The 144179-nt window shown below is 37.1% G+C and overlaps 1 pseudogene; it reads right to left on the reverse strand.

Annotated features, from left to right (window-relative positions):
* Positions 1-25922: 25922 nt before the first annotated feature.
* On the reverse strand, positions 25923-97032 carry LOC124962877 (elongation factor 1-alpha 1-like; annotated as a pseudogene).
* Between the last annotated feature and the right edge of the window lie 47147 nt (positions 97033-144179).

The following is a 144179-nucleotide window of genomic DNA, read 5'->3' on the forward strand; positions in this document are numbered from 1 at the left end:
GATAGATAATTTCCCTGACTAACATATCCAAGGCTAGGTTGTAACAGACAATGTTCTGGAAGGGTTTGGTGCATTCCTTGGATTTGTTGGAGACCCATCACTTTCTAGGCTGGGTGTACTTATTCTTGCACCGGAGGCAGATGTGATCCATCAAATGACTTTATATAGCACCATTCCAACAATGCCCTGAATTCCAAGCTTGCTACATTTCAGGTATAAAGAAACATGTTTCCAGGGATGGAAATTGTTATGGTTTAGATATTAGGTGACCTCCAAAAGCTCATGCGTGAGACAATGTAAGAAAGGTCAGAGGTGAAATGATTGGATTAGGAGAGCCTTAACCTAATCAGTGGACGTACCATTGATGGATTAACAGGATGGTAATGATAGGTAGGTAAAATATGACTGGAGAAAGTAGGTTAGGTCATTGGGAGTTTGCCTTTGGGGTTTATATTTTGTTTCTGGTTAGCAGAATGCTCTCTCTCTCTCTCTCTCTCTCTTTCTCTCTTTCTTTGCTTCCTGGAGCCATGTCCTGAACAGCTTTTCTCTACCAGACCCTTCTACCATGATGTTCTGCTTTACCTTAGACCCCGAGCAATGGAATTGGCCATCTATGGAATGAGACTTCTGAAACTGTGGAGCCCCAAATAAACTTTTCCTCCTGTAATTGTTCTTGTCATGTCTTTTGGTCACAGTGATGAAAAATCTAATTAAAACAGAAATTTTGTTCACATAGTCCCTAATAATTGCTAGAGAGAACAATAACTAGATGTAACAACTTGCTCTGGGACCAAGATGAAGAGAATTTAGGGACTGAGACCCACCTCTGAACTAACCAATGGGAAAGAAATCAGAATATTTGAACTTGGGAGAGAAAATAGAGCTGGTTAAAAGACAGAATTTATTTAATTTTCTTATTGTTCCAAATCATCCCAATTTTTTGTCTTTGGACCCAAATCTTAGGAACATTTTTGCAACTGCATGTGGCGGTAGCCACCAATAGGCAGTCAAAGAAGAGTTATCTCTTTGAGAATCTGAGGGCTCAGGCACCTCTGTTAGTAAGGTGCTGACAGAATATGTTTAGAGAGAGTGCACTTTTCCTCACTTCGATGTGATGTTTATTTAAGCAGTAGAGATGAGTGCCTCCAAATCATAGAGCTGTTAGGTCCAAATTAAATACCTGTGTTCCAGGACCTCTGTGTATAGCCTTGAAGAACGATGTCAGTGGAGATCTGAACAACTTTTGGGGAAGACTTGGAGGTAACACAGGACAAAGAATCTAAGACATAAACATGAAAGTGATCCTCAGAAAGGCCACTCAAGAGAAACTTCAGGTGCTCCTTGGTTCAAAGGTGTGGCTTTGGATTCCAAAATGTCACTGGTTCTGTTGTGACAGACTGGTGTAGTCTGAGAAATAAGAACTGTACTTCCAGTCAGGAGTTTACAAAGCTAGCATGTGCCCTCTGGTGCGCTTGCTGCTTCTCCTAGATCCCCTGCCCTTAAACAACAGCCCAATCCACTATAGGGGCCTCCTGCCAGCTCAAACAAGGCACTTAGAAATCACTTCTCTGCCTGCTTGGATGAGGCACTTAGAAAACTGTGGGTGTCTGTTTTTTCACATCTGTAAAAGGGGACATGTCATTCACATACTTCCTATTGCTGTCATTGGTTTAGATTCTATAGAATGAGAAAGAGGGAAAGGGAGAAGAAGGAATGAAGGAAAGGAGGGAGGAGAGATGGAAAAGAGATGGAGGGAGCCAATAATAAGAAGAAGTTTCTCTTAGGCAGTTATTAGGATTAAAGAGACAAATAATGTTATTTGTCTAGATGCAGTATGATAAAATATTTTCATTATTCAGTTCCTTGCAGGAGAAGATTTGTGTTGGTGAACTTTATGGACTAACTTGACTTCTTCCCAAATTCAGCCCCAGCACCACAGAATGTAAACAAAGTTGCAGATAGGACCTTTAAAGTGGTAATTAATTAAATGAAGTCACGGGTGGACCCTAATCCATATGAATATTTGTGGAGACAAGGTCTTCAAAGAAGTAATAAATTAAAAATTAGGTTACTAGGGTGGGGGCCCTCACCAGTAAGACTGGTGTCCCTAGAAGAAGAGAAGGGGATATCAGGAGATAGAGAAAAGGTCATATGAAGACATAGAGACTATCACTCCATGGTAAGACTTTTTTAGGACTAATTTCCTTTTTTATGAATTTCTGGATTTTTGCATAATAATATTGAATGATCAAATGTGATGCTGGTAATTATGTTTTTAAACATCACTGAAAGGTAAGTAAAAACTGAACCAAAACAAACACATGACCCCCAAAAAATTCACTTGTGACTTTTTTAATTCACCAAGGGAGAGAGTTTTATGTGTACTTCTTCAGGTGTATCTCTAAATATAAATTTTTAATGACATAAAATAATTTCACATGAAACTTTCAGGGATTAGAATTACATGATTTTGTAGTAGTTGGAGCAATGCTTACCTTTTGTATTTTCATGTAAAAGGAAAACTGTGTCACCATCTTTAGTCACCATCATTAAATAGAAAACAAAATAAATGGGAAGAAAGGAGAGAGAAAAGAGGAAAATCTTTAAGGAGAAAGGAAGAACTTGTCAGTTCTGAGCTCAGAGAAAATTTAATTTGTAGAATCTGTATTTTAGTTACATTTTTCATACTTGGTCAATATAGAATATTCTCCAAAGTACAAATACTACTCAGAGCAAGCTTCGCCTCAAAGGCATATTGGTTCTACTTTGGGCAGATTGCTTTGTCTTCCTCACTAGCCTTGAATAGGCAAAAAATAAATATTTAAAGTCACAAAGATCTCAAATCACTTCAGCGTAACCCTGGCCATCTTGCCTGATAGACTCTATTCTTATGAAAGGCATGAATGTTGAGAAACTGAAAAATTCCACTTTGAGGTTGGGGGCTGTTTCATAGAAGGGCGATGTTGATGAGTGGACAGAACTTGGATAAGGGAAATGGGATGTGGTCATTCCTGATGCAAGAGAAAACAGAACAAAGGCATGCAGGTAAGAAATGTGGGGCATTGTATGAAAAAAAATGAGCAGTTTTGTTTTGCAGGAGCACAAATATAATGAGATTAGTTAGTTATTAATTTGAAATGATTCATGTACTACTTTTGCCTTTATTTCATAGGGACTTGAGTATGACTGTGAGTTTGCTTCCCTCTGGGCATCATAGAATGCCCCCAGCTTCCTCGCCACTCCACAGTTACAGTGTTCTGCAGAGTGTAAGTAGATATGTAGGAATTTATAAAAGATCCTAGCATGTGTGAGATTCTTTTATTGAAATTAGTTACTATTATTTGCATTAATAATATTACTATGTAGCACCTGAACTCAAAATGCCACAATGACACCATAAAACAATACCCAAATGCGTTTATGCCATCTTTCATCGGAGAATCTCAAAGTGCTTTACAAACATTAATTAATTAAGGTTCAAAATTAATTAGCATGCATTAATTTTTCATTGTATAGAATAGACTTGCAGCTTCATTGATTTTACGTGCTAATAAGCTTTGCTTGAGTCTCTTTTTTTTTTTTTTTTTTCACCCTCTGTGTCTAAGAAGGTAAAAAGAGGAGAAGGAAAAGACTTGTGGCATTTGGGAGAATGGAATTTGATTTGAATTTGGACTTTTCAGCTGTCTGTGTGATTTTTAAATGCCGGCCCTATCATGGAGAGGGCGGGCTTTGTGGGGTCAGTTCTAACTTCTCTACGTGACACAGGAGAACTGTACAGGGAGCTGCATCTGCGCTCTCCTCTGGCTGTTTTTCCTTTCTGCCTGGCATGCCAGGTTTTTAACATTTTGCTATTGCCCTGACCTAGATTCATATGGAAATAGTGATGCTGATGTCTGGACAGGACATGGACCACTTGTGATTGTGTGGCTTAAGTGCCTGTAAAATATGACCCGAGTGTCTGAAAGGGGAAAACACTGACAAATCAGATCTATTCACACTAGAGGTTGGTTTGAAGAAATGCACCTAAGGATTGGGAACTTTCTTCAGAGATTAAATGGAAAAAACTAAAAATACATAAATAAAAGGCAAAGGAGTGTTATACAAGGGAAGTAGCAATTGGAGAATCTATCTGAAGGATTGGGTTTCTTCATTTGTTTTAATCATACCAGCTTTAGTAGCAGATCAGGATTTGAAGATTGTTTGTATTTACAAATGATGTTTTAAAAGTTTCATTATGAAATGCGTTGCTTTTTTTAAAAGAGGAAGCTGAGGCCCAGCTGGTGCATCCTGACTGAGCTAATGGAGATTCTCCCATCTGCCTCCCGTTAGGGAAAGAGCTGACCTTGCGTGTCTAGGAGCAGGTTGGGGGTGGTATTGCTTACATGTGTGTCTGGGAGCTGAGCTGGGCCTTGGCTTATGAAGGCTTCCTTTTTGAGGGTCAGACTCAGGCCAGGGAAGATTTAGCCTCCTGGCCCTGATGTACTCCACGTGGCTCCATTCTCCATCTATTCACCCTCCCTGTGACGTGACTGAGCTGCCAACTCTCGCTCATTCCTTCCTGTTCTCCAAGCTGCTCAGTCCTGCCACAGGGAAGGCAGCACATTTCCCAAAGTTCACACTCCTCTGTAAGAGGGTCTTCTAAGACTGGTCATTCCATGGAATATAACAGAACCAAAGTTTTGGGGATCAGCTTGTTTTCTTGTGAGTTGCCACCAGTCAGTGGCATTGGAACTACGCCTTTGACGAAAGGAAGAAAGGAAGAAAAGAGATTGGTGTGAAGCTGGTCTTTTCTTAGGGGAGCCAAAGTCTTTTCCCTTTGAGAGAAAATGTTAAATTATCTTCTGAGACTAGAGCATTCTTTGTTGTCATTTCTATCCATCAAGCATCCTTCATAGACCAAGATTCTTGGGGCACGTGGGCTCTAATCGTCCCCCTGCCTAACTGCTTTTTGTTCATGGTACTTGTCACAGGGGGAACTTCTCACTCCTGTCCAGTTGTGCAAATCCTAACCATTCTTCAAGTTCCAACCTCTGTCCTCAGTTCTTATTGCAGTTTACCTGTCCACCCCGCCATCGGCTCTCTTCCGCCTCTGAACTAAGGCAGCATTATTGTCTGAACTATTTGGCAATTAATCACAGACAGCCCTGCCTTGTGACATCTCCCATATTATATCATTGTTAAATTCAAACAATTTAACTTTTCAGGTGCCAAAACACCTTCTTATACTTTCTACAGCAGAAACCAAAAGTTGTGCTCTTTGTGTTTTCCTCTGTGCATGTCAGGGTGTGGGTCACATGGTCACGGTGATTACTTTTTGATTGATTCAAAATACTAGGACAAGGAGCATCAATTATTTCAATCACTTATTTATGAAAAAATGCATGCCATTCTCCAAGGAGTTACATTTGTATAACATATGTATACATAAATCCATATATGTCATTTTATTGAATGCAGGTTTTAAAAAACAATTAATTAATCAGAGAGAAGAGAAAATGGTTGAAGCATACTGGCTATCTCTTGGAAACCAAAGGCAGTTGGGCTTCATGTATTTTGGGTAGAAACAGAACAGTTCTCAGAGGTGCAGGCAGGGCTCTCCCTGTTCCCTGCCCAGGATATCATTTTTATTTTACTCTGCCTATTTGGTTTTCAGTCTCTTCGTATATAAACTGACATCCTGTGTGGCTTAGGCTGGGGGACAGCCCCACAGTTTGAGAATTTATGTTACCTCAATTCTAGCCACACCCAGAGACTGACCAGCTATTAATCAATTCCAATTCTAAATTCCAGGGAAAGAGAGTCTGTTTGGCTTAAATTGAATTAGAAGACCATTCCAGGCCCAAATGGCAATCACTGAAGGACCAGGTTATATAAAATATAGTCACTGGGGGCCGATCTTTGTGAGAGGGAGTCAACTCAGAGTGAGGGGACATTATCATCCTCTAGTCAGACTCTACCAAATTTTACCAACTGCAAATCTTAAATTGGACCCTTCCTTGATTTTAAAATTGAGTCATTCATTCAAATGGATACTGAGATTTTGACACTCTTCTCTTTTCCTTGTCCTTAAATTCTTTGGATTCTACCTCCTAGCTGCTTCTCCCTCCTCCTCTGTGCCTCTTAATGTTGCCCTCACCCGAGTCCACTACACTCGCTACTGGGATTATTACAAAAGTCTTCAAATTGTTCTCCTGGTTTCTAATCCCACCTGCACTTCCCAGTTATACTCCACATATAGATGATTTTAGAGCACAGCAGAATGAGCTTAATCTCCTGTATAGAAAACAGAGGTTATTCCCCATCACCTACATTAATTAATTCATTCATTCAATATGAGTTAATATTTGTTGACCACCTATTATGAGTCAGACACTGCTTTAGAAAATGAAAATAGAAAGAAAATTGAGATACAAAAGGTCCCAGGGCATATGGGACCTTGATGGAAGGCAGACATAATACAATAAACTATTTTAGATGGGAATAATTAAAAAAAGGAAATAAACAGGTTTATAAGAGCAAGTGTGGAGAAATGAGGCCAATTTAGGTGAAATCGTCAAGAAAATCTTTATGAAATGATCCGTGGAAAGAAACCATAGCTATGAAGATGTGTAGGAAGAATATTCCAAACAGAAGGAAGAGACATGAGTCAGGTTGATTTGTTCCAGAAACAGAAAGGTGGCCACAATGAGCCAGGGTGAGGGTGGCATGGCACAAGGTAAGGTTGGAGAGGCACCAAGGACTTGGCTGTCATTCAAGCCACTGTTCTTCCATGTTTAGTAGAAATCAAGTACACGGGGAGGAGTGTCTTAAGAGAAGACTTTGAAAAGTTTCTAACTTTAAATATTTACTGTAGCTGCTGTGGAAATGAGTTGTTGGATATCAAGAATCCAGCTGAGAGATGACTAATGTAGTCTAGGAAGAAGAGGATGGGTCTAAATCATGCTGGAAGTAGAGCCTATAGCACTCTATGCAAAACATGTCAAGAAGGTGAGGTAAAAGGAGGAGCTAAGGAGACTCTTAAATTCTACAGACATTGGTACCTGTCCTAGTCAGATAACAATAAATATTATAAGCTCAGTAGTGTATAAACAACAGAAATTTGTTCCCACAATTTTGGAGACCAGGAGTCCACTGTTAAGGTTCCAGGGCAGTCAGTGTCTAATGTGGGCCTGGTTTATAGATGGTACCTTCTTGCTGTGTCTTCACATGGTGGAAGGGGCACATCAGATCCTATGACACATGAGGGCACTGCTCTCATGAACTTGTCACCTCCTGAAGTCCTCTTCTCCTAAAACCATGGGGATTTAATATGAATTCTGGGAGGACATGAACACTCAAATCAGAACAGTACTTTTTCCTAACGTCAGGATGATTCGGGGAGGAATGGATTAGATGTGGAAGTTAGGGCAGGGAGTGAGAAAAAAATCAAACATAAAAACTCAGAGATGCCTGATGTATTTCCAGGAAAAGATGTCAATCAGTAAGCTAAATGTATGAGTCAGAGGAAAAATGAGAACTCAAGAACATTAACTTGAGAATAATCAACAAATATATGACATTTATAACTTTAGTACCCAGTGATGTCATGAATTATTAAAAGAGAGTGTAGAGAGAGAAGAGAGAGGACCCTGAATTGAAGTGCAAGGCACTCTAAAATTTACTTGTTAGGTAGAGGACCAAGCAGCAGTAGGATCTGAATGGATCTTCCCAAGTTGTTTGTCGACCTAAAAATTCAGTGAGCTCATGGTCTTGAACAACATATATTGCCACAGCTCTTTGTATCTTGCAATGAGGAATCACTTTAGCTTCCTTCTCCTAAAGAATGCAGAAAATTGGCATTTGCACAAAAATGTATGTTTGCAGAACAAGGATAATATAAAGCTGATATCCCCAGCAGTCAGCCTTCCAACCACCCCCCAGGACAGTCTGAATGAAAAAATGATTATGTACTTAATGTCCACTGAGTACCCTGGAGAGAAAAAGAGCATACTATAATTGCAAAGTATTATTTTTACCATTATTAATACATGAATCATTCATTAGAATAAAAGAACTAGGAATCGGAAAGTCAGGAGATAATAGGCTGTGTTTATAATGTTGCAGAGAAGGAATTGCCCACATAAATCCCCTCCCACTAGGATGTGAAGCTGATTCCCACACACTGAGTGTGTTCTTATCTTAAACACAAACCCTTAGCACTAGCCCTAGAGAACTACATATTTGTAGTCAAGTGAGCATCTATCTTGTGCATCTTATTTCTTCCTGATGACCTTGCCTGCCCGACAGGGCTTCTTGATCAAATGTCCTGGGAGGGAGTTAACTTCTTTTGTAGGATTGCTTAGAAAGATACCATCCTTTCAAATGGTGTGACTTCATTTTAAAAGAATGAAGGAATTCACAGTACTCTGGAAGGACTTTAAGAATACCAAGTCTAAGCATCAAATCTTGGATTATTCATCAAAATTGCCCATTGCTTGGAGACTAAAGGTTTTATTGTGGAGCAAAACAAAGAAACCCTGCAACAAAAGCAATTATTAAGATGTGCATCTGAATAAATTTTTAGAAATGCAAAATAACAGAAGACCCCAAACTTGATATCCAGGTCCTTATTGACTAAAATATTTAGAGTAAATATGACCAAATCTAACTATGCTATTTCTATCCTTGTATTTTGTAAAGTGGCATAATATATTTTCCTGGGCAGACCTTCTGGGCAATAATGAGCAAACGCATCCAGGGCTGCTTGAAAGTTCACATTAAATTTCTCAAATGGAACATTAAATTTGAAGGGGGTAAATTAATACTGAAACAGGCAATGAGGAATTAAAAAGAAACAAGTTTTCTTTTATTTTTTTCTTCATGGGTAAGGAAAAAAAAAACAAAAAAGGCAATTGGAAAGACAGATTCCTCCTTGCCAACAGTACTGGGGGTGTTGGAAGTGGAGGGTTTGGTTGGCGGAAGTTCCATGATTTTATTCAAATATCACACAGCTTTAAAACTAGATTGGCAAAACTCCTGAATACATGTAATTCTGTCCTTGAGTAGTAATGCTAGACGGTCCTTCTAGCCCCCGATTATGAAGATGATTTCATTACAGTGTCCTCATTCATCGTATTGTTTTTCCTCTCTCCATGTGAACCATGAGTGGCAATTGGAAGGTCCACAATATTGGTAATCACTCGTGAGAGGGGCTATTAAGCAATAATCCTTTCCTTTTTAATTGACTTACAAGCCACACATGAAATCAGTCTCATTTTTGACCAAAAATATTATTCCCAGCTTAACCAACCATCTTATTCACCAGACTTTTTGCCAAAATGATTTTTGACTGCATCAAGGAATCACATTCACTCTAAAAAAAGAAATGTGTCATAGTTGAATGTGTTTAAATAGATGTGCCCTGGGCTTCAAAGGAAAAACTAAAGACAGATACTAGAAATTTGGAAGAGAAAGGGACTATTGTTACTGGAATAAGAGTAAATCCTCCCCAGATAATAATTTTTGATAGGAATGGCTTTATTGTTGTTAATAAATTCAGTCCCATTATTTTGATGACATTTAAACAGAAAGTCCCATGTTGGGTGTAAAGAGAAAACACATTTGAGACACCTGTTTGTTTTCTAGTGTATCTACAATTTTTCTGCTAAATTTATTCTCAACTTACATATTGACTAACGAGACAGCAGCTTCTTTAGTCCTACCCTATCCCACTATTCCCTTCGTCATTAAGATTGCTTCTAAAATCTTAAGCTGGTCAAAATTTGTTTCTGAAATTGATTTCTTAACTCTTTGAACACAGATTTTTAAGCATCTGAGCCTGCATTTCTGCTTGTACCCACTGGTGTGCCCTCAGAAGTACTGTGCAAATGACACTGTATTATTTCAAGAAGAGGTAGGCACCCCTATTCCACTCTGAACCATACCACTCTCACTCACAGGATGAAAGTCACACAGGAAAAGTGGCAGATGGAATTTGAAACAAAATTTGGGTCAATTCTTACAGACTAAAAAATATTTGGGTTCCTAAAGTTTATGCCAAATTGTTTAATGAATGATGAATAAATTAAATAATACATAAATAAATAATTGCAAGTTGACTGGGTCTAGAACTCAAAGTCTTAATCTCATTAATATCAGTGCCCATTAATTCAGAGCTGAGGCCCCTGCAGAAAATCCTTTTCCTATGTAGGAAATCTAGCCACAAAAGATGATACTCAAGGTATTAGCTGAGGAAAAATGCTGGGGTCAGATGCTCTAAGAGTAGTTGTTTGCCCTATAATAAAGCCTGTTCCTTCTTCTAGACTCAACTATCTCTAATCCCAAAGTTCATTGAAAATAAAACCAGGAAAAAAAATTCCTTCTAAGAGGTCCTTTCTTTTGTCTGTGGGGGCCGTTTCCTGTATTTAGGGGTCTTCTGTGGTCTATCAGTTTCCATCTGTAAATATCTTCCAGATTTCCTAAATGATCACTCGTCTAGGACTCTGGCTGGTTTCCTACAACAGATATGGATTTAGTCTTGTATTTCTTGTGTCATTTCAATGGGATTTGAGGAGGGAGGAGAAGAAAGTCATTTGTTCAGTCAGCCATTTTGATTCAGAGTTGATAACCTTTTATCAGGGCAGGCACAGAGGGACAGAACTCCTGCCCCAGATCCTTTAAAAAGCAATTGTGAGAGACGTTTAGCACGTTCAGAACACTAGCAACCTGACCTACATTCTTTCAGTATATTGATTTGCAAAATCTGTCTTTCTTTACTTTCATATTTTCTGTGCTTCAACTCTTTAAGGAAAAAAAAAAAAAACAGCAATAGCGAAAAGAAGTTATTCATTGCTTCAACTTTTAACTCTCCAAGCATGATAAACAGAGAGGGTATGCCATTTTTACTTATGAGAGGATGTATTTTTACTTATTAGTTCTACAGTACAGAGAAGAACTTATGCTTTCCTCTCATGAAGGATTTTTATGAATTGTTATTAAAATGAGATGTAGCATGTCTTATATCATAGAAAAGGTTGTTAAATAAGAAAACTAATCAACAAAAGGGACACAGTACTTACTTTGAAAGATGAAAAGGCAAGACAAAGATGTCATTCATTTTAGTCTGGGTATTGGTAGTGGGGTGGTAGTGTGTGTGTTTGCATGTGTGCATACTCATGCCTGTGTATAAGCTCCCATACAAGACTTCAACTTAAGTCATGTTTTGATCATGTGTTTTCTCATTGAAACCCAATGTGAAGACTCATAAGTGGAGGGATGGGATTTTGTAGAAAAGAGTAAGGGCTACTGGAGCTGGAAGAGAACAGGACAGAAGGATGGGAGAAATAAAGGAGGATCCATGCTCGTGGACTCTGGTTCTTCAGGGCTTAGTATCACGATCTATGTGCTGTGTGCCTTTCTTTTGAAGCAGTCTTCCTTGACACCCTTTCTCAGTGCCCAGTGGCCTTTTGTTACTAAGCATGTGTTCAGAAATCCTACAGTAATGTTTCCTCTAAGACATCCCTCCCAGCAACTGCTCCCACTTGAATAATTTATGTTCTCTCCAAAAACTAGTTCTAGCCAAGCACAGTGAGCCATGCCTGTAATCCCAGCAGCATGGGAGGCTCATGAAGGAGGATCACAAGTTTAGGGCCAGTCTCAGTAATTTAGTGAGGGCCTCAAAATAAATAAATAAATAAATATATATATATATTTAAAAACATAGAAAAGGTTGGTGATATGGTTCAGTGGTTAAGCACCCCTGAGTTCAATCCCTGGAGAGGAGGAGACCTCTAATTTCTTCCCCTCCCATAGAGAATTTTCCCTGCTTATTCCTTGTGCTAATCTCTCTTTTATTTATGCATCACTTAGACTCTACTTTTTATAATAAAATAAATATTTTTCTGGCAAAACTATAGCAACCAGAAGGAATAGTGTGACCATCCAATATTTGTAGAAGGCTTGGAAGTTTACATTGTGCTTTGACATTATTAATCTCACTGAATTTAAGGAAGTCATTACATGCTATGTAAATGATAAGGAATTAGAAAGCAAAAAGGAGTCAATGACCATCCTAGTTGCTCAGCTCTTTTTTGAGTAGTGGAGGTGGGAGAGGAAGGCTCACATGAAACTCTAAGTTTCCTTCCATGCAGGCATTCAGGACCCAAGAGCAAGAAGTGCTTTCACCTCAGTCCATGTCTGGGCTTGAGACTCACCAGCTGTGTGATTTGAGCAAATCCCTGGTCCACTTTGACCTTCTGTTGTCCTTCCCAGGTTCTACCAGTGCCTGTCATGAAAGGACACATGAGCTGTAAGGACAACACAGTTCTGTAAAAATATCAGGCACCATAGGACTGTCCTGTTCACAACCCTAGAAGGCACCCTTCTCGTAGAATGAGAAGCTCTTGGGTGTGAGCACATGGTGTTATATTTCGATGGTATTCCACTGGAGTTCTGTGATTCCTGTGGCTCTGCAAATTGCTGTTGTTTGAATTTACAAAATGAGAAAATGAAGATTTATATATGTGCAAGAATAAGTTGTCCGAAATCCAGATCTTCACAATGGGCAAGGTCTTAACAATCGCTATGTTATCTATTGTTTTGCAACTTAAAACAACGATATATTGTTATCTAACGGATGTGGGGACTGACAGACTACCTCGGGTTGACACATGGGGCCCCTCCTGTGGTTTCAGTGGTACAGCAATTGCAGCCATAGTTATCTGAAGGCTTTTTCCTCACCACCAGTGGTAAGGTGACTGGAACAGGATTCGGTCAATTTGTCATTGTTCTTCCCACATAGACTTTCCAAATGGAAAAGCTGGACTTTCTTACAGATTAAAGTCTTAGTGTTGTTAGATTTCTTGCGTAGAGGCTGGCTTCTCATAGAACAGGAGTTACAAGAAGGCTGTGGAAAACCATGTAGTTTCCTAGGACCTAGACTTGGAATCCTGGAATATCATTTCACTGTGTTCAGTTAGGTAAGCAAGTGATAAATCCCCCACCATTCAAGAGGAGGGGAGAAGTAGATTCCACTTTTCAATGGAAGCATGGTGTGTAGTATAGGGAGGCAGGGAGTTGAGGGAGGTCATCTTAGAGACTAGCTACCACAATGAGCTCTCTCCCATCCTCTATCCATTGGCTGATCAATGTCTCAATGTCAATCAATGTCTCACAGTGACAATGTTCTATCTGTCACTCACTCTAACACCAAGCTCATAACTATCCCATGCTCATCTGAGTTGTGAGTATGCATGCATATGCACACACACACGCACAGTCTTCTAAGGAACATCATTTTTTCCATCTGAACTTTTGTTTCAGATGGAATTAAGTGCTACAGAAGACACTGCTTTAGATTGTATCATCAAAGACCCATATAGACAAAAATTTGGCTTCTTATTCATACTTGCCTTCCTAATGCTAGAAGCCATGATAAAATATACATGTGTGTTCACCTAGAAAAAGAACAGCTAGGTCAATATGACTACATCTAAGAAAGTAGCATGTCAGTGTGTGCAAGTGTGTGTGGGTTTGTGCATGTGTGTGTGTGCCAATGCATGTGGAATATATATGTATATGTATATGTTTATGTACATTTATCTTATCTATATGTAAATACACACACCAAGGATCATGGTCTGGACAACATAGCAGCATTATCATCTTCATGTAGAAATATAAATCTTCAAATTCTGAAGCTCCAATTCTCCATAGATCTATTAATTTTCACTTGACTTTGGAATGGTAGATAATTCCTTATGGTTGTACTAAAACTACTTTAAATTATTGCCTAGTTGCTATAGTGTATTTTTGTACATGTCTAATTTTTATAATGAAACAAAAGGGATGCACTTTTATTCTAAACACTGATGGTAATAACACTAATAAATTCAGGCTGTTTCTGTATTATGTGTTGGAGAAAATGCAGTGACAGCCATGGAGCTGCCAGGCATATCCTGCCAAGGAAATGTACATAAGGAAGGTATATGGAACCACCATTAGAAAAGCCATAAGAACGCCCCATATCTCCTTAATATGGTATTAAAATGATTTTAATTGTGTGCATACACCCACAGACCTCCAAGGGTTAACTGCACACAATGTAATGAATTCAATAATGATGAGTTAAAAAAGGTCTAATTAGCAAGTAACCACTTTATTATGAAAGAAAATGGTAATGAATTTAATAGCTCAAAATCATTAACAATATTTAGTTTGCTGGTACTTGTTCTCTATTATCCTCATTAATATGAACATTTAATATGTTTTAAAATGGATTTGTAATACTTTCTGTGCCATGAGGTTACACTGACAGAAAGAGTGTAATTATTCTGCTAATTGTTATCACTGTATGTTTGTGCTCCGAATAGAAGTATATTTAGGTGTTAATACCAAAAAAAAGTAATTAAGAAAGGAAAGATTTAAAACCTAATTAAACAAAAACTAAAAAAATAAAATAAAATAAAATCTTAGGCCACCATAAGAAAAGAATTTCTGAAGTAATTGCATTGGAAAGTTTTTTTCTTCTTTCCTTATTAATATATTTTTTCTATTGTTGTGGGTTTTTTGAAGGAGAACATAAAGTTATCTAAATGAAAACTTGGATAAAAAGAAAGAATCAGAAGAATTTCAAGACTTACACTCTTAGAGTGAGGTTAGTTCTTCACAATATGCCTGACCATTAACAGTCTCTGTCAGGTGGACCCTCTGATGGTTGGGAGCCAGCCCCTCACACATGGGGCAGCACAGCGACCTTGCTCTCTCACCTGAACCTCCTTAGAACCCGATGCCTCTTTATCTCTGTGGTCCCCTAGGATACAGGCACATACCCTGGTGCCTTCCATCCTGAGTGTCATTTCTTCTGAAATCCAGTGTAGTTTTCCTTTTTAGACCAGAGCTGCTAAAGGTTAAAAAAGATTTCAACCACAAATTCCCACAGACCGAAATATCACAGGGTAAAGAAGACTCATGTTGTCTGAACAACATTCAACATTGTCAGAGACTAAAAAGAGGCCCGGGTACAAGCAAAAGCATCCAGAAGCTTCTTCCCAACCAGGTCTCTGAATCTGCTCAACAAGCAGCCCAGCATGCCACTGAGAGTTGTTGTTGGATTGCTTTTCTTATTCTGGGCTGCTTGACAATAGTTTGATAGACTCTTGTAATCAGGTTAACTTAATTTGACATCTGACTATAGTTGGTTCAATCTTGTAACTTTTAAAATCAGACTACACTTAAGGCTTCATTTTTCCTTCTGTAAATGCCCAATCTTGATTTTTTTTTTTTTTCTTTACCTCTACTCTTTGGGCCAATATTCCTTGAACAGGTACTCTTCTGGTCCTCTGCCAACAGCCTTCTTGTTTCAGAGGTCTTCTTTTTGAATCAATTGTTGTATGGAGATCCAGACCTTGTGACTCTGAGGAAGTTTTAGAGGTCTGGTTAACACCTGGATATTCTGGCTTCCACTGCAGTGTTTGGACAGCCTGCTTCTCCACCCAGCTTGATGTTGCTTTATCGTCAGCCATTGCCCTCCACAGAGGCATCTCCAGCAACAGGATGCCCCCACCTGGTTATTATTTCACTGGGTATAAGTTTTAAAACCTTAAAAGCTATAGTAGGCAGACATTCTGTGTACTTGGGTCTATAAAGATAAGCCATAGCAGGAATAACCCCTCATAAGTCACTTTATTCCAGGTGCAGGAGACAGCTAACTGAGAGAAGAACTCTTAATAAAATGGTGACTTCCCTGACCTCAAACGAAGAGAGTATTAATATTCCTGGGCTGCCTCAAGTCGTGTCTCTTCATCTCAATAGCTTTACTCACCTTTTCTCTTTGTTTGGAGAAAATTTTCATGGCGTTTCCTGCTTTTAACTACATTTGGATGACTAATAATCAATTTGGGGACTTAACTACCAGTCAAAAGAGACACAAAGGAAAATCTTACTAATTTTGGAAAGATATGATTGAAATTACCTGGGAATTCATAACAACTTTCTAAACCAGTAGCATATTTCAATTACTTCTCAATTTATTAGCAGCGATGTCAGGAATGAGGCTACGCATGAATTACAACACAGTTTCTATTGTTTGAAAAATTTTTTTAGTACTATAGTAAAGGTTCAAATATCATGAGAGAAAACAGTAAAGACAAACAAAGAAGAAATCCATTAAAAATGTTGAAAACTTCCAATATCCTTTCTCCTACCCCCCCATGTCCTCCTATTTTGCCTTTCTTGACCAAAAGGCACCGACTGCCTTCACTGCCCATCCCTCCTCCATCATCCTCTGGTTTTGCTGTCACACTGATATTCCTCAACCAAATTCCACATGAAACAGATGAAATTTGAGATTTAGTTCTCTGGGTTCTACTTGCAAAGTACATAGAGAGAATTTAGATTCCCAGAATCAATCAGTTAACATATATCTATATTTTGAAAGCATTCTCTTGGATGTGTTGGATATAATACCAGAAGCATGTGGGCTTCAATGAAAGTTGGTTCATTCACTCTTCCTCTCAGTTGCCCTATGAACACCATAATGCATTTTCTACAGAACCCAACAAAGTATGAGCTCTCATTTCTGCTTTTGAGGAACAAATTTGTTCAATATGGAATATTTAGCCAAAGAACAAAGTAAATGGTTATCTCTACTTAGAGTCATTGATTACCCTACTGCCAAACTCTGCTCTGCAATGCAGTCATGTAAGTACCTATACAGAAACATAAAAGAGCAAACATCCCAAAGAGTTTGGGAGTAGATCTTGAAAAGGCTACTCTCTATTCCCTGAGACAAAAAATATACCCAGATTTTCTAATGGTCTCAAGGAATGGATCTCTGAAAACAGTTATTAACTCTCCAGACCAAGAAACAATGAAAGTTCTAGTCTGCTTGCATTCCTATAGGTAAACCTAATTGTGTATAACTAAAGTGACAAAAAAAAAAAAAAAAAAAAAAAACCCTTGCAAATACTAACATTCTAGTCAGTCTGTGGTGTTTGCTTTTCTAAAATGACAGGACTGATAGAGTCTCTGGATAGTATGCTCTTCTACTTTCCTTTAATTCTTATGCAACAACTGTTTATATTGGCTATTGCGTATTTTAGTAATAGTTTTGATTCTTAATAAAATGGAACTGTGAATATAACCCATTCTATAATCTTATTTGTTTTACATTCCAGTAGGTCTTGAACATAGTCCTATGCCAATAAATGAAGCTACGTGTCAACATTTTAAATGACTGGATAATATTATTAAAACTTGTTGCAGTCACTGTGATCAATTAAAACCTGAGTTCTATTATAATCCTCAACTTGTGGGTAGATGAATTTTTCCTGTGTTTTATATATATATATATATATATATATATATATATATATATATATATATAAATATGAGAGAGAGAAAGAAAATATTTTGGTATGCACAGGTTATGATTATTATTTAGTTTGGCTTAATTGTTTCTTTTGTCATTGCATAGCATCCCTTCTTATTCTAATTAATGTGGGGTTTTGCCATTGTTTATTTTTATTTTTCAATATTTATTTTTTCTGAAATTGTCTGAATTTCTACATAAGCTTTTTTTATAGGTGATATACCTAATTTTTCTTTTAATTAGTCATACTGAGTATATTTTCTTGCACAACTTTTTTTTTTACCTTTTGTACTGTATTGACTTAAGAGTAACACTAAGGACTGTCTTCAGCTAGACAGTTTTTTAAAATCAATTTGCTGGATTATTTCTTTCAGATTAAATAATTATGAATATGGATATATTTAGGCTTATTTTTTAAATCTTATTTTGTCTCTCTCTTCATCATATTTTTTTTCTCTTTTCCTTTTTCATTTTTAGTTTTCCATTGGGTCAAATAATGTTCTCTTATTTCTGCTATCTACTATTTGAAATATATGTATTCTATTACTACTTTTTAATAGTTATTCTTAAATTTTAATCTCAACCCTTTATCTGAAAAAGGTGAAAACTAATTTGTATGACTATAAACTGTCTAAATAATGAAGAGGCTTAGAATATTTTCACTTGAGGCTTCTTTCTCTAATCTTCCTTATTATGTTTATCTTGTATTTTGATTCCCCACTTTCTTTAGTTGTCCCAAATTAGTGCAATCTTTAGTATGTTTAAAATCAATGCTATATACCTATTAGGTTGAACCATATGAAATTCATTCTTATAGATCAAATAAAGCCCCAAAGATATACTTTTATACAAGTCAAAGTAAGAATACATCTACTAATTTCCCTCCTCACTATTGTTTTACACTTATTTATGTTATCTCTGTGATATGTGTGTGTAGTATAAATATTAAGTAGTCTTACATGGATTTTAGCAACAACTGAAAAGAAAATAGGCTTTTACCTCATTTTTCCAACTCCTGGCTCCCTAACCTATTCTATAGTATATGACAAACTCAAAGTTCTTTGTGCTTTTTATCCTCATTTTTCTGAGTAACATCCTTGTTTACTTATTTTCTCTTAATTTTAAAGAAAATCTATTGAAGTCCCAACATGCAAAGTGAGAATTTAATGCTTTTGCAATACTAACTCCACCCCACCCATTCCAATGATCTCAATATTCAGTGTTGATGTAATGGCGTTAAATAACATTGTTCACAGTCATGGCATCTGGTATACAATTACATGTGACTTTCCTTCCTATATTAGTCCCTCAATTGATAATTGAGTCTTATTTTTATGTGTTTAGTTTCCTATGTTTTTCTATCCTCCACTTCCCCCTTTGGTCCATCTCCATTCCTTTTCACCCTCCCTTTTGCTCTTGGAAGCTGATCAGTGTGGGACATTAAAGGCTCTCTTGTCTGTGTTTCTAGTTGGATTCATAACATTGTAAGCACTATTGAGAGATTGGAGGGAGAAAGGAGACAGTGACACCTGATCCTGTTGGAATGAAGGTACACCCCTATAGCTAAGTGTTGAACCTACTACTGTGATGTCAGGAAATAAATCAGATTAACTTCGGTAGAGGAGTTTATCATTTTTGGTTGAAGAATGAAATTTCTCATCAGTTTTGTAAAATTTTAGAGCTGTTTCCTCTGTAGATATTTCTTTTGACCTATTCTCCTATTTGTGGAGCTCCAATAACATGTATATTTTGCCATTTGCTATTGTCCCACAGATCTTAGAGGCTCTTTTACATCAGTTTCATCCTTTTGTATAATTTCTAGTAGTCTGTTTTCCAGTTTGCTGACGTTTCATTTTACTTGTTCTCTTATGTGCCCTCTAATCTGAACTGAAATGAATTCAAGATATCACATGTGGATTTTAATTTCTAGAATATTCATTTGGTTAGTTTTGTAGTTTCTAATTTTATGCTAAAGATTCCTCATCTATTTACATAGTTATTCACCTTTTACACTGAATCCTTTCACTTTTTTAACATAATTATTACTAAGTTTCTCCTAGGGGTCCCTTCCTTCCTTCCTTCCTTCCTTCCTTCCTTCCTTCCTTCCTTCCTTCCTTCCTTCTCCTGGGATTGAACCAAGGGGTACTTAAACACTGAGCCACATCCTCAGCCCTTTTAAATGTTTTAATTTTATTTTGAGATAGGGCCTCACTAAGTTGCTTAGGACCTCGATAAGTTGTTGAGGTGGACTTCGAACTTGGGATCTGCCTGTCTCAGCCTCCTGCCCTTCTGGGATTATAGGAGTATGCCACTGCTCCCAGCTTCCTCATGAGTTTCTTATGTACTGATTATACTATAAACATTTTGTGTAACAGAAAAATGGAAACTGAAATAAATAGTATTTAACCTCAGAGAAGGACACTCCTCTCTCTCCGAAGCCACTTAGTGCAGGATGTTACAACCACTTTCGTTAATCTGGATCTGATTTTCTTACACTCTTAGTTAAATGCAGCTCACTATTGATTTCCCATGATTTGAGGGAAGAAAAAGGATATTTCCCCTCACAGGGCTTGAGATCTAGGCACTGGTAAAATTGTGGAGATCTATTTATGCTTTACAACTGAGCTCCCAGCTTTTCATTTCATGGGAGTTTTCCGTTTTATTTTTGGATGACATCATTTCAGATTTTGGAGTTTTCTCTGCTTTCCGTTCCCTCTACTCTCTTTTTCTGATCTTCAGGCCATCAGTTTTTGCCTTTCTGTCTACACTCATTGTTCAGAAAACCAACACAGTGCAATCTGTGAAAGCCTCCTGTGCCTTCTGTGATTTCTCACTGCTCCCCTGCCTCATCTTGAGCTTTTGAGAGCCTCTGCAGGCTACTCGCTGAGGGTGTGCAGGCCACTGGGCAGGTCTCTCCCAGTTATCAGTCTTCCACAGGAGGATGCTTTGCATTAGGACAATGGCCCATGCACCTCAGTGGGGATTTACCTCATTGATCTTACAGTGGATGTACAATCCCCTTTCCTTTTGGGAAGGTCTGTGGGGAAAGAACTTGTATTGGTTAATTTTATGTGTCAACTTGACTGGAACACAGAGTACCCAAGTATGGGGTTAAACATTATTCTGGGTGTATCTGTGAGGGTGTTCCCGGATAAGATTAAAATTTGAATCAGTGAACTGATTAAAGCAGATGGTCCATCCAATCCATTGGAGGGCTGAATACAACAAAAGCCCAAATAAGGGAGAATTCAATCTTACTGCCAGTGACAGCTAGGACACTGGTCCTCTCATGCCATCAAGACAGGACTTGATTATCAGCACTCCTGGTTTTCAGACCTTCGGACCCAGACAGGAAGTGTAACATAGGCATTCCCTGTGTCTCCAGCTCACCTAGGGCACAGTGTAGGATCTACTAGGCTCCTTGATCACATGAGCAAATTTCTGCAACAAATCTCCTCATATACATATTTCTGTTTCTCTAGAGAACCTGGACGGGCACAGAATTTATAGATGGAGGCAGACACTCTCTAGCCTGGCTCCTCAGTATCTAAATACGATTTTTGTCTCACCATAACAGAGTAACTACCGAAATCTCCATTCTGCCTTTAAACTATTTTCTATTTGGCTTGTTAGTCTACTGACTTCAGCAATTTATGAATAGCCAAGTACCTTAAAAGGGAATCTGGGATCAAGCTGGACTGTCTTCTCCAAGCCTGCTTATATTTATGGGATCTTACCGCTGAAGTCCTGACTACCTTGACAGCCTTGACTTCCAACTTTTGTCTTCACATCCCTGTAAAACTGCCAAAGTCTACGCTGGTCTCTGGCATCTAGCAGTCCTCTAAGCAGACTGCACAGGTAGTATCGACTACCTGTGTATGTGCAGAACATCTCGTTTTCTCTTGGGAATCTTGGTTTCCTAAGACCTGGTCTCTGCATTAGTGGTTCTCTGATGTATTTAAATCAGTTTTTCCTTCATAAACTCCAGTTATTCTGAGCTGGAACCGTCTCATGCTGACATATTCCTTCATGTTCGGCAGAAGATAGGCTCCCCAGTTTCAGCCTTGACCTTTGCTTTCTGGATGAGCTGCACCATTTCAAGGTCACTGTCATTTTATGTTTCCTTTGGGTTTTCCTCTCGCTATGAATCCCTTTTATCCTGTATCCCATATGCTCCTTTTGTTTTGGTTTAGTTCTTTGATTTGATGAAATATATTCCATAACGACTTCCTGGGAAGGATGTGATGAAGTGTGTGTTTGTGTGTGTGTGCATGCTGTATTTGGGGGAAGGGTGGCCTTCTGGGTGTCTGGAAATGCCTTTATTTTACCATCATAGTTCTTTTGGAATATAGAATTATAGGCATGGAAGCTGTATTTCTTTTAATTTAAATAGTATTTTTGTCAAGATTTTCTAGCTTCCAGATTTCCTTTTAAGAGGACTGTGTTATTTTAATTTCTGATCTTATTATGCCACCCATTATTCTTTCTGGAAACAATAACCTTTATAGATCAATAACATCACTAAAGATGGATCCTGTGTGATGATGTTCCTATTACTAAAATGTTGCATGCTCTGTGGTGCCTCCCTGTCTTCAGTCTGGAAAGATTTTCTCTTCAACATTTCTCTTTTCTCTTTAAAAGCACTATCATGTGGGTATTGAACTTCTGGATTTTTCTACCTATTTTTTTCATGTCCTAACCTTCTTCCTGCATTTGATTTCTTCCAAGAAGTTTTTTTTTTTTTCCTTTTACCAATTTTTAATAAATTTTAGCTAACATGCTTTTGTTTCCAACAATGCTCTCCTCTTCTTAGGATGTTTGTTCTTCTAGCAGTTTATTGTTATTTCATAGATTCAGTATCTTCTCCTATGTCTCAGAGATGTTAATTACAGCTATTTTAATATTTTCCTCTAATAGATATGTCTTCTTTGTTTTCCTCAAGTTTCTCTATTTTTTGTTTATTCCCTTGAGTCTCTTTCATGCTTAAGCTTTTCTGTGAACTCCTGATTGATCCTAAAGTATCCATACGTTTTAAAAGAAAAGTTCCATAAAGTTGATAGGAAACCTTGTTTTCTTTCTCTTTTCATAGTCCATTAACACAGTGTTTTCATTATTATAGTTTTACAATACCTTTTAATGTTCTTCCTTTAATTTTTTAATCAGTGCACTATAATTTACATGATAGTGGAGTATGTTGTTACATATTTGCACAGGCATAAAAGATAACAATATAATTTGATCATTTTCATTCCCCAGTATTTTTATTCTTTCTTAACATAGTTCTACCTCTTATCTGTACTTAGTATAGAACTTTTTAAAAATTTGACAATTTAAGTTTGATTGAAACATATATTTGTATATATATATATGTATATATATATATATATACACACATACATACATAAATACATAAAGACAAACTAGAGAACTGAATTGATGATATAACATAGTGTATTTATGTATTTTATGTTCCCATGTTCTTAATACTAGCTTTTTTTGGTGTATTAAATAATTTATTGAAAACAGAGAACTGTTTGGTTTATTGAATGCTTGATTTATTAACCTCATAAAACAAATTGGCATCATGGGGTGTGGGGAAGAGGCCAAATATCAAGCTTAGCTGGAAGGACTGATTTTTCACAAATATTAGATACAATCCCTGGATCAAACTGAGAGACTCACCTTATGGCTTCACTCCTCTTCGGATGGCTATGTCATTCCCGACCTCTAATGGCACATCCCTCTTCTTATCATCATAACAACCAACTACTCATGATAAGCCGCACATGGGCCCTCTTGGTGCAGGTGCTATTCCTCAGGAGAGTAATCTTTTAATTTGGCTTACCTGTAAGGGAACTTGGTGTATTCCAATAGGCAGCAGATTCATCTGGTCAGAGGTTGAGGTTCCATTTGGATTATGGGCTAATTTGAAGAAGTCCATCAAGTGTGTTGCTCAGACTTTTAGGTGACTTATCATCAATAAATGGATAAGGAAACAGCTTTTTCTTTCTTTTTTAAAAAATAGGCTTTATTTGTAAAGCAGTCTTAGGTTCACAAAAAAATCAAGTAGAAGGTACAGCTATTTCCTATACATCCTCTGTCCTTACACAGCCTCTCCCAGGTCAGCCTTCCCAAAAAGAAGGGTACATTTGTTACACTCAATGAACCTACATCCACGCATGTTTATCACTCAGAGTCCACAGTTTAGTTGGGCTGGATGTTGCCTATTCTATGGATTTGTTGAAATTTAGAATGACATGTATCCTTCATTACAGTATTTTACAGAATAGTTTCACTTCCTCAAAAATCCTCTGTTCTTTGCAATGACAATTTTCTGATAAATATTGGGTAGATTTTAAGTCAGAATTCTGACAGTCTCTAATCACATAGCAAGAAAATCAAATACTTTCAGAGGTACTATAAGTTGTCAATCAGGAGAATTTTTACTATAACAAATGGGGCAATATCCACACAGCAAAATATACTGCCCAAGGAGCAAAGGGAGGGGGAAATAAAAGCAATCATAAGCACACAGGAGGCATGTACGGTAAGGGTGGGCCTCGGAGTTGCTATGGGTGGCACTCACCTCAGTTCCTTCTGGGAAACCTCTAGACAACACTGTCCCAACTATATACCTCCATCGAGTGCCACTCAAGAATCCTCAGAATGAACGTGAACCTTCTGAGTACTTAAGTGTGTCTCCAGCTCTGTATCCATAGCTCAGAATTCTGGTGTGCAAAGGTCATTTTATTTCTGAACTTTAAATTCCCTTTTCACAAAATTCTTTTAAAAGAAAGTATTTAGAGTTGCTGTTGTTGTTTTGGCTTTATTTTTCAGCAGAGCTGTTGCCTAACACAATTGGTTTTGCATGCTTCATGGGAAAGCAGGCCACCTTCCCTCATAAAGGGTGAGGGCACTGACGTGCCTCCCAATCACTCGGTTCTATTGTTCTAAGCAGTCCTTTCAGTGTTTTTGGCAGGCTAAGGCTTCTGTGCTCCATGGCCTTATTTTATTATTGTGTAGAGGGGAGTGCAGTGTGATTATCCATTCTTCCTTCAGGCAGAGCAAGCCATCTGGAATGTTTATGAAACCCACCGGCTGATCAAGAGGCTAGAACTCTGGCGATATACATGGACGTGGGTTGTTCTACATCATCACGGCTTTGTTCCTCTGATGATGTAGCATGCAGAGAGGGCCCCGCTAATGGATTTAGAGCACTTCGCAGTGGAGGTGCCATAAGCTGAATGGAGGAAGAGATATTTTTGGCCTCTGGGTAATTGACTGAAGGATGGTAGGAAAATGTTTCATGTAAAGCAAGAAGGCTTCAAAACTTTTAACTGTTTAATTTGGGGTGGTAGAAGGGCAGGTGATCAGCAAGAGGTTTGAGGAACGGCCTTTGAAGCCCAAATCTTTGGGATGAGGTCATGCCCCCTAAGCCTGTCTGACGCTCTGTGTAAAAAGATCAGTCGAGCTTGTCCAGAAATAAAATGCTACTATTCTAATTTTAAAATTTAGGCATTTCCCAGCCTACACTAAGCAGTACTTATATTTCTTTCCTTTTATTAGTGTCACTGCAAAGAAAGAGGAACATTCTTCCTTTGCTATAAATTTTGGTCTGTAATTGTCGAACATATTTTTTTGCAGGAAGGCAAACTTTGTCTCTTCATGCTTTCGATGTTTGTAAAATGAGTGTTTGTAGAGCTGGGAAGAATAATTTATAATGAGGGTTTGGGCTTCTTTTCAATTTAATTTGGATTTTACACTGAGTCAACTTTTCAGTCAATTATAGAACTATGATTAGTTACCAGTCACTTAAATAAGCACCTTTTAAAAATAGACCTATAAAAATGATACAGGGACTAATCACTGATGCGAGCAAATCTTGTGCAGGGCCACCCGCACCATAATAAGAGGAAAGGAAAGATGGGGGAGCAAATAAAACCTGTGTCTGGCTAAATTGCAAGATATGTTAGTTACCCAGCCTACTGAATAAATCTGCCCTGGCCCAGGCTACATCAGTGTACAGGATCTGCCATCAAGAGCACCATGAATAAATCCCAGATGACAGAAATGAGTAACTTACCTTAATATGAAGATGAATATCTCAGGTGGAGGAGCTCTGTATAAAGCATCTTGTCTGAGTTTACAATTTGTGCTCATTGATCTAGAGACAGGTAAATATATATGTTTAAATGTGGTCATATCTACAGATGTGGTTATACATACGTACACATATATATAATTATATGTACATTATATAGATGAACATGTATGTGTGTGTGTGTATTTGTATTCATCTTCACATATTCACATTTTTATCCATAGTCAAATTACGGACATCTCATCCATTCCACCGGAACTCAGAGCCACAGTAATATTACAGAGGGAGACAATCCCATCAGACACAAATGTCTCCGGATCAGTTGTATATTGTTGCAATAAGATGCAATAATAACCACCACTCTGAAATGATGTGGCTTAATACCATAACCATGTCTTTCTCATGAGGCGATGGGTCTGTTAGGCAGTTCTGATCTATGTTGGGCTCACTCATGCCTCCGATGTCAGCTACAGGTCAGCTGGGTGGCTTCATATTCTTAGCTGGTTCTGTCACATGCCTGGGGTCTTGGGTGGGAAAACGTAGCTGACTAGCTTTGCTCCTCATGGTATCTCTTCTTGAAGCCCACTAGAATAGAAAGAGACAGAGAGCAGGGTTCCTGAGGTTCAACCTCCGAAGTTGCATGTTGTCATTGCTGCCATATTCCACTGGGCAAATCCCCAGACTAGTCCAGATTGAGGAGGTGGGGAAGTAGATACCATTTGTGATGGAAGAGCTGTAAAATGAGGCAGGAAGGTTATGAAGATAAGAGCTCAGAGATGGTCACCCCTCTCTGCAGCTTGGACAGAATGGAGATGAGAATGAGCGTTCTTGCCTTCCTGCTGTTACTCTAACACCCTTGGCTCTGCCCCTTCTAAATTAAATAACCATGTGCAAATGTTTGTCCCTGAGTCTCTATAAACCATCTACAAATGCAAATACTAACGTTCTCAAGACAAGATCCAACCTATATCATGAGTCCTCACCAGAATTTTGTCCCTTCCCCTGCTAAAAAGAAACCAAGGATTCCCAGTAGCATTGTATGCTAGACTCAGAAAATCTAGCAAATGCCATAAGTTCAATTTTCTCAATACCTTCTTAAACTAAATAAGCTTCTACTTCATCCTCAGAGGAATAGTATTTTGGTTTCACCTATAACCTTTATAACCTGTCTCTGTTCCCTTGACCTCATCTCTAAACATAAGTGCATCTGATGGTGTGATTTCAGCCTTCTTACACTAAGATTCCATTATTTTCCTGTCAAAATTGAGACACTTCTCGGTTAGCAGTCCTCTTCTGATTTTTTTCCAGGCCTTTCTAACCATGCCCACCATTGTTCCTCCTCCATGGAATATATGGAATGGCACTGATTAGGAATATTGTGTGTGTGTGAAAATAAACAACCAACCTAAAAGTGAGTTGTCAACTATTGAAATTTGGCTTACTTTGTAACTATATGGTTGAACTGACACAGCGTATCAATTGTCTAATTAACATGTAAGCCCATATATCTGTTTCATACTTAGAGGTGAAGTTCAGTCAACATTCAGTTTGACTCAAACTCTTTAATTTCAGCTTAATTTTTCTGGAGAGGTACTCATATTGCTTCCCTTCTCAGTTCCACCTAAACTGTTGCTTTTGACTTTTTTTTTCTTGTGTGTAGTAAATGTCAAATATTTATTGAGTGCTTTGACATCCATGTACAAGACCAGGTGGATAAGACTTCTATAGTTCATGAGTAGAATAAGGGTTGGGTGTGGTGCAGCAACTCAGGAAGCTGAGACAGAAGGAGTGCAAGTTCAAGACCAGCCTCGGCAAGTTAGCAAGGCCCTAAGCAACTTAGGGAGACCCTATCTCAAAATGAAAAAAAAAAAAAAAGGGCTGGCGATATGGTTCAGTGGTTAAGCACCTCTGGGTTCATCTCCAGTACCAAAAAGAAAAAAGTAGAATTAGGAAGAATTCATACAACTTGTGTCCACTGACTTCATAGAAGTAGAAAAGACCTCCTCCAGGAGTTAGGGGACTTTAAATAGAGAGACAGAGACAGGGAAGGAGGGAGGGAGAGAAAGAGGGAGAAAGACACACACACACACACACACACACACACACACACACACACACCCCACACACACACACGGGAAAAGGTCTATATGGCCAGGTCTACATGGAGATCAGATCACTATAATAGTGTGGCTCATGAGACCCTATATGGTAAGTGAAGGTGAAGTCTAGCCCTAAACAGGCCCAATAATAGAGTGGCCAGAAATTACGGTTCTTGATACAACATAGTGGTGGTTGCTAGAATTACTTTGCTGCAGCTTCTCTGGTGACCTAAGATTCTAAAAGTAAAAAAAAAAATCATATCTGAGACTTCAATCAACTTTGTCATGGCAACCCACCCTTTCTCCTCCAACTCAGGCACCCCAGAGGGACCAGATTGATCCTGACTCTGAATAAGAGGATACAGTTCACAGACCCCTTGAGTTCCAATGACTTTAGAGGCAACAACATCCAGTGATGGAGACACTGGCCCCATGCATTGGTCCTGGCTCTTATTCTATTGGTGAGACAGTGGGGTGAGTTGTGCCTCAGTCAATACCTCCCTGTAATGTGAGTAAAGAGAGAACAGTTTCCACTTGTCACATGACCTCTTGGGGCACCTTCTGAGTTGAAGTCTATGGCATCTCAGTTGAGCTAATTGTGGCAGAGATGGAAAATAAGGACAGATCAGCAGAAAGAAGAAAACCACCCAGACTTGGAAAGATTTGAGGAGAAAGAACTATGTCAGTGTAATATGTCTAAATAAATCAGGTTGCTATTGGGGAACAAGATTTGAGTATTTTTGTTAATGAGACTGCATTTGTTTCAATAGTTCTTCAGCCTTGAGCGTCTTGTTTCACCCAGTTTCAGCATCATCCAACAGATTCCATCACTACCTTCACGTCTCAGGTGAAGAAACAGAGGCTCAGAGAGGTGAAGCAACTTGCCCAAGCTACATGGTAGACATGTGAGACCATTTCTCTGTCACTCTTAAGACTGAACACTCTTTTCCAGTGGAGTCAAGTCCTCCTCCTTCTACGTTGGATCATTTTTGTAGAATTCTGTGTCACTTGTCTCACATCTCTGATATTCTCTTCACCAATGTGCATGTGTGTGGCATGAATTTACAAGCATTTGTTAAACTTGACAAAATATGTGACCAGCTGAATTTGGAACTATGTCACACCTTTGTTTCCTACTTTGCAATACATGAATATTGGTCCCTACCATCTGTAGGCCATTTTTCACATTGTGAACTTCCCTTGATTTTCTTTTGTTAATGAAACCAGTCACTTACCAATACAACTGTAATTATTAATTTTCACTTCCATGAAGTCTAAAGAATCCATCCAGAACCATTTCTGGAGGAATTTGTCTATGATTGTCAGCCTGGCTAATGTGTCTCTCCTCTGCCTATCTTAACTAAGAACCTACTATTGGTCAAGCATAGTCCTAAATACATGAAGCAGTTTCCTACCCTCAGAGAGATTATGGATCTCACTAGATGCACAGCAATGCAAGCAGGACTGAATTTGACTGAATATTCAAATGACCTGCCAACAAACTAAATGCTATTACTCTTCTGAGATGGAAAGTGATTTGAATCTAGAATAGTAATCAAAGGCTTCAGAGCTGCCTTGCCACAGACCCAAACAATGGGGCTAACTGATGGTGGACTGAAACCTTCAAAATCATAAACCAGAATAAACCTTCCTTCTTTATGAGTTGATTATCTCAGGCATTTTGTTACAATAGTGGAAAGTTGACTAATACAGTCATTAAACATTAAATCAAGAAGAAAAACTTTTCAGCTTAAGTAACTAAAAGCGATTGTTTGTTATCATCAAGCCAGAAGGGTTTGTTTGAAACCCAACAATGAGTAGTCCAACATCTACATAGTGAGCAAACAAGGATAAGATTAGAGAATTTGTGGCAGAAGAGAAGCCTTAAGAGCTGAGCACTTTATGTAAGTTATAACACATTACACTAATGTTTTTGCTTCTAAGAAACCAGAATTTCATAATGAAATGCTATTGACTACCTGTTCAATTAATGTTGCAAATCTCTGTTAAATAGCAAGCAGTATTCTACTTTGGAAAAGGTGAATCTACAGAAAAGAAGTTGAAAGACAGTTGAAACTCCAGGGGTTTGCATTCTAATTAAGCATTTACTTCTCAAACATCTCCCTTTTTCTCTACCCTCTTCCGTTTGTACCCTGCTCTGCAATACTCTCTAAGCATCAATGTTTTATGTAAAGGCACTGAAAAATTAAGAGAGACTGACTTCTTTTTCAGGAGCAGTTAGTTATTACAGAACTTTAGGTTTCCCTGCTGATCACTATAGGTAGGAAAGATTTAGAGGAGGAGCTCATGTTCTATATCAAAGACAGCCAGATAAATACTATTGATCTGAACTTGTTTGTGGCAATGGGGCATCCACTTGCTGGTTAGATTAACCCCAGGTGTGTATTCCTTCTGTCTGTAGGATTTACCCCAACTCATTTTTTCTATGTAAGGGTGGTAATTAAGCCAAGAATTAGTGACATCTAATGACTCATAACTTCTTCCCTAGAAATTATGAAAAGTTTCCTCTGGCTTGAGAGTGTTTTTGTCAAGATTGGAAAAATCAGTGTTGAAGGGTTTCTAAACAGTTGTATTGGAAATTTCCCTTGGAATAGATAAAGTCATCTCTTTTAAGCTACATTAATCAGCCAAAAGCACGGAAGTTGAGTAGAAGGAATTTTTCACCCAGGGAGGAAGTTTGGAAGTATGGCACATTGATTAGTTGGACATTATAGTAATTGCTTGCTTACTTTCCCATGGTAAACAACTATGTTTCTTTTAAAAAGAGACAAAGAAATAAAAATCAGCAAAGGACAGAGTGTATACTGAACTTTACCTACTGGAGGTATAAAAGAGTCATGCAGTGGCAATTTTACGGTGGCAGATCTAGACAAACAATCTTGCTGCATACCTGTCTAAATCCATCTCGTGTATTCAAATACATGAGGCTGGTGCTTTATTAGGGAAAGAGGTTTACTTAGTTCACAGTTCTAGAGGTTCCAGAGCATGGCACCAGCACCCACTTGGCTCCAGTGAGGATGGCATCACTAAGGTGGCACCATGCATGACAGCAGTGAGCAGCACCTGTGGAAGAGTGACATAGGGAGGCTCCAGGCTCAATGCTAACAATCCATTCTCACAAGAAAGAATCCAGCCCGGTGAGACATGACCCACTAATCCATTCACAAGGCTGGAGCCCTTAAGACCTAATTACCTCCCACTAGGCTCCACCTCTTAAAGGTCCCACCACCATCACCCCACCACACTGGGGACCAAGCTTCAGTACATGATACTTTGGTCAACAGATATATATATCCAAACCAAGCATGCCAGTATAGATATTTTCAAAGTGTCCCTACATCATCTGTCCAAAACAAGAATGAGAATGTATCTCTAGTTTTGGAATATTCAAGCTTCTCAAAAAGCAAACCCAAAGTGCTGAGGAAACCAGAAAAGCAATTTCTGTTAAGCAGTGGAACTGTGGTCAAGATGGAGATCTTGAGGCTGGATGTGGCTCCCCTTAGCCTGGGTGCCTATAGGATTGGCAGTTTTGCTCCTTTTCAGACGAACCATGAAGCTGCAGAGATTAAAAAGAAAAACAAAAACATTCATATTATCTTTACAGGCAAATAAAATTCAAAAGATATGGATCTTTGAATGGATTCAGGGTGATCTGCCTATATTTCCTCTCACCACAGAATCCAATCTGCTGTGAAAAATTTTCACTGTCTCCAAGTCATCATGAAAACATCCTCAGCTAATTGAGACATTCCCAAACAATTAAGATAACCAGATGCGTCTGTTATTTGTAATTACCTGAACATGCATTCTTTTCTTTGAGAAGAGTTCCATTTTTTGAGCTTTTTGAACTACTCCAGATAATGAAAATGAAGATTACTGTGTGTGCATTTTTCACTCGGCCTAATTTTGACATGGAATTACCTCTTTCCAAAATTAAGCAGCAAAACTGGAAACATGTGTGCAAGAAAGCTTTTTTTTTTTCATTTTGCCTTGTCCTGAAATAATAATTTCTCTTCTTATACCAATCACATCTCAGACAGTTTCTGAGATTTAAGTTAACACAGACTCAAACGTAAAGATGGAAACCAATAGTTATGGAAAAAAATAAAGTATATAATTGCTGTTCATGACCTGCCACATTTAATCTCTTATATTCATTCTGAGTCTGGATACTCTATGAAGTTTTTGGCATATAAATATAATAGGCTTTCTGTAAGTGGTAACTACCACCATAACTATTCCTCTATTACTAGTCTTCCCTATTTTTCCTACTATTCTTCATAATGATATCCAATTTCTTCAAATGAAAATCTTCATTAGTGTTTTGGGGTTTTGATAGGACATTTTGTTATTGACTTGTGTAACATGTAATTGATCAGAATGGTTCAACATTTTAACCCAACAACAATTCTGCATTTTCAGTTCTCCAACTATGAAATTCCTTATAAATTGTTCAGAATACAATTCCAATTCCTTCCTTGTCTTCTTACAACTTTGTCCTTGTTTTCATCATATTTACAAATTGGTCTTTTATTACCTTTTAACTTTTGTTATAATCATCTCAAGCAATTATTTAGCTTGCATTATGAAGTTTTGTATGTCCAGTCCAAAGACAAGGCCTGCCCTATCCTCGTTTTCATTCTCTACCTATAACTCTAGCCCTTGCACATGACAGGTGCTCAGTAAATATTTTATTTGCTTTCGTTTGAAAAGGTCTCATCTCCTTCCAGAAAATACTGTAATTCAGTGTTAAACAACTTTGAATTCTCAGGTGTTGGAGTGTTATAATCCACCTCTGAGATGAGTGGAATATTTTCTCTTACCCAAGGTGATGGAACTGTTATCACTCTTTGTCATACTATGAAGACAAAACTTTCTGCTTAGAAGATCAAAACAGAAAAAACTATCTCTGGAGATCAAGACATGTTTCTGGACATCAGGAGACCTGTGACATGGGAGAAAGGGGTAGAACCTAAAAATGAAGAAAGTGGAAGAAGCAGAGAAGATGAAGGAGGAGGAGGAAGAAGTAGGAAGAGGAATAACAGGCAGAAGAAAAACAATCATTTTCCTATAAATTACGTTTCTTAATAATGAACATTAATATTTCATTAAAAGCGAAGGATGAGTTATATTTATGCATCAATTGCTAAAACATTTTCCATTTTGATGAGTCCTTCTGAGTTCGTATAGAATGCTTTCTATTCTTATGCAAGCGACCTTTTATCATTATGATTAGCTGTAACTTCATTAAATTCCTGGTTCTATTGTACAATTACTGTCAAAGAACAGGGACTATAGGTCAACTTTTCCACAACCAAAACTCATTATTTTTATTAACTGCCCTCTGTTTTCTTTTGTTTCGGAAAAAAAAAAAACAAAAAACAAAAAACTAGAAACTGAAGACATGTATATTCTACTTCCCATAGTTATTCTGTTATTTTGTAATTATGACTTTGGACAAGTCATTTATTCTGTCAGAAGTAATACATTTATTTATTTAGGTATCAGGAATTGAATATGGGGGCACCTAACCACTGAGCCACATTCCCATCCATTTTACTTTTTAGTTTGACACAGGGTCTCACTAAGTTGCTTAGGCTCTCACCAAATTGCTGAGGCGGCTTTGACTTTGCAATCCTCCTGACTCAGCCTCCTGAACTGCTAGGATTACAGGCATAAAGCACCATGCCCCACAAGAAGATGTACTTTTGTTTTTAAAGTGAGAATAATAGTACCTAATGATGTATGTGCAAGTATTCTATGTTAAATTTCACTTCTAAAATTTTTATCCATGTAAAAGAAAATCTTTTATAGTATTGGAGCAAAATGAAGGAAATATGTTGGAAAATAAACATTGCCATAAGCTCTCATTGTTGTCTGAAGAATTTTTGTATTACATTTTACCTAAGTATGTGCGAATGTGATTATAATTCTTATATTGTAAAATTTCTAAACAAAGCTTCACTTTATATACAAATAAAAATATGTAGCCAAAACTCTTCAAAATAATTTAATGTGACAGATGATGTTTTGTTATATTGGTGAAACTAAATGATCTATGTGAATTTAATTGTATAAAAAAGTACATATAGGCATTTATTTCATTTTCTGTCAACTTGTGTATTTGTAATGTTGAGCCCGATGGATCATTCCTTGAACCATGGCCATCACTGTAATCATTTTTCTTTTTTAAAAATAATTAAGCCACAACTCATGGTTTTCAAAGAACCATTTGTGTGACAGTCCATCCCCCAAAAGTAAACTACAAGAAATTTTGAAGCATAATTTAATGAAAAATCTTTCATTGTCTATTTTTGTGTAATCCTCACAAATGGCTGTACGTTGTGGTATACAAAGATAGATTTGCACAGATACCCATGAGCAACATGGAGGGATTTTCAGCTTTGCTTGGATTTCCTGGAGTTTGGTATGATTATACCACTATGTGATGTGCCCTGTGATCATTTAATTATTCAATCATAATTCTTTACTTGAACTATAAAACCTGGGTAATTTTTTTACCATGATCTGTGATGTCACTTACTGTTCATTTGATACAAAACCCCCATTTATATATTAAGTCTGCTCTGTTCTTTTCTCATTAGCCTGTGACAATTAATGTGGAACATTATTCCACCACACTGTCATTTTCATGATGTCAAAACATTCTGGATTTATTAAATAAATTATGAAGCTAAAATTCTAGTCTGTGAAAATATCTTTCAATTATAGCTGATCACTGTAAAAGAGAAGTTTTGTCTTCATAATTAGCAAAAGAATCCAACAAGAGTACAATAGCAGACACATGATGATCGCTGTCTCATTAATGATAGGACATGATCACCTAACGCATTTCTGACTGAATGTGATCATTTGGTACCAACGTGGAAACTCACATATAACCCTGAGCAGTGAAATCATGTGGCCGGTCCTGGCCATAATATGACTTTCTAGATGGTTCAGAATGTGTTCTCTCCTTTTGTGTTTTAAACATTGCAATCGATCTGAAAATTGTCAATGAAAATATAAAATGTTCAGTCCAAAAACCTGAATTTATGGATCTCACTCATTCTTCACAGACTCCCATGGGTGAACAGACACAGCAAATGAATACATCCAACACCAATAATCATTGGATATTCATCAGAGAGTACACAATATGTTTGTAATGTTGTATTCTATGGGTGCTTTCCTTTATGTGATCTTTAATTTATAGTATTAGGACTGAGGTGGGCATTTGATTATACCTGCTTCAACAATGTTCTAGACTAATATTATTTTAGCCATGCCCAACATCTAGGACACCAGGGTCTTGATGGGTCTTTTATTCTGTGAGTTAGAAGCGATGCCAAACTACTCCAAGAGAAGTTTGTCCTTGTTTGGTGACTCCCAAGACTTTCTTCGAAGGGAAGGGAAGATGGTCTTCAATTCAGTCAAGTGTCTTTGCCAGGTTCTTTGATTGCTGATGAGAAAATGTGTCAGCTTCAGAAGCTGCTGGGTTTTGTGCTTCTTCATGAACATGAAGCAAGGAGGAATGGTGTACTGCACACTGTTGGGGAGTTCAAAAGTGAGTTCTTCACCTCTCTAGTCATATCAGAAGTAAAACATAAATGGACAAATTCCTGAAGGGCTAGGATTCATCCATTCCTTAATATCAAGAGCTCTGAACCATTTCTGTTTTGCCACATATGAAAGGTGTCATTCATGCACTCAACATACAGATATGAATAAATGCAGGTTTTGATGAAACCAAGAAAGAAAAATAAAACTAAGATGTTGAAATGAAACACTTAGTAATAATTCATGATCTCTCTAACTCTGGACAAAATGGTAGATGGTATTATGTCCATTTCCAGGGGAGGAAATTGAAGCTCAAAGAGGCCAAGTAACAATGACTGAGGGGTAAATGCCTCAGTAATTGTTATCCCCACATGCTATTTTTCTCTGTTCACTGTCTCTCATCATTTTAGCCTATTTTAAGGAGGAGTAACATAGCCTTACAAGGAGATTGATCAAAGAAGAGTGCAGCATTACTTGAGAGCAGGAATTGTACAGGTGAGAATGGGTCAGGCCTCAGCTATGGATTTGATTCCTTCTCACTTGTCAACCTAGACCTAAAGAGGGAATCTCTGGATATAGTCCAGATTCATGAAAGGGAGGGTTGAAAGTCGTTCATTTGGTTTTGCCTCTGTAAAGTTGATAAAAGCATTAAGTTGATATTGAGAAACCATGGTAGGAAAAAAAATGCAAACACATGCAAATAAAAAATGACAAGTCATATTGTCACTTTAGAAAAAAGCTCTGATAATACACATCTTGGGTACAAACAGATTCAAGTAAAACCACTGGAAGTGTTGCTTGTTATTTAACTATATCTGAAATATCCTCACTTTCAATCCCTTCTAAAGTACTTGTGACATGTCAGGTACTCCTCTACATCATTTATATGCATTTTCTCATTTAATCTTCAATACAATCCTATAAGCAGACAGTGTCATTGTCTTCCTTTTACACATAGGTGGACTTGGACCTTGAGAGTCTAGGTAAATGACCCCAGATCGTACATGTACTAAGGGTACCTATGGGGCTCAAACCCAGATGGTTGGCCCCCAGAGTACATCTTGTCACCAGCACAATCTGCTGTCTCCTTCCTGCCCACTTCTCATGGCCATCTCCCTTGGTCTTCATTCTGAAGTTGGTCATGGGCTAACCAACCACTGGGTGTTAAGAGGAAAGAAGGACCCCTCCTTCCCACTCTACGATCTTCCACTGGGAAATGTTATATAGTCTCACTTGTTACAGATCCACACTTGTTATAGATCCACACATGCCAGACCATCTCCTCACACTGTCCAATTTCCGGGAAGCCTCTCCAATGCCTTTGATAAAATTCCATAGGAAAGCCATTATGTAGCTCTGAAATATAACAAGAGGGAGGCAGCAATGGCGGCACAAGGAGACACACAATGCGTACTCCGAGGTCATCACTTAGGATAAGTCCATTACCAGGACCGATCCATTCATCCCCTCAACAATGCTTTAAGATGAGTATTATTTTTGCCGTCATTGTATAAATAATCAAAGACAGACCATAGAACTTTCAAAACAGACTCTTATGCTAGGATCTATTATTGCTGCAATTATATAGGGAAAATCTTGATGATATGCACTAGAAATATCTCCAGGATATATAAAGAACCCAAAAAACTTAACATCAAAAAAACAAATAACCCAATCAATAAATGGTCTAAGGAACTAAACAGACACTTTAGAGAAGAAGAAATATGATCAGTCAACAAATCTATGGAAAAACAAACTACACTGAGATTTCATCTCACTCCACTTAGAATGTCAATGGTCAAGAATATAAGCAATAATAAATGTTGACAAGGATGTGGGGAAAAAGGTACACTCATACATTGCTGGTGGGATTGCAAATTGGTGCAACCACTATGGAAAGCAGTGTGGAGATTCCTCAGAAAACTTGGATGGGAACCACCATTTGACCCAGTAATCCTACTCCTATGTTTATACCCAAAGGACTTAAAATCAGCAAACCACAGTGATGCAGTCAAATCAATGTTTATAGCAGTTCAATTTGCAATAGCTATACTATGGAACCGACCTAGGTGCCCTTCAACAGATGATTGGATAAAGAAACTGTGGTATATATACACAATGGAATATTACTCAGCCTTAAAGAAGAATGAAATTATGGAATTTGCCTGTAAATGATAACTGGAGAATATTATGCTAACTGAAATAAACCAATCCCAATGAACCAAAGACTGAATGTTTTCTCTGATATATGACTGATAATTCACAATAAGGGGTTGGAGGAAGAATAGAGTTAATTTGGAGTAGACAGAGGGGAGTGAAGAGAGGGGAGTGGAAATGGGAATAAGAAAGATAGTAGAATGATCAGGCATTACTATCCTATATGCATATATGATTACACAACCAATGTAATTCTACAGCCTGTACAACAGGATGAGAAGTTATACTCCATATGTGTTTAATATGCCATAATACAATTCTTCTATCAGGTATACCTAATTAGAACAAATAAAAAAATGAAAGTAGATAAATTTTAAGAATAAGGATATTAGCAGCTATAGTAGTGTGTGCCAGCTACTTGGGAGGCTGAGGCAGGAGGATCACAAGCTGGATGCCAGTCTCAGAAACTTAGCAAGACCCTGTCTCAAAGAAAACAATAAATAAATGAGGGCTGAGGATGTACCTTAGTGGTGAAAAGCTTCTGAGTTCAATCCCCAGTACATAAATAATAATGTGTAGGTGCATTAAACTCTTAACCTCTTTTACGAGGTTTTCTTCCCCCCATGAGAACATGGATTCATTATTCTGAACAACTTCTTTCTAGAGAACATTTGTAAGACAACTGGGTTCATAATGTGGTGATTCTTAGCCCAGTAAATCATCATTGAACTCTATTTTATGATCCCCAGAGCAGAGCGATGTTTGGTCTCTCTCATTGTAACAGGGAAACCTTCAAGCTGTGGGCTTGTCCTTGGCTTCTGACACCCATCTTTAGCGGGGGTCTCTGCAAAGAGAAACATGTGCTGCACTCCACAGTCCCGGATTCTTTTTTTCTTTTTTTTTTTTCTTCCTTTTTCTTTTTTGTCCATTTGACAGTTGCAAAACAATAAGATAAAACAAAGTATTCAATAAGTGTTTGAGGCTGGGGATAAATTTTACCATAATGTTTTACTATAGATGCAGTATCTGAAACTTAATTTGGCTTCTCTCAACAACAGCTGTGATGGAAGAGGCAGCTGTTTTGAAGCAAAAATGGCTTTGGACTGGGAATCAGGGGATCCAAGACGGAAACCCAGATATGTCCTAGCTTTATGATGCAGCTATTACACTCTTTTGGTGGTCAGTTGTATCTTCTGCAAAATGGGAATAATTCTGTCCCACAGGATTAGATACTACATATAAAGGAATACTTCATAAACTACTGAATGGATAAGCATTCTTAAAATTAAGTAAAGTTGTAAGAGTTGCAAACTCTAATGGGTTGGGTCAGAGGAAACTATTTCTCTTGATGAAAGATTTAAATGCATTTGGTGCCTCCTCAGCCTCTTCCTCTTCTTCTTCTTCAAAAATTCGAATAAAAATGAAGATTGGTAAGTACATGTAAAACTTTGCAAAGCTTTAGGCACAGGTTGGGAGAAAATACAAATTGTTGGTAATGCCGTAAAAAGCTACATAGCAATAAAAATGCATCATGACGATACCAGGAAAACATCTGTTTCTTAAAAATGCTCACCAGCACCAGGGCTCAGTTTAAGGCCTCTCCTTTCAAAACAAAAGAACAGAACAGTACTGAGATCTTGCTGCAAGAGCAATCCAGTTATCTGGGTGGATTAAAGAAAATGGATAATTCATTAAAACTATTGCAGTGGTGGGGAATAATTATAATCCTCAAAAATTTCAAAGGCAGAAAAGCAAAGGAAGAGAAGAGCTATTTAACTTGATCCAGAAGATGATGCAGAAATGAGAGAAAACAAAATCTGGGGAAATGATTTTTGGTAATTAGACAATTAGCACGAAGAGTTCCTAAAGGACCCCAAAGATTTAGATAGGGGCAGAGCACTGACATAAGATCCATTAAAAATATCTTCAACTACAGATCCCCATCCCTATTGTAAGGGAGAACCCTCTTGTCTTTGAAACTTGACTGGATATAAATATCAATGGGGTTGACCTTCCTTCCTTCCTTTTGCAGTGCCAGAGATCAACCCCTATTATACTAGGTAATTGCTCTACCACTGAGCTACATCCCCAGCCTTGAACTTGATTATTCTTATAAGCATTTGTAAACCTACACATAAAATAATAAGTTAATTTTCCAGGAAGAAAAACCATTGAGAATCTTGAAGCTTCATACTCATGAATGGAGATTCAAATGTATGATAGCTGAGATCCATCATCTTCCAGGCTATAGAAAATATTTAGTCAGTAATTTAACCAATGTTTGCTGAGCACCTACCCACTAGTATCCAGGCAGAATGCTAAGAACTTCATTTATATCGTGAAATACAGCAACTCTAATTTCTCTGATATTTCCTATGTTTCCTCTAATTAAATATTGTGTCATATTTATCTACTGTCTAAAAGTAATAGCAAGCTCCATGAAGGTAATGATAAAAGACAGACAGGGTTTTTACAGCATAGCAGTCAGGCCTCTGCATGGACTTCCTGTATGAATAGTAAGTGTATATCCAACATAATGTCAAGAAGAGGGACAGGTGGCAAGATGTATGGGTTCTAGAGCAAATTTATTGTAACTGCTCCAAAACATCACCAACTCCCAAATTTCTCTTAGATTCACAAACATGCCATGTCATAATATTCATTTAAAAATGTAAATGCATTTTTTTTCTTGGATAAATAGTCATTAAATCCTTAAGGAGCAAACAGCGTCAAAGTCAAATATGTACAATGGAGACAATCCCAGGGCTATTCAGGTACAGACATATCTAAATAATGAAAGACAGAGTCATTAGCCAAGCTGACTTCAGGTATGTTAGTTAAATCTTCATGACATCTAAGTAAGGACAGAAAATTTTGATGGATTTCTCTAGTCTTCTTTCCTTATTTTATGTGCATAAGACTTCTTTATTTCTAACAGTAGATCAACCGTAAGCATCTATAATATGGTAAATATCAGAAAAGAGACATCATTAATTCTGTCTTTTAGTCTAGAAAAGACCAGCTAAAGAGAAGTTATTTCATTAGTACTTTCCGCTCTATGCCAAATACCTACACATGTTCTCGTCAGTGTGTGCGTTAAATTACTTACTGAAATGGATATTTGTCTTTACAAAGAAATAATGGTTTCCTCCTGTCTCTCAGTAACAGGAAAAATTTCCATCTTTACTGGGGTAAGATTAAAAAGCTAATCAGCATTGCGGTCTCTCTGAGTCTGCAGATGTGCGCTCCTGAAATCCACAGTGGATTTGGATTACCTGGTGATATTTGAACTGCCCCTTCAGCTCTGCTTGTTCGTTTGTTTAACACTTTGTTCAGCTTTATTTTTAAGTGACTCTGACAGTCCTAACTAAGGAACAACATGCTCCAGATAGCTGTTTGGGCCCAGGGTTTTAATGATTTAAAAATTATCTCATTCACTTTGGTTTAAATGTAGAAATGCCTGCAGATGGGAGGAGGGCCAAATTAAGAGCAAAGGGTGTCTATTCTGGAAGCTGGGCCAATGTTTGCAGAGAGCTGTGGGCTTCCCTGAGAAGAGTTTAGCACAGTCAGCTACCTACCCCCCAATTAAAGAGAGGGGATGTTTGGATTAGAGTTATCCATTTATGTATATTTGAAAAGCTAACTTTTCAAGGGAAGCATAACTCACATCAAATTCTTCATTTCAATCCTTAGGTACTCACTGCAATGCTTGGCACACAGTAGGCATGCAAAGAAAAAGAATATGGAAGGATGAAATCATTTTTTTTCTCTGCATTGCTAATTGGCTGAGGTCAAATCTCTGACAGGACCTGGTGTCTTGAGCATCGCTGTAGGTCCTCAACCAAGACTTGCTGAGTGATTGAAAGACCAACCTGTTTCTCATTCTACTGAATGCCAAGCCATGGAGCAGGAGTAAACAGAGTTAAGAGGAGATGAAAGAAGGATTGCTGAGCCACAGTGAGAGGTTAGAGAACACGCATTTGTGGCAGAGCCAATCAGCATGTTTTTAGAAATATCTCTAACAAAACTTGGCAGCCTGGGAGACAGAGAGAAAGTGAGAGAGAGCAAAGGGGAAAAAACAAAAAAAGATAAAGAGAAAAAGAAAAACTCAAAACATAACAAAAAAGCAGATGGCAGTGGTGAGTGATTCCTGGGTGGGGCTTTGTGCAGTAGATGGAGTCACAAGTTCCCTGTCCTTTCTGTCATTTATTCTCCTGGTGTCTTGGCTGGTATGCTGGTTTCTCTTACAATAATTCTAAGAATGCAAGGGAAGTTCTAGAGTTGGACAAACTCAGTATCCAAAAGTGCCCCTGCATTTTACGTGGCTACTTGTCTGAAACAGGCCTTCATCTTTAGTTTACTTTAGGGTTGGCTTTTCTGTCTCTCCCCATCTCCTCACTTCTATTTTCTTTCTCATATTCAGGATTACCATACCATTTCATAATTAAAACCAAAATGTTTATGAGAAGTGAGGGAAAAAGAGCTACTAATGGTTACAGCCAGGGCTGCCGTTTCACTGTTGTAGGGGCCCTTCCTGCAGAAAACACATCAAAAATCATATCTTATGACTTGTGCTAATATAATACAATCCAGGCTCTTGTATAGTCCAGGCCAGATTCAGTATAGCATAGCACACACATTTTTTTCTTCTGATTTTAAAATAAGTTGAAACAGCTTTGTGGGTCCCTAATAAGACACACCCTGAACCCACTGCCTTCTGTGCTTGGGGGAGAAGACAGCTCCATTGCCCCAGGACTAAGGTGCAACTGGTCTGCTCTGGGTAGGGTCACTCTATAGGACTTAGAGTTCTGTTAATGAAGGCTACACTCCCTTGGACTCCCCGTTCCCTGAAATGGAGCTTCTGGCCCATTCAAAAGGTAATGAATTATTTGAGCTATTACAATCATCCACTTCGAGTACAAAAGAAAAAAATGACATGATAACCTGTGAGGCAGGTCTGGTTGCCTTAGACAGAGGCTGGGTGTGCGGTAGGCTGGGTGGAAGGCAGAAGCAGTTTCCATAAGGCTTTGCTGAGAATTCCTTCAGTGAGAGAGAGTAGGGGAGGGAGTTTTGCTGATGACCAGGGCTGTGCTTCTCTGAGTCTCCCTAAGAGTAAGGCAAAGGTTCTGGCCTGCTGTGTTCCTGGGGAAGACATCTAGCTAAATAGCAAGCTGGTTAGGGAGCCAGCTTTGTGGTAGTGACATTAGGAGATCTGGATTTTTGTCAAAAATCCATGAGCAGGGGGCTTCTTCGTTTCCCTATCATGAAAGATGATGAACTTAGCATGAGTTTAGTGTGGAGTTCCTGTCCTGAGACACTTCTGTAATAAGATCTGCCTTGCCATTCACACCCGAACAGTCTGTGACTTCTACTGTAGACACCTTTTGTATGGAACATTAGCTTACCTCGCCAACATAGATGTCAGCTTCTGTGGAACTCTATGTTAGAGCTAAGCCTATGTCATCACAGACTCCAAATCCCTGATTTCTTTTTTCTTTTTAAAAATCAATCAATAATAATGTATACTTTATGAAATACAAAGTAGTTTCCTTATATGTACATCTTATTAAATGATCAAATCAAGCTAATAAGCACACTCTGCCTCACATACTTATTTTTTATGATTCAAAATATTAAAATATTCTCTTTCTTAATTATGAAATACATGACACATTCTGATCAACTCAAGTCACCATGGAGTACGACAGAGCTCAAAAGTCATTCATCTTAGGTAACTGAAACTTTGACCCTCTGACAGCTCCCTGGTTACACTGCACCACTCCACTCTCTAGAGGGTAACCACTGTTCTGCTCTCTACTTCTAAGACTGATTTTTCAAGAATCCAGGTCAAGGTGAGATCCTGTCTTATCAGTGGAACTTCACAGCCAGTTTGTGGCAGAGCCATTAGGCTTTAGACTTACATCCTTTGGGTCCCAGTTTCCTTATTCTGAAATTTTATGTTATGTCTTTGCCTGAAATTTCACATTCTTCATCTTTGAAGGCCTCTTCACAGCTTTGGAACTGTTACTTAACCATTATCTTCCTCTTTCTTCCATGAAGTTCTACTGCAATTATTGTATTACATTTTTCTTCCTCACTTCTTCTATCAGCCCAATAAGTCAAGACTTTTCCAGGGTGTCCAAAACCATACCCATCTCAAAATTCCCATAATCCCTTCAATTCTCATGGCCTTGATATTAATGCACTTCTGGCAACTTTTACTTCTACCACTTTGGGCTCATCTTTTCTTAAGACTGACCTAAGTTCAATAACCCATATTAGAAGAGTTTCTGTGTCCTGTTACAACCACTGTGTCTTCTCCCTGTTCTTTCTCCTGCCTCTGACTTTCCCCTTTATCAGGGTTGCTGTGGCCTCAACTTCACATCGGTTGTCCCTGTTCTTCACCTACCTTCCCTGGGTCCCAAGACTCTACAGCAGGCACTGCCAAGGAGTTCTTTCTCAAAACACTAGACTCACTCTTTAGCGACCCTGAAATCATGCCAAACCTCCACTATTAGTTGCTCACCATTTGTAAGTTGGTCATTCACTCCTAAACTGCCAAGCTTTACTGGATAAATTCATGAGAAAGTTTCCATTGAATCTGCCTTGCTCTTGTTCCCTAACCTCACTTTTAGACATCTTATTGCTCAGGATCTCAGGATCTTACGCCTCTTTGAACTTTATATCCATTTCCTCTCAAGGAAAAAAAAAAGATGTTCTAACATTTTTTCCTACGTTTTTGATGCCTCATCTCAGGCGTACCGTCCTCACTCTGAGCAGATGACCTTCCTTCCTACTTCACTGAAAAAGCCGAGGCCATCTGGTACAACCTCCCTAATCTTTCCTCTTCTCCATCTGTCACCATGCTTCACTTCTGAAACTTTCTCTGGTATCTTCATCTTTCCTTCTCTTCACTCCTGTTTCTATCTCCTTTCCATAAAAAAAAAAAAAAAAAAAAAAAAAAAAAAAAAAAAAAAAAAAAAAAAAAAAAATCTGGGCTTTAAAAAAATAATAGAATTAAGATAGACTCGACATCTTGACATGCTTTGTATGTCTAGCTCTGGGGTGACATTTAGAAGTAGATAACTCATGTATCAGGAAACCAAGAACTGCTGAGTTGGCAAAGCTTCCTCCCACACCTGACATCACCAGCACCACTGGACTCTTGGTCCCCTAACTGCTTGGTTTCTGCTGAAGCTACAGAAGGTACCTCTTCCTTCTTCAGTCATGCCAAGTTTTTCTCTAAAAGTTTTTGCTCGCATAAACATGCAAGAGAGCTGCCAATTTTCCAAACAAAATTATTTTGTCTTTTATAATCAAGAGGAGATCTTACTATTTTTTCCTTTGCCACCATATGCATTAAAAAAATAAAATAAAATAAAATAAAAAAGCTATGTACACCCTGTTTCTATTAACTGATGTTTGTAATTCACAGAAAATTATCTCTGGGCTCCAAATCCTAATGAAGAATTGAAATGGAATTTTCTGATTCTTCCCTAACTTTGCCCTCTTTGTAGTATTTTAAACTATCTTTAATGACCTCTACCTCCTTTTGTATTCTCTTTTTTCCTTGGTCCTATAGACTAGCAGTATCCATTGTTTTCCTCCATCTTTTAAGGTTTTTTTTCTCCATCTTTGTTGTTTTCTAACCCTGAAATGTAATCACTCCTTGAGAGTCTCTTTATCCCCTTTACCTGAACCCCCTTCCCTTGATATCCTTTATGCCCTTGCCTTGAGCAATTATTTCTAGGTTAGTAAGTTCAAATATTATAACCCCTCACCTTGTTCTAATTAACCACAGTCTTGAATTCACAAAAAGTATCAACCAAATATTTACAGTTAGTTACAACACTGGCATCCCAGTATAACTTAAAATGTGGCATAAAAATAGAATGTATTGGATTATCTGTCCCCAAATTAGGCCCCTCTTCTTGCTTTTTTACTTTATTCTCTTACTCCTGACTCAAGAAACTATGACCCTATTTTTTAATTCCTATTTCTTCTTTAACCATCATAACTGAACTGTGGCCAAACTCCTCGGACTGTGGCAGCCTATGTATCTGATAGTAATAAAGAGTTAGAATATTAGGACCCCATCTACACTCTTTTTAAAAGATTGCCATTTTCCATCTTCTCCTACAATTCTGATGGTTTGAAGTTCATCACTGTGCAAAGCAGTACATTTCATTTGATAAAATGTTCTCTTGATCTCATGTTCTAATGTTCTCTCTGTTGGAGTGAGAAAATTTTAACTTGATAACAGTTTTCATGAATAAGTGTTGAAAATTGCCAAATGTTCTTCTGCATTGATCAAGATACGTGTATTTTTGTTCCCTTTACTTATTAATATTGTGAAATATATTGATTGATTTTTTCAATCAATAATCAATTAGTTTAACATTTAAATGTTAAAACATGTTTAACATTTTAATGTTAAACTAATTTTGCAAATGTGTAATAATTTCCCTTTGAAATACTTCTAGACTTTATTTTCTGGGATGTTTTTAGGTATTTTTGTGTCTATAATCATGAGGGGTATTATTCTGTATTTTCATTTTTTAATATAGTATTTTTATCTGGTGCTGCTATTAGAATAATGTTTATCCAATAAAATGAGCTGGGAAGTGTGACCTTCTCCTCTATTTTCTGAGATAGTTTTTAGACATACTTATTTGTTTTTCCTTAAGTATTTCCAAAAATTTACCAGTATAAGTCACTTGAGTCTCAAAATTAAGGATAAATATAATTCTTCTTTAGCTTTTCTTCTTTTATTTCTTCTTGTGTTAATTTTGATAATTTGTTTTATGGAATGCTTTACTTTTAATTTACTGTTGAATTTGTGGTCCAAAGTTCTTTATAATCTCTCCCTCCAATATCTTAATGTTTGTAGAAACTCTAGTTTGGTCTTTCAAATCTGTCTTCTCATTTTTACTTTATAAATCTAAACATTTATAAAACTCATTGATCTTTTAATAGGCCAGTTTTTGTTTTTGTAAATTTTTTATTGGTTTCATGTTTTATATTTCTTTCATTTTTACTTTAAACAGTACTATTTCCTCCCTTCTACTTAATTTGGGCCTATTTTGCTCTTTTTCTTAAGTTCAATTATTCTGTTCTTTAATGGAGAATTTAGATCTTGTTTTCTAACTTAATCACTTTGAGCAAAAACTCCCCCTATTTACTACTTTAGATGCATATGTCTAATATATTGTGCTTTATTTTATTCACAGTATTTTCTAATTTCCCTTGTAGTTTTTTTCTTAAGTAACTTAAAATATGTTTTCCTCAATACTTATGGATTTTTCACAATTTCCCAAACTTTGAGTAATATTTTAATTCTTTCATAGCTGGATAACATATTCAGCATCATCAGATATTTATGGAATCTTCTTTTATGGCACAGTTTATGGTATATTTGAGTGAATAATTCATATGTATATGAAAATAATGTACATTTTACTGTTGTGTATCATTAATTATGGGTCGATTAGTTCATATGAATTGATACATTTTGCCATCAACTTCTCCTATTAAACTGAGAGGGGGCATTGAGACTTTAATAATGATTGTGGACTGGATTCTTGATGCAGTTCTGTGACTTTTCATTTCATATATTTAAAAGAACTATTGTAATAGCATATACATATAGGATTCTTAAGTCATTTTAATGAAATAACCACTGAAGAAACATCCTTTTTAATGCCTTGACTACTCTTTAAGTAGTGTTCACACAGATACTTCAGTTTTTCTTAAAGTAATGATTGTATGGTATAACTTTTTTCTCTCTTTTAAATGTTATTCCATCTCTATTTGTATGGTTGATGTCTGTTTCTTGTACATAGCATATCATTGTGCTTAACTTTGGTCATCTAATCTGTCAATCTGTGTATTATATTTATAGTGCCAAGCCATTTACATTTAGTGTAATTATTGGTGTAGCCAAGGGCACCATTGTGCTATTTTTTGTACTTTGTCTCATCTGAGTTTTCTTTCTTTTTTCCCTTTTCCTGGTTTCTTTTGGTGCATGTGCTCATAGTTTTTAGTATTCTATTCTTTCTTTCACTTTTAAGCTGCATCCACTTGTTTCATTTTTTTTAATTAGTGGATATTCTAATATTCTTTAACAATATTCTAATATTCTTTAACAATAAGTTAAAACTCTACATTGAAATAGTAAGTATGTTAAATTATTCTCACTTGAGTATAATGTACATTCATTGCCACAAAAATTTTCTATTCCTTTGTTTTTTCAAAAATTTTACATATACACATCTACAATTCTCAAGGTACTCTTAGTTTTGTATAGATTGGTAAATTATGTTTTAAATAAATAAGAGAAAAAGTCTTTTGCATTTACTTATATTTTCTTTTAAAGCCTTTTTCATTCTTTTCCATAGATTTGAATTTTTATATTATATTATTTTTTCTTGGGCCTAAAAAATTTCCTTTAACTCACCTATATTTCAAGTTCAATGGTGATGAATTTTTGATGGAAAAACTCTTCTTTAATCTCCATTGTGAAAGACACTTTTACTAGATGTAGTTTTTGTTTAGCAGTTTTACTCTATTAACTTAACATATTGTTCTATTATTTTCGTGTTACAATTCTTACAAAAATTTAGCCTTTATTTTTATCTTTGATCTCATTTAGTCAATATATTTTTCTAGCTGTTTTTTAGATTTGTTCTTTATTGGTTTATAACTATTTTGTTACAATGTGTCTTGGTATCATTTTATTTGTGTTTATCTTTCTTGGTGTCACTGAGTTTCTTAGAACTTTGAATTTAAATTGTTTACATTGATTTTAGAGAATCTTGCATTATTTCTTCAAAGTTTCTTTTTATTCTCCTGTTGGGAATCTACTACCATTTATATTCAAACACTTAAAAATGATCTATAGATTACTGATTACAATTTGTAGGTTTTCCTTAGTTGTTTTTCCTTTCATGTGTAGTCTTTCTTTTGCTATGTCATCAAATTTACAATCTCTTTTTCTTCAGTGATTAATCTGCTATTAAACTGATCCTATGAATTTTTATACCCAATATTATGTTATGACTTAGAACTTCTATTTTATTATATTTTATATCTTCCACTTTTTCTCAACATATTCATATTTTTCTTTAAATACTAAAATATATTCAGAAAGTTGGCTTTGAATCTTTGTCTGATGATTCCATCATTTCCATGATTGTAGAGTATGCTTCTGTTTAGTGAGTTTTTTCCTGATTATTGGTCAGGTTTTCCTGGTTCTTCTTATTTAGTGATTTCTTACTGAGTGCTGAAAATTATTAGTGCTATTTCTTTGTAGTATATGGATTTTGACATCTTCTTTTAAAGCAGGTTGATTTATTTATTTCTTCTTTTTTCTTTTGTATCACTTTGGTCTTTTTTTCAAGGTATTGTTTAAACTCTTTCATGACCAATCTAAATAAGCCTTTGCCTTAGGGGTAGCTTATGGCCTGGCTTTTCTGAGATCTCTGCTCTGTTCATCATTCAAGACCTTCCATCATTTAACCCCAAACTTCCATTCCAGTTCTATCAGCTCTTGCCCTTCCAATGTGCATCAGGCTCCAGTCAATCAGATCCCTTGTTTTGATTATTCTGATGGCTCCCTTTGTTTACAATTGCATAATTTTCTCTCTTTGCTTATTTAAGTTATGTACTTTATTCTATTTATGGGTTATATATCACCACCTCCATGAAGCTCTCACGGATCACCTACATGAGATGTCATTTATTTTTCTTCCAAGCTGCTAATTTTCTTGATTTGGCTCTAATTTGTTAAACTTTGCATTGTAACTGTGTGTAGCTAAATGATTGCACCTTTTATTAGCCTTAGCTTTCTCTTCTGTAAAGTGGGAGGATAACTAGATTTCCCAGATAACTACAATAATGAAATGAAATCCTGTCTGTGCAAAGCTGCCCGTGTTGTTTTGTTATTACCATCCTGATGATCATGTCAACCTTATAATGCTGAACTCTGCTTGGGAGGAACAACTGGTCATCTTCAGCATTTTGTAACAATTTTGGCTTTCATCTTCAGACATTATCAGTCTTTTATCTGTCCACTCTGAATCTTCCAGGTCATGTCAGTTCAGGTATTCTCTCTATATGAAAAAATAATGTAAACAAACATAATTATCTGCATAATGTCCCCAACACAGATTCCTCAAGAAATTTGATATGTAAGGTAAACTGTATTTTGACTTGATGTATTTAGACACTTTTCTTAGTATGTTTAAAATTTTTTTGTCAGATGATGTGGTTTAATGGTTGAATGACCGAAAAGTATTAGTACATATTCATTTATTAAGTGCTTGTTGGGTTTACAATAGCGTGTTAGGTACTCTAGGCCAAATAATAATACTAACACTTGCTGGGAATATGTTCTGGACTGACCATTGTGCTCAAGGCTTTTATATACATGAACATGAATTTAATCCTCTAGGAAATAGCTGGTTACAATTTTATCCCCATTTCTTGCATAATGAAATCAAGGCTTAGAAGTGTTAACTAATCTGCCCACGAGGAGGCTTTCAATCCTGGCTGCATGTTAGAATCACTCGGGAGCTTTTAATAAATCACCATATCCCTTTGTACCCTAGACCACTTAAATTTGAATCTCTAGTGGTGTCTTCCAAGCATCAGTGTTTTAAAATCTCTTTCCAGGTGATCCAAATCCACAACTGGGATTGAGAACCATGGCTCCAGAGCATCTCTGCTATCCTTTGTATGAGTGTGTAAGTTTCTGCCCAAACTAATTAGATAGATACACAGGGATGAAACAATAAAGAACCAGTACAAAGGAACCAGGAGGTTACCAAAGTAAACACTGAATTACATATCCTACTGTAAGAGCAGCAGAATTTGAGAGAATGTCATTCAATTATAATTCCTAAGTGCGAAAGGGTTTGAATATAAAGGACGACCAAATGCTTTCTCCCTAGCAGAACAGGAGAGGCTTTTAAATTGCAGACGAGATCATGCCTAGTCTAAGAAAGGGTTTCTGCATTCAGCTGGACTAAGGGGCATAGGTTGTCTTCAAGACTCTTAACATAGGGTGTTTTAAAAATGATTCTAGTCAAAGGCAGGGCCTCAGACTGAGTGACCCCTCATAGCCTCTCTCAGCCCAGGAATTTTGTGACATGCATTGGAATGCAGACAGCTCATCACTGTGAGGAAAATGAAACAGCCATTGTGTCTTACTAACCCAGGCTGCTTGCCTCCTCCAGCCATCTCCACAAAGTTACCCTAAGCCATCAGAGCTCACTGTAGTTCTGGTCCCCAACAGTAAAATCCTGAGAACAATAGGGCAGTAATGGGAGAGTAGCAGAATAACTTACTCTATCCATCAAAGCAAAAACCATCTGTTTAAACATTTGACATTATTACAAGTTTGTACCCCATCAGAATAAATAAGTTAGGCCCAAGAGGCTGCATAATCAGTGCCCCATAAACAAATTGATAGGAAAAGATTTAAAATGAACCGTAGGGATTCAGGCATGTTGAGGACGCATCCAGCCCACCGGGAGTGATGGAGAAACCAAAGGAGGTGCTCTGTGGGTAAAAATAATGAGCACTGTGGACCTCCTGAAAAGAGCTGGCAAGTGTGTGGGGCTCCTGACGCTCACCTTCACCAGCAGGGACCCATCAACAGGGTTAGGCACCAAGTCCTTGGCACTTCCTTCTCTCTCTGCCATCCTCTCCCCTATAAAAGCTGGCCACCTAGTGCCAAATGCGCAAAGAACACACAGGAAGGGTGGCAATGACTGCCGAAGGAAAGCGTGGGAGGCAGAAGATGAGGAATATGTATAGGAAATGACTGTAGACACATCTGATCAAAATGTAAAATCTGACATTTATCTGTTTGCAATGCTGCAGAAAGGTGGTCTTGCCAACCATGGATGGGCCAGGAAGCAGTGGTTTTTCTATTAAGGGTAAATAAAATGAGGGTAAAATTTTAAGTTGAGAAATTTTTCTGTTGCTAGAAGGCAAATTACTACATGCAGTAGTACAAAAGAACAGGGGTAAACAATACAATATGCTGTGAATTGCGAATGCATGTGTGGTAATGTCATGAATATATTAACTTCCTTCATTGTCAAGGCAAGTGACAGAGGCTGCCTGAAATTCAGAGAGGAGCCGGCTGTCACTCTGCAGCTCAGACAGTTGGAGTCACATCTCTCCTAATAACAAAGTCTATTCTGTTTACATTTGACATGGTGAGCAAGAAGTGGTGGGTTGCTTTTTATAAGGAAATGAATGAAAGCTTGAATGAATGAAGGAGTGAATGAATAGATGGAGCCTCTCCACCCAGTCCTTCCTCAAGCCATCAGTCTTCCGTATTTGGGTAAAAACAAATCATATCTGACAGGAGCACATTTAGATGAATTTTTTAATATTCCTGGCAATGGGTTGTATTTATTTATTTTAACTATGTCAACATACTGCATATTTCTGACTCTAGGTCCCAGTGGTGTTTAATAAAAGAAACCTGAACAGCACTACAGTGTCAGAATCTAGGAGGGAGGAGGATCCAGATGAACTAATGAACAGAAGGGAACTTAAGACTGATGCCAGCGAGGGTTGGTGACAGGTTAACATTAGTTCTGCTTGGGCTGGGGGGTCTGGTGATCTGGATGTTCCCCCATTCTAGTGCATAACTGAGGCAAGGAAGTAAATATCCCATTGTGCTCAATAGCAGGATCCTGAGAAATCTTCTCAGAGTGAGGGAGGAAAAAGAGCCGGAGGCAGATTATTAGGTTGGAATTAAAATGCAGACAAGATTCATTAAATTGTTGACCCTCCTCCCCACTCCAAAAAAAAAAAAAATCAGGTTGCCATCTTAAATTGACAGCATTAGAGAGGAATTATGTGCACTGATTAATAAGTGAATGTTTTTACCATTATGATCGCGGCACCTGCTAGTTATGTCGACATTGAAGAGGCTCTCAAACTACAGTGTTTCCAATAATAGAGGTACCATGAGCTGAAAGTTGTGCACAAGTGTCAGTGCAGGGACACATCATTTTCTTACACAGTTGTGATGTTTAAAAATATTGCCACTATTCCTCTTGCCAGTTTCTTCCTCACCCTCCCGTCTCCCATTCTTACCTGTGTATTGTGCACAAAAAGCACATCGTTTACTCACATAAGTAAAGCGAAAGGGAATTTAGAGTCAAATCAGAAAATGCCAAAGAGAGTGAATTCCAGAGCAAGACAAGCATGCAACTCACCATTTAAAACCACATGATATAAAGTGATTTGAAAACATGTGTTATTCTTTCCAGGTTCCAAGAAAAATGGCAATTTTATCCAATTTGGGTGTTTGCCAAAGGTGCCATTTCACCAAATGTAGCTACGGTCATAAAAAAGGAAGCTTCAGAGTAGATTAACTGGCTTTGCTGTACTATAATGGTGCTTTAAATGAGCAATTTGAGACAATTAACCTGGAACAGGCACTTCTGAGTGCTTTATCCCTTTAACAGTTTTGGTTCTTCAAACAAGAACAGAGAAAATGAAAATTGGCTCCTTCCCATCATAGAATCTTCTGTATAACTTTGTGAATATGCATATGATCCATAAGGAGCGTGTAATGGGAAATCTAAACTATGTAATTTGGAGATGTAATACTCCATCAACCAAATAAAATCATTTAAAAAAATTAATGGGTATTTATGTGGCTGACTTAAGATAAAACTGTGCTCCATCTTTTAGTAATACTTACTAGCTCTTCCCTTGGATACAAAACACATATCTTTCATCTATGTATTTATTATTTACTGTAATGTATGGGGGGGGAAATCTTTTGGAATTATATGCAATTATTAAAGTATTAAAATGCTTTCGCACACTATCTGGGGATACTATTCTCTCCTTATATTTAAAAATAGCTATTCAGAAGAGAACAAAATAAAATGAATTTTGCTAATCAAAAGGAAGGAAGACTTCTAAGAATGTATTTAGATGATTATCTAATTTCAAACCACATATGAAATATTTGAGTGCCTACTACGTGCATAAGATTGTGATAGATAATATGGAGATGATTAATAGTAGCTATTATGATTATGAATGTGCTATTCTGAAAAGGTGATCCAGAAATGGTGCAGAGGAAGGAGGGAGCAGAGTCAGAGAGATAAGAATCTCTTACAGTGATTGAGGTGTCTTGATTGTCTTGTGGGGGTAAACCAAGTTAAAGAGAATGGTCCTTGGGAAAACTAGTGTTAAAAAAATCATTGCTGGCAGATTTGGAATTCTTAATAGAAACTCCTGGAAGCCGGAGGCATCTTTGTAATATGGAAATGGGAGAAGAGAAAACACATATATCTGCTTGGGAATTGAACTTTCCTTAATGATGTGTGACCCCTGCTTCAGATGCTTGAGGTTTAAGCCCCACCCCCAAGAAGATGGGCACATCTCTGCATTGCACAATACTGGAGACAGCAAGCACACAAGCCTGAAAGGTTGATTGATCAACTTGAAAAAGAAGTCAACAAACATCTTGTGTTTTGTAAAAAGTAAATAAAACTAGTTTTAAATTTCAAAAAATTTATTTTTCCACATTGTTAAATATAGTATTTCATTTTCAGACTTGATCTCATTTGATATATCTGCAACATTTTCCATAGCTAATCACTCTTTCTTTCTTGGAACCTTCTACACTCAATTTTCTAAATGTCCAGTTCCTCTACTTCAGTGGTTGATACTTAGATTTCTCTCCTGGAGTTTCCTCTTCTTCTCAACCTCTGACTTCCGCAAATGCTCCAACTCAGTGTTACAGATCTCCTTTGTCTTCAAGCATTCCCTAAGCCCCTATGTCTCTAACTTTGAGCTCAACCTAGGGCCCTGGTTGCGTATTTCACACTGCCTACACAGTAGATCCCTTTAACTTGGATATAAAAACCACATATTTTTCTGATATGTATTTATTATGTACTACAAAGTATGAGAGGGAAAAATCATTTGGAATTTTACGGAATTATTAAAGCATTAAAATGTTTTCATACACTATCTGGAAACGCTGTTCTCTCATTAAATATCTAATAGGGGTCTCAAAATGAACAAGGTCAATATGTCTTATAGGCATCTTAAAATGAAGTTTGAATATAACTGAACCCCAACCGTGCTTCTACTAACATTTTAATCTTAGAAAATATTATTATTTGAGATGAAAACCTCTAAGTTAGTTTTTAACCTTATAGAGTTCTATTTTTGTTCTGAATTTGCAGAGTGAGAAGTCAAGATTATTCTTTGCATAAGGGGAATGTGAAATTTCGCCCCTACTGTAGTGGTTTGGATGTGACAAGTCCCCCTGCATTAATGCAGGAATGTTTGGAGATGGGATTGTGAGAACTGTGACCTTATCAGTCCATCCTAGTTAGAGTGGACTTACTGGGTGGTAACTGTAGGCAGATGGGGCACCGCTGGAGGAGGTGGGTCACTGGGGGCGTGTCCTAGAAGGATTCATCTTCCCTGTGCCTCTCCCCAGTCCCTCCTGCATCCTGGCCACTGTGAGGTGAGTTGATTTCCTCTACACTGCCATTTTGCCATAATTTCCTGACTCATCTTGGAGCCAAAGCAATGGACTTGGCCGTTTATGGACTGAGTCCTCTGAAACCAAGAGCTCCAAGGAAACTTTTTTTCTTCTAAGTTATTCTGGTTGAGAATTTTTGTCACAGCAATGCACAGCTGACTAAAATACCTGCCCTACAGGTTATTCTTGCTCCTCCTCCCCATGAGTTGCTTAACCCATCCTACCCATTGATCTGATAAATAATTGTTGGACATGATGCACATGGTAGATTCAGACCCCAATGTATTAGACACAGATCTTGTTCTCACAATGCCTAGAATTGCATATCTGAAGAGATAACAGTATGCATTACAAATTCAAGAGCTCGCAAGAACATTCATGAATCATCCAACTAACTTAAAAAATCCAGCCCCTACCCAAATTTATATCTGCAAGAAATAATGGTTGATCTGTATTCTTCTTCCCTTCAGATTTTAAAGCATATGCCCTGAGGGTTTACCTTCAGGTCTGTAAATCACTTGGAGGAAAGGAGGGACAACCAAAGGTTAGTAGTCTAACTGCTTAGTTTAGATAAGTGGGGATGATGTGTTGGCTCAACAGATTGACATTTTCCAGACTATGAGGTCAGCAAGGTTGGGTGGGGTTTTCTTTCTTCTTCCCCTGGGATCCTTATAAATTCTAATTTATTTCCTTCTCATCTTCTACATTTCTCAACACTCAATGAGTACTTATTTGCATGGACCTGGATACCAGAGATAAAACTGCCTTTAAGGAAGATTTTTCATTCTGTAGAAGTTTAAAAGTCTAAGCAAGGGAGAAAAATCAAGTGAAAAACTTCTAAAATCAGGGCTCAGGTGCATTGAGTGGAGTTGGGGACACATGTTGGGAGTGTGGACTGTGCCACCTGGTGGGCTCAAGGCAGGTATATGAACAGAAGAAAACACTGGTTCTCCTCTCCAGACAGTGAGGAAAATAAGGACAAAGGTAAGAAGGTGCAAAGCAGCAAGGTTTAAGCATTCGCTGCCGGAAAGGAGCCGGTGAGGAAAGCAAGTTCACAGAGAAGAAGAGCATGCAGTCACAATGATCAGTATGGCAGGTTAAAGAACTTGGTCTTTATCCTGTACAACTGGGGAAGCCAGTGAGATTTTCATGGAAAATATAATGCAATTAGATTGGCATGTATACTGATTATCATGACAGTTGTATGCAGGTGAACTGGTCATAATTAGTAGGCGCCAGTCTTCCTCATAATGTGACGGAGATGAGCCAAACCTGGGAATGGTTAGCATTTTAACATACATAATAGGTCTTAGTATTTGTCTATTTGCTTTAAGGCCTTAAAATGTTTTCACATTATTAACTTGCTCATGAGATTTAAAAGTCTGCGGCCTTTTACTTATGGTTTGATCTTAAGCAAGTTGCTTAACCTGTTTGGTTTGATTTACTTACTGTAAAATGAAGAAAAGAAAATAGTACCTCTTTTAGAAAGTTTTTGGGAGATTTAAATTCTTTTACATGTGAAAGGTTTAGCCATGGCACCCCCTGTCTTGCACAATTAAACATAAACGAATATTGATATTATTTTAACAAAACAATGAGGCTAATAAATAAGCACACTTTTCACCAACAGGGCCTGGGAGAATGATACATAATTAGCATTGTAAAATCCCCGTCTTAACTCTCAGCCCTGAGCTAGGAGGAAAAGTTCCAGTGAAATTTCAAAATGCTTTTCATAGTGAAGTGCAGTTCTGGATTGGCCTGATCATGACTTTGACCATGAATTACAGGGAGACTGGTCTTGTGATGTGGACACACTCAAAGTCACCAAATGACTGTGCCTTAGAATTGTTCAAGACAGATTTCTTCTTATAAGGCACGTCACCATTTCTTCCTGTTCCCAAAGTTCGTTCTGAAGTGTGTTTTCCACGAATAATAGCACTAGCTGTTTCTTTTAAATGCTTACTGCAGCAGTCATGGTATGGCAAGTTTTCCGTCTCTTCATTTAGACCTCTCTACCATACGGTGGTAATGCTACATAGGTAAGTGTCCTTACTATTTCCATTTTACAGATTAAAAACCGAGACAGAATAGAAATTCTGATGCCTGGCCATCTGACTTCAAGTGCGTTATTAAAAGAATATTAGACACATCTACTGGTTCTTCAAAATTCATATATTATTTCCTTTATAGATTAATTGAATAAAGAATGGTTGACTTTTATTTGAACATCTAGACAACCATTTGCAATTTCTAAAAACCCACTTAGTTAAAAAGATAATGTGCTTTAAGAATACCAGAGTGTAGCCAAATATCAAAATTAGAGGTATTCACATGCTAAGTTGACCCACCCCTTAACCTATTAATTACTAAAACAGAGGAAAACAGCACCTTTTCAAGTCCCCCCTCCCTTTCAGAGTAATTGGATTCAAACTCACATCTGTAGCATTAAACCAGTGTTTTCAACCTTTTTTTCCCCCTCCTCCCAATTGTTTAACCTCCATCTACATCTCTGGCATAAATTTAAGCCTTTATTTGTGAATATTCGGATAAGCACTTTGCCTCCAACGGTATTGTTCAGGGCCCGGCATCATTGTTACAGCTGTAATTGTAACTATCAAGACACAGTTCTTTGTAATTAGAAAGTCAAGATGGTATTCAGCAGTATGGCAGCACAGACTTACATTTGTTAGGCTATTAGAAAAAAAATGTTTACAGAGAAAACAGTGTCATTGTTTAGTGCTCTTAATTGACCATCTGCCTGGTAAAGAAATGTCCAAAGAAGGATAAATAAGACTATAGTACACTTATTTATTTATTTTCTTTGTGCAGTGAGGAAATTAGGAAAAGCAACAGCAGAGGCAAACTCGATAAGACATTGCTAAATCAGGCTGCAAGTGAAATCATGCCAGGAATACCGTTTCTTTCTTTCTCTTTCTTTCTTTCTTTCTTTCTTTCTTTCTTTCTTTCTTTCTTTCTTTCTTTCTTTCTTTCTTTCTTTCTTCTTTCTTTCTATTGCTTTCAGTGTGGAAACAAAGACCTATGGCCTCCTCAAAGTGTGTTTAAGAGAACTGTCCTGGATGGCCCCTGGAGCTCCATGGCTGTGGGGTCCCTGCCTCCCTTTGCCTTATTCTTTTCCTTTGCCAATCCTCCTTGCTCAGGCAAACACTGGGTTCTAACCACCCTGCTTTGTTCTCCAAAGCACAGTTTCTGCAGATAAATGCTCCCTTCCCTGGGCTTTTGCTTAAACCAGTTCTATTCTCCCATACCTCCTCTCCTCCAGCTATAGAAATTTTCCATTCTTGCAGTACTGGCTTATATATCTCTCCCCTACCTCCATCCCATGTCTTTTTCTGACCATCCAGGAAGAGGAAACTCTCTCCCTACTCTGAACTTCTGTAGCACTTAATATTCCACCACTTGGCAGTGGAAGGTAACCTGCCTGGCGATGTTCTTCTGTCAGGCTGGAACTGTTATTCAAATTCAGCCTTGCCATTTGCATCCTCATATGCTCTTGTTTTGACTCTCCCCTTAGATTGTAAAGTTCTCTTCCTAGACTCATGTCTTATTCTTCTTTGAATTTCCCCCAAAATGCCCATCACTTTTTCCTGTTTCTCTTTTCTTCTTTACTTGATCCAAAACAACAGACTAGCACTTGGGGTCCTATGAAATGTCTATCATTCATCTTTTGACAAAGTCAAACAAACCCAACCTGATTTGACCCTCAAGACATGTTTGAATTCTCTTCCACAGATATGCCAACTTTCTGGGAAGCATTGGGTATGCAGGGAAGAATAAGCTGTGGCCCCTAGTCTGGAGGAACATACCTCTGGGGAATGGACTTTGGTGGAATCACATGTCAGGGAGATTCAGGAAACACAGCAAGGTCAGAAAGCATGCCTCTTGAAATTTGGTTCAAAGTTATAAAAGTTAATTTGTCACCAAAAACCAAGGATCACATTAATGGGCCTGTTCTGTTGTGTCACACTGGTGCACATCTTGTAGAAAAGGCTACATCAGTTGTTCTTGCCAGGAGGGAAAACAATATGTGGCACCCAGGACAGAGCTGCTCCCAGATTCACTAATTTGGGTCCTATTGCATGTCCAAAAGGCAAGGAGCAGCTGGTCTTGAGATTATCTGTCGTGCTATGTGGATGTCCTTCTGTCCAGAGTCTGAATTGAGTTTCCTCCAAAGACTGTGAGTGACCAGGCTTATGCTCAAAGACCTGTCTCTTCCAGGATCACAGATGGAAACCCCCATTACAGCCATGCACAGATTCACCACAATATGGAAACCCATCAAGCAAGATTGGAACCAAAACACAAAATATGACCTGACCCAATACCAGCCTCAAATTTTCATAGATAACTTTACTGGTTATTTCCTCACTGTAGTTTTCTAGAAACTGTAGATGTCTGATTCCCTAGCAGATACTCTTTAAAACTCCTGCAAATATCTTTGTAACACATTTTCTGAGTTGGAAAGGAAGAGACATTCCAATTCAGTTACCCTCAGAGCATTTTATATACTTGATGCATTTTCTAATGTTTCTTGGATAACACTTCTACCAGTGACTGGTCTTATAGCTGAACTGACCACACCTTGTGCTTAAGAATTACCATTGCAAATAGGTTTGTATTTTCCTGATGCTCCATTATAATAGAAAGGGGCAAAGACCATAGATAGGGCTTTTGCTCTTGCTGTTATGTCTCCTTGAAATGTTCTTCCCAGGATTTCCTCAAAACTCGTTTCCATGATCAATTTTAGGTCTCTCCTCAAATTCTGTCTTATCATTGTGTTCTTTTGAACTTCCTTACATGAAGAGCAACCCTCACCCCGAACAACTCTGCCACATGAAATATGCCATTCTCTGCTTGAATTTTCTCATATCAATATCATCAAGGTGGGGTTTATTCTCACTATTCCCCAAACACACACATGCTGGCATATTTTCAAGGTATGTTACAGGGACTCAGCAAACATATATTTAATAAACCATCTCATTTTCAGAGATTCCTGGCTAATGTCCTTACAATGATCACACAGAGGAAAGAGTTCTACAGAATTCTTGGGCTTTGAAGTCCAAGTTCCGTTGTCTTGGATGTGGGTTGATCTTTTAGTAACTGTGGGGCCGTGAGAAAGTTTCACTTCCTCAGTCTGCTTCATGAATCTCAGAATAGAGATAATAATATTGACCTCTTTAGAGTCTTGGTAAGAATGGGATAAGTTTTGAGAAGGTTTGAGTTCACTGGGAAGGTATCCAGCACCCATAGATTATTTTCCTACCTTCCTTTGTTCTGTTTTCCTTCCTTCCATCCCCTCCTAATTTCTTTCTCTCATTGTTCTCTATTTTCTCTTTCCTTTCTTTACTTAAAAAAATCCTTTCTTTTCCTTCATTTATCTCCTTCATTCCACATATCTTGAAAAACACAGTTGCCTTTACTGCCAGTTGTATTTTTCTTCTCTGAAAGTGTTTGTAGACCCATAATTTTTCTTAGCCATCTAAGAATCATGTAGTAGAACCCCACGTTAGGGCATTCATGGAGAGGAGCTACTCGTGGACAGGAGCTGTTCTTTTCTTCATCCTTTTGTGCCATGTCAGAATACATAGTCTAAAGGGATGCTTGAAATCAGAACCTACACATGCATTCAGGTACAGATTGATATTACTTTTGACATTAGAAAAATTTAACCCCAGGATTTTTCAGTATTGTAGTAATCCTAGCCCAGGTAAAAGCTCTTATTTCATTGGGCAATGAGAAGGCATAATTTCTAATAGTTTAGAATTGTAAAACTGAAGCAAATTTAGGCAACAGATTGACCCATACTGAATTACAACAGCAAAAGCCTTAATGCCTAGAAAATAGCAGATACTGGCCTCAATCAGGGTTACAGAGAGAAACTCAACTGCATTGTATAGTCTTAACCAAATTGGAGGGGGTTACTTAGTCTCACAAAGCAAGAGGTAAATGATGGATTGATTATCCAGAACTAGTACTGTGACTTAATAGCACCTTAGTGATGGCTGCAGCAGTTCCAGTAACTCTCTGTTATCCAGGCAGGAAGGAGGGAGTAGAAGACACAGCCTAAAATGACTACTGCTGGTAACATTTTAGCCAGAATGAGGTCCCATGACTACCCTAGCCGTGATGGGGGCTGGGAATGGAGCCCTTTGACTCAAGCCTCTGTTACAGGTTGATCTAAAAGACAGTGGTTGAAATGCATAGTGAACTAGTCTATTGACATAGTGGACTAGTCTACAACAAAATAATTGAGACTAAATAATTGAGAATAAATGAGGTAATATTTAGAAAAGAATGAACTCTGAACATTCAAGAACTAAAAGATTATACATGACTATTTCATTATTTTGCCAGAAATAAAATTGCTCTGATGAGTGAGTAGGAGATTCTTTTAAGATCATTTAGTAAGTTGAATTCTCAAATGGGAACCTAGGTCAGCTGACTGTGGGCTACACCCCTTTTCCAGGACAAGGAGATGGCAGCCACCTGCTGGTCCTTCACATACCTCTCCTTTATCACGCAGTGGTGTTTTTGAGATGGAAGCTAGGAGATCAGAGATGGCCCTATAAAAAGCCAAAGGAACTCCATCTTCCTTATGGAGCTTTCTGCTTTTGCCATTAGAAAAGGGAATGAATGAAATGAAAATAGTAGGACACATTGAAGTTCAGAAAACGAAGTTACTTCCAGTTTACTCAGCTAATAACAGATTAAGTTCTGACTTGATTGATTGATTGATTGCAGTGTTAGGGATTGAATCCAGGGGTTTTGTGCATACTAGACAAATGCTGTACTGCTGAGCTGTGTTCTCAGCCCTGTTCATTATTTTAAGTAAGGATTTAAATTCGAAAGTTTTGCAACACATAAACACTAAATAGCCAAAAAAAAAAAAAAAAGCACACGCACACACAACATGGTAGTTCAGAGAACATTGCCATACATATATGAAACATAATCAGAGGATTTTTGTTACCTAATTTTAATGTCAGTTAAACAGATTTTATAATGCACTTATTATTATTGAAACATCTGTTTTACCTTTATAGACCAACATTATTTATTTAAACCTTTATTTTTATTTTCATTATTATCATCATCATCATCATCATCATTTAACTGGAACTTATACTCTTCTAAACAAACTGAAAGAGTGATATCATAAAAATAACCCCACACTGGGCAGCAAATATGTCTTCCACAAATGAAAGAAACTGTTTATCTGTGGAATCTTAGCCCGAATGACTTATAGATCTAGGAGAATTGCATAGAAAAAGAAGCTCCATTTATTTCTTCCCAACATTACTCCATTCCCATTTTATCACCATTAGAGAGAGAAGTCAAGTTCATACTTAAAGATGCCAAGTCCAAAATAGATTGACTATAGGGATTCAGAGTACACCCTCTTAAACTTCAAAGCTCGTGTGCCTTGCTCTAGAACCTGCTCTGATCAGTAGATTTTTTATGGGGCCTTACACTTTGTATTTCTCGTAATTTCTCTTAATTTCCTAGGTGATACTGATGCTCCTGGTCCTCCAACCATTTAGGGATTCCAGTGTGCCCCTCTCGTCACATCTGGAGTGGCCAGTGCCTAATCTTCTACCACTGCTGTGGCTGTGAATCTGGACCAGCACTGACTTGTGAAAGAAAACACTTTGATCTGACATTGGATGTGTTATTATTGAGCCTGCTGAATGGGTTCAGTGTGTTAAGTGGTCAGAACATTTCTTTAAGTAAAATGATAGCACTGAAAGTAACATGGCGACCCCTGGCAAAGGAAAGGATGTGCTTCAGATAGTAAGTCAGAAGAAAATCATCAGCAGGTATTAGATGACTCACCCCAAAAGCCCAGTGCTCTGTCAGTGGGCCTGGACTGAAGGTCCCCTGAAGGAAAGACCCAGGCTCAGTGCCCTCTTTCATTGCCAAACTCCAAGTACACAACAGCTGTATAATGCACTGTTCTTTCCAGTGGTCCCATCTAATCAAGATGTTTACTTTACTATTATCCCCAAGTGGATATCTGTCCCCACCAGTGTGATTTTGTTCACCTGAATCATTAATCTTCTAGTCCTTATCTACATCTTTTCCATCCTAAGTCAGATTCTACCATTTGCAAGAAGTCCTAAGTTCCTAAATAGTTTACCATTAGATCCTGGAAAATATCACAGAAGCTGCAAAGTCTGTTCCTAATACATATTTGTGGAATCAATGAATAAGTGAATTAATGACAAGCAAGTGCCAAACTCTGGTATCCACAACATGTGAACCAATTTATACTTAATGCTTTGCTCATCCCTACAAAGTATTTTGTTAAATGAAGAAAAGAGAAATGATTTTAAAAGATAGATGGATTCTGAATAACTTATCCACAAATATCACTGGAAGAAATAAATGTTGAAGGACACCCAAGAAGCTCTTGGCACTATCAATTACAAAGACTCTAACATTGATAGATTTGTTTCCTTTGTTTTATGCATTATATCAAACCATGGAAATTGTTTCATTTAACTCCTTTAAAAATCCTATGAGACAGCTGCTATTGCACTATTAGTATGCTTTAAGGAATCTATTGGTCGTACGGAACTCATCACAATTAGAACACAGATTCCAAAACAGGGCAGTTTAAACACATGCTCCATGTGCTTTATCAGTGAGTCTTGTCCACTGCTCTCTGTCCCCTAGCATCCCACATGCAAAATACATTACACTTAGAGATAGATAATACTCCAAAGAGAAATGAAGAAAGGAGGGAAGGAATGAATGGATAGCTTTCTAGTGGACAAGTATACAAGTGATACCTTACAATTTAATATCCCATTAAAAACATGTGTCCTATTCACTCTGGGGTTTCAACAGAAGTTGAAATTTCCATCCACTTAATCATCAAGTTTTCACGTATCCAAGGGTTTTCAGAACTGACAGCTCTATGCAAATAGCCAAAGAGGTGTTTTTTACTGTCAGGGATTGTGATGCCCCTTCTGAGGAGATCAAGATAACCTATAACCATGCCAGAATCATGAGCAAAAGAGATAGTGAAATTAGTAAAGACAAAGTGGTTCTGATGTTCTCACAGATCTTTAATATTTGTCTTTGGATGTTTGACTAGAGGCTGGAGGCTGGAGCCTGGGGACTGGAGGCTGGAAGATGGAGAAAACGGCAGTCACAACATGCAGATCTCACCATAGCCTTTGCTTTGCTGTTCCCTCTGTAGGGAATGCTCTTCCCTTGCTTTCCCACCAGGATCTGATTGACTTCTCTCTGCATTGTGGTACATGTTCCAATATCACCTCATCCAAAGCCCTTCCTGGATCTAAAAGAAGCCCCTCTGTCGCTTTCCATCCTACAACCTTACCTTATTTTTATTCTTCAAGGTACTAATTATCCTCTGAGATTTTAAGTAAGAATTGATATCTAAATCCTGCCTCCTCCACGTTAGAAGCTTAGATCTTGGAGGCAGCGTCTGAGTCACTGTCAATCCCTTCTAAATTCCAGTACTCTGATTAGTGGTGAGTTTATTTAAGATGTTCCCCAAATATTCACTAAATAAATGAATCAATTTGCATCAAAAATCTTATGCAGGATGCCAACCATCCTACCATGGAGTGTGCTTATATCCTAACTAGAACAACTACTGCTGCACCCATCTAATGAAGTTAATACCATCCTACTTCTGTCCAAGGAAGTACAATTCTTTGGCTTCCTTCCAGACAGTCCTTGCTTCTTCCGACCACCTCATCTCACCTCATATTTGAGATCGTCTCCTTCTCCTCAGTACCATCAGCATTTTCATGGGGTAGATTTAGGGAAACATTCTGATGTGCACAAAAGTATGCATTAGTGGGGAAAGGCTCTTCCTTCCGTCCCTGGGCGATGGCATAAGATCTTTATTAGGTCAGCGCCTCGCATGAACCACAAGCTTCTTAGGGAGCTAATCTGCCCGGCTCATCCTGTCACCCTTCGACTTAGTGCCATTCAGTAATGATGTGCTCCAGCTGTCATCTCTATCGTTCTTGTGCAGTGAGAGCAGCGGACTCCTTCCGCCTTCAGTGTGTTTGGACTCCACTTAGCATCTTCACTCAGCGATGTCTGGCAATTGCATCTGAGAACCCAGGAAGGACTCACCACTCATGGTTTCCAGGTGGGTCAGGCACGAGAGTTAGTGGCAAATGCTACTTCTGATTTTCATGTGAGGACAAACTTGACATCACAACAACAATCTGGTTGCATCGTTTGAGAAAGGTTATGAGATTTATATACTTGTATAGTCAAAAACACTTTCCACGATGAGATGCTGCCCTCCCCCAAATCTCTTTTATCCTACAATAGATCTTGTTTTAAAGGTACCTGCCCATTTATTGTGGATGACAGACTAATAAAATGAAGTCATTTTAATAAACGCCTTATCAGAATATCCCATCTTCTAATGTGGCAATGTGAAATTTCACCACTGGAGGAAGCATTTAACATTCTGACTATTTTAATACTTTTAATAAATATTTGCAATTCCTATGATAAAGCATCCCAGTAGAAAATGCATTTCCTCCGAAATTTATGTGGCTGCTGGCAGGTGGCCATTTTCTAATTTTCTGTCTCACTTACATACATTTATTACAGATTTCTAACTACCCCTTTTTGCTCTTTGGCTATAAGCATGCTGTTTCTTCTGAGTAGGAATGTGTGTGGTTAAAATTGAGGGTGGTAAACAAGAGCTTCTGGTTTGCAAATTGGAGGGTTGGTCCTATCCCCTTGGGGGGTCCTTCAACATCTATTTTATTCAACCCTACAATACACTTTGCATCCAATCTTCAGGATCTCCATGGAACTTGAGCATCCTTTCTCAGTTCCACAATGCAGTGAAAGGCGGGGGCAGGCCTATTTTGATCTATTAAGCCTTGAGCTTACTAATGGAATGCTGCAGAATTTGTGAAATTTTTCTTAGAGTAATAAGATTTAGAGAGAGAGAGAGAATAATATCCAGGTTAAGTAAACTATATTTCAAGTACAAAGCAAAGGGTGTTAAGGAATTTCTATGGTAAATCTTCTTGTAAAATAAAGAAAATATATTACTTTTTAAAGTTAATCATCATCTGTTATTGTATATTTCCGACCTTGGTTAGACATGATGAAAATTAGTGCATATACTGCAAACACTATAGTACTGCCTGTTTTCTTCCCTCTGCCATGTTCAAAATCTGCATCCTGGATTTCTCTTAAAGTTGTGGTCATTCTCCAACTGGAACAGAAATCAGAGTCTTTTTCAGACCTTGCCTTTCTATGCTACCCCAAGACCTTCTGGTCCTGTGTGTTCAATGTCTCTTTAGTCATTTCCTCCTTCAAGTCCCCCTGACGCTGCCCTGGAAAACTTACTAATTGTCACTAATGACCACAATCATTCTTGAATCATTTAATCAAGGCATTATCTCATTTAAGCCATCTGACCGTCCTATGAGCCAGATATCATCCCCAATTACAGACAAAAGGAGAGGCAGAAAGTCATGGTGACTTGTCCCAGGTTACAGCAAGAAGTTCTAGCACTGGGATATGAACCCTGACAGTCTGACACCAGAAACAAGACTGAATCATGAGACTCTCCACCACCAGCAGGGATTATAAAAACTTCGTCACTCGTCTTCCTGCTTTTTGGTCTCATCTTGACTATTCCTCTTCACATTTCTGTCACAGCCTGTTTACAAAACTAGGTGCTCATATTGCAACCCACAAAATCTCTGATGGCAACTTTATGCCCATCATTTATTCACCTGGCCATTCATTTATCATTGATGGCTTTATTTCATTCATTCAGCAAATATTCGTGGGCCACACATGATGTAGAGTCCTGCACTGAAGTTGTGGTAAAGATGAAAATCAACCAAAGTCTTGCCCAGGGCATGATAAGTGTGGAGATAATGATATAATCTAAACTGGAGTAGTGGGTGAGTAGTATGGAGAAAGATAAGGCAGAGGAAAGGGTAGAGGGGGGAAGACTTAATTAGACAAGATAATTAAGAAAGGGCTCTCCAATGAGTAACATTTAAATGTAGATCCAAGTAATGGGAGAGAGGATGCACTCAAGGCCAAGGGTGAAGTTCACAATGGAAGGGGGAAAGCCAGCACATGGTGCCTAGAAACAGGAGAGAGTCCTGAGAGAAGACAGACTTGGAGGCCTGATAGGTCATCTTTGGAATGATATTCCTCTCCCTTTCACTCATGTCTCTGTATCTCAAACATCTTCTGAATAGAAAGCAACCTTGTCAACAATGCACTACTTGCATATCCAAAATGGCGCATTCTTCTGGCTGCCTCCCTAACGCGATGCAGACTTAGGCCCTTCTTTGACTTCTAAAACCTTCCCATTCTTAAGGTATCTCCAATACCACTGCCTGAGTCACTGTTGCTCTTATGGCTGTCCCTACTACAGTTCTCTCTTCCTCCAGAGGAAGAGGACTACTGTGGGAGACTTACTATGTTAGAATAAGTAAGATTATGTTTGCAGATAGTGAAGAGTCAAAAAGTTCTAGTTTTAAATTACTTTAAAGTATGTCAGATCCCAGGGTCTTTCTGATAACCCTAATGAGTACCCTAGTGTTATGAGTCTACCTTGTTACCTTCCCAGGGTAGACTTCAAGCATCTTGAAAGCAAGAACCATATACAGTTCATCACAGTAGTTCCTTCAGTAGATGCTAATAAAATGGTTAAAAAAATTTTTATCTAAATTACCAATTTATGTCCTTCATTTAAAATATTTAAGATACAAATGAGAAAAGGATTTTGAAAAATCTAAACAAATGCATTTCTTCTTTACAGTGATATTGAAATAAGAGATAAGGAAATATAATACTCAGAGAATATATTCATGACCCTGGGGAATGCAGGGAAGAATTTTTAACACAACACAAAAAGTAATAAACTTAGAGAAAACTTGATAAATTCAACAACATTAAGATTTAAAATTTTGGTCCATAAAAAGTGAGTAAAATGACAAGATACAATTTATAAGAAGATATATGCAATATGCTCATCAGGAAAGATTTTGGATCTGCAATGTGCATGAAGTGTGTACTAACAGACTTGAAAAAGATACAAGCATACAGAAAAAAATGAAATAGGATAAACCAGAAATTTTATAGAAAATAAGGCATAAATTCAGGATAAACAAGTGGAAAAGATGATCAAAATCTTCTGGATGTGAAGGAATAATATTAAAAACCTTAACAAAGTATTCTTTCCACAAGTAAAACTTGATTCAACCAAGTTGGGAAATAATTTGGTATCAGTTTGGGCATTTCAACATTTTTATGTTTTATGGGACAGCAGTTTCACTTCTTGATATGTAAATTATGGTAATTCTAGCTTGTCTGTCTTAGGAGATATGTGTATGGATCTTAACAGAAACATTGATTATCAGAGCAAAAATCTGGCAACAACCCTAGTGTTCTCCAACTGGATCATATGTACATGAAGTGAGTTTTATCCAACCAAATTCATTTGCCGAAGCCCTAACACTCAATGTGACTTTATTTAGATAACTTTAAGGAGATAATTAAAGATAAATGCAGTCATAGTGTAGGGCCCTAACCCAGTAGGACTGATGTTCTTGTAAGAAGAGACTAGGGTATGCACAGAAGAAAGACCATGCAAGAACCCAGGCAAAAGGCAGTTGTCTGCCAGTTAGGAAAAGAGGTCTCACCAGGAACTAGTCTCCTCTGAACCTGGATCTTGGTCTTCCAGCTTCCAGCTTGTGAGAAAATAAATTTCTGTTTTTTAAGTCACCCAGTTTTTGGTATTTTGTTATGGCATTCCTAGAAGATAAATTTCATGCATAAGTCATGTATGGAATTCCATTTATTTATGTTATATACACATAATAGAACATTATATAGTAATAGAATTGAAAAAGAAACAGCTATACACAGCAAATGAATGAATCTTAAAAAATTTACAGATAAAATCAAGTCATAAGAGACTATATTCAATATTCCACAATTTGTATGGAACTTAAAAAGAGAAAAAAATAGTTAATATGGATATATTCATGTGGCAGAGATTTTTTTTAAGAAAAACAGAATAATGAACATAAAATTCAGCATGATGAGAAGCCTGGGAAGCAAGATGAGGAAGAGTCTCATGTAGAAGCCATGAAATTATAAATGTTCTATTTTTTAAGTCAGATAATGAGTTTATAAATATTCATTGTGTTATTATGTCCCAAATTTGTTTATAGAGAAAATGATATTGTTCTTAAGAACCAACTGTTATTTAAAAGATACCGGTAGCTGTTGAGTTTTGTTTTTGTTTTTTTGTAGTGGGGGTGACTTTTCTCCCATAGGCAATTGTTTTTGGACATTTGGGCTGCTATAACAAAACACCAAAACTGAGCAGCTTAAAACAACGGAAATTTATTTCTCATGGTATTAGAGGCTGGGATGTTCAAAATCAAGTTTCAGTGTCTTGTGAGGATCTGCTTTCTGGTTCATAGATGAAGTTTTGTCGTTGTGTCTTCGCCTGTCAAAGAGGCAAGGGACCTCTCCCAGGCCTCTTCTGTTAGAGGGTTAATCCTATCCATGAGGACTCCATACCTGTGATTGAATCACCACCCAATGTTCCCAATGGTCCCATAGGATCACAATAGTGATTAGGATTTAACATATAAATTTTGAGGAAGACACAAACATTCAAGACTATAGCAGCAAACATGGCTTCCAATTTTTTTAAATTGAAGTTACTTTTTTCTCCCTTTGACAGCCTTGACCTTCTCTTTCCATATAACTGCATTCTTTATAGATTTTAACATTAGGGAAATAGTCAATTTCATTAATTTTTTGTTATGAAAAAATCCTACTAATAATATATCAGGTATGTGAGAGTACAATACTCAGAATTGATTCCAGTATAAAATTAATTCTCAGTTACTTATAATATTTAATTTGTGTATGCAAAATATCCCAGTCACTGAGAAGATAATTGACTTTTCTCTGAAGTCTCTCAGTCCACATATTAATTTCATCTTCTCTCTCAGACCCATACATTCATTGGAACTCATTGGTATTATCTGTGTGTACTTAGAGGAGTTGCAATGCCAATAAGTTTGTCAAACATCATCATATCTGGTCTGTTGGGCAGAATTTGTTTATGTTATCCCAATTCTACCTCCATACAACAGTGAACAATTGCCTTCCAACGTTTTGTGGATTCTTTTCTATTTTACAAGTCATATTCACTGTTGAAAGTTAAATGCTCCTCTGAAATAGTTACTTGAAAATACTATAGCATAGTCTCCAGCTGCCCAGGGAGCATATTTTGTGATCTCTAACTGATAATCTTTTTTAAAAAAATTATATTATAAAAATATTTATTAATAACATACAACATTGCTCATGAAGTTGTAGGACCACAGAGCATACAGAAAGTCAGCAAAGAAAAGATATTGAAGGAATTTTCAGTGTGATGTATATTTTGATAAGAGATGGGAATGGGAATTTTGCTAGGATGGGTTGTGATAGTTTCACCCACTAAAAAATATCATTTTGGTGATAGTTCATCGCCACTTTTCCTATCCTAAAATTTTCATAACAAACTGTCAGTCTTACCACATGGAATGTCTCACCACAGCCACTGACACATTTGGCTTTCATTGGAAAGTTTTGTGCAAGATATCCCTAAAGCAGGTTGGACTGTTGGAATTTAGTATCATTTTATGCCTTTCTTGAGGAAATGTGTTAAATGTGAAATATTATTTCAGCATTAAAAATTCAGAGTAACACCCATTACCAGCTTGGAAACCTTGATGACTGAAAGTGAATTGTCTTTTCCCAAACACTTTTCTTTGGCTGTCTGTGTCTGAAGGGGAAACTGAGGAAATGAAAGAATGTTCTTCTCACCAGAGGGATCAACAAAAAAAGATTTTCTCTTGCAGATGATTCTAAAACTTCAGTTGCATCAGTTTCTCTTTTAAAATGGAGTTCTTCCAATGCCTTCATTGAGTGAAGTTCATTTTCCTTCCAATGCTAAATCAGTACATCCCCAAAGTAGACTTGTGAATTCCTTACTATCATTAAAAGAAAACCCCAGAGACATCAACTGACACAAGTAGGTGAACAGGAAACAGTATGTCCTTTAAAAAATCACTGGGCATTGAGGCCCACCCACAGGGGTTCCAGGATTGAGGCCGGTGCCCTCTGCTAGAGACAGCACCAGAGCATGCTGATGAAGTAGGTTAAGCTGGTCCTACCCAGTCCCCTAACTGTCATAGCGACTGGGTTCTCACTGTGGCATGGTGGTCTGAGTGGTACTTGGCAGTTTGTTATACCTATGCGCAAAGAAACACCACTTCCACTCTCAGATTTACAAATCTTGGCATTTGGCTTGAGGCCGAAGTTTCCTATGGAGGCACTTAAGTGTTGTGTGCAATATTCAGTTAGGTGGCGAGTAGAGTTTCTCCTTCCCTGAAAATCGACCGCCATCATTTTGGGAGTCCCGGCAGGCCTTTTATGTTCTCTTGTAATGAATTTCCATTTAATTTTTACTTTTGTTGGGTAGACTGGAATCCATAAATATAAATAGGAGAGCTGCTGGCCACTATGGGAGCTGTAATTCAGTCCACCCGAGGCTCTGATAAAATGTACACTGCTAGAACCCGATTCCTACAGCTACGTTTATCAGAAAACTTCTATCAAATTACAACCTGGTAATGTCTATTTTCTCATGCATTACCCTATCTGTAATGATAACAAAATCATGCTAATCCATTCCAATTATTATTATTATTATTTTTTGGTGACACCAAAGCTGAACAGCCCCTCCAGTCAGACTCTTACATCAAAGCGCTTTTTTCCTCTCATGCCTCTTAAGAACAAAACTGTATTCCACTCTTTGGCACACTCTAATCTTTCTGTGTCTATTACAATACTTCATTAATTTGCCTACCTCATTGCTTTGTAGCTTTGAAGAAGGGAAGAAGTGGAAAACACTTGAATTCACAGTAACCTCTGGCAGGGTCTGCTCTTCCAAATATTTCAGCTATTTCCTCCCTGCTGGCTCCCTCTCATGTCTGAGTTCCTGTGAGGAGCAGATAGGAATCCATGCCCTCCCACCTTAGGCATCATAAATATCTTTCAGATAATAGATAATACACCCGATTGTATGCGTTCCTCTGCACTTAAGAGATTCTCAGTGTGAAGAGAAAAATGCATTTTGATTTGAGGCATTCCTAGGTTTTAGAGGGATGCTAAATTATATTCCTATAATGGTGGGGGAACTAAAAACTTTTCCCATTATCGAATTCAGCTTTATCTCTTTCCTTTTCCCTTCCTCAACCTCAAAAGAAACATCTGCAAAGCTATTCAACCCGATGAACAGCAATATGCTCCTGACTGTACCCCGTGTTTGTGATCTTGAACAAATGTGTGGGCAGCATGCATTACATGTGCATGTATACAGTAAGGGAACATATTTACTTTAAATCTCTGAAAGGAATTGTAAAACTCTGAACAAAGCAGTCCAGTCCATTTTGGTATGCTCTAAAGATTAACAAATGTGTCCTTACATTGATCATACATCTTCCAGGGTCAAATATACTGGGCTTAATCTTACCCTCTGAGGAGACCTGTCAGTTGTATCTTTTTCTGCAAGACATTTTTCTCCAAGTTTGATGATTTTTGTCAGGCTGATCCTAAGTCTCCTCTACATGGCCTCTATACATTTTCCTTCTATGACATGAATTCTGGAGCCCTCCCAATCCTGATCAACCGGGTTCTCATAACATCCATCTATTGGGATCACTCCACAGTAGCAAAGATTTAAATATTGCCTTAGGTCGGTTTTCTCTAAAAGCAACCTGAGTTAAAGGCTTGGTGTACATAATTTATTTGGGAGGTGATCCCAGGAAGTGAGGAAGGGTGGAAAGTTGGAGAAGGGAGAGAAGCTAATAAAATATGTGTTAATGAGCTGATTATTGCTGTGGGCAATGGGACTCCATTGCATCATGCACCCTGTAAAAGCTGACCATGCTTCAAAATCATTCCATGGGTATTGGGGAGGCTAAGGTGTGTATCCACCAATATTCATCCTCTGGTTGGGGAGAGGGTGCACTGGGTACATAAACACCTAGTACTTCTTTGTGCCTTGCCACAGAAAAATCATAAAGGTGGTGGAGAAATAAATCTCCACAAGAGAAGAGAGTGATAGTCTGTTGGGGTGGAGGGCTGTGAGCCTTCTGCAAGCTGTGCACCTGGGCGTCAGGAGCCTTCCGGTGAGCTGACGGACTAAGGGCAGAATGTCAGGGAGGGTCATTGTAGAATGCCAGGCTGGTAATCTGTATAAACTGGTGAATCAGTCCAGGTAGCGGGCAAGTAAGGAGTGCTGAGCCTGTGGGAACCACAGAGTTTAAGTCCTGTCCAGAATCACTGCAATCTAAAATAATAATAGTAATGATTCAGAGACTATGCCAGGTAAACAAAATATGTCTGTCTGCTTGTAACCCTTGCAAAAATGAGAAGGACAGTGGCAAATTTGAGTGCATGTCCTACCTGAATGAGGCCGTCACTCCTCAGCTCCGGCTAATTTTTTCCTTCCAAGAATAAGGGATGATATTGATAGATTGTGATTTTTTTTTTTCATGAGATTCTAAAATTCCAGATTTTACGGGAAATGTTTTATTTTTTGAGCACAATGTAAACTGAATTTGTTTGGGCCCTGTGAAGCCCTTCTGGGGGTGTCCACCTCCCATGTACAGCCTCTGCTGTCGCAAAAGCAACAGCAAAGGGACGGTGGAAGATCAGGACTTCAGAAGCATGGTAAGTGGCTCCTTTGTGCCTCTCTGGGTAAACGGGTTTCGCTAGCGTAAGCTTATTCCATAGAAGTCACATTTCTGAAAGAGCTAACAACAGAACAGATTAAGGACATGCAATGACAGCAGAAGTTGGGGCAGTCTCTTTCCTTAAATAAACTTCATTTCTTTTGAGCCTAACACTACCTTTGGGGCGTAGTTGGGGGTGGGGGACTCCAAAATAGGTGAATAGTTTTTCACCCTTGTTAACGTAACCCAGGTTAAAGCTGCATTGCTTTGCAGCAAGAAAATTTAAGGTAGAGCTTTGATCTCTTTCCTATTAAAATAAAGTAATGCATTATCCTGACCTCAAAAAAGTAGTCTTAATTAGGGGCCTTGAATGAGATAATTGACCTTGACATTGCCTTCAGCTCAAGGCACAAAGCTGTTATCAAAATGACTTATCGAGAAGTAAGACATGCTGCAATAAGGACCATTTATTTAATAATTCTACATTTCAGAATTTTAAGCTCCCAGAATCTTTATGCCACAAGGATAAATACAAGCTTTGTAGTGTCCAGTAAGGAAAGAGCCCTGTGTTGGAGTGAAATCTATGTCGATATTATGCTTTGATAAGAAATATAGTCTTTGTTTAATATGCATATTTTTTATACTTTTGACCTAGTTGTTTGCATCTTAACAAAATTATCTGATTATGAAATGTCTCTTCTGTGTATTGCAGGGTATCTTTTTAAGCATCAGCTCCAAGATTGGCAACCAAGAAGCACAGAAAAGAACACTGGATTAAAAGTCAATAGATGTTCTTCTTGGTTCTTACTTCAGCACTATGTGGCCATGAAAAAAAAATTAATGTTTTGTTGAATTATCTTTAAATACTTTAAAGCTTTATTATCTCATCATGTTAATATAATTATTGTCTTACTTCTTCCTTTGACCTTTCTTTGTCTCATCTTTTGCCTAAAAATCAAGCTATGATCAATTCCTCTTACCTAGGCAAACTCTAGGTAAAATTGTAAAGATGAAAAAGACCTTTGTAGTTTCCAAGACCTTCTTTCTGGTTCTTATTTCTTGTCCATGAGCTACTTTTCCCCTCAGCATCCCATGCCTACATTCCACTTTGTTTCTTGATTAACTCCCTGACCCAGCTATGTTCTCTCTCAAGATCTCCAATCTACTCTAAGAGTTAACCAGTTACTCTTCCCTGTTACATTTGCATCTATCTCTCGCTCAAGTGTTAAGGTTTCATTCTGCTGTTAGAGAAATTTGAGGTATAAATATTCAAATGGAAGAAATTTTAGAATGCTGGTATAGAATATATACATGAATATATATAATATAATAAAGAATGATGTGGAAACCTAAGGCTCAATTTAATACAGGTTATAGATACAGACTATTATAGGGTCAGAAAAAGAGCTCAGTTCTTCTGTAGATGTCACACTGCAAACATTAAGCATTATTACATGATTACCTAGCAGGAAAGGCACTAGGGGCATAGAAATGGATGTAGGGATATTTGCCCTTTAGGAATCCATAGGCTAATGGAAGAGATGGAAGGAGGTATAGATTGGCCACTGGGGCCTGGTAAGATGGTGTTTGGTTCAGATTGACAAACCTTATTGTTCTTTTTGAACCTTTTCAGATAACATCCATCTACAATAATCCAACCTGAACATGTGGTACATTTTTTCAAATCTTTATCTTCTAATAAATCATCTTTCTTTCCACCTATCAATTTCTTATCTTTGGTGTCAAATCACTGCCATTGCTCTGGTCCTGCCTCCCCCAAAACATATACCACAGTCCTTATCTCGGGTTTGGACACCTCAAAGTCATTCCTGGATCTTCCCTGTGCTACCAGAGACCTAAAGACATTTTCCAGCTGCTTTCTTTCCCCTGGGCTTGATTTCAGTGTACCTGACCTGATGCCTCATGCCCCAGTAATAAAGATATAACAAAACATCCTCGGAGAGGCCAGAAGATAAAATATTTCATAAAATAGAAGAGTTGGTAACATCTCCCTGTAGGAGGCACTATTTCCTCTGGTCTCCAAGAGTGAGCTGAAATTTGACAGGAAGAGGAGAAGGGAGTTATTTAAGCAGAGGGTTTAACAAGCCAAAAGAATCCAGGGAGGCATGACAAGATTAGGATGTTTGGAGAAGAACAAGAGGGTCCATGAAAAGTTACATCTACATCCACTTGAACTGTTTCCTACCTGACTATTATGGTTTGGATGTGAGGTGTCCTCCAAAATCTTACGTGTGAGACAATGCAAGAAGGTTCAGAGGAGAAGTGTTTGGGTTTTGAGAGTCTTTAATCCACTCAGTGATTTAACCCCCTGATAGGGATTAACTGAGTGGTAACCCAAGCAGTAGGGTGTGGCTGGAGAAGGTGGGAATTGGGATGCTGCTTTGGGTATATATTTGAATCTGTTGAGTGGAGTGGAGACTCTCTCTCTGCTTTCTGATCTCTTGTGAGCTGCTTCCCTCTGTCGCACATTCCACCATGATGTTCAGCCTCACCTCAAGCCCCGAGGTATGGAGCTGGCCTTCTATGGACCAAGACCTTCGAAACCATGAACCCTCTTCCTCTATAATGAACTTTTCTTCCTCTATAATTGTGCTGGTCAGATCATTTAGTCATGACTGCAAAATCTGACAAAAACACTGACTGTTTCCTAATTGGACTATTGACACCCAAATAAAAAGGACAAGGTTTATTTTTCTCTTTAGGTTCAGAGTTCATACTCTATATGTATATATGGAAACGACAGAAACTGCCTTGCAGAAGAGAAAGTTTTAGAAAGAGCCTGGCTATTGGGCTAATTAGACATCATTCAGTGTAAGTGTTATTGGTAGAAACAACTATCTTGCTATCTGGGCCTCCAAACCTTTCTTTCCTTGATCCCCAAATCTAACACACACACACACACACACAAAAAAAAAAAAAAAAAAAAAAAAAAAAACTCCCCGCACTCTCCACTCACCAACACGCTCCAAGCCAGCCCCCTCTCATTTTGCATTTGCCCCTAGATTTCCCCTTTACAATAGATGGGGCCCATCTTTTTGATTTTAACTTCTCCCCACCAGGAGGTAGAGATTTATCTTGACAAACCCTTTGGAATTGCTGGGGGAATATTAATAAAATTTGAGTGTGCGTCCTGCAGCAGTGAAGAGAATCCCTGAGAAGTTTGAAAGCTTCCGTGGGAGATTAGAGGCGGCTGGGAGCAAATGTGCTCCCGGGTAGTGAGCTCCCAGCGCGGATCTCTCACTATCCAGGAATCTCTAATTACTAATACAGTACATGAACAGTATGATATGTCCTTACAATTGCAGACGCCTTTTCAAAGATAATCTTTAATAGTTTATTTGACAACCTGTAAAATTATAGAAAATTATTAGTCTTGGGAATTACAAAAATCCCTGTAGTACAGTCAAACAATAAAATTATAATTACCTGTGGGTAATTGAAATTTAACTGTTTTTTTATTGTATATTACACATCAATAGCAACATAAGTTCAAGAGGTTTTTTTTCTTCTTTCCTTTTTTGTTACAGAACCTGAGAAAATGGACCGCATTGTTGGGGGCTTGTGAGTTCCTGTCAGAGTACTGTGCTTGAACAATTTCGATTAAAGCCCCATGTTTGAGACTGTCATTAGACCTGCATTAAATTACATATCTGGAGTGTTAAAAAATAAAGAGTACGGTAGTTTTTTTCTCAGCTACCTAAGGTAGGTAGTTAAGGCCCTGATTATCTTTAAAGGTCTATTTTTTTCCCCTCTACTGAAAGTCCTTGTTTCTTTCATTAAACATAAAACACATTTAAGAATACTAAACTGTGCAGACAGGAATATTAGGGATGGCATATTCCAAAGTACTTTTGTTCTGTATTCATTGCTCAGGGTTGACTTCTGCATTGCATAATGTGATTTTTTATTATTTAGCTCTCACATGACTGAACTAAACAGGATTGGCATTGTTTGGTCCTCTACGTTCCTGGGTGTTAGATAAAGTGAATACTTACCTTCCTCCTCTTCTTCATTCAACTTTCCCCTCCACCACACTCCAAGAAAAAAATAACTGAAGAAACAAAACATGAAAACATGTAAGTGTATTCAAACCAAAGCAAGGTACTGACGTTTCAATTATGTCCAATGACTTCTCCTCAGAATGACAAAGAATCCAAAGCACCTGCAGGCCTCAATCCTCTGTTTCCTTTGTTTAAAAGAAACTTCTGGCTACTCCCTGCTGGAATACTGGTTTAACTGAGTGGAAAGAAAGTAATGGACCCACATAGGGTAAAAAAAAGGTCACTGGTGAAAGGACTGGCTTCTGTTCAAAAGTCATCTCCACGATTCGCTGCCCCTCCTTGCCCAGCTCCCTCCTCTGTCCCTGCCTCAGAGTCCCACCATTTCCTGTCCGCCAACATCACGGCAAGGACTTTGGTGAACCATGGACCTCAGGACAGCCTTTTGAAGCCTGTATCCAGAGGTAACAGCTTCAGGCCAAGTGGTCTGACCCAGTTCCTCTCTGTGGTTTGGAGAGCGATGAGAATTTAAATCTGCTTTTATTTTACCCGGTACTGTCTGATTTTCACCTCTTTGTCTGGAAATAAAGAAACAGGGTCAAAGTATATGGAATGTTCAGGACTGATATAAGAAATTCGCCAGCAGGCTAGTGCCAGCCTTTCTTCTGTGAATAGTCTGAGGGGTCCAGTGTGGGAGGACAGGAGGCCTTCATCTCCCATGGCCATTGCTGGTGATTTCATGACACATGAGGCAGAGGGAGGAGCTGCTCTTTCCAGACTTTTGCCTTAATTATATTAAGAGAGTTCAAGAGAAAGAGGATAAAAGAAAATGAAGTACAGAAACAGCAGTAGCTCATTTCTTCTCATGTACTCCTTCATTAAAATATGTGATGGCAAAACTGAAATGAACACACACACACACACACACACACACACACTTTTTTTTTTTTTTTTTTCGGATAGAATTCTTCCCAAATTCAAATACTGAAACCCTAACTTCTAATGTGATAGTATCTGGAGATAGGCCTTTAGGAGGTAATTAGGTTTATATGATTAATGAGAGTGGTGTCCTGATGTTAGAATTAGTGTCCTTACAAGAAGAGACACCAAAGAACTTGTTCATCCCTCCATTCTATGTGTGTACAAAGAAGAGGTGACATGCACACACAGCAAGATAGTAGCCATTTGAAAGCCAAGAAGGAAACCTCTCAAGTCCCTGACCATGCCGGCACCCTGATCTCAGACTTTCAGCCTTCAGAACTGTAAGAAAATAGGCTGCTGTTTTTTCACTGCTCAGTCTATCTTAGTTTGTTATGGCAGCCTGAGTCGACTAATGCACCATCTGATAGGTAAGGTCCTAGCTTCATTAACATTAAGAGTTAATGTTGAAAAGCAATCAAAAGTAGAGCATTTCTTTTGAGAAAAGTTACACTTAAAATTAGTTCCACATCATGATTTAATGAAGCCCCTTAAAGCACCAAATATTATCTTCTCTCCAAAGGTAGGTGAGAAAATTTGTACACCATTGAATCCATGTGCGAAGTGACGACAAACTAATAGATTACCCTCATGGAGCTCAGTGTGGATAACGTCCCCCTACAGACTGGGGGAAACTCAGCAGTTTGGAGCACCATCGAGTCACACTTTTGTAGACTATTAATTTGGTATGATCTTTTCAAACAGGAATGAGTTCATGTCTGGTTTACCCATTAGTCATGTTTCTTTTCCCATTGGAACTCAAGTTCCATGTAGCTGGGAACTCAGTCATGTTTTTCACTTTCATTCTCATGGTCCCCCGCTGGTCTCACACTTAAAACAGACTCCAGCCCTGGGTGTTCCTGCCCCTGCCTTCTTCCTTCTTCCTGGTCCTCCTGTTCCACCAGCTCCTTGCTTCATTTCCCTCCAACCGCCATGATGGCGGCTCTGTCACACCCATTCTGCTTTTGTTCACTTTCTTTTTCTTTTTTTTAAAATTATTATTCATTTCTCCTCTCCCCTTTTCAGAGATGTCTTCTAGACTACTCTTCTAAAAGTCACTTCCCTGTAAACCAGGCTGTTGGCTTCATAGTCTGCTTTATTTTTCCTCCTAGTCTTTGTCACCATTTAGAGAGATTTTAGCACTGTGAGGCTCTCAAGATTTGCTGAGTGGATAGACTTTAAACAAGTGAAGAATACCCCAGAATGAGAAATTGGGTGTGGAGGTCAAAGTTACTCCCTGTGGTCCCCAGGGTCATTCACAGAAATAGGGTCTGCAGGAGGGGCTTATCTAGGGGAGAATGATGAATCACTGATGAATTATTTTGATTTTTATATGGGCATTTGTCATTTCTCATTTCTAAAATGGAAACAGGTGATCTATGCAGCATTAAATATTCTGCATTGGGTCCAACAGTTCAACATTACATTGAGGAGATAAATGTGGAAACTATCAAATCCATAATAAGGTAAAACCTGGTTTCCACCAATTTAATCTCTATTAAAAGCCTCATAAACCACATTTTGGTAAAAGGGACTAATATCTAACTCACAGCTATGCCCAGTTTCTAACTCAATTGGCATATGTTTCTTCATATTCCTCTTTAGAAAGTCAATGGTTTATGAAATTATCCAAATATCTGAATCCCTCCCTAGCCAGAAAGAGTCACTAAATGCAAAAGAATTTAAATTGCCCACATTCCATAATCTCCTCAGACTCTCCCCCCACCCCTATGTGCAAGCTTTAATTTTCGGAAAGGAAATAACATGCAAAAGAGTGAATTTTAGGTGGGTGGCTCCATGATTTTGATTCAATGCCCTGAATTTAATTCAAGCTGTTTAAAGGTAAGGCTTAAAAATAGCTCAATGCTAGTCTTCCCACACTATCCTCAAACCTTCCTTAATTCCTCTTTCTACTTTGGGAGGCATGAACGTGGAAGCCTTTCTTCATTCAGCAGAGACCCCACTTGTCAGATGCTGTGAAGAGGCAGGTGGGGAGACTTTTTAAGACAAATTCTAGAAAGACCTTTTTTCCTGCAGTTTCCTCAGAATCCTTCCTGAGCCTAAGATGCCAACATCAGTTGGGGGTGTGAGGGTCAAATGTCACTAGACCCAAAGGGTATCTCCATCTGGACAGTGTACTTTGTGCAATGCATCTAAAGGCTCTTATCTGGTGGGAGGTTTGAGATGTGTCAAAAGAAAGGCAAAGTTCCAGCTTCTGGCTTTCTGGAAGAGTCTCATTTCTCCCTGTCTGCTTAAAAATGGCCATCTTCTTCCAACACTCCTACACCACTTGGAGATCTCTGCAAGGCTTTGCAATGGGTGCCATGCAGAGGTCAAAGTCTCTTCCTCATGTTCACATCTTACAGGCAGCAAATTCCTACAGAATCAAGGTTATCCATGGAGTGGATTCTCCTTCAGTCTGCAGGGGACCTCAGCCTATTTCAAGTTTCATGTACTTTTTCAGTTGACAGAGTCTTTGCATATCCCTTCCAGCTCTAGGAGTCCGGGTTTTAGTTCTGTCCCAGACAGTTCTTGTAGTGAAAAAGTGAAACTTCTGTTCTAGCTAATTCAGTCTTCTGCACATTTGCTACTGTTTTTTAGAAGCCAGAGGCGATTTACAAGAGAACTTGCAAAGCCATTTTGCCTGAACAAATTCTCCATCTGGTGATTCTCTGAACATTATTTCATGTTTCTGAAAGGAAGAAATGAGGAATGGACTTAGAGGGCCTCATGTTGACGTTTACCTGCCAAGAGACCTTACTCTGCTGACTCTCCAAGAACATTTGTAAATTTACATTTAAAAACACTCTGGGCATAATTCCCCACTATTCCTTTGTTCCCCATGTTCTTAGGTCAGCGAAGTGGCCAGTTGAGGCCCTAGCCACACATAAGTATTAGAATAGCTGAAATAGGAGAAAGCTGAAAAAACGAAAATGAAGATTCTACTTTTTATTTCATGAGACCCACAAATAAGTTTGAGAGTTTTTAGTCAGTTGTGTGGTGCCTGAGAACAATGCTAGTGCTGAGACATCTCACATCACCTCTTAAGGAAAACAATCATGCAGGAAGCTTCTTGGCATACAAAGGAAAAACAGGTGACTATGGGGAGGGGGCTGTGAGCCCACATGGGCTCTGCTACTCTCTCTGAATATTCAGAATTTCCCAAACTTCCACCCCCAAAGTCATCCCTTTTTCACCGTCTCCTGGCTACTAGGTACTGGCAGTTTGCTTTCACCCTGTTGATTTCTGTGCTTTCCCCTGATTTCCTAAAGCCAAATGTGCCTCCCATCTGAAGATGGCTTTTCCTCACATGCTGACTGCCTCATTTCTGCTTCTGTTCCCTTTCCCTCCTGGAGATATCATCTCCCTGTCAACTTGGTTTGCTTTCCCGCCAGTTTGTGCCTAGGAAAAGAGAACAGGCCCTGGTTCTTGCCTCTTGTCAGACGTCACTTTCTTAAGGCCACATTCTGGTTCTCATTCAGCTGATCTTCTTTGTGTTTCCACTCTTTAATTTGTAATTCCCCCTCTGTGACCCTAGCTGCTGTTTGACTTTGAATCTTGCCTTCTTTTTCACTGGCCTCCCACACTGTTAACTCTGGGGGCAAATATCTGGGCCAGGCTAATGTCGAAAGAGAGCCAGGGAGAAGAAAAAAGATTGGATTACAAAAGGGTGTGAGGTTCACGGGGCTCAGGAAGTTGGAAATGCAGCACACTGACTTAGCTGAGGAAATAGACCAAGACTGGATGCATTCATTCACTTACACATGCATCATTTCTTCATCGATTCAATACCTCCCTGGAATACATACTCTTATCTCTTGGTTTTCTCTTTTACAGGTTAGTCATGATTATTTCTGTGCAAGAATCCTAAACTTACACAGCCTGTCTCCAACATTGATGGGAACTACCCCTTATCTGAGCCAGAGACACGTGATTCAGGTTCTTCACACTGTCCCTGGCAAAACACAGCATGACAGGCTCTCACTTAGGGGATCTTAAAACATTCATCCATTCATTGATTCAATCATTTAAATGACACTTATTGAGCAAGAACCTAGAATATGCCAGCTATTGTTCTTGGCACTCAGGAGATAGCAATAAATAAAATAAAGTTCCTGGTCTCACTGAACTTACTTGTTATAGAAGTAGATTGAGGGGAGACATACATATTTTTCAGGGATTGGTGAATTTATGAAGACAAATCAGGCAGGGAGAAGAGAGAAAGCCATGGGGAGAGAAGTTGCATCATTAGGTTCAGCGACAGGGAAAGCCTCTGTCACTAACATGTCATTTGAATCAAGAAAATGTGGGAGTGGATATCTAGAAGACAGCCTTAAACAAAGAGAACAGGAAATCAGAAACCCTCAAGCAGAACAGTACTTGTCATGTTAGCAAATAGCGAAACTTGGAGTGGTCTAATAGGTCTATTTTCTATGAGCACTCATAGATTTTGCATTTTCAAAAAAAATAATACCCACATAATTATGATCACTTGTTTAATCCTTATCTTTCCCTCTAGGCAACAGGAGATATGAAGCAGGGAATATGACTGCTTGGTTTACCCCCACATCCCAGTACTTCCTCAATATCTACTATATCTGAGGTACACCATAAATAGTAAGCAAATGAATGAGTAGATGTCTGAATAAATTGCCCTATAAAATGAGATAATGCACATAAATCTTTTAGCTCAGTGCCAGACATATACTATACATTGGATGGATTTCAGACACAATATGTTGCTGCTGATGCAGGTGATGATGATGAACCCAGGAGAAGAGGCATTTCCTCCTGAAGATGGAAAGACTGCTCTGGTCTGCTGTTACCCTAGCCTATGCAACCAAAGGGTCACTTTGTTGCTTTTTCTTGCATTTGCCTGGGGCTCCGTATGACTCCCATGATAGTAATAAATGTGTCTACAGTGACATACACGGTTTCTCTCAGTGTCTGTGGGGGATTGGTTCCAGGACCCCCATGGATACTAAAATCCAGGGATGTTCATGTTTCTTACATAAAGTGCTGCAGTATTTGCATAGAACCTACCCACAGTCTCATGCATACTTTAAATCATTTCTAGATTGCTTATATTACCTAATAATATGTAAATGCTATGTAAATAGTAGTTATACTGTGTTATTTAGGGAATAATGACAAGAAAACAAATCTGTATAACAGTACAGATGCAATTTGAAAAAAAATTTTCAATTTGAAATTGATTGAATCCACAGAGGTGGAATCCACTGGTAGGGAAAAATCAACTATAATAACACTTGAAGAAGGCAGAACTGTTTGAGTCTTCAAGGTCTCGGCCCTTCTAAACAAGGAGCAAAGTCTTCAAAGGGAAAACTGTTGAATGATGTAAAATGAAGACTACTGTCCCACTGAAGAGTTAGTAAAGGAGAACATAGCTACTAGATGTAAGCTCCACTCTTGATCCAGATATACAATTAACAGACATTGTTTCAAAGGTCCCAACCATCCCAACTTTGGAAGTATCACAAGAGGAGAAGTCCCACTATTGACATACAGGAGGAGCTGCACCTTAGAACCAGAGAAAAGGTCATGGAATGTTTTGGGTCTGACTATTAACAAATCAAGAAGTGACGATCAAATCACAGGTACATGGAAAGTTAGAGTTAGGAAGCACTGTAGAGGTTATTGCACAAAGATGCATAATTCTTCATTTTGTAGATAAGGGGATCCTGTCATTGGGCTGAAATATCTTCCTCTAATCAATCAATATCAATTGATTGATTTAAGGATTGGTTGATCCTTCAATCAATATCAGTAATCCCATGACTGGTTCCTTGCTTCCATTATTGTACTTTTATAAACTGCTCTGTACCTAATAGCAAAGTGATTTTTGAAAGTTGATCTATACCTAATAAAATCTCTATTGGTTTCTAGTTTGCAATTAAGATCCAAATTCCTTCAGTGTTCTATAATATATCTGAGCAGATGATAATGCCTGGCTCCTGGTAGACACCAATAAATATTTGTTGAACAATAAATCAATGGATGAACTTATTCTTTCTCCTAGTAAGGTTAACAACTGGCCAATCATGGTAAATCTGTAGGAGTCTCCATTTAAATTAAACATTTAATAAATATTTCTTCTAACATTAAAATATATGAAGACATGCAAACTGAGTAAAAGTAGTGTGCCTGAATTCAACAATCAGACCCCAATAATTTATTTAACCCCCATCGTCTAGTAAATGGCTGTTAGATCCTTCTCTGGGTCAGCCTAATTTAGCCTGTTTACCAATGATGTTGATTACTATATGGAAAGAAAGTTTATAAAACCTAAAAGACAGGAAGCTGTAAGGCATAATAAATAAAACAATCAGCATTCAAAATTGTTCTGACAGGCTGGAATCCTGACCTAATGCCAATAAAATGAAATTTAATATGGATAAATACAATGTCCTGCATAAAAGTTCAAATAATTAATTGTTTAAGTACAGGATGGGAAGACTTGACTTGGCAGAAATTCATGTAAAAGAGATCTAGAGGATTTAACTGACCACACTTTAATAAGACCCATCAGTGTGAGACAGGTGTTTAAAAAATATATTCATAGGCTGCACTGGTGGAAGTTCTTTTTCTAAATCACAGTCGGTAATTGTCTTCCTAAGCTCTGTACCTTGGACCACATCTGGAATATTTTGTTCAGTTCTTGGTGCCATATTTTAAGAGGGAACACTTAATCCAGAGAAAGAAAACTAAGATAGGGAGAGTTTGGAAAGAAAACCATGGTTGAAAGATTTGAAATACAAAAACATACTAATATTTAAGTTCTGCAAGACATGAGAAGGGCTACATTTTGCTGTTCTGGAAATCAAAACTTAGACCAATGGCTATAAGTGGTAAGTAAATATCCTGATGACAAAGTTTTGAATCAGTGAATGAATGATGTAAGGTAGGAAGGGAGTTTTTGTTGCACATGGGAGAAAAATTATGTGTGCCTGGAACTGTTTAACAAAACAATAGCCACCTGAATGAATTAGAATACATAATATGTTACAAGAGGTTGTTGAAGCAACATAGTAAAAGCAAAGAATAGAACTTCAAAAGTTAGAGACACAGAGTGATCACATGAGCTCACCATTCTCAAACCTTAAACTACACATGGTGCTTCTTGCCGACGGCACTCATTGTCCAAGATAATCAACCCAAAGTTCCCTTTCAATTCCACAGTCAACAATTCTCTGTATTGTTGTATGTATGTATATATATCTTACATATATATATATATATATACACATATACATATATATATATACATACAGTGGTATGTATATATATATCTTACATATATATATATATACATATATATATATATATACATACAGTATAATGAATGGTCTTAGAATTGAAATTATTTCCCAAAGAATTTGAATTATTGTCCCCAAATAGTCAAATGCTATTCTGGAGCTACAGAAGGGCAAAGAAAACTGCTCCTTTGCCAATAATATATAAATCTCAACAAGATAAAAAGAATGAAGATGTTGAGGCACCATTAAAGGAGGCAATTGTAAGATGTCATCATGGCTCTCGGTTACCATCACCTTCTGGACAATTGCAGGAGTCAAGATCTGACTGATGAGTGTGTTGTTCCATGCTTACGTGGCCTCTACTGCATTGTAGAAGCTATCAAGGAGAAAAGAAGGAATGTTTTACACAAATACATCTCTCTATTTTTTTTCCTGGTGCTGAGAACATTGACTGGTACTTAGGAAGTACTAAAGTATTTATAAGAAAGAAGTAAAGACTGGAGGAAGGAAGGAAGGACTTGCTGAAGATAGAATGGGAAGTCTATATAAACAAGCTGTCACTAATCAAAATTTCTTACATGAAGACTTGCCTTTTCATCTTAGTTCAAATGTGATTAGAGTCAGTCCTTTCATTTTTCCATCTGTCATGTCTTTCCCAGTATAAAATTTTCAGTTGAAAAGGCCAAATCTCAATTTCCCCATCTAAAATCTTCTACTGACTTCAGGAAGCACCAACTAGAAACATGCTAAGCAATGTTTGGCCCCGAGAATATTTAATCTATGAAATAACTTCTAGTTTCACAGAATTGCTGCTGCTGGTATTAACCCATTACTAAATCCCAAAAGGCATATTACCCCTTTTTTTGGACAAATGCTGAAATGAATTATATGAGATATGTTCTATCTTACTGAAGAAGATAGTAAATATTGAGCCTGCTCCCCCTGCTTCTCTTCTCGACTGTGTTTCCTTCCTACCATGTTTTCTGAAATTGCACCAGTCAGGGCAGAAGTACAAAAATAGATTGTCTATTTGCTGTAGCATGAAGAGCAGATACATGGAAGGTAAGTCAATGGGTTCACTCAACTGGACTAGAATACCCAAAATTTCTCCTCCCCTAAACATTTCCTCCCATGTCTGCTTCATCTAGAAAGCTCTTATCTTAAAACAACCTGTGAACTCCCACAGCATTCAGATCACTGCTCTATTATGTTTTATGAGTTGCATAGCTTCTCTACTTTACTCTTGATTCATATGTATTATTTTCATAGTTACACTAAGAGCTGGTACCATACTCTGTTCTTTGTATATCCCTGTGCTTTTACCTCTCCAAGTTCCTCAGTCTTTTCATATATATGAAGTGATCATTGCTATGATGGGCAAGGGGATGGAGATGTTTCTTCTAGGTAGATTTTTTTTCACATTAATTCAAAAAATTTTTTTTAAATTCATAATGAGTCTACACATAAAAATAGCTACATACATGGATACTTTCCATGGGAGAAACAAATATTTTAAATACAAGTGAATTTCAAGAACCTGTTTTAGGGAAATGATGGATGAGTAATAAAACAGGCAACAATTTTTGTTCAGATTCTATCCCAAATGACATTCCCCCATTCCCAAGTCTCTTTTCTGCCAAACTCTAATTCTTCTCACATTATACCTGGTAAAAACTTCACACACCTATCTCAAAGCCACCTATGAACAGAGTTAGGGCATGTCTTAAAATTCTCATTTGTGGTCTGAGGAAATTGTTCTTTGAGGGCCATGAGTTTCTCAGTATTATATGGTCAGCGATGTCTAGGCCTCTGCGATGCTCTTGTCCCAAGAAGGTAACCATAAAGTAATGAGAATGATTATCTCATGGGTTCATTTACTAGTGTATCAGAATGTCTGCAGCCATGTGAGGTGATATTTTCCTAGTGGTCTCTTTTAGAGGAACCAATGATGTTGCACTGATTTTGTAAATTCACATTTTTTTAACATTCTATTTATCTTCTGAGAGCTAATAGAATATGATTTAAAGACGTTGCAAATCAGAAACCCATTCAAGATTGTTTTTATGTGTGGAGGGGGTTGTTTTATTTTTAATTTTTTGAAAGAGAAGCAATTACAAAGATCCAACAGCCAATTTTTGAATCTTAAGTTTTTTGTCCTTAAGTTTTCTTCCCTACATCGGGTGACAGTTATTTTTAAAAAAAAATACTAGTTGTAGATGGATATAATACTTTTATTCTATTTATTTTATTTTTATGTGGTGCTGAGGATTGAACCCAGTGCCCCGCATGTGCTAAGCAAGTGCTTTACCACTAAGTTAAAACCCCTGCCCGACAAAATTATTATTTAACATTTTCCCCAATAGCTTGTTTTTCCTTTTACATGTAATCTTTTAATCTATCTGGAGTTCATTTCTGTAAATGCTATAAATATTAGATTCTTTCTAAGACCTTCTTAACAGCTGGTCCATTATTCATTGATTTGTATTACCCCATAAATAATACATTAATTCTCCACATGTGTATGGATCTGTCTTGAACAAGGAGTTCTGTTTCACAATTATATTTGTCTATTCCTAATTTAGGAATGCAAACCTATTTTTCTTGCAGTGGTTTTGTATTCTTCATATCTCATTGACAAGTCTCCACTTGCAACTTTTCTTTTTCAAAGTTGACCTAGTACTTATGGATTTCTATTATTCATTCTTACAGGTGACTTTTATTTGTTGAGTTTCTAAAAAATAATCCAACTAAAATTGTATAAAAATTGTTTAAAAGGTTTTCAGATAATTTGACTAGAACTAGTGGTTTTACAAAGTTAGGCCACATTACCTATGAGGATGAAATATACTTTAATTGGTTCTTCTTTTACCTTCTTTAATATATTGAAAATTATCTCTGAAGAGACCTTGTACATTTTTGTTAATGTACTATCCAAATAATGTAAAGTTTTCCCTTTCACTGCCGATAGAATATTCTTTTTTCCTATTATATATCTGATTGATTTTTTTGTATCGGGAAGGAAAGCCATTAGTCTTTGAGAGTATTGTCCTCTGTCAGGCAACCTAACTGAATTCTTTCCTTACTGTGGTTTTAATAATTTGTTTTATTTTGTTTAATTCTCTAGGAAAATTAATGAAGTTTGACTTTTATCTTCTGATCTTATATATTATATTTTGTTTATTGTCTTACAGAATTGTAAAAACCTAACATATTGTATTGTACAATAGTAGGAATGTTTTATTTCTTTTGATCATGAAGTATATTTACCTAAGGTTTTTCCTTTAAATAAGTATTTTCCATAGGTTATTATTACTTCACATGTCCCAAGTTAAGGAAATACTCTCCCAAGTTGTTTGAGACATCTTGTTTTTTTAATTATCAGTAGATATTGAAGTTGATCAAATGATTTATTGTATTAAAATCCTGTGATGGTTTTCCTTTAATAAATGTGTAAGTGAATCATAGATTATCTGATATTGAACTATCCTTGAGTTCCTTTAATCATCCCTTGCTTACCATATGTTTTTTTATGTATTTTTAATCCACTATTACATAAAGTTAATTAATATTATACTTAAGAATGTGTTGTCTAATGCTGGGGGTTGTGGTACATGCCTGTAATCCCAGTAGCTCAGGAGGTTGAGGCAGGAGAATCACAAGTTCAAAGCCAGCCTCAGCAATTTAGTTAGGTCCTATGCAACTCACCAAGGCCCTAAGCAATTTAGTGAAACTCTGTCTCAAAAAAAAAACAAAAAATGTGGGGAGTGGGAAGAGAGGCTGGGAATGTGACTCAGTGGTTGAGCACTCCTGGGTTTAATCTCTGAATCAAAAAAAAAGGATTATCTCATCTATGCAAAAAGCCAAGTAGTAAGGATATACTTTCTGTAATGATCATATTTGATTAGTTTTTTCTAGTGCCATGACTGAGACTTTTCCTTATCTTCTGAAGCAATTATTGGCTTTCCCCCTTTCCTGACCTTCTGCTGCAACTGTTACACAGCAGAAGTAATATACTTCTTGAAAGTTCTATTGAACAAGTGAATTAGGTTACTTCAGTATTATGAATAGCTGCTTATAAAAATGCAACATGGAGTGAAGTAACATTTGAAAGATAAAGAAAGTGCTGGGAAATTGGGCTAAGATAATAACTACATAAAGAACTTAAGCAAGTTAATGATAAAAAAGGGAAGAACCAATTGTGAAGCAAGTAATAAATATGAACACATAATTCTCAAAAGAAAAACAGTATTTGATAGCAGCTAAAGGAAAAGATGGTCAAGTTCATTAGTAATGAAATAATTAAAAGGCAGAATGAAATTGCTTTATAGCCATGCTGGTTACAAAAAAGCAGAGCTGTGTTGTTAGTGGGAAGGACACTGCTGTATTCTAAGAGCCATCCAACAGCAATTTGTTGTAGTCGTGTAGTCTAAGAGCCATCCAACAGCAATTTGTTGTAGTCGTATACCCATGATCCAGCAATACAATACACTGAAATTCCATAATGGGATATGCTTTGGGATATTAATTGTGGAATCTGTGTCTAATAACAGAAAATTGAAATAATGCTCAGCAATGCATAGAAATGATAAATATGAAAAATAGTATATTCACACTTTGGAATTCTGTGCAGCAGTTAGAAGCAATTTAGTGGATAATACACACATAGCAATTATGAAGGGATCTTAAAAAGTTTAAGATAAAAAAACACCATAAACACAATTAAGATAATAGCACAATGCCACTCACATGAACCAAAATACACACACATACGGCATACTTTACATTGTTAAATACAGTTTCAAGCTAAGTGTTAAATATGTTGGAGTAGTTTTTTGAGAGAAGGATAAGAATGGAGAATCAAACTAAGAATAAACACATACCTTCCTACATTTTTATATCTATCCATACATAAATTCATAAAACCAATGGGACCTCTCATGAACCCAAAAGAGTACCACAAACTGAGGACTATGATTACCCAAAACTTCTGCACCTGAGACAGAATGAAATAAAACCTACACAAGTGTCTGTGAGAGCTCAGAGACTTCAGAAAACAGGAAATGGAAGTGTTAGACGATCCAGGAGGAGTTTCCTCCACCTACCTCTTTCTCTTCTGTCTTTCTCTTCTTTCTCAGCAGAGCTACTAGTTTTTCTATTCCATGTGCATGGCAAGAGCTCCATTTGGACACCTCCCATGTGTTTACTCTCCTCCTTTCAAAAGACTAGCCCAGATTGGCTTTTAAGGAAAAGTAATTCACAAGACTGATGAATATGGTAGGTAACACATTTTAGTTATATTAAACAGAATATAAGACAATTTTTCTTTCATGAGAAATAAATTATGGCTAAGACAGTTTTTAAAGAGGAATTCCAATTACTGAACTGTTCAAATATATGCAGAAACTCCTAAAAAGAGTTTCAAACACCATATTTGCTTAACTATAGAAATTCTGGATTTCATTTCCCTTTTTCCTTACACCCTTGTTTCCATTCTTCGTCCTTCCCCCTTCTTCTTTCTTTTCCCTCTCCCTGCCCCCAACTTCTCCTTCATCCATATAGTTGGTATCAAAAAAGTTCAAAAAGGGGGTTGACTGATTGGATCTCGGTTCACTAATTGACTTTTAGAGAAAAGGAGTTTCAAAATGAATTTTCTTTAGTAACATGACAGTATATTTTCACTGTTTCCATGAAATTTTTACTTAGACTTCCCACACCCAGTTGGAGAGATGTGAGATTCTGTCTTCCAAAAGTTCTGAAACCTACAAATCTCCATCCCAGTTAACCAATGAAAAGGAAGACAACATTTCTTAATGGCATTTGTTAATCCCCTGATTTGAAATAAAAATTCTGAGCTAAGTAGGACATTTGAGTAGAAATGTTTCAGCAAAAATGCCATGATCTTTTTCACTTCCCTGCCCTTTACAAAGATTCGAGGTTTGGAAACAGAATGCTTCCTGGGTATTGGCCGAATCCATCTCACTCATGGATTACTTCAAGTGAGGAAATCTTGTGGAGTGTAGAGATAATAGAGACACATGATGAGCACTTTAAAATTCAGAAAGCCATTCAAAAACATCCACCATGTAATCAAGCTGTTTATTTTTATTTTCAGTCTATTAGAGTTGGTGAATATTTTCACTTTAACACCAGGATGTCAGTGGGACCACAGGGTAGGGTGAGAGGGTTTTTACAGCCACCAGCATTGTGACTGAAAAGAATTTTCTTTCTCTACTACCTGCTCCACATTCTTGAAATTAAATAAATGATTATTTACATCTTTGTTCTCAGAAAGATAATGAATTGTTCACTGGCTACTGGCTTGTCCCTCTGTCTCCATTCTCTTAGCGGGAGCTTATAAAGTTAAGTTTGGTTTCCTGTAAATTGTGTTATTAAATCACAGACAAAGCTCGTTTTCAAGAGCTTGTTGGGTAGTTGTAAAGACAGCCCTAGGGCTCTCTCTGTATGCTCCAGAAAAGAACTGGTGAGAGGTTTCACAGCTAGTTGCTTTTCTCCTCTTAAAATATACCGTTGTTTTTAAAACTAAATTTGTTTAGTTATGTATGTATGTATTTGCTCTGAAAAAGACCCTGTCATGTTGAAAATTCAGTCACACATCTTCTTATTCATCTGATAGCTCAAGGTATAGCTGTAAGTAGCCTATTGATAGGAGAATAAAAATTCTAGTTTCCCTCTGAATATGCAAAGCCAAGCCACTTCCTACTAAGAGTTCTCAGAAGCAGCTCCATCAGAAGCCACTCAAAGAATCCCCTTCAATTGTTCATAAAATGTAATTCTGATATTATAATGCCACCACCTTGCTTATCTAACCCAGGCTTCCCACCCCCAGGAATCAAAACCTGTTTTCCTAACAAGCAGAGAGGCTCCCTTCAGGTCAAGTTCATTCTTGCTTCTAAACTTTCATTCTTTGCTATGCCACTCTTATCTAACACTTTCCTCAAAAGCATTCTATTTTCACTTAAACAAGAAGCAAACAAACAAGCCCATCTTCTGTGATTACTTGTGCCAGACTGCCATTGATGGAAGGTCATAAAATATGGCCTTTACCTAATTCCTGGCCTTGTTCTCCAGTTATTTTCTTTGTGAGCACATTCTATATGCTAATCAGGGCAAGGAATCTGTTGACTATTGCTTGATTTTTTTTTTTGTTTTTGTTTTTTGGTTTTTTTTTTTTGTTTTGTTTTTTAACTTGCCTACTGCCTAAGGAATAGCTGATGAAGCAGAAGACATTTGACAAATATCTTTTAACTCAATAATCAGCTAATTGGTGTGGTCATTGCCTTAATTATTAGATTATTTACCCCATAATTAACTTTTATTTTTTAGAAATTTGAATATCTGGGTTATAAAATAGAGACTAATCAGCTTATACCATATGTGTCCCTGTGGATAGCTTCTCTTACCTTTTTCTCCATGTGAATTCTGGTAGTTTAAAGAATATCAATATTTTTGTTGTAAGATGTTTGAAACACATACAGAGACTAGGCTAGAAAAATATCAAGGCTTAATTATGCTTCAACAAATATAAACATCAAGCATTAACTGCAGGTTGAGCATTCTATAAATTTTTGTACATACCAATTAATCAAATCCTCAGAACACCCCTATGATGTGATTCGATTATCACCATCCCAATTTTCTGAATGAACATGGAGGTAAGTACTTTGCATAAAACCACAGTGATTTTAGGTGGTTGACGGCAAACTTGAACAAAATCTTTTTGGTTTAGAAGCTGTGACCTAAATCCCCACCCTGTACTACTTTTTACCTGTCCTTCCCACCAAACACTGGCATTATGACATATCTGCTTCAACCTTTTTAAACTACACATTTCCTATTGCAGAGATTTGGCTTGATATCACTGCAACTCTCTTGAATCATAATTGCTATGATTCCCTGAGTAACCCTGGTCAGTTTTCCCTGCATAGTTTCCCAATATAATATAAATAAACAAAATCATTGTGTGTGAAGCTGTAAGACTGAGTCCTGGCACCAGCATTTTTGACAATAGCTTGAGATAAACCCAGGTGCCTTTCATTTTGGATGAAGGTACTTTTGTCCTGATGGATATATATGCCCCTGCTTCTGTCTCAAATGGTGGGGATCTACCTGGTCTTTCTTCTACCCAGTACCAGGTTTCTGTCAGTTAAGTCCTTAATAAGTTGCACCATGCACAATCTGGCCCTCTTGGCTCTTTTCTTCATCTCATGGGACCCCAGTGCTGAATCTTATACAATAGGACTGGGTTGCTCCACAACACACCCCTAAATACTTTCCAACCCCATTCCACTGATGTTCTCCTTGGGAATGATAATTATTATGACTTGAAAGTATACCAATCCTATGTGGTTTTGTGCTTTCACTAAAGATTTGTATGCCATTATCTTTTGAATTTTTTACCTGCCATTTTAATATGGATCATTTAGCAATTGCCTTGATTTTGCTCAATGTATTTTCAAGATTTGTCTCCACTGGCATATGTACCCTTTGCTCCTCATTTCTGCTCCATGGTAAATACACCAGGAATTTCCTGCTCATGGACTTTGTGCTGATTGTAGATTTTTTTTGATAAGAAACAGTGGTACAATGACCATTTTCATATTGTCTGCTTTAGTTCATGTATTTGACTTATTTTCAGGAATACAACATAAGGGGAGAATTTACTGGGGAATGGGACATGAGATTTGGTCAAGTGACTTTCCAAATTGGTTGTACCAGCTCACATTGTGGAAGTTCCTATTTCTACACTTCATTGCCGAGTTTGGTGCTCTCAGACCTTTTATTTTTGTCAATCCCATGACTGTAAAATTGTCTCATTATTTAATATTTGCTCTTCACAATTACTTGTTGAAGCTGAGAATCTTTTTATAGGATTCATGGTCATTCAGAATCCTCTTCTATAAAATGTCATTTCTGTTCTTTGTTCACCTTTCTATTGTACCTTTTAAAATCAAAGTTATTCATGATTGATATTAAACTGTTTGCTATTAAATTTTTAAATATCTTCTTTCCTGCTCAGTTGTCTTTTCACTTCATATTTAGTTTCATCTATAATACAAATATTCTCAAAATATATGTGGTTAAATTTATCAATTGTTTCTGTTGCAGGATGTACAATTTAGTATGCTCTAGCATATTCACAAATATGTGAAACCATCACCACAGTGCATTGGAGAACATTTCCATTACCTCAAAATGAAATCTGAACCATCTAGTTATGAATATCCTTCTCTTCACTAAGAAACCACTAGTCCACTTTCTGTCTCAATCTATTTATCTCTTCTGAACTTTCAGATGAATGGACTGATATAATAAATGATCTTTTGTGACTGGCTTCTTTTTCATAGCATACATATTATTAAGGTCCCTCTGTGTGGTGACACGTATCAATACTTCATTCCTTTTTATGGTCTAATAATATTTCACTGTATGAATATTCCCTTTTTTTTCTCATTAAACTTTTGTTTTAATGGGTCTCAAAATTCTGTGACAGATTTTTGGTCAAGTTGTTTCCATTAAAAAGTACTGATTTTAAAAATTAATAACTTTGTTTGCCACACACAAAAAAACAGAGTCCACAAAACATTCTCCTTTCCTTCTGAAGGTTTTACAATGTATTATCATTAGCCAGTCTTTTACTATTAAACTAAAATGGCCAATTGAGACAAGCAATTCTGAGACCATTCTTCTACCGCTGATTAAGATTGGGGTGGCAGGTATTAAGAGGTAATATTCATTTGGCCTTCTGAACTTCTGAGCAGACTTGGTGACCTTGCCAACTCCAGCAACTTTCTTGTCCACTGCTTTGATGACATCCACAACAATTTTCTACCTCATTTCATGAACAGCAACATCACCCAGAGGAGGATAGTCAGAGAAGCTCTCAACACACATGAGCTTTTCTTGAACTATATCATTGATGGCAGTATCACCAGATTTCAAGAATTTAGGACCATCTTCCAGCTTCTCACCATAAGAGCAATCAATCTTTTCTCTCAGTTCAGCAAACTTGCAAGCAATGTGAACTGTGTGCCAGTCCAGTACAGGGACGTAGCCAGCACTGAACTGTCCTGGATGATTGAGGATAATCACCTGAGCAGTGAAACCAGCTTCTTCCCTTGGTGGGTCATTTTTGCTGTCACCAGCAACATTGACACAATGAACATCTTCGACAAACAAGTTCTTGACATTGAAACCCACATCATCTCCAGGAATAGATTTACTCTCTCGGTGCATTTCAACAGACTTTACTTCAGTTGTGACATTGACTGGAGCAAAGGTGACCACCATGCCAGGCTTGAGGACACCAGTCTCCACTTGGTCCACAGGGACAGTACCAACACCACCAGTTTTATAGACATCCTGGAGGGGCAGACACAAAGGTTTGTCAGTTGGACAAGTTGGTGGCAGGATGCAATGTAAAGCTTTGAGCAGTGTGGTTCCATTGGCACTGCCACATTTACAGGTGAATTTCATCCCTTGAACCAAGGTGTATTAGCTCTTGGCTCCATCATTCGTCACCAGTCCAACCAGAAACTGGCACAAATGCTACCATGTCAGGGTTATAGCCAATTTTCTTAATGTAGGTGCTGACTTCTTGAGAATTTCCTCATAACTCTTCTGACTGTACGGTGACTCAGTGGAATCCATTCTGTTAATACCAACAATTAGTTGTTTCACATCCAGTGTGAAGAGCATGCTCACTGGTCAGCCCACTCTTGGAGAGACCAGCTTCAAATTCACCAACACCAGAAGCAACAATCAGGACAGTGCAGTCCAGTGAGATGTGTCTGTTATCATGTTTTTGATAAAGTCTCGGTGTCCTAGGGCATCAATGATAGTCACATATTACTTGCTGGTCTCAAATTTCCACAGGGAGAAGCCAATGGTGATACCACACTCATGCTCAGCTTTCAGTTTATCCAAGACCCAGACATATATGAAGAAGCCCTTTCCCATCTCAGCAACTTCCTTCTCAAATTTTTCAATGGTTCTTTTGTTGATCCTACCACATTTGTAGGTCAGATATGGCCCAGTAGTGGTGGACTTTGCCCAAATCTATGCATTTGATGACAATGATGTTGATGTGAGTCTTTTCCTTTCCCATTTTGACTTTGATTTAGTGGTGGTTTTCATGACACCTGTGTTCTGCCTGCAAACCCATTGGACAAAAAAAAAGAATATACCATTTTATTTATCCATTTGTCTCTTGATCGCCATTTGCATTATTTCTACTTTCTGGCTAATATGAATGATTCTGCTATCAACATTTATTTATAAATTTTTATGAACCTGTTTTCATTTCCCTTGGGTATGTATTATACATGGGAGTGAGATTTCTGGGTCACATGATAACTGTTTAATGATTTAAGGAACTTCCAGATTCTTCTCCAAAATAACAGCCCCATTTTTACTTTCTCACTTGTGGTATATGTGTGTTCTGATTTCTCCACATGCTTACTGCCTTCAGTCACTACATGACTTTTTATTTATTTATTTATTTTTATTGTAAACAAATGGGATGATACATGTTGTTTCTGATTGTATATGGAGTAACAGCATACCATTTTCGTAATCATACATTTACATAGGGTAATGATGTTTGATTCATTCTGTTATTTTTTCCTTCCCCCCCATCCCTCCTACCCCTCTTTTCCCTCTATACAGTCCCTCCTTCCTCCATTCTTGCCACCCCCCCACCCCTCATTATGTGTCACCATCCGCTTATCAGTGAGATCATTCGCCTTTTGGATTTTTGAGATTGGTATACTTCACTTAGCATGATATTCTCCAATTTCATCCATTTGCCTGCAAATGCCATAATTTTATTATTCTTTATAGCTGAGTAATATTCCATTGTTTATATATACCACAGTTTCTTTATCCATTCATCAACTGAAGGACATCTAGGTTGGTTCCACAATCTGGCTATTGTGAATTGAGCAGCTATGAACATTGATGTAGCTGTATCTCTGTAGTTTGCTGATTTTAAGTCCTTCGGGTATAGGCTGAGGAGTGGGATAGCTGGGTCAAATGGTGGGTCCATTCCAAGTTTTCTAAGGGATCTCCACTCTGCTTTCCAGAGTGACTGCACTAATTTGCAGCCCCACCAGCAATGCATGAGTGTACCTTTTTCCCCACATCCTCTCCAACACCTGTTGTTGCTTGTATTCTTGATAATCGCCATTCTAATTGGGGTGAGATGCAATCTTAGTGTAGTTTTGATTTGCATTTCTCTTATTACTAAAGATGGTGAACATTTTTTCATATGTTTGTTGATTGCTTGTAGATCTTCTTCTGTGAAGCGTCTGTTCATATCCTTAGCCATTTGTTGATTGGGTTATTTGTATTCTTGGTGTAGAGTTTTTTGAGTTCTTTATAGATTCTGGAAATTATTGCTCTATCTGAAGTATGAGTGGCAAAGATATTCTCCCACTCCGTAGCCTCTACTACATGACTTTTGATTCTAGTCATCCTGAATAGTGTAAAGTAGAATCTCACTATAGTTACTTTCATAGTTAAGGATGTTGAGAATAATTTCACAAACTTATTTGACCATTTGTAAATTTTCCTTGGGGAAACATCTATTCAGATAATTTGCCTACTTTTTTAGTATTGATGTCATTTTAATGATGACATTTGGGTGCACAAGACTTTTTATTCTGATGAAGTTCAATTTATGTATTTTTTCTTTTGTTGCTTGTGTCTTGGGTTGTCAAGTGTAAGAATCCTTCACCAAATCCAAGGTAAGGAATATTTACCTGTATAATTTCTTCTAAGGATGTATGGTTTTAGCTATTACATTTAGGTCATTGATCCACTTTGAGTTCTTCTTTTGAGTCAATTTTGAGTGAATCTTTGTGTTTACAGTATGAGGTAATCCTCCACTGCCCTCTTTTGTATATGGCTATCATTTGTCCTGGCACCATTAGTTGATAAAAATGTTGGCACTGATTTTGAATGTCAGTTGAAAAGAAGTACAAGCTTCTTTCTGCACTCTCAATGATAAACTCACTCAGTTAGGTCTATCCTGGAGCTGCTAATCACATTACCTTGATTACTGTTGCTTTGTGGTAGGTTTTGAAACTGGGAGGTGTACATCCTCTTACTTTGCTTTTCTTTGTTAAAATTGTTATAGAGCTGCTGGATCTCTTGAAATTTTATAATCAGCTTTTCAATTTCTATAAAATAGTCATTTGGGATCCAGGTGGGGATCACATTGAATATTAAATCAGTTTGGGGAGTATTGTCATTGTGTGACAAATGACAAATATATTACACATATTTTACATTTTTATATGTGATTGGTTCAAAATTATACTTTATATCCATATTATTTTATAAAATGACTTTTTAAATAACAAGAAGAAAATATATATTTCTGCTGTCTTTTATTAGTATTATTATTTTAATTGTGTCTTTTGTTTTTCATGAAACTTAGCATCTAGATCACTTGCTTTCAGACTGAAGAATTTCTGGAATATTTCATTAAAAGTGGGTTTGTTTTACTGGGAAATACATTAATTGATAAGTTTTATTTTGTTTCTTGAGCTCTTTATATATATATATATATATATATATATATATATATATATATATAAAATCTCACTGCCTTCTGGTCTCTAATGTTTCTGTTGAAACATCAACTGGAATCCATTTGTAAGCAACATATCATTTTCCTTCTGTTGTTTTCAGGAATTTTCTCCTTGTCTTTGATTTTCAGTGTTCTTATTTGATGCATCTGAGTGTCTCCCTTGGGTTCACCCAACTTTGATCTTACTAAGCTCCTGTGTTTAGACATTAATGTTTTTCAATATTTGGAAACTTCTCAGTCATTATTTCTTTTAAAAATGTCCCACTGCTTTCTTTGCATATTCATTATGTGTGTGTTGCTGTTTTAAGTGATGCACCACAGTTTATTAAGGTTTTCTTCATTTTTCTTCATTCTTTTCAGCTTCTGTAATCTCCATCAAATTTCTGTGACAGTCAATTTTTAATTGCAATAAACAAAATACCTGACAGGAACTACTTAGATGAGGAAATATTTATTTTGGCTCATGATTTCAGAGGTCTCAGTCCATGGTTGGCCAACTCCATTACTCTGGGACTGAGTGAGGCAGAAAATCATGGTGGAAGGGTATGGTGAAGCAGAGTCACTCAGTTCATGGAATCTGGAAAGCAGAAAGAGAGAGACAGACAGACCGACAGAGAAAGGGAAAGCAGAAGGGGCTAGGTATAGATGTAGTCCAAGGTCACACCCCTGAGACCTACTTTCTCCAGCCATGTTTACCTGCCTAAACTTACCATTCAGTTGTCCATTCAAATTATTCATCCAGCAAATGGATTAACCCATTCATGAGATTATAGCCTTAATTATAGCCTAAAAGCCCCACCTTTGAAACTTGTTCTGAGGGCTATGCATCCAACATATGAGCTTTTGGGACATTCCAGATTCAAATAATTTCATCCCTTCCCCAACCCCCTATCTTCAAGATCGCTTATTCTTTCTTCTGCTGGAACAAATGTACTATTGAGCTCTTATAGTGAGAACCATGCTCTGAAAACATTTCTCTTTATTGATGTTATCTACTTGATGCAATATTCTAATTATTTTTTTCTTTACTTCTTTTCATCATCTATTCCTTCAGTTCTGTGAACATATTTAGAATGACTAATGTTTTTTATTTTCGTAAACTTGATATCTGCTCTTTCTCTCTCATAGGTAGTTTCTGTTGAGCTTATTAAGCTCCTGTGTCTGTACATTAATGTTTTTAAATATTTGGAAATATTTTCAGTGTGGAGGTTATAATTCTTATTTCTTTGCATGACCCAAGTTTTTTGTTAAGAACTGGACATTTTAGATTATATATTATAACAAATTTTCATGCTGCCTTTCTCTGGGTCTTGCTATTATGATTTTCTTATTTGTTTAATGACTGACTATTATTTTAGTGTGGTTTGTTTCTTCACACCTAATGTTTATCCTCAGATATCGTTCTCCAGGGATCCACAACAATCAGTACCCACAGTCACCCAAGGATAACAGTGCAATTGATAAGGCTCTCTTGTTCTCTTTCCCTGATCACAATCAATTGTTAAATTCTACTAATTGTCAAGTGAATATTGTTTTCAATAATGTGCTGAGGTATAAATTGTTCTATAAACTAATATATTCGAATTCTGGCCCTTGTGACTAATTTCTGAGATCAATGTTTGATTTTCATTCTGATCCATGGAGCACTGTCCATTTATATTATTTCCTGGATCTTCTCTGAAAACTAGTTTGTTTACCATTTAGCTTGTAACTTGAATCTTCTCCCAGTTGTCTTCCACCAGAACCTCTACTGCCCTTGAGAGTGCTGTAAGTGTGAATTTCTTCACTCAAAGTTGTAAAAACAGACAAGTTTCATGGGAAGAGATCAAAGGCTACCTGTTTTATGTCTTGTTTCTCTTCCCATGCAAAATCTCTGAACCAGGGATCTGGAAGTTGGGGTGAGTGACACCCTCCCTCTAGGAGTCAAGATTCCCATGCAGAAACCTGAGGTCCTTTTAGATTGTCTCTTCTGATGCAGAACCAGAGACTCATGAGTTGGGCCAAGAGTGATCAGTCTCAGTGTTCTCAGCACTATGTGCCCATAGTATAGCCTCCCATCTACAAGATGGAGTCTTTTGTTCTGGGGTCAAAAAGGGAAACCCTACTTCTCAAGTGCACTTGCCCAGGACTTAACCTCAGTAACAGGAGACTTGGACAGAATGAGAAATGCTGATATTCTGTTTCTCCTAGAGAGAAAGTGCTATCGATGGGTGCTGAAGGGAGAGAGAACTCTGTGTTCTTGGCACCAGTCTGGAGTGGATCCTGCACCTCACTTGGTAAGTGAGGGACTGAGTGGGTGATCTTGGCTAAAATCCCTCAGACTCTCACTTTTCTTAAATTTTTCATAGATATTCCTGAGTAGATATTTCTTCATGTGTGTTCACCTGCAGGACCATTCCTAGAACCCTTATTTTCTACAGTTTTCACCATTTTCACTGTGGAGCAGGCCAGTATAGTTCCCAATGCTGTCATGCTGGATGTTAATCTTCTAGCCCATGTTAATACTTTTTTGACTTTTTTAAATTTTTACAGAGTGCATTTTGAGTCATTGTACACAAATGGGGTATATCATTTATATGGTTGTGCACAATGTAGATCATACAGTTTTCTCAGAAACATCAGTGTTTGAGTTGAAGAATATTTATTTTATTTTTTGTTTGTTTTTCTTTTCTCTCTTCTTCTTTTTTTTATAATGAGGTCTTACTGACCTCAAACTCCCATGTTATTGAAGAGTATTTATAAGATAAAATATGTGCTTAACACTAGATGCAGACAATTGAGTGAATTGACCTGGTTGATAATCAATCAATTAAATCAAACTAATTTCATTGAATTTTTCTCTTTAAAAAAATCAAATTTTCTGAGTTATCTTATGACATAACTTATGTCATTTTTCACTAATACCTCATATACCTAGTAATTACCACCTAAATTCTAAAGTGAATATAATTGGGAGATAGAAAATAATCAAAACTGATCTCAAGTAGTCAAAAAAGATGGCATAAAATTGGTATATTAAATCTTATAAGGTATTTCACAGATGATATATTGGACATTTACTGCTATTTTAGAAAAAGTTTGGTTAAATGTGGTTTTACATTCTAAAGATGATAGGAACTGTTTTAGTTAGCTATTTTGCCACTGCGACTAAAACAATCTGACCAGCACAATTGTAGAGGAGGAAAAGTTTACTTGAGGGCTCACAGTTTCAGTTTTCTCAATCCATAGAAGGCCAGCTCCATTCCTCCAGCTTGAGGTGAGGCTGAATATCATGGCAGGTAAGGGTAGCAGAGGGAAGCAGCTTACATCATGGTGATTAGGAAGCAGCAAGAGACTCCACTCCCCAGATACAAAATATATACCCCATAGACACCCCAATTCCCACCTCCTCCAACTACATCCTACCACTTCAATAAATTCCATCAGGTATCAATTCACTGATTGGGTTAAGACTCTTAAAACCCAATCATTTCTCCTGTGAAACTTCCTGTGTTGTTGCACATGTGAGCTTTTGGGGAACACTTCACATCCAAACCATAACAAGGACATTGGAAGGAACAGAGGTATAGGGAAAGCACACTGTCAGATGTGATGAACAGAGTGGATGAGACCATTTAAATGAGAAAATACAGAAAACAGACGGCCATCTATACACTGAAATTCCTGACTATATCACAGAATTGATTAAAACACAGAGTGATTGACTTTGTGAATGATTAAAGAACAATTGAGTATACTCCAAGGACCTTAGGGCACTTAACAAATATTTCCATCAAAAATAGTGAAATTAAGACAAGTCAGAGTTTGAGGGGGAGCTTTCATTGCCTGAGAGAGAAGAAAGAAGAGTTCATATTTCCATAATAGCTGTGACAAAAGGCTGTTCTCTATAGTGGGATAGCTGTAGGATACTTACTTTGAAACAGACCAAGTAATCTGTGGGATGGATGCTAGACAAATATTTGTGGAATGAGTGAGTTAATGAATTAACCTACTAGTTAAGTTAGTACTATCAAGCTATTTTGATATCTGGAATCTAACAGATCTGACTTTATGGTAGGCCTTGATAGTCACAAAGGAATGTTACAAATGCCACAGACCTGTACATGTTATACAACTCAGCCATCACCAATATTGTAATTCTAAGTTTTGATGCTTTCAGAAGTTTTTGACTACATGTTTTCACTTTTTTCTGACTTTTTTCATCCGTTGTCAGCATAAACAGTTGGATTTGTTTTTGAGGACTTAGTCTTTTTTTTTTTTTTCTTATCCTAACAAGAAAAGGCTTATTGTACACTATATTAAATAGAAAAACTGAGCTATGGGCCAACTGGCTAATCCCAGCCACTGAGGATGTAACCAGCTCTCATACATACATTTGAGTTTGACTTTCTTGAGCAAAGAGGTAAAGTGCACCTGAGCTCAGACATCAGAGATACAAAACTCTAACAATAGTTAAGATCACATTCAGAAAGAAGTCAAGGGCAGAGAGTAGATCAGTAGTTCAAACAACCAGTTCACTCCCATTAGGTCAAATAAAGAGGCAGGTCCCTGGGTATAAATAGTCCTGGAGTGAGGAAGAGTGTGGGAAAGTGCAAAGTCAAGGAACCCGGAGAGATTTCCTGAAGAGGCAGAATGAGCCAAACCCCTATTTCCTCTGTGCCTACTACTGTATTGACTGTTATCCTAATGTATGTAAGGCTAGGGCAAGAAACACCATGGAGGTCCACACATGATATGTCTAATATTTAAACATTAAAAATTAATTTAATGAACAGTTGAATTCACCTCCTTCTCCTCCCTTAAAAATCACACCTTCTCTACTATGATGCAAGAGCCCAAGTCTGAACTTGGGATTCTTGGATTCCTGAAAATTCCACACAAGATGATGGTATAGAGAGGGTGGGCTCATAGCTCCTGACCCTGACCACCCCACCCCTACTCTACCCTGCACTAAAAGGAGCCCAAGTGTGTTTATGGGGATGCCCAAGTGCACAAAGTTAAGCTCCACCACACTCCACACCAGCCACGCTCCCTTGTAGAACATGAGCTGGCGGTTCACTTGGAGCCATTGTGGGATATTTGGGATCTTGATGCCTAGTATGCCCTCTAAAAGGAAATTTGTTTTCAGGACCTCACCGATTCTTTTTTCTTTGGAGAGAGAAACATAAGCAAAGAGAGTTCTAACAAGATCCTGTCAGGTGTAAAATAAGCAAAATTCTTCTTTCTCATTCCTAAGGAAAGTCTAGCTCTAAGTAATAATTTAAGTCTTACAGTCATCTTTAATTCTTCAGATCCTTTCAAATGCATTCATGCTGATTTAACTTGGACTCCTCAACTTTACCAAAATTGAAAAAGATGAGATTAGAGTAATTTTTTAAAAAAGAAAGTTTTTCTTCTTTTATTCTTAAAATTTTTACCAAGGAGAATTTTTAAGATGTATAAATTCCTCTTTTTTTTTCCCATGTATTAATTTCCCAATCATCTTATTTAATTTAATTAATTTATTTATTTTTATACTATGGATTCCAGGAGTACTTAACCACTGAGCAGCATCCCCTGCCCTTTCTTATTTTTTATTTTGAGACAAGGTCTCTCTAAGTTGCTTATGGCCTTGCTAAATTGCTGAGGTTAGCTTTGAACTTGTTATCCTCCTGGCTCAGCCTCTCAAGTTGCTGGGATTACAGATGCCCACCAACATGCCTGACTTATTTTATTTCTTTAAAAATTTTTCATCATATATGTACTTTTTTTTCATTGTTTTTATTAGTACATTGTAGTTACACATAATGGTAGGATTCTTTCTGACAAAATCATATGTGTGGAAAATAATTTGTTCCATTTCAGTCCCCAGTACTTACTCTTTTTCTCCCCTCTTCTCCTCTCTACTCTACTGGTCCTCATTCTCTTTATTTATTATTTTGTTAATTTGTGTTTTATAAATATATATATAAAGGTGAAATTCACTATGGTATATTCATAAGTCTACATAGCAAAACTTTGTTAATTTTGTTCCACAATATCTCCCTTTTCCTGTCCATCCTTCCTTCCCTTCTATCCTTTTTGTCTACTCCATTAATATCTCTTTTATTTCCAATGGAAATTTTTTTTCTTATTTTGTTCTAGCTTCTGCATGTAAGAGAAAACATTCAACCCTTGACTTTCTGAGTCTTACATATTTCACTTAACATGATGTTCTTTGGTTCTATCCATTTGCCAGCAAATGCCATAATTTCTTCTTCTTTGGACTAAGTTCTATTGTATACATATACCACATTTTCTTTATCCATTTATCTGTTAACAGACACATGGACTGGTTCCATAAATTAGCTACTGTGAATTGTGCTGTTATAAACATTGATGTACCTGTATCACTATGCTGATTTTAGTTCTTTTGGATACATACCAAAGAGTGGGAGAGCTGGGTCCTATGGTGATTTCTTTTCCAGTTTTGTGAGAAATCTCCATACTTCTTTCTGGAGTAATTGTACTCATTTGCAGTCCCACCAACAATGTCTGAATGTGTCTTTTTCCCCACATTCTCACCAGCACTTATTATTATTTGTATTCTTGATGATTCATTCTAACTGGATAAGATGAAATCTCAACATAGTTTTGATTTACATTTCCTTGATTGCTAGGGATGTTGAACATTTTTTTTCATATACTTGTTGGACATTTGCAGTTCCTTTTTGAGAAATGTTCATTTAGTTCTTTTGCCCATTATTGATTGGATTTTTTGGTTTTGTTTTGTTTTCTTTCCTTTTTTCTTTTTTTTTTTCTTAATATATTCTGGATATTTAATCCCCTGTTGGAGGAGTTACTGTCAAATATTTTCTGCAATTCTTTAGTCTTTCTTTTCATGCTCTTGTGTCCTTTGCTGTGTGGAAGCTTTTTAACTTGGTGCTATCTTACATGATTCTTGGCATTATTTCTTGAACATTTTAGATCTGGTAAAAGGAAGTCAGTACCTGTCCCAAAATGTTGGAATGTTGAGCCTGTGTTTTCATCTAGAAGTTACAAAGTTTCTGTTCTAATTTGTAGGTCTTTGATCCACCTGGAATTGACTTTTTTTTTTAACAGTGATAAATGAGGTGTTTTATTTTTTTCTTTCCAAATTTTCTGTTTATAACTCCTATAACTGTAATCATAGCTATATAAAAATACTATATATGGTTGTGCACTTAAATGCATATATATATATATATGTATATATATATATATATATATATATATACACATGTGGCATCAAATTACACATTATCATTTTTTCTTCATGATAATGTGGCTTTCCTTTAGTTGGAGGTAAAATTTCTAGAATTCCACCTTTGCCTGCAGGAAGCAACCCCAGGAAGGTGGAACCTATTGATAACCCCTTTGTGTGATATAGGAAAGTGCATGTGAACAGAGTTCATCCTGCTCAGCATGCTGGCCATGTCTAAGGGGTTCATGGGGAACTCCACTGGTATTCTGTCCTGTGCTGGTGCACAGCAGGAGCACGCACGCTTTTGTCCTGAGGTGTCCAAGGGCTGCACACATCATGGCAGGTTGTCCAGTTGAACAGGGTTTGTGGAGCAAGCCTTGCATCTATTTTAATGACAGTGAACAGGCTTCTGAAATGATATTCCCAGGTGCAAAATTGGGGCTGCTGTAAGTTGTCCTGCACGGTGACATACAAAAGTGACTCTCAGTTCCTCTGTGCACCAGCACAGGATGGAATTGACTTTTTTGCAGGGCAAAAGGTGGGGCTCTAGTTTCATTCTTCCATAGATGGATATCAAATTTTCCCAGCATCCTAAAAGGACTGTCTTTTCTCCAACATATGGTTTTGGTGCCTTTATCTAGTATCAGATGTCTATATGTATGTGGCTTGTCTCTGTGTCTTCTATTCCAGTGGTCTCCAAGTAGGTTTTGATGCCAACACCATGCTGATTTTGTTACTGTAGCTCTGTAGTATAATCTGAGATCAGATATTGTGATGCCTATAGCATAATTCTTCTTGCTCAGTATTGCTTTGCCTATTTTGGGTCTTTTTATTCTTCCAAATGACTTTTAGGACCATTTTTTTCTAATCCTGTGAAGAATATCATTGGCATTTTGATGGATATTACATGGATTCTATATAATACTTTTAATAGTGTGGTCATTTTGACAACATCAATTCTGCCTATCCAAGAACATGGGAGATCTTTCAGTTATCTGAGGTTTTCTTCAATTTATTTCTTTGGTGTTCTATAGTTTCCATTGTACAGGTCTTCTACCTCCTTGGTCAGATTTATCCTCAAGTATTATATTTTCTCTTATTTTTGAGGTGGAATAGTTTTCCTGATTTCTTTCTTAGCAGATTCATCATTTGGAGTATAGGAAAGCTGTTGATTTTTGTATGTTGATCTTGTATTTTGCTGCTTTGCTGAATTTGCTTATCAGCTCTAGAAGTCATCTGGTGGAGTTTATTGGGCATTTTTAAATTTTATATTAATAACCTGCAACTGGTATAGAATTTTTTATAGGAAGTTCTTTGGAGATAAAAGCAATTGTGCTCATATATATTTTTTTATTTTGCATTTTTTTTGTTTTTATTGTTTCTTTTTGGTTGTTTGTTTCTTTATTGCCTCAGTTCATAGCTCTGGGTCTTATACAGTAGATGGGCAATAAGTATTTGTTGAACATTTAGCAGTTTTGAGTCAAAGATTAACAGGCAATATAAAAATTTCTAAAAAGCACAGCAAAAAACAAGCAAGGAGCCACTTCAGTATTTCCCCATTTTCATGGCAAGAATATGACAACTTGGAATAAACTGAAACAAATTATTTATTGCCTGTGAATTTCAGTTCTGTAGGGGAGCTTGCTTGGTGCATTGAGAACAGTTTGGAAGAGATGCAAGGTGAAGGAGCCTGGACATCACAAGCAAAGGCAAACCACAGAAGGGCCATTCCGTGAGTAGAATGCTCATCCACAGTGGTAACACAGGAGGGCCAGCATATTGAGTTGTCAGCTTGGGCCTCAGCTATACAGAGGAATGAGAATCAAGGAGGTCAGTTCTCCCCAGGGCAAACAGGGAAATAAGTTATCATTTTGAATGTCAGCTGTTTTGCAGCTTAATTATTAGGCATTTCCTATGTGTGTCTACAGTCACAAGAGCTGTGTTTTATACCACAAGCATGTTGTTACTTAGAACAAAGACAGCATAGCCCCCCAGTTAATGAGAACTAGTTATGAAGAAAATTGAATCTAGGACTTGAAAATTAAATAAAATTTAATGAGATAGTGGGGGCATAAAAGAGTAATCCAAGTGGAAGGTGTGTATAATGTAAAATGTTTCAAGTAAGAGTTTCAAGTCGGGGAGGGAGCTAATAGAGTAGGCCACCAGACCAGAGGGTGCTGTAGGAAGCATACATGGATGGAAGATTTGGTATCACATCATGATGACTCTGACCACAGTATTAAAACTTAACGTTTTGTCTCATTCTTGCACATTGACAGATTTGGATGCTTATTTTAATCTAATGAGTAAACACATCATATGTATGTCCTAAGGGTTTGGCAAATACTAAGTCATTTACACTTCATAAAAACCATATAAAGCCTTTCATAATCCCCATTGAAGTAATGTGGAAACAAATGCGGAGAGGTCAAGTAATCAGCCTTACACAACACAGCACGCTGCCTTACAAACCAGAAGGTAAATCTGGTTCTCAGTGTCTTTTGCTTGCTGCCTGGTACCTGAAAACTTTCCACTTGTAGCTCCTGCATTCCTGTAGCTTGAAAATGACTCGTTCTGGGGTAGGCAAATCCCCTAGGTAAGGTACATCACTCTGAAGTCTTCAGTGCCATTCTGGGGCAGGGCAGAAGGTAGTCTAGGGGTGCACTGAATGGGTGGTAGGAACAGCTGCCATCAGGGAGAGAAGGGTGAGAATGGACAGTCCTAGAGTGGCACAGAGGACTGAGCTCACCTCCTATCTGAGCTGACTGCTGACCTGAATGCAGGAAATCAGCAAAAATTATAGGTTTCAACTACAGAATAGGCCTAAGGAACATGTTAGTTTAGAAAAAACAGCCACTCTGCGCATTTCATTAAGAGCCAAAGCTTTGGGAGTAGCAGACTTGAATTAGTCCAGAGAAAAAAATAGAACCAAGAGAAGATGATTAGAAAACAAAGAAAGTGATTTACTACCTAATTTAGGGATCAGTTGAACTTAGAACTAAGTCTAAACCAATAGACACCATACTATAATCTATGAATCTTGGACCCAAGTTCAATTTGTTTCTCCTGTGCAAACTTTCTGGTCTGATCCTTCTAAAGTCTTCACAGTCATCCATGCATGTGGAGAGGGTGACTCCACAGAACTCTGATTCTTTCTAGAAATGGAAGTTAACATGAAGTTCAAGTCACTCTGTAAGCAACTAGCAGCTAGATCAAGCAGCTAGCTTGCTGAAATATTTCCTCAACTAACTGAGAGCAACACTTGATTCTAACATATCTTTTGGTAAACATTTATTCAGTTCATGGTATAATTGAAAACTGTGCCATTCATTTGAAAGGTCTAAGATTTTTTTCCGTTTTCAATTAGTTCCTAATATCTTCCCCTTGTTTTCCTCCTTTTTGACCTTTTGTCCATCCAAATACTCTTTTATTGATCTAAAGTAATGAAAATTCTGCCTTAGTAAGTCTTAGTTCATGCCTTTCCAAAATAGCCCAGCAACCCTAAACATTGTTTTATATTTACAAAGTGAGTTCCAGATCTTAACTAGTGTTCTGGGCAAAATTAAAAAATATATACATGTACACATATATGTGTGTGTGTGTGTGTGTGTGTGTGTGTGTGTGTGTGTATTGTAAATCAGGGTAAAACTTACTATGTGCAGGTTTCTTTCTTGTATTCTTAGCTGGAAATATATTCTAAAATGGACCCTTGAAAGTTCCATTTCTCCATCCAAGGAACATCATCAGCATGGCAAAGAGACCTTGTCACATGTCTCTAAGGTTCTATGTCTCCTCACACATATCTTTTTGGAGCAATCACAGAAATTCTTTTTATTTTTGGTAAAATTGTGAACTGTTCTTAGTCAGAATGAAGAATCACTTCTACAGAAGAAAGATTGAGCATTGTTTTCTGTCCATTCGCTGCTCACTGAAACTCGCCCCAGCAATGCAACCTTGCCAAAAGAGTGAAGTATAAAAACACCATGGAACCTTCACTTCTTGCATACAGGTTGCATGCATAAAGTCTGTGGATAGTATGGTCTGTTAAGTTTCCTTCTTCAGCACTAAGTGCTTATTAACAAAAGAGGACTAGTTAAATGTAGATAATATTTACCCAGGAATCTGCAGAGAGAGACCAAGCTAATAATTGCCAGGGGCATCTTTCCCCAGATGGTTATGTGCACAAACTGTTTTGCTGGAATCCCGGTTTTAAATTGGTTGAAAATCAGTTGGCTGACCATTCTATCAAGACTGAAAGTTACCAGAAATCTGGTTGCAGAGCAATTTTTTTATTTTAAAGTTGAGAGGGTATTTGTTTTGAATAGCGTTAATTACATTTGGAATAAATACAATACAGTGTCTAAAATTTAGCTTTGGTTTCCAGAAGTTCTCCAACAGGTAGCAAAACTATCTCCTGAGATGGGGTATATATGCTATATTTGGCCTACTACATTAGTATTATTAAAAGTTATAGTTGTTAAAACTCTGGATAATGTGAGTTCTATTAGATGATGCCAATTATTTTCCTCTAGTAGATACCTTGTTTCCCATATAGAAATAATTGTGCCTTCAAAGAAAGAAAGGCCTTTAAAATCTGTTGAAGTTCTCTTCTAGGATATCTACTCTGGGGACAGGGTAGAATTGGTGTATAGACTAGGTTTGAGGTGAATTTCATATAAATATGTCCTCAAAATTAAACTTTATTCTCTTCTTGGGAACTCAGAAATTTGCAACTTTAACTCCTTGGGGCAGTAATAATTCTAAGAGGCATTAGATCTTATGTCACTCACGCAAGTTCCATGTCTTAAAGGGCCCTCTCCTCTGGAGTCACTCAAAGACTCTAACATGCTCATGGGTCCTGTGACTCCCCAGGAGAGAAAGACTTTCTCAATTTTATTGGATTCCAGAATCCTTTTACTGTGGGATATTTTGAAGAACTACTACCCCATAAAACATAGTTTTGTAAATGTTGACTTTCTATGATTTTTTTTCTTCTTGGTAGGAGGAAAAGTAGTGCATAAGAAAATGGGTAAGAGAGGACAAGCAGAGCATCAGGGAAATGCACAAGAGAGGGTAGGTGAATGGCTTGGGCAACTAACTTCACTTGTTTTCTCTTTTTGCCTAAAGCCTGTTCTGCAATTAGACTCAAAGAGTTATCCACAAAGGCCACTTCTTATCATCAGAGCTCATGCCAACCAGAACTGCTGATATTCTTCACAGAGGCTCTTTTCGATTTTGTAGTAGGGGAAGCAATGGGATATGGGCCAGATTTGATTTCCCTGCACTCATAAGCCATCTTCCCTAAGGCTGTAAGAGCAGCTCATGAATAGCTAGGAGCCAAATTTGGCCCATTTAAAATATTATTGCATTGTCCACCATAATGATGGTAATAACCTTGTAATGAGTGTGCATAGAGCTGGGCCCTGTACAAAACCCAGGAGGAGTCACACTCCTTGCCTGTGCATAGTGAATACCAAAGAGACCTTCCAGTCCCCATCCATGGGCAGTCACTGCTGAAAAAGTAGGTGATCACTTCCTTTCTGACATTCTGGCCTCTGGCCATGAATATTGAGAGCTGTTATCCTCTGAGGCTACTCATTTCCTTCTCCAAAAGACTTTAATGGTTACGGTAAGTATACTACCTTGTAACCCATGTGACCTTAAATAATGTCAGCTGCCCATTCTATAAAGTATTCCTCAAAAAAAGTCAGATTCAATACCTAATATTGATGTAAGGGCCTCAACTAATTCTACTGAATATAGATATCCATCTGCAGATTTCTTTTCCTACATTTAGAGAGACTTGTACTCTCTCACCTAAACACTTCTGTCATCTGGCAAGCACACCTCAGCAACTATTTCTTCATTTTTCAAAAAATCTTTGTCATTTAAAAAAAATTGCAAGTAGACAATTTATTGATCAACTTCATTTTGTAGGAAGGATTTAGAATGACTTTTAAGGAACAAAACCAGTAAAATATCATATCTAAAATAAAAAATGTATAGAGAAAATAAAATGCAAAGAAAGGATGAAAATGGAAGAATAAGACAGCTATAAATGACACCATGAGAGAAAGAACAGCTCTCCTCAGAGCCAGGAAGTTAATATTAAGCAGGTGCTGTTCTATGATATGATAAGAGATGGGAAGCAGTCATGAACAAGTTAATTGGCCCAATTTGAATTTCATAGATAGGATTACCAAGGCGAGCATCTCAATGCTGTGTTGCTGAGAACACCTTTCTGCCATTACCATTCTAGCAGTAATCCTTTAGCCAGTCACTAAATGAGACAGATGTTGTTCTCGCAAAACTAAACCACTGCATCCTTTCCTCCTCTCTCTCTCTCTCTCTTTTCTCTCCCCCCCTTTTCTCTCTCTCTCTCCCCCTGCCATCTCTAATGTTGATACTCAGTTGCAGAAACTGAAGAAGTGACTGAAAGGAGATGAAATAGATATAAAATCAATCACTTAGACATTTCCTTAAGTCTCACTTTGTTTCTGAAGGCCACGCTTGCTCAGAAATATTCTCCATGATAGAGATGAAATTCAGTAATTGAGATATTTGCAAAGTGACTGCTTTCAGATGTATGGTGCATGAAATGTTCTGAATTCCTGGAAACTTCTTACCCATTTGGGCCTAAGTGAAAGAGATACATAGCAGGTCTTAGTTCAGGGGACAGATGCCAAAAGCCTGGATCTTAATGTCACCTAGAAATTATTAGCGCTCCGGAAAATGGTGTGATTTCTCCATCCTGAATATGTCTGCAGTTTCTTCCTAACTTTTGCTGGGTGCTTCAGTACGGTGGCTGTCAATAATTTACCCTGGCTGATTGAGATCATAGTAGTCCACTTTGTGAAGGTAGGACATTCAGATTATAAATGAAAGACTGAGTCATCCAGCAGGACAATACAGCATGAAGATTTTTTCTTCGTCCGTTGCCTTGCTGATCCACAGCAGTATTTCAGCTGGGAGCTGCAGTATGTGACTGATGAGTCAATGGGAATCTGCTTTCTGGGTTTCATGATGCTCCTTTTTACTAAGATCTGGCCTAATAACATAGTGTCACACAGTGTAACACAACACATCCAGAGTGAAGAAGAGGTGTCTAAAAAATGCAGAGCTTCCATCAGCCCCAGACCCCATTTTTTGTGTGTTTTTTCACAAAAACATACACAAATCAAATGATATTTTGAGGAGAGATTTTTATGTGTGTCTAATTAAACATGGAAGTGTTGACTGCCCCAGACTTTTGAGGGCCTTGTTTGTCTTCCTCCTGGATGCTTTTGGAAGCTACCTCTTTCAGCTCACCTAGAGTTGATCTCATTAATAAAAGAATGACTTTACAGAAAAGAGTTTCTAAAATTATACTCTGACTCAGAATTGCAAGTTGGCTTTTTCAGCCCAAAGATAAATTTCTTAAGCATTAAGCTTACTTTATCAAGCATTATACCTGACATTCTCTCATAAATGTTGCATATATTTCAACTTATTTTAATATTGTGTGGGCTTGGTTTATAATATTCTCATGCAGTTACTAAAGTTGAATCTTCCCAGTCATATATTAGTTGTAAGGATGCTTGCCCCTCCCAAAATAATGCTCAAGTTAAAATAACATCAATCAAGTTTCCTTTTTTGTTGTTGTTGTTGTGGTTGTTATCATGCACTTTGTATTTATTAGAACCAGCAATGCAATCATTGTGCTACTTTTATGAGAGTGCAAATATATTTTGGCAAGGATGTTATTGGAAATACTTCTTATACACCCCCTGTGGTCACTTTGTACTCAGCATCATAATCTGGTCAGGTAGATTGATTTCAGAAGGCAGTGGAGTGCATTGCTTAGAAGCAGTGGAGTGCATTGCTTACAGGGGTCAAGGACATTCAGGTTTGGGCAGAAGTGTCACAATGTTACTTTGTGCAGACACAAAGAACAATGTGACTGGACTGACCAGTCTTCAACTAGTGACATTTTCTAGGGGCCCACCTTTGCTTAGCTGCACAATGAAGGCCTGAGGTTTAGTCTGAATCTACACAAACATGGGCTCAAGGTTATGAGAGAATTGACAGGTCAGTCAACTCAAAAAATGACCAAAGTAGTGAGAAACCATAAACTTTAGTGTTGGGTTGTATAATGAACCCCCTCGGTCCAAATGACATGTGGTTTCAAAAAAGTAAAAATAAAAAGCAGAAATTAAGATATTATACAATGACTACTCTGTTTAAAGGAAAAATGACAGATCCTAAAATTAGTTAATATGGTAAGTTGGTGGTTCTACTTTAACAAGACCTGATAGAATTAGGAAGTAATACCAGCATATTGAGATTACCTCATAACAAGCAAAAAGAGTTCTAAACCTGGAGTCTAAATGCCATTGATTTTATTAAAAACAATGTTAATACCAATACTGGGCAATAAGTGTGTGTCACATTCTGCTCCTAAGGGCTTTACATTAGCTATTACTTTAACTGTTTCATTTCATGCTTGCCACATATGAGCTAGACGGGCTCAGTTTTATGGCTTAGATGTGAGGTATCCCTCAAAAGCTCATGTATTAGACAATGCAAGAAGATTTAAGAGGTGATATGATCAGGTTATGAGAGCCTTAACCCAATCAGCAAATTAATCTTCTGATAGGAATTTACTGAGTGGTGACTGAGGCAGGTAGGGTGTGACTAAGCTGGGTGGTTCCCTGGGGTGTGCCTTTGGGGTTTATATTGTGTCCTTGTTGGAGAGAGTGCTCTTTCTCTCTCCCCTTCTCTCTTTCCTAATGCCATGTTCCCAGCTGCTTTCCTTTGTCACACCCTTCTGCCATGACATCGTCTCATCTCAAGAGCCAAAGATTGGAGTTGACCACCTATGGACTGAGACTTCCAAAACCGTGAGCCACCAAATAAAGTTTTCTCCCTCTAGTTGTTCTTATCAAGTCTTTTGTTCACAGTGGCAAAAAAGTGGACTAAAACACTCAGAATTAGGTTAAGGTAAAGGCATGAAATATATTCAAGGACACCGAAAAAGCTCAGTAAATATCTGAATGAAATATTTTTAAAACTTGAAGTTAGTGCAAAAATCCATGATGAACAAAATATCAGAATTTTAAATAAAGATAGGCTATCGTTTGTGGTCTTACAACCCTCCATTATTGGGCAAAGGAACAGTAATTTACAACCAATCCAGATTCTGGGGCTATGGGGCCACCTTTGTATCTACAGGGTAGGTTTATAAGGATTGATATTGGAGTTGAACAGATTGGACAGTTGAGAGCTTTAAATATTGTCATACTTTTTTGATTGTGGAATTTTTATTAACTTTTTCTTTTTCCACTTGGTTAAAAATCTGTGAAGATATTTTATAAATGTGTATAGGGGTACACAGTTTTCTTTCTTGCTTCGGGCTCAAAAATGTCTTGCCACCACACTGGAGATAGATGGTGTCATTGTGCCCTTAAAAATGAAGACTCTGATTTTCCAGGGAGGTTAATAAAATTAACTAAACTCACACAGGTAGGAAGTGGCAGAGTCCAGTTTTGAACAAGTAGTTTGACTTCAAAATATACCCTTCTTTCTTGGAAATTATAACACTCCATCAGAAAATTCAAGCATCCAGCACATCCTCGGTCTGGATATAGCAGTTATTAATATAGTGTTGCTCGACTACATCCTGAACAATTTTAATTTTTAACAGAAATTTTTCTAGGAAAGAAATTAAACCCTTTATGCAGTGTAGTTTCTTGTGAATCTACCAATATTTCTGTGAGATGAGTATGAATACTGTGTCTGAGGATATCACTATTAAATAAATATTTAATTGGCAGTATTTCAAAATAGGGTCCATAAATTATCTGCCTGTGGAATGCAAAAGAATATTTGGAAACACTAGCATCTTCTGTAGAAGAGTCACAGGCCTCTTTGCAGCATGATATCTGAGGAACCCAAATATGAAACCATTGTGTCAAGATAATATTTTGCTTATTTTAAAGGCTGACAAAATCCCATATCTGAACATGCAAGTTTAAATACTTCAGTATAGAATAAGGCTAATGCTTGTTTTGCTTCTGCAAGATAGTTCTTCTTTACCTGGTAAAAATTGATTTTCTTTGATCTATGAATGGTTATGTGTAAGAGTTTCTTTCACTTTGTTGTAGTGAATGAGCAGACTCTGAACAAAAGAGCAGTTAAAAGTTGGATGATATATGAGTTGATGAGGAGGAAGACAAGGAGGAGGAGAATGACTTTTCACCTCTAAAAAATTTTAAACATGGTTCTTGGTGGTGAGGAAAATCTTCAATCTAGCATCTCAGAATTCCCGTTCTAAGCCCCCCTAAGTCATACTGCAAATCTCAAAAAAGATAAAATTTGGGAACTTACCTTCTCTTTTCTAATCTCTTTTATTTTGCTGCTTTGTGCTTAAAGCTATAAATTTATTCTCTTTTTAGTCACCATCATTCTGTGGTTCATTCACACATTCAACCAAACTCTCTAAGATCATGCATATACCAGATGCTCCAGAAACAAAGACAAAATTACATGGTTCCTGCCCTCAGGAAGTTTGTGATCCTGCCATTGAGCAGTAGCTATGTTGACAAGTATTTGTAATGACAAGAATGTACTTGTGAACCAAATGAGATGGGGTCACTTCACAGTCTGAGGAAGGTCAGGGGGGCTATGAGGGAAGGCTTTCCCAGAGGGGGAAATATTTAAGCTCAGTTCTAAAAAAATAATAGAAGTTTGCCAATTGAATAATGTTAAGCCCTTCTAGTCAAATGCAAAAGCAGAGAGACCAAGGAGAGATGGCATGTTTCTGGAATAAATAGCTCAGCATTGCTGCACCATAAGGGGTGATGGAGAAAGATCTGGAAATGAGATGGCAAAGCTAGGCAGAAGCCAGAGTGGTATGCCTGTTGCCATTGACAAGGGTTTAGCTTTTAACCATGGAGTAAGAGGACAATTACTGGAAGGATTTTTCCAGGAGAGTGGTAAGATGAGATCCTAATGGCAGAAGCCCATTCAGATGTTATATAGAACATAAATCGGAGATCAATACAAGTATTGATAATCTAGGAATCTTTCAAACATTCTTCCTTTTCCAGGGCCTCTGTTTTCTTCCTTAAACTGTTTTATAATTAAAGAATGTAGATCAGGTTGCTTCAAACTTCAGACATTGGATGCAATTTGATATATCAAAAAACATGCTTGAAAATCATGTCTCTGGTAGTCTTATAAATATTTTCAGTTTTCATCTATTTTGCCATATGCACAACAGTACGCTAGAACCAAGCTCATTTTGGTGCTTTGACTATATCAAGAAAATAAATGTGCGCATGCTGCTAGAAGGTCAGCCATGTGCATTGTGGCCATACAGAGGGATATGTTTGTTCCTGCAAATATGAGATCTTCTGTTGCATTCATAATTCTCTTAGGTTTCTACTTTGGAATCCTCAAAAATTTATGTTTAAGGTAGAAGTCTTCAATGGGCAGTAAATAGCCTTGATCTTCCTGCAACCAGCAGTTGGTCCTGTTTGCTGACTATGTGAATCTTCTTATGTTATTTCAAAGAGGCTCTGACAGTTTCCAACATACTTATTATCACAAGTTCAAAGTATGATTTCTCCAGATGTACATACAGTATAGTAAGATGAGATAGCATAGCAAAGACAACAATTCATTACTATCCTGGTCATTGTAGCAGTTTACTCAAAAGGAAAATTTCTCCTCTTTTCAGAATGGTACTATTCTAGGAGCCTGTTCTAGAATAAAATCCTAATGCAAAGGCTGTCTTAATATTGCTGAGCCCAGAAGAATGTGGCATAAATAAGACATGGAGTTAGCTGACATGAGATATTACGTTTATTCCATTGTTGGCGAGGACAAAACTGGGCTGCTATTGTCACAGGTGAAAAGTGTCTTCGAAAGTCTGCTCTGGTACTTGTTAGATAAGGGGCTGCCTTAGTCTGAATAACCTGAACAAGATTTATACACATCACTGAAATGGACTCGTGTTTACAGTCCGTCCTTGCTCACCAGGATTAACAGCGCAAGGGCAGCATGAGAGACATCACACAAGGAAACCTCGAATAACCTTGGGGAAAGTGCTGGGAGATTGTGGAGAAGAAACAGAATTTCTGAATCTACTCCTTGACTTGTGGCAGGTTGCAAGTCTTCTCTGCAGGAAGACCCACAGCTGCTGTTATATCCTGAGTAGGAGACCCATATCAATTGGGGGAGTTTTCTGTACAAATGATTAAGATATGTTAAACAAACTAGAGTTCTGCTGTCCTCTCTACAAACAGTAAGATGCTTTACAAATAAAAAAAAAAAATCACAGAAGCAAATGATGGTCCTTACTGTGGAGTTTTTAAATACACCAATGTGCCACAATCATAATGAAAGAAAGCCTTTTTGGAAAGTTGGAATTCAAACCCGCTCAGTGTATGTTTTACTGCACGCAGATCCTCTCTTGCATGCTCTCACTCAGGGACAATTCAGCTCGAGCCCGTGCTCCTAGGGACTGAGACATTTTCAAGTCCCTTTATGATCTATGCAGAAATTATCTCTCCTTCCAAACCATCAAATGTAGTGCGTGGGTGCCATGGCTGCCTTCCAGTGAGATGAAAGGCTCTCATGACTTGGCATACAGTCTTTCCCTGGGCCCTTCAGTAATGGCATTTCACTTAATACAATATGCCCCTAACTGAGTTTTAGTGATTTCAAATGAATTTAGTCTCCTTATCAATATCCTCTATTTGGTAGTGTGTTTGCTCTTCAGCGCACTGTGCCAATAAATCCAGCACAAGGGCTGCCTCCTTCCCTCTCAATTGTCTGGCTTCTCTCTATGAAAGCAAACACCCAGCAGCAGAAAAAGAGTCTCTTTAAAAACTTGTCTCTATCATAAATGTAAATATCAATAAACTCAGAAGGTTGGCAGGGGCAGGCTCTCATGGATTTGGCCATGTGGTCTGCTGTTTTATAAGCAAGAGGCCAGAATCCCAGGAAGTCCAAGTAACTTGCTTATAGTCCTAAAAGGACTCGTAGGAATTTTAATACAGAAAAACTCTTGGTCTGTTCAGGAACAAAGCTCAATGAGCCCCATTACAAGGCAAAGCAACCCAACCCTGGAAGAAAAGAGGAAAAATCTTACAGGGGTTATCATTAGATTCTCTGTGACCTAAAAAGAAAACAAAATCAGGATGCGATTGAAACAAAATATTGTCATGGTTTCCAAACTGGTAACTTTTAACTCCATTTTTAAAAATTATTTTAATTATATTTGAGCATGTCTTCCTCTCTTCTTTTTTTAAATAAAAATTCTTTTTTGAGATGTTATAGATTCACATGCAGTTATAAGAAATAACATAGCAAGAACACATCTACCATTTTCCCACTTTCCCCCAATGCTGACATCTTAAGCAGTACACTATGACAACCCAGGATTTTGACTTGATTTGGTCAAGATACGATGTTTCCATTAACATAAGTATCCATCATATTGCTGTTTCATAGCAATGCCAACTGACCTCCCATCACCTCCTCTCCTTAGCACTAGAAACCAGTCATTTTTTCCATTTTTTAAATTTTATCATTTGGAGAATATTAATTACTTGGAATCATAGGATTGAATTTTTCACTTTGCTTAATTCTCTGGAGATCCATCTATGTTATTTTATTGCTAACCAGTGTTCCGTGGTGTGATAAACCAGTTTGTTTAAACATTCAGTTCAGGACTCTTACAAATTAAGCCACTTGAAAACTTTTATCTACAGATTTTTATGTGGATGTGTTCATATTTCTGTGAGATAAATATTCAGGTGTATAATTGGTGAATTATGCTATTTTAAGAATCTTCAACCTATTTTTCATGGTGGCTATACCATTTTACATTTTCACTATCAATGTATGAATGATTCAGTTTCTCTACATCCTCTTCAGAATTTGTTGTTACTATTTTTTTATCTACTCTGATAGGTATGTAGTAATATCTCACTAAGGTTTCATTTGCATTTCCCTAATTATTAATGATGTTTAACATCTTTTCATGTGCTTGTTTTCTACCTTTACAGCCTTTCTCTATTTTGCCCATTCTTTTTTTTTTTCTTAGACAATATGAGTCAATATATTTTGTACAATGTTGACGTGATTAGCACATTGGCTTCTTTTTTAAATTGTAAACAAATGGGTACAACTTGTTTCTCTGGTTGTACATGAAGTATAGGTGTACCATTTGTGTAATCATACATTTACATAGGGTAATGGTGTTTGATTCATTCTGCTATTTTTTCCTTCCCCCCACCTCTCTCACCCCTCTTTTCCCTCTATTCAGTCCTTCCTTCCTCCATTCTTGCCTCCCTCCCACCCTCCATTATGTGTCATCATCCACTTATCAGCGAGATCATTCTCCCTTTGGTTTTTTGAGATTGGCTTATCTCACTTAACATGATATTCTCCAATTGCATCCATTTGCCTGCAAATGCCATAATTTTATCATTCTTTATGGCAGAGTAATATTCCATCGTATATATATATATATGCAACAGTTTCTTTATCCATGCATCAATTGAAGGACATCTAGGTTGGTTCCACAGTCTGGCTATTGTGAATTGAGCAGCTATGAACATTGATGTGGCTGTATCTCTGTAATATGCTGATTTTAAGTCCTTTGGGTATAGGCCAGGGAGTGGGATAGCTGGGTCAAATGGTAGGTCCATTCCAAGTTTTCTAAGGAATCTCTACACTGCTTTCCAGAGTGGCTGCACTAATTTTCAGCCCTACCAGCAATGTATGAGTGTACCTTTCTCCCCACATCCTCTCCAACACCTATTGTTGCTTGTATTCTTGATAATTGCCATTCTAATTGGGGTGAGATGGAATCTTAGGGTAGTTTTGATAAGCATTTCTCTTATTACTAGAGATGTTGGACATTTTTCCATATATCTCTTGTTTGCTTGTAGATCTTCTTCTGTGAAGTGTCTGTTCATTTCCTTGCCCCTTTTGATGATTGGATTATTTGTATTCTTGGTGTAGAGTTTTTTGAGTTCTTTATATATTCTAGAAATTAGAGTTCTATCTGAAGTATGAGTGGCAAAGATGTTCTCCCACTCTGTAGACTCTCTCTTCACATTACTGATAGTTTCCTTTGCTGAGAGAAATCTTTTTCATTTGAATCTATCCCAGTTATTGATTCATGCTTTTATTTCTTGTGCTATGGGAGTCCTGTTAAGGAAGTCCTATCCTAAGTCTACGTGTTGAAGATTTGGACCTATTTTTCTTCTATAAGATGCAGGGTCTCTGGTTTGATTCCAAGGTCCTTGATACATTTTGAGTTGAGTTTTGTGCAGGGTGAGAGATAGGGGTTTAGCTTCATTGTGCTACATATGGTTTTCCAGTTTTCCCAGTACCATTTGTTGAACAGACTGTCTTTTCTCCACTGCATGTTTTTGGCACCTTTTTCTACTATTAGAAAATTGTATTTATTTGGGTTTGTGTCCGAGTCTTCTATTCTGTATCATTGATCTACCCAGTATTTTGATGCTACTACCATGCCATTTTTGTCACTATTACTTTGTAGTATAGTTGAAGTTCTGGTATTGCAATACCCCTTGCTTCACTCTTCCTGCTAAGAATTGCTTTAGCTATTCTGGGTTTCTTATTCTTCCAGATGAATTTCATAATTGCTTGCTCTATATATGTGAGGTACATCATTGGGATTTTAATTGGAATTGCATTGAATCTGTATAGCACTTTTGGTAGTATGGTCATTTTGACAATATTAATTCTTCCTATCCAAGAACATGGGAGATCTTTCCATCTTCTAAGGTTTTCTTTAATTTCTTTCTTCAGTGTTCTGTAGTTCTCATTGTAGATGTCTTTCACCTCTTTTGTTAGATTGATTCCCAAGTATTTTGTTTTTTCGAGGCTATTGTGAATGGGGTAGATTTCCTAACTTCTCTTTCTGATGATTCATTATTTATATATAAAAATGCATTAGATTTATGAGCACTGATCTTATATCCTGCTATTTTACTGATTCACTTATGAGTTCTAAAAGTTTTCAGGTGGAATTTCCCAGTTCCTCTAAATATATAATCATGTCATCAGCAAATAGGGATAGTTTGAGTTCTTCTTTTCCTATTCGTATCGCTTTAATTTCTTTTGTCTGCCTAAATGCTCTGCTAGGGTTTCAGGAACAATGTTGAATAGAAGTGGTGAAAGAGAACATCCCTGTCTTGTTCCAGTTTTTAGGGGGAATGATTTCAGTTTTTCACTATTTAGAATGATATTGGCCATGGGCTTAGCATAGATAGCCTTTACAATGTTAAGGAATGTTCCTACTATCCCTATTTTTTCTAGTGTTTTAAACAAGAAGTCGTGCTGTATTTTATCAAATGCTTTTTCTGCATCTATTGAAATAATCATGTGATTCTTGACTTTAATGTTGATATGGTGAATGACATTTATTGATTTCTGGATGTTGAACCAACCTTGCATCCCTGGGATAAAACCCACTTGATTGTGGTGCGCTATCTTTTTAATATATTTTTGTATGCAATTTGCTAAAATTTTGTTGAGAATTTTTGCATCAATGTTCATTAAGGATATTGGTATGAAATTTTCTTTCCTCGATGTGTCTCTGTCTGGTTTAGGTATTGGGGTGATATTGGCTTCATAGAATGAGTTTGGGAGGGTTCCCTCCTCTTCTATTTCATGGAATACTTTGAGGAGTATTGGAATGAGCTCTTCTTTAAAGGTTTTGTAGAACTCGGCTGAGAACCCATCTGGTCCCAGACTTTTCTTTGTTGGTAGGCTTTTGATGACTTCTTCTATTTCATTACTTGAAATTGATCTATTTAAATTGTGTATGTCCTCCTGGTTCAGTTTAGGTAATTCATATGTCTCTAGAAACCTGTTGATGTCTTCGAGATTTTCTATTTTGTTGGAGTATAGATTTTCAAAATAACTTCTAATTCTGTTTTGTATTTCACTCATGTCTGTAGTGATATTTCCTTGTTCATTCCGAATTTTAGTAATTTGAGTTTTCTCTCTCCTTCCCTTTGTTAGTGTGGCTAAGGGTTTATCAATTTTGTTTATTTTTTCAAAGAACCAACTTTTTATTTTGTCAATTTTTTGATTGTTCTTTTGTTTGAATATCATTGATTTCAACTCTGATTTTAACTATTTCCTGTCTTCTATTACTTTTGGTGTTGATCTGTTCTTCTTTTTCTAGAGCTTTGAGCTGTAGTGTTAGGTCATTTATTTGTTGATTTTTTCTTCTTTTATTGAATGTGCTCCATGAAATAAATCTTCCTTTAAGTACTGCTCTCATAGTGTCCCAGAGATTTTGATATGATGTATCTTTGTTCTTGTTTACCTCTAAGAATTTTTTAATTTCCCCCCTGATGTCTTCTGTTATCCATTCATCATATAATAATGTATTATTTAATCTCCAGGTGTTGGAGAAGTTTCTGTTTTTTATACTGTCATTTATTTCTAATTTCAATCCATTATGATCTGATAGAATACAAGGTAGTATCTCTATCTTCTTGTATTTGCTAACAGTAGCTTTGTGGCATAATTTATGGTCTATTTTAGAGAAGGATCCATGTGCTGCTGAGAAGAAAGCATATTTGCTCTTCTTGGATGGTATATTCTATATATGTCTGCTAAGTAAATTATTGAATGTGTTATTGAGATCTATGGTTTCTTTGTTCAATTTTTGTTTGGAAGATCTGTCCAGTGGTGAGAAAAGTATGTTAAAATCTATTTGATTTCTGAAATTGAGAAGGATTTATTTGATATATACAGATGAGCCAATGTTCGGGGCATAGATATTTATGATTGTTATATCTTGCTGATTTATGCTTCCCTTAAGCAGTATGAAATGTCCTTCTTTATCCCTTCTGACTAACTTTTGCTTGAAGTCCTCATTATCTGATATGAGGATGGATACTCCAGGTTTTTCACTGAGTCCATGTGCATGGTATATTTTTTCCCATCCTTTCACCATTAGTCTGTGGATATCTCTTTCTATGAGATGAGTCTCTTGCAGGCAGCATATTGTTGGATTTTTCTCTTTAATCCAATCTGCCAGTCTATGTCTTTTGATTGATGAGTTCAGGCCATTAATATTAAGGGTTATTATTGAGATATGATTTGTATTCCTGGTCATTTGGCTCATTTTTGTTTTTTAACACGACTTGGTTTCTCCTTTATTTGACTATTCCTTTGGGGTAGTTCCTCCCTTTGCTGATTTACATCATTGTTTTTTATCTCTTCCTTTTGGAATATTTTACTGAGAATGTTCTGTAGTGCTGGCTTTCTTTTTGTAAATTTTTTTAGCTTTTGTTTATCATGGAAGGATTTTATTTCATCATCAAATCTGAAGGTAAGTTTTGCTGGGTTAGGATTCTTGGTTGGCATCCATTTTCTTTCAGAGCTTGAAAAATGTTGTTCCAGGCCCTTCTAGCTTTTGTGGTCTGGGTTGAAAAATCTGCTGATATCCATATTGGTTTCCCCCTGAATATAATTTGATTTTTTTTTTCTCTCGCAGCCTTTAAAATTCTGTCTTTATTTGTATGTTAGGTATTTTCATAATAATGTGCCTTGGTGTGGGTGTTGTAATTTTGTATATTTGGAGTCCTATGAGCCTCTTGTACTTGATTTTCCATTTCATTCTTCAGATTTGGGAAATTTTCTGATATTATTTCATTGAATAGATTGTGCATTCCTTTCATTTGTTTCTCTGTGCCTTCTTTAATCCCAATAATTCTTAAATTTGGTCTATTCATGATATCCCATAATTTTTGTAGATTCTGTTCATGATTTCTTACCATCTTCTCTGTTTGGTAAACTTTGTTTTGAAGATTAAATATTTTTTCTTCAGTGTCTGAGGTTCTGTCTTCCAGGTGTTCTATCCTATTGGTTATGCTTTCTATGGAGTTTTTAACTTTTTATTGTTTGCTTCATTTCAAGGATTTCTGTTTGTTTGTTTGTTTTTTCAGTATCTCGAACTCTTTATTGAAATGATCTTTTGCTTCCTGCATTTACTCTTTTAACTGTTGATTGGTAGGATCATTCAAAACCTGCATTGGCTCTTTCATCTCATCTTTTACTTCTCTGATGATTTTAATTATGTACATTCTGAACTCCCTTTCTTACATTTCTTCTACCATGCTGTCATTGGATTTTATTGATGTAGCATCTATGTTTGTTTGGGACATTTTCTTCCCTTATTTTCTCATATTGATCAGGTATCTACCCCTCTAGTAGTGAAACTCTGAGATAGTGCAGATTTCCCCTATTGACTTATAGTGTCCCTGTAGATTTCCAATAATTCACCTCACAGCCTTCAGTAGCCTGAAGTCTTGGAGGAGCTTGATAATGCAGTGATTCACAAGGAAGCTGCCCCTCTAGGGGTGGTGGCCTTCAGGTGGAGTATATTCCTTGTTAGTGGGCAGAGGCGCCTCAACTTGTTGATCATGTTCAGCCAAAGGGGGACTACATTTTGGGCTGAGGCAGTGTAGGGCTGGTCTGGGCCTGGGTCTCTGGTTCTACCACCACAGTAGGAAAGCCTCGCCCTGCAGGGAAGACTCACCTGGTGGGGCAGCTCTCCTGTGAGAACTTCCCTTCAGTCCAGAACTACCACCTGGGCTAGGGAGCCTTGCCCTGCGAGGGAGTCTTCCACTGGGCAACCCTCCTCCACGAAGCTGCCTGCAGTCCAGGCCTGCCACCCGGGCTGGGGGAGCCTAACTCTGTGCGGAAGCCTCTCTCTGGGCGGCCCTCCTCTGAGACTCTCCTGGTTGTCTGGGTTCACGGCTCCAGTGGGGGAGTCTCGCTGGGCCACTCTTCTCCACGAAGTTCCCTGCATTCTGGGACTACTGCCCTGGCTGTGGAGCCTTGCCCAGTGGGAGAGACTCACTTGGCAGCTCTGAGTTGGTCCCGAGTCTCTCAATACCTCCTCTTCTTGAATCCTGAGTTCTGGAGCGACATGAGATGTAGTCACCCTCTAGTCTGCCATCTTGGTCTCCCCTCTATTTTACCCATTCTTAATGGGATCATTTTCCAACACTGAGTTTTCAGAGTTCTTCAAATATTCTAGATAATAGTTCCTAGTCAGATTGGTGGTTTACGGACATTTTCTCATGATCTATAGTTTTTAATTTTCATCCTTTAAATAGGTTTTTTCACAGAAGAATACTTTGTATTTTGATGAAGTCAGATTAATCAATATTTTCTCATATGGTTCATGATTTTGTGGTCAAGTTAAAAAAAAAACTCTTTAATTATACCTAGATCCTAAAGACTTTCTGCTATTTTCTCTCTAAATTTTTATAATTTTATATTTTACTTTTAGTTCTGTCATCATTTTCAGTTATATTTTTAAAAAAGGAATGAGATTGGTCAAGATTCATTTTTTATAGTGCATATCCAATTTCTCATCACCAGTTTTTGGAAAGTCTATCCTGCTTCTATTAAAGACTTTTGCATTTTTGTCAAAAATCAGTTCAGCATATTCATGTGGGTCTATTTCTGGGTTCTCTATTCTCTTTCCCTGCCAATTCCTGAGTTATTGATCATTATAGATATGTAATAAATCTCAAAATCAGTTAGAATAATTTCTTGCACCATATTCTTTTTCAAAATTATTTAGTTATTCTAATTGTGAAACTTCCTTTTGGCCTCCACATTTCAGACAGAATATTTCATCATCCAGATATTTTTTGCTGTTGTTCTGGTAAAGTGTCATTTTACTTTTGATGCTATCAAGTTTTTTTCTTTGTCTTCAGTTTTCAGGAGTTTTTTATGATGTACATGCCTCGGCATGAATTCCTAAGTGCTTATTGTATGTGAGGTCTGCTTAGCTTTTAAAATATTTAAGTTGCCAAATTTAGGAAATTATTTATTTATTTAGCCACTTTTTTTCTTCCATAAGTGCTTTGTTTCCATGGCGCTAGGGCTTGAACCCAGGGAGGGTCTACCACTGAGCTCTGTCCCCAGCCCTTCTTATTTTTTATTTGGAAACAGTTTCAACTAATTGTCCAGGCTGGCCTTGAACATGTGATTTTCCAGTCTCATCCTCCCAAGAATCTGGGATTACAGGAGTGTATCACTGCTTGTTGTTCTTTGAGAAGTTATTAAGGTTACCCTCTTTCTCCTCTCCTCCTAAAACTCTAATGACATGAGCATTAATACTTTGTTATACTTGTTCTACTCATCTCTGAGACTGTTCTTTTTTTATTTCTCAGTCTATTTTCTCTTCATTGTTCAGCTTTGGTCATCTACAGTGTTTTCTCTTTCAGTTCACTGAATCATTCCTCATTCTTTCCATTCTGTTTCTGAGTCTATCAAATGAGGTTTTTTATTTCAGTTATTACATTTTTCACTTTTAAAATTTACAGCTGCTTCTTCTTTATATCTTCTCCTTATTTGTAATCACTTACTGAAGCATTTCAAGATGACTGCTTTAAAACCTTTGACAAGCAATCCTGACATCTCTTTCCTCTCCCTATTGGCATCTGTTCTTTGTATTTTCCCCTCAATCTTAGGTTCTTAGGTACTTTATATGGATTTTCAGTTAATTCTTGTGTCGTGAGCCCAGATTTTACTGAAACCTTCTGTTTTAGCTAACTTCCTCTGACACTACTCTAGCAGGAGAATGGGAGTATCACCTCATCATGTCAAATCCAGGCTCTCCACACCCCTTCCTTGGACACTCAACATGGTGCTACTCTTTATTACTGTGAGCAATAGGCAGGAGCTCAGGCTCTTTAGGAGGCCTACACTGCTAACTTCCCATCTGGCCAGGGTTGGAGTATCTCCTTACTGCATCCTGCTGGGCTGCTGACAAGTGAGGGAGTCTCTCTATTGCTGGATGAAATTCATAACTTTCCACCTCACCCGATCTGAAACCTCCCAATGGGAAATGGGGAGTAGTTATGGGGTCTTCTTACTTCTAGTTCAGTGTGAAGTTCCAGGACACATAGGCTCCATGGATACTGCTTAGGGGGCTGGTCATCACTGCCAGTGGGGACAAGAACTTGTATTCCTGACTTGGCTACTGCTGGCATGCGTGAGATGGAGCCGTGTCTTACTTGTCTACCTTTCTCTCTAAGAGTCTTCTTATGTTTCTTTCATATATATTTTCAAGGGTTTTAGTAGCACTTAGTGGAAAGAATATGGAAAAATATCTTCACTCCTAGAAGCTAAAATTCTACCTGATTGTACCTCTGTTCTTAAGGTTTAGACTTAAGTATGGTTTCCTATGTTTGTGACTTAGAGTCTATTTTCAATGAGGCATATTTCCCATTCCAGGTCTTTTATGATATCTGATCCTCCCAAAAGGTGAGTTAATTTTATTTTCTGTCAAGCAAACCACATATCACCTACTATGGTATATTAGTCCATTTTTCTGTAACTGAATACCTGAGTCTGGGTAACTTTACAAAGAAAAGAGGTTTATTTTAGCACATAGTTCTGAAGGTCCAAGGCTGAGGGCATCCATCCATGCTCTTTTTACTGGCAGAGTCCAAATCTGGACATAGGGCATCATGTGGGAAGAGAAGGGAACAGGCATGTGTGTCTCTCTTGCTATGTCTACTTAAAATTCACCCAGTATACAATCACAGGGGCCCTACTCTATAGACCTTAACCTAATCCTCTTCTAAAAGGCTCACCTCTAAACATGATACTCTAATTAATTTTCCAATCTCTTTCCACCCTACAATGGAGATTAAACCATATTCAAACCATAGTATCTAGAAAGAGTAATAGTTCAATCACTAAGATCTACTTACATCTGAGGACTAATTAATTGATCAGATCAGTTAATAGGATTCAAAATTATTTTGAATAGAAGAATCTAAGTGGGGCGTAGGACTAGCTAACAAGGTCATTCTTTAATGGAGAAGTGATAATATTTAATGAAACCAAAAAATACATTAACTTGAAATTAAAGTTTAACTAAAAGCAATGTAAGTGCACATCTAAACATTAAGCAAGTATTTTCTCATGGTTTCTTAATTCCCCATCATCAGTGGTAGAGTTTGGAATACCCCTGGTTTACTTTCGTATAAAAAGAGAACTACCAGGAAGCTTTACATCATTAAGAAGTCCTGTGTAGTGTGTTTTACAGTTTGAGAATGCCTTCACCTTTTGCAAAACATGCTGGAGAGAGCACATGCATTCAAGGAAGTGTAGTTGCAGAAGAAAATGTCTGCCCACAAGTAGACTTGAAATAGTTTTAGAGAATAAAAGTTAAAATCAACAAATGAAACAGTTACCAGAACTAAAAAGAAAAAGTCATAGATCATTCAACAGAAGAATCAAAATAACCTCCACATGCAGTGGCTTGCAAATTCCCAGGAATTTTCAAGAAAGGAAAACAACAGAAAACAAAATAAAAAACAAAGCAAAACAAAAAAATCCCACCTTGATTCAATGACCCACTTACCTTAGGTTACACATTTAAAAGTCTAGGGCCCCATCCACTCTCCAATACTTTTCTGTATTCTGTTAGTGTTTAATCAAAATTATGACAGCATATTATTCATTTTTCAAAGATAATTCCATCTTTAGTTTCAAGTTACTGACCTCATGCTTCATTCAAGTATTTAATTTTTTCCCTAAAAAAACCTGTAACTTTCAGGAGAAAGCAGTCACTGAAAATAGGTTTGTTTGTTTGTTTTTTTAACCAAAGACATGACTGTATTTCATTTTTTTAAATGCTAGATTTTGTTATTTATAAGGATAATTTTCTAATCTATCAATGTTATGGTTTAGATGTGAGGTGTCCCCCAAAAGTTCACGTGTGAGACTTGCAAGAAGGTCCAGAGGTTTTGAGATACTTAACTTAATAGGTGAGTTAATCCCTGATGGGATTAATTGAGTGGTAACTGGAGGCAAGTAGGGTGTGACTGGAGGAAGTGGTTCATTGGGGTGTGTGGCTATGGGATATATATTTGTATCTGGCAAGTGGACTCCCTCTCTCTGCTTTCTAATCACCGTGATGTAAGCTGACCCCTCTGCCACCTTCTGCTATGATGTTCAGCCTCACCTTGAACCCTGAGGAATGGAGTCAGCCTTTTATGGACTAAGACCTCTGAAACTGTGAGCCCTCAAATAAACTTTCCTTCCTCCACGATTGTTCTGGTTGGATCTCTTAGTCACAGCAGGGAAAAAGTTGACTAAAACAATCAGGTTTATTGTTGTTGTTGTTGTTTTTATAGGTCTGAAATGGGGATAATTTTAATAAAAATAAAAGGCGGAGACCAGGGACTAGTGATTGATTCTTCAGCATTTAAATGTTAATGACAACATAGGAGCAGAGATGCCTTGGACTAGCAACAGTGTGATCTGTTCAAAGAAAAACTCCAGTACTTGGTCATCTCTTGATGATTCTATTCAATTCTCACCACCACGTTCTTCAGGTAGCCCCCCTTGAAGATCCCGACTGGCTTCTCCTCTTTGACATTGATACTTACCCCATGGACTTGTCTTCCTCTTGTTTCCTTCCCTACTATTGGCTTTGTGTGGTCCTCATCTCATTTTCATGATTTTTTCCACCATCCTGAAAAATCTATCTTGACTGTCCCCATGTCTCTTTCTGTTTCAATATTTTTTTAAAATTTGTATTTATTCTGTACTTTCATGGATAATATATTTTCATAGTTCAAAGACCAAAACAATATCATGCAGTATACCCAGGCAGGATTCCTTTCCATTCCCTCCTTCTTTTCCTCATTTTTCCTTGCCACTATATATGACCACCCTTGTTTTGTATTTTTTCTTGTATTTGTTTTCTCAGATTAATATGTTCTACATTTTAAAACTTTCTTCCACAAAAAATGTTATACATTATAAACTGTCCTAATTCATGTTTGTTTGTTTGTTTGTTTGGTTGGTTTTTTGTTTTTACTTTACTATATGTTATGGTTTGGATGTGAGGTGTCTCCCAAAAGCTCTTGTGTGAGACAATGCAAGAGAGTTCAGAGAAGAAATGATTGGGTTAACAAACATTAACCCAGTCAATGAACTAATCACCTGATGGGTTTAATTGAGTAGAAACTGAAGGCAGGTGGGGTGTGACTGGAGGAGGTAGGTGTTGGGAGCGTGGCTTTGGGGTATATATTTGTGTTTGGAAAGTGGAGTCTCTCTCTCTCTCTCTTTCTCTCTCTCTCTCTCTCTCTCTCTCTCTCTCCCTCTCTCCCCCCTCCCCCTCCCTCCCTCCCTCCCTCTCTCCCTCTCTTCCCTACCCCCTCTCCCTCTCTCCCCTTTCTGATCACCATGTGAGCTGTTTCCTGATCACCATGCGAGCTGCTTCCCTCTGCCACACTCTTCTGCCATGATGTTCAGCCTCACCTTGAACCCTGAGGAATGGAGCCAGCCTTCTATGGACTAAGACCTCTGAAACTTTGAGCCCCCCAAATAAACTTTTCCTCTTCTCCAGTTGTTCTGGTCAGGTCTGTTAGTCACAGCAGTGAAAAACATTCTCTGGTCATCTCATATTATTTTAGCTTTTCAATGGCTGCATAACAATTCTTTATATTTTTATTGTTATAACTGTATCATTCCCCTAATGATAAACAGGTGTTTTGTATCCAATTCATTATTATTATAAATATCGCTATATGTCATTTTGGACATGTGAGGACATGCCATTGAATCGTTGGACCAATGACTCTCTTTTTCTTCTTCTAGCATCCCTAACTTGTCACTCTTTTTTAAAAAAAAATTTAGTTGCAGAAGGACACAATACCTTTATTTTATTTTTTGCTTATTTATTTTTATGTGCTGCTGAAGATGGAACCAAATGCCTCACACACACAAGGCAAGCGCTCTACCACTGAACCACAACTCCAGCCCCCCACAACTTGTTGCTCTTAATAAAGCTCCAGGTTCAAGTTATCTCTGTTATCTAAATCCATCCTTCTTTATATTTTGTGCTTTAGAATCTACCTAAGCAGCTTCTGTCTCAAATCGTCAACTACTTTCTGGATATTGCAACTTCAATACTCCATTAATTCTGTTGGAGCTCAGAAATGAATGATACACCAGAGTGTGATGCTTTAACATGTTGAGCACTTTAAATTAAAGGAAATTGGAAGGACTTAGAACCCAGGTCTCTACAACTTTCCCTCAATTCTCATTCCCCCAATCACAGGGAGGAGCTGTCTTGACTTACCTTATTTAACTAAAGGAAGTTCTGAAAGAAATGCAATTGTTTTGGATTCCCTCCCTAAAATCTCATTGACCAGGCAAGATTAATTCATAGGAAGGAAGACTAAAGGTTCTTCACCTGTTTGCACAAAATACATCATCTCTTCTTCTGAGGTCTGCTCCTGGAAGACTATTTGCAATAATGTGACCAATTTATACCATAGTTCAGCCAGTTGCCACCCCAAATTTCTTGCCATCTTCCCCAAAGTCCAGAGGAACTTTGTCCAGGGCCATTGTCTGTTCCTTAGACCCATTAATTTCTGCTAAAACTCATTTACTACCTCACTGAAATTGTCTTCAGGGCCCTCATTACCATCTTCCCCATGGAAAAGGTATTAAGTTTCAACCATCTGAATGATGGTCCTTTTATGAGTTTCATATTTTTATATGACTTCTCCTTAAATATACAGGTTAATAAATTTGTATGTTTTTCTCCTGTTAATCTGTCTATTGGTAATTTCTTTCATCAGGCAGAAAGACTCAACTCTTCAGAGTGGGGAGAGAGACATTCCCTTTATCTTTCAGTTCCTCAAATTAATCATTTATCACATTGAATCCATCCTCTTCCTTTTTTTTAAATTATCAAACCTAGTGCTTCTCCCTTTTTTGTACTTTTACCTATTATGTATATGTTTTTAAAATTTCTTTTTTTTCCTGGATTGAACCTGGGTGCATACTACCATCCCTCTGTCCCAACTCTTTTTTTTTTTTTTTTTTTTTTTTGAGACTGATCTCATTAAATTGCTGAGGCTAGTCTTAAATTTGTGATCTTCCTACCTCAACCTCCCAAGTGGATGGGATTATAGGCATGTACCACATGCCTGGCTCCTCCTTTTCTTTCTTAAACACAAACTTTGCTTGGTTGCTTAAACTCTCCATTTTCTCTCCAAATTTTCCTTCATTTTGTTTCTAATCTATTCTGGCACAGCATGAAATCTTGAGGGATGGGTTCTGTAGGGGAATAGAACAGACTGATATTTTTAAAGGCTGTGAGAACTAAAATGTGATGGCCTCACATTTCATAAATTAGATGTCTCTCTGTCACTAGGAGTTTAGAAATAAATATCTGTGAAAACGGAATTTCTTTTCCATAGTTGATTGAGTAGTGTCTTATTGAGTGTCTCATTGAGTAATGTCTCATTGACCAGTATTAAATTTCAATGTTTTGCCTTTTTTTTCTTTTTTAATTTGTTCTAAGTAGTTATCCATGACAGGAGAATGCATTCTGACACATTTTACACAAACAGCGCAACTTCTGATTCCTCTGGCTATACATCCTGCAGAGTCACATCATTAGTGTAATCATACATGTATATAGGGTAATAATGTCTGTCTCATTCTACTGTCCTTCCAATCCCCACCACACCACGCCTCCCCTCACTGCCTTATGCAGAATTCAAATTTCCTTCTTTCTTCCCTACCCACTCCCTCAACTATGGATCAGCATCTGCAAATGCCATAATTTCATTCTTCTTTAAGGCTGAGTAATATTCCATTGTGTGTATATACCATAGTTTCTTTATTCATTCATTTGTCGAAGGACATCTAGGTTGGTTCCATAGTTTAGTTATTGTGAATTGAACTGCTGTAAACATTGATGTGGCTGCATCACTATAGTATGCTGATTTAAGTCCTTTGGGTAAAAATGTAGGTGTAGGATGACTGGGTCAATGTTGGTTCCATTCCAAGTTTTCTGAGGAATCTCCACACTGCTTTCCATAGTGGTTGCACCAATTTGCAGTCCCACCAGCAATATATGAGTGTACCTTTTCCCCCACATCCTTGCCAACACTTATTATTGCTTGTATTCTTGATCATTGCCATTGTAACTGGAGTGAGATGAAATCTTAGTTTTGATTTGCATTTCTCTAATTTCTAGAGACAAAGAACATTTTTTCTTATGTTTGTTGATCAATTGTATTCCTTCTGTAAAGTGTCTGTTCAGTTCCTTAACCCATTTATTGATTGGGTTATTTGTTTTTGGTGTTGAGTTTTCTTAGTTCTTTATATATACTGGAGATTACTGCGCTATCTGAGGTGTGTGTGGTAAAGATTTACTGCTGTTCTCTATGTTCTCCTTCAAGTTATTGATTGTTTACTTTGCTAAGAAGAACTTATAGTTTGAATCCGTCCCATAAAACAAGCATTTCTATACATAAGTGATGAATACACTGCAAGAGAAATTAGGAAAAGTACCCCATTCACAATAGCCTCAAAACAAAACAAAAAAGTACTTGGAAATGAATCTAACAAAAGAGGTGAAAGACCTCTACAATTAAACCTATAGAACACTAAAGAAAGAATTGAAGAAGACCTTAGAAAATGGATATCCTATGCTCTTGGATAGGCAGATTAATATTGTCAAAATGACTATACTACCAGAAGTGTTATACAGATTTAATACAATTTCTATTAAAATCCCAATGACATTCTTCATAGAACTAGAAAAAGCAATCATCAAATTCATTTGGAAAAATAAGAGACCCAGAATACCCAAAGCAATCCTTAGCAAGAAAAGTGAAGCAGGAGGCATCACCATACCAGACCTTAAACTATATTACAGAGCAATAGTAACAAAATAGCATGGTATTGCCACCAAAATAGATGCAGACCTGGGGAACAAAATAGACACAAAGACAAACCCACATAAATACGGTTATCTCAAACTAGACAAAGCACCAAAAACATACATTAAAGAAAAGAGCCTATTCAATAAATGGGGCTCCGAAAACTGAAAATCCATATGTAACAAAAGGAAATGAAATGTCTCTCACCCTGAACAAAAATCAACTCAAAGTTTATCAAAGACTTATGCACTAAAACAGAAACCCTGTGCCTAACAGAAGAAAAAGTAGGTCCAAATCTTTATCATGGCAGCATAGGACCTGACTTCCTTAACAAGTCTCCTAAAGGGCAAGAGGTAAAAATAAGAATCAAAAGATGGAATGGATTCAAACAAAATGTTTTGCCTTTTTATTTTATTTTGTCTCTCATGTCATTATTAACTTGAAAATATACCTAACTTTTGCTTATTTAATTATTGATCCATCATCTCACTCTTCTGAAATACTAGGAAATAATTGATACAGAATTAATTGGATGATTCAAATTATAGAGATACCAGTTAGACTTATCATTGGCAATGTTAATTAACTTTCAAGAAACTGAGTTCTGGCCATAGTGTTGAGTTTTGTCCATTTTTATTTTTTTCTGTTTTACTTATAATTCCAAATAATTCAGTTTGATATCTTTAAAAAATAATAACTTTTGACTAAATTAACTTATTTTGTTATGTATACATAGCCTTTGTTCAACATCAGTGGCATATCTAGGCCTTAGGGAAGGACACCGCTATAATGATTCTGATCAATTTTTCCAACTTGAAACAATGCACCCTTGTTTGCAATTTTGTAGAAGTCTGATCTCCTTCATCACTTGCTCTTTGCCAGGTTAATTTTAAAAGCATGAACTATCAGGAGGTAAAACTATAACATAAATATCCAATGCTATGTGCAGTCTTGCTGAATATAACTGTCTGATATACTTACCTCAAGAATGGAACATGGAAATAAAACATAAATTGATGGAGAAGAGTAGACTGAAGGAAGAGGTTTAAACAATGTTCAAGCATTCTCTGGTCAGTTTGTAGCAGTCTAAGAGAATCAGTTAACTAGATTTCAATTTTGAAAACAGGGCCATTCTGGTAAAATAGGCTTTTATGATTTTGTGATTTTCTGATTCCCATGTAATTCCAAGATGTACAGTTCTGATTGCAATAAAACTTCCGTCAAGAACAAGTAAATAAGAAATATGCTTAACACAGTTTCCTCTTTATTATTCAATATTAGGGGAACTAACTGGTTGTCACTAGTAAGAAAATCATATGTTCCCAGCAGTTTTGACAATATAGGAGGGTATATATGTCCATGCATGTACACATACATTCACACACACACACACACACACACACACACACACACACGATTGGAAAGTAATTCACATGTGGAAAAATAGAGTATTTATCAATATGCAAATACGTTTGATCTCTTTCACTTTAAAAAAATAAACAAATCCCCAAATATATCATGTGGTGAAATTAATTAGGTATAAAGCACATACGTGATAAACGTATGCACAAATGCACATTGATTCATGTGTTTATTTATTTTTCAAATTTATTTTAGGCTGACTGTTTTTCAACTTAAAACATAGTTTAAGTTATACCTTATATAAAGGTACAGATAACTCCTCCACAATAGTAGTGCAAATAATTACAAGGTTATATATTAGGTGCTCGATAAAAGTATACTAAATCAATTCTCATGTAGGCCAGTTACCATGAAGGAAAATAACACTGCCACAATTTTAAAGTGACAGTGCTTGGCAAATCAGCCATAATTTGCTTGAGTTAGTACTGAAAGCAATAGATTTAGAGTATTATGAAAATATATGCTTTGTTAAGTGTTGTGAAATATGCTGGATAATTCCAAACATATCTTTTACTGAACTAATGAATCAAAATGGAGCTTACACGTTCTCTATAATCAGTATGTAGAAAAAATGTGTATGGAAATGCAGATTAAAAGTATATGCTGCATCATTTTGGGAGATATTAACTGTGAGCAATGCTCAGTTTAATGGATAAAGAACCTCAATTTGGCAGTTCATGACTATTTCTAATTTGGTAAGGGGCCTAAAAATATGGTTTGGAAGAGTAAAGAGACTGGGCTGGACCTGGAATGCTATTTAAGTGGAATTTGTAACTTGTTTAGGGTTTGCAAAATTGTGCTAGATGTATAAATTTCTCACAGGACCTGACCTTTTGAACAATATTATATTTTTTATTTTTTTATGCCCTCTTTTTTTCCTTCTCACATGAATCCTGGAAGACATACAGAAGAATATTTTTGTTAATAGCAACTAGTTCTTTCCTATTTTGGAAGAGCTGAAAAATAATGTGTAATTGCATACTAACTGAAAAGTACATGTTAACTGTAAAAAAAAAAAGAAAACTTAACAGAAAAATGGAAGCAAGGTAATAAACTGTCTCTAAATATACTACCTAGATGAAAAACATAAATGTTTATACATACTGCAAAATACATATGAACAAACATGCACACATGTGTGCAACAAACTTTACAAAATTAAAATCAAATAACATACGATTTCTAATTTATATAAAGCATACAGTTTTCCCCATGATATGGTAGGAACTTATCACTTTCTAATATGTGCATCCATGGTGTCTGGTGGAAATATTATATATGGATATGCTACTATGCATCTCTTAGCAACTCCACATTAGTAGTTTGAAATTGGCCATGGTGGGATGGTTGCACTATAGCAAAGCCACAAGTCCTACAAAACCAATGCCTGTGTTATTGTCTTGTTGATTACCAAGACTTTAAAAAATGGAGAAAATGTTAATAATTTAAAACTGTGTTAGGTCTATAGCAGTTACATTATGAATAGTGCTTAACACTGAGCAAATAATTCTTCCACTATTCAAGAATTCAATTATCCTATGCATCAAAGAAGTTGTTCGTTTTAGTCAGTGACATTCTGATTTTTGTTCTTTTTCTTCTTTTGTCCTAATTCGTTAATATTAAATTTAAGTAAAAATCTGCAATATTTGGTTGTTTAAATTTATCAACACTATCACTTACCTCACATACTCATATGCTCATCATCACTAAGTACCAATAATTCTAAAACTCATTTACTCATTTCTGAGTCATTTTTCATGTGCTTATTGGATATAAGAATTTCTTTTTGTCAAATTATTTGCTTCTATTATTAGTACATATTTCTATTTTGATGAAAATACTTATTTTATTAACTGGTAAGAGTTATTTTGGTATTAAGGTTAGCAACCCTTTCCTGAATACTTGATGAAAATAAATTTCTCCCACTTCCATTTGATATTTTTCATAGTTTGGATCTGAAGTGGTCCCCAAAGTCATGTGGTCTGTGTTGCTATTGGGAAGTGGTGGAGCTTGAAGGAGATAGGAAGAAGGATCATTGTGAGTTTTCCTTGGAATGGTATATTGGAACACCCAACTGATTCCTCTCTCTTCTTGCTCTCCTGGTTTTTTTTTTTTTTTTTTTTTTTTTTTCAGTTTTGTTTTCTTCTCCTGAGCCTCCATGAGTTGAACCAGTTTCCTTTACTAAGCATTTCCACTATGAAGTACTGCCTTGCCACAGCCCCAAAAGCAGTGGAACCAACAAATCATGATCTGAAACCATAAACCAAAATAAATCTTTCCTCCTTCTAGTTGTTTATCTCAGGTACTTTGTCACAGTGATGGAAAGCTGACTAACACAATATTTAATGTTGATGGTATTCTTTTATATGAAGGTTTTGCCTTTTGGAATGTGCAGAAAATATGTTCCCGTTCTACAAGTAGTTCAATATTAACCTAGGGTTATTTTGAAATACATATTTTAATATCCATTTTTCTAGTCTCATTTATTGTATTACAATTACTTTCCTGATAATTCTTCAATCTTTGCCTTTTCATTAGCCAAATTCTTTTTTTGATTTGGATCAATTTAAGGGATACTTATTAGTTCCCACTGATTTATCTGCTAATTTTGGCACAAATGAAACCATGAACTTAATATCTGCTAGGGCATGTGTGAACTCCCCTTCTCTTCTAGTATATTTTAGTGATTCCTTCCTGTTTCTTTTTCTAGTTCTATACAGAATATTTTTTATTACTTTATAAAACAAAATATACAAATATAACATTAAGATTCCAGTGACCTTTTTTTTGGTCCTGGGGACTGAGTCCAAGGTCACTTTACTGCTGAGTTACCTCCCCAGTTATTTTTTATTTTGAGCCAGGGTATTGCTAGGTTACTGAGTCTGGTCTTGAACTTGCAATCCTCCTGTGTGAGCCTCCCCAGCTGCTAAGATTACAGGTGTGTGCCACTGGGCCTGGCCAATGAACTATTCTTTAACTATTATCAGACTGTCATTCTTGCAATACTCAGATTCAACTAGAATACTGATGAATAAATCCCTTTATCAGGTTTTTATTTGTGTACAACAAATATCACCACAAAATTTTTTATTGAATATATACTATGTGTCAATCATTACATGGTGGTGAAGAAACAGCAAACTGTTAAGGGGTTTTCATTCCGGAGGGGAAATATTATAATATTTTAATAATCATATAATATATGGTTACTATGAAGAAAACCAGGATAATTAGCTAAAAAGTGGTGGGGAAAGGAATTTTGCCTAAGTATTACTTCTGGATACACATACCCACAAGCACATTTTTCTTTATGAAATAAACTTTAACATCTTTTCCAGTTGGCAACTGTATTATTGAGGGAAATATTTCTATGTTGATCTTTTATCTATTTTCTTACTTAACAACAAATTTTCAGCTGCTTCTGCTGACTTTTCTATGTTGTAAGGACAGGATCAATGAATAACAAGCAAAACTGTGTTCCATCATTATTTACTTCAATCGTTATTTCTGATCCTTTGGTTTTGTCCATACTGTTCAAAAAAATTTGGTAATAATTATGGCAGTGGGCAAGATTTTTTTCTTGCTGGATGAACTTTTTGATCATCTTATTTGGTACATACTCTTTAAGTTTTATGTCTACTGTCAATTCCAGGCATAAATTCTTAATTATGTTAAAGATCTATAATGTGTTCTGTTGTAATACCACAGTTGTCTTCTGAAGAAACCTTATGATTTTGCTGATTTCGTTATGAAAACAATTATTTCAATAAAAATGCAGTAGTTATTGACTAAGCATTTTTCATTATAAAGTAATGTTTTCTGCCTTGAAAGATAATTAATAAAGATTGCAAAATTATAAATGCATACTTATAATACATAAGCATCACCAATAAAATCCTGCCTTTAGTTCTGTCTGGCTTTTATTCTAATAAAACCACTTTACTTTCCTATCACTTCATTAAATGTATTTCCAACACCTATATCATTTTTACTTCCTACTGTTTGAGTACAGAATAGTGCCACTAAAGTTTAACTTTAATGGTAAAGTTCTTGTCTTCCTACCTGCCTTCCTTCAGTTCAACTCTTTATCATCACAACTATTATTTTTTTAGTGCAGTGACTGTTTTCCATTTTCAAGTGTACATTGTTTTTTGTAGGTTTGCCATTTATGTCAGCATATATTTGCTTTATGTTTGTGATAATCATAGGAGTCTTTCTGGGGATACAAATTTATCTCAAGTTATCTTTGATTTCCTACAATACATCTGTTTTCTTAGGATAAACTTCTTTCATGGATTCAGCCTGATTACTGTTAGTTCTATTTTTTCTTGGTTTTGTTTTTTAATTTTTCTCAAAGTGAAGTTGTTTTTTTTTTTTTTTTTAGAATGTCTATTTGAAGTTGTTTTTGTTGGTCCATTTCATGCATATTTTAAATAAAGTTTTAAATATTTAGTGCTCAGTTTGGAAAATACAGTTTCTTGAAGAGCTTCCAGTGATGACATACATGTGGGAAAGGATGCTTCTAAACGTTTACCTTGTGGCTTTGGAAGTCCCTTGCTTAGGACACATAAGTGAATTACTAGATAGGAAGCTCACTTTCATTGTTAGGAGAGGCGGTCTAGGGCTCTTGATAAGGTTAAAGGCTTGATTCCTTGAGAAAGGGCTAACTGCTATTGTTTAAGATGAAAATTGTGTGTATTCATTCAAACAAATACTACTAGAAGTATATCCAAAAATACTGAATAGGTGTGCAAGATTGCATGCTCAAGAATGTATACTACATATAATCTGAATAATAAATATTTGGAGATGATCTAGAATTCATCATAGAAAAATATTAAATAAATTATCAATATTATATAATATAAGTAAGCATAAATATGTTTAAAACTGATATAGCTGATGAAGAAGAAAGTTTACCACTGCTTTTTGAGAGTAAAATCAAGTTGCAAATATGTATGCATACTATGAAATAATTTTTAAAATTATAAAACCATAATTATATACTTTATGTATCATTTATAGGTGCCTATAAAACCATATAGGTATGTATTTAAATGCAATGCTCTATATGTACAAGTAAATATATACATATCATATTTATGTATAAGTGTATATGTATACATATATATACACACACACATATATACATATTTATATACATAAAAACATTTGTGCATTTTCTTACATTCTACCTAATTCTTTTTAGTTCTGGAAAATATCAACCAAATTTTGTTTTATAGTTGCATCTTTTAAATGATGGAGAGTTAAGTGGAGAATATGTAGATTTACTTATTCACATATCAACACGATCCAATTCTCAATGAGAATATATTTTAGTATTTATAACATGATTTAAATAGACCAAAGAAGCATTTTTAAATACAAATTACTTGAAGAAATTAATAGCACTTTACTATCAATTCAGCCTTACAATTTGTTTATTTATAATTTTAGATATAGATCAATATCAATTAATTATATTTCACATATTTTTTCTTTCAAAAGAATTTCAGATTTATGCATTGTATTTCTTTGGTTATAGGAACATGAACTAATTTTTACACATGATGCTTGCAATACAGATTTCAATGTTCAGAATCATAGCATTTAGAAAATTATCCAAGGCTTGGGATATAGCTGAGGAAGGGTGCTTGCCTAGCATGCATGAGGCCCTGGGTTCCATCCCTAGCACTACAGGAAAAAAAATAAGTGCAATATCCTATTTCTCTTTCTTGACTTTGTAATTTTGATTCATCTCTCAATTGCCTGGAATAGGTCTCCAATAAGTTTTTAAATAGATTTTTAAAAGTAAACTGAATTCTAAATTTATCCTTCCATAAATATCCGAGCATGGCTTTTTTTCACGTATTAATATAAACTTGAAGTGTTATTCACATTTTCATCACAAATGTTTCCCTGAAGATTTTTGTAGACTATTAAATCTCAGGGCCTCATGGTGTTCAATAATGTGAAGGAGAAGTCTCAGGCCAGACTTAATTTTGTTTATCTGTAGGTAACCTGTTTATTCCCACCTGAATGTTTGCAGGTTTTTGAAGGTTTAACTCAAACTTTAGTCATAAGATTCTAAATGTAAAAATTTATCTTGATTATTGCATCTGTTGTATTTCTCTCTCTCTCTCTCTCTCTCTCTCCCACACACATTCTCCCCCACCTCAAATATAAATTCCAATTATGTTATCTTTTTCTATAAATTTCTCTCATAATTTTTCATTTTCCTATCATTCTGGGAGAACTTCAGAAGATTGCCTTCTATACACTAATTCAATTTTTTTCTTTAATTTCCACAGTGCAGATTTTAATTTTACTATTGTTAATTGAAGATTACTTATTTATCTTCCCCTGTATTACCTATCCTGTGTTTTAACTTATCTTGGCTTTACAATTCAGCATAATTTTTATGTGACTTTTTTCCCTTCAGATTGACATGAATCACATATTCTTGTATGTTGTCTGAATATCAAGCAGTATTTTAACAATCCCCACTGGTTCTCAAATTGAAAGTAATATAGGCACCCTGTATTTTCCCAGGAGTTGGTATGTATGGCTTGCTTCAGCACCACTTGTTCTTAAGTGTCACTAAGATTCCATTTCAATCTGTGTCTATAGAGCAGATTTTAAGCACAATTCTCCAAGATTGAGTTAGGATTGTGTTATGGTTTGGATGTGAGGTGTCCCCCAAAAGCTCCTGTGTTAATGCAGAATGTTCAGAAGTGAAATGATTGGACGGTAAGAGCTGTAACCTAATGAGTCCTTCCTAATTTGAATGAATTAGGTGGTAACTGTAGGCAGGTGGGGCATGGTTGGAGGAAGTGAGTTACTGGGGACATGCCTGGGAAAGGTGCATCTACCCTGTGGCTCCTCCTCCCTCTGTCTCTGTTTCCTGGCCGCCATGATGGGAGCAGCACTCCTCTGCCACACCATTTCACCATGATGTTCTGCCTCACCTTGGGCCCAGAGTAACGGATTAAACAAGCATAGATTAAACCTCTGGAACAGTGAGGAACAACTATAACCTCTGGAACCTCCTCTAATTTATTCTTTTCAGGTATTTCGGTCATGGTGATGCAAAGGTAGCATAGCTGTCTCCAGCATTCATTACATGATTCACTGACAAGACCAGTTTGAGTTGGAATAACCTACAATTACCAGGGTGTCCCACTAGAACAACCACACTGACATTGCACTAAATTTATTATAGCACTAAATTTATTGTAGTTATACTTCAAAGATAAAGTGGATTGCCA

This window comes from Sciurus carolinensis, chromosome 13 (genome assembly GCF_902686445.1).
Source record: "Sciurus carolinensis chromosome 13, mSciCar1.2, whole genome shotgun sequence".
In the NCBI taxonomy this organism is placed as follows: domain Eukaryota; kingdom Metazoa; phylum Chordata; class Mammalia; order Rodentia; family Sciuridae; genus Sciurus; species Sciurus carolinensis.